Here is a 144,179-nt window from a genome sequence, read left to right on the forward strand (position 1 = left end):
AAGAAATATTAAAATCTGATCTGGTTTTGTTTGGGGCTAAACTAATTTTCCTGATCTATCAACTTCCACAACATTATGTGAACTACTTGCCGGAGGGTAAACTGCCTTGCCATTGTCCTTCATTGGGATGAAATCTTCCAGATGCTGCAAAACTGGCTTCTCTGTATTTTAGCCGTGATCATTTTGCTATTCACAGTCAGAAGTAGTTAAAACAGGAATGAAATGGGTAGGATGATGCATAATTGCACCAGCCCTAAAGGTACCACCATGGAATGAAAGCTTGGAAAGTGGGGTGCCAGTCTGTTTTGCCATGATCAAGAATCATGGCTACTGAATGATTGACAAGATCATCTGAATTCACATGATGCCACAAAGTGTGTCAATTGACTGGGAAGGGAGATGAGTAAGTCATACGGTGTCATGCAGACAAGTTTTTTAAGTTCCATTTGTTTTAAGGCAAACATGTTTTAAGAACCTTCTCAATTTTCCAGTTGAAACCATTGGGCTTAAAAGCACTAAACATTTAATAGGAACATGGAAATGATATACAATTCCTTTGGTAAAAGTTGATATAATAAAGGAACAATGCAAGAATACATAACCTAGACCATAATACCATTGACCTGGGCCTCATTTTGAAATAATTCAGATTTAATGGACAAAATAGACCAACTCCAAGTTTTATCTAAATTTCAAGCAGCAATAATCTTTGCCTAAAACAATGAAGTGAATCTGTTGTTTGGCAAAAAGGTTTCCTGTTTCCCTTCAAAATGGGTATTTACAATTTTATCAGTAAAATGTTTTTACTGATAATTATTTTATTTTTATTTATTTATTCCTTTTCTTGCCACTCATCTTTCTGTCATGCTACTTTTCATATGTTTTCTCATATGTGAACATGTGCAACATTTAAAGGACACTCGGCTTTAATAGGCATTGATTTAATCAAGAGTTATATTTTATGTAAAGTTCAAAAAGAAATCATTTTCCATAATATATTTCAAACATAAAGCAAAAGAAATAATAAGAAAATATGTTTTGGACAAGGAAGACAAATAACTCTGAACTGGTACTTGCAAAACCGCTACAGGTAGTCTTCGACTTACAGCCACAATTGAGGTCAAAATTTTTGTTTCTAAGTGAGACGGGTGCTAAATAAATTTTGTCCCATTTCCGACTGTTCTTGTCACAGTTAAGTGACTCACTACAGTTGTTAAATTAGTAACACAGTTGTTAAGTGAATCCGCATTGACTTGCTTGTCAGAAAGTCACAAAATGTAATCACATGACCCCCAAGACATTTCAGCTGTCATAAAGATGAATCAGTTGCCAAGAGTTCTGAATTTTAATCACGTGATCATGGGGATGCAGCAATGGTTGTAAGTGTGAAAAACGGACGTAAGTCATTTTTTTCAGTGCCATTGTAACTTAAAATGGTCACCAAACAAACTGTTGCAACTCGAGAACATCCTGGATAAATATGGTGTGGATATTAAATTTTAAAGAACACTTTGTGAAGTATCTAACTACATTTACATTTTTTTTCTTTATATAGGAGGGAGGAAGTTTCAACGTATGTAGGTTTATCGTTGGTATACCATACAAAATATTTATACTGTATATTAAATTGTGTTAGCTGTACAATAATGGGCAAAGTCAGAAAAAATGATAATTTTTTCTTGCAATTCTATGTACTATTTATATTCATATACAATACACTAAATATACTTTATACAGTAGTTTTTCTTCTCAGTGGTAGCTAGCAATAGGAACTGAGTCACAGAGTAATAATATTTCATAATAAAAAAATGTTTTTGAACAGGAAAAAGTTATCATAGCATTCTGGCCATCTGCTTTTATTTTTTGCTTTAAAAAATGCTATTTTCTTTATATTGAGAACTTTACTATTAAAATGTGATTCTTCCGTCTTGGGATGCCACTGTACAGCTCCCTTCTCAGGGGCATTGGGGGAGAAAAAAACAAGTTTCTTTTCTGTTAATGTACATTTCAAATTGTATTATTTAACCGCATCAACTGTACCAATAAAACCAGTAAGAATGTATTCACTAAAAATAAATTATTATTATAACAAACGATTAACCTGAATTTCTCTCAGGTTCTATAATACTTGAGGATAAAGGGCTTTGTTTATGTTTAAAAGATACAGAGTACACCTTCTTTGGCTTCATTATGGTTCCTGATGGGAAGACTTTTGCACTGTTCTTTTCAGATTAATCCAAACACTCTGCCAATATGTCTTTAAAATATTGAACTTCTTTTTTCTTTAATTACCCACTCTGCTTGAGGATTGGCACGGTACACATCCAGCATATACGCATCTGGATCCAAACAATGCTCCCCTGAAAGAAATATCAACTGTTAAAAAAAATTAAACCTTTGAAAAAATTCCTTACATTTAGGATTAAGCAAAACATTTAGGACCAGTGAAGTATCCCTTCTTGAAGTATTAAATCAGCCACCCCTTTTAGAATAGAATAATAGAGTTGGAAGGGACCTTGGATGTCTTCTGGTCCAACCCTCTCTTCAGGCAGGAAACCCGACACCACTTCAGACAAATGGTTATCATTCACAACTTCTGGAGGCAAGTTGTTTCACTGATTATCTGTCAGGAAATTTCTCATAAGTTCTAAGTTGTTTCACTCCTTGATTAGTTTCCACCCATTGCTTCTTGTCCTACCCTCAGGTGCTTTGGAGAATAGCTTGACTCTCTCTTCTTTGTGGAAACCTCTGAGATATTGGAGCACTGCTATCATGTCCCCCCTAGTCCTTCTTTTCATTAAACAAGACATACCCAGTTCCTGCAATTGTTCTTCATATGTTTTAGCCTCCAGTCCCTAATAATCTTTGTTCTTCTTCTCTGCACTCTTTCTAAACTCTCAACATCTTTTGGAGAACTCATGTAATGCTTAGCCTTGGTGTTCAATGTAGGATGTCTTGAGAACCTTAGGCTTTGAGAAATATACATATGACAATTCTATACACTGACTGACTGTGTAAACGTTAGTGTGTAAACAAAATGAGGCAGTTCCCATCAGAGAGGACAGATCTTAAGACTCAGCAGCTAGCTGGTACGCTGCCTTTCATCTTGAAGAATAGTTTAATTCTAAACTAAAAAAAAAGCAATTATGGTGAGTGGTTTTTTCAGATTACATCATGTCCTAAGATCACTTAGTAAATCCATTTACTTCCTCCAAGATGCTCTAATTTACAGTATTGAAATAAGCACTTGGTACAGGGCACTTATGCAGGAAACAATTAAGACTTTCAGAACATCTACCTTAGTGGGATCCCATATTCATATTTTGTTTTATAAAGATAAATAGATTAAGTACTAAAAGGACTTTGAGCAATAATATTGTTGTAGCCCTATCATACTTGCTACACATTTTATTTAGCTAGACCTACAAAGGTAGCATCAAGTACATCATTGCTATTAAAAGGTAAAAGGTAAAGGTTCCCCTTGCACATACGTGCTAGTCGTTCCCGACTCTAGGGGGCGGTGCTCATCTCCGTTTTAAAGCTGAAGAGCCAGCACTGTCCAAAGAAGACCAAGTCTCTGTAGTCATTTGGCTGGCATGACTAAATGCCAAAGGTGCATGGAACGCTATTACCTTCTCAGTGGGAATTACCACCCCTATTTCTCTACTTGCATTTTTATGTGCTTTTGAACTGCTATGTTGGCAGAACCTGGGACAAGTAATGGGACCTCACTCTGTTACGCAGCACTAGGGATTCAAACTGCCAAACTGCTGATCTTTCAAGCTCAGCATCTTAGCCACAGAGCCATCGTGTCCCATCTAAGTTGCTATTATTGAGATTTAAATAAGGACTTACCTATATTTCCTCCAATTTCATATAAACTTTGGATTGGCATTTTCAATTCTTCTGATGATCCAGGTCTAAGAATAGAAAAAGAAAGCATTGTAGTAGCAAAGAGATAAGTTTCTGATTAACTCTGGAATTAAACCTCTCACTACATTGTCTGGGATCCTAAAAGCGCCTGGAAAGAATTACATCTGTTATTTTTGTACAGAACCATTTAATCAAATTAACTGTTTTGCAATTGTAATGCTTCTATATAAAATGGAATTGCTGCTACAAATTTAACTTGAAGTCTTCTGTGAAGAATCAACAGTATACTGTACCTAGCTTCGTCCTATTTATCTCATAATCTGATTGATTTATGGACCTCCCAACTTCATGATACTGGATAGCTACATTTTACAATTAGAATGAAATTCTGTGCTAATTTCTGTCAAGTGTTTCTGGTAAAGTGAATGTAACATTATGCAAATTCTAATTGTACATTTTTCTTCAAGATTCACTATGTTATATTAGATTCTCAGTAAATAAATGCAATTGTTTGGCATGCATATTGGAAACATGCATCTTTCTCTTTAATTACAAATTACAAAGAACCGTAGTACATACTTGAAATCTTTCTACACTTTCTACATTCATAGACTTTGCATCAAAAGAAAGCTCAACTTTCAGCACTCTTCTGCCTTTGGAACACTAGTGGGTGCAGTGATCTATGGACCCAAATCCCTGCTAATATAGGCTTGAATGAAGGGAAATTATGATAGCTTTGGAACTTGTAAACTTATCCAGCTCTCATGAAAAGTGGGAAGCAATGGACAGTGGGAAAGAAACAGTGAAGTTGTAAAGCCATAAAAAAGCCATATGAAAATTGTCTACCTGCTGTCTTGTCTATGAACATCTAATGGGACTTTGCAAGTGGCATTTAAGAACCACAGGTTTTCTCTTAATTGCTTTGCCTGTTGAGAGGAAATGCTGTTCAGAGGGCCAGCACAAAGCTAGTTTTCTTAGCTGAGCCAGAGAAACTATAATTAAAACCAGCTTGTTGTAATTTTTAGATTCATTCATTTTAATACTAGCAGTTTGTGGGGGGGAAACACTGGTGAATGGGTCTCATTTGTGTAACACTTGGCTTCAGCTGTACTAGAGCAATTCCTTTTTTGTTTCCCTTTTGTTTCTTGGCTAGGAGCTCAGTTCCTAAAGTTAGTAAACTTGGAAATTATGACATGAACAAGTGAATGAAGCTGTAGATTAATGCTCTGGCAGAGCAATCACATGGATGCTTTCCATTAATAATGACCCATCTTAGCCTCGCATATTAACTAGAGTCAAATACAATTCAAGCTTTCCTTACTTCTTAAACAAGATAAAGCCTACTTGAACAATGAAACTTGAATCTGGGTTACTTGCCCATTGTTCTGCTTCTACTTGCCTGTTTTCATAATAAAATCGTGCCACAATATCTTTCGCTTTTGTTTGATTATTTGGTTGAATTGCCATAGAAACTTTTGAATGCAATGGAGCATGGACTCTTATCACACCTTCAGGTATATCAGACTACAAAAAAGAGAAACAAACAATTTATCAAAACCACTACGGTATTTAATATATATTATGGTATGATTATAAACCACTATGCTATATACTGAATTGCATTTTCATGCCTCCTTTTCCTTATGGCAACTTTTTCTCCTGTACAAAGCCAATCCTGGTTTGAATACTTTCAGAAAAGACCAACTCTGAGAAAAAAGCTGCAAAGCAAGAAGTAATACAGCAAAGGCAGAGCATTTTCACTTCAGAGCATTTTCGCACAGCATTTCACACTTCCAGGGTTTTACAGGGACAGCTACTAAAAACCTATATGAGATTTTGTTGGGATGCAGAGGAGACAAGTCAGTGAAAAAATCTCCTGTCTGTCTCTGAATCACTGCCACTATTGCTAAATTTCTTACCATTCAAAGATTACTTACAAGAATGGTTGAGATATAAATTAAAGCATAGTTTTTTTTAAAAAAGTCACAAAAAATGTAAAAATGCACTCTTAATAAACCCCCTAACCTGAAATCAACTTTACCAAATAATTATGTATCAGTCTTCAAAACCTTTACCACACCACCACCACTGCAGAGGTGGGTTCCTACCAGTTTGGACCGGTTTGGCCGAACCGGTCCGAACCGGTAGTGGTTTGCTGGCCTGGATCGCCAGAACCAGCAGTGACTCAGGCCTCCGATGCCTCCGAACCAGTTCCCAGGTCAGCACGGCATGGGGTTTTTTTATTTGTTAATGTTCTGGACATGTGCAGACCTATTTATGGGCAACTGTGCAGGTACGCAAGTTTCGCTCACGCATGTGCACAAAATTGCATGTGCACTGAAACAGCAGTAATGCTGATAGCAACCCAGCTCTGCCCCACTGGCTGTATTTCTGTATGTCACATAAAAAAGGAAGATGAAAGGATTCTGAAACTAAGCTAAACGAAAGATTGGAAATAAATTTGAATCGAGGAAAGTGGTCCAAATAGGAGGGGGATCTAAGACAACTCAGCACAGCCAGCTGGGGACAGCCCGCTCGCCATGGCCAAGTCCCATCTGCCAACTCACCGCCACGAGGTCATTGCAGGACTCAACATGGGCAATTTGCTGTGGAGACAACTTGCTGCTGGTGCTTAGATGGAGAGCCGGAGGAGTGGCCAGGCTGGCAAGTGAGTGAGCAGGTGGACGGAATGAACAGTTGTGGCAGCAATGAGGGAGGGTGGAAACCTTCACATCCAAAGAATTGTCCCCCCAGCGATTTGCCCATGTCAAGTTGTCTTGCAATGAACTGGTGGCAGAGAGTTTGTACAGGGGACTTGACAGTGGTGAGGAGACTGTCCCCAGCTGACCGAACTGAGTTGTCCCATTTTGCCTCGGAGGACCATAGTAAGTTTACTTTTTGCTTGCATGTGGGATTTTGAATAATCCTTTCATGTTTGCAGCTGTAGGAAAAATCAAGAGACCTAATCAAGAAAATTTCAGGATTTGTACTATAGCTTATGCAATTATATTACAGTGTTATTGCAATCTCTTATACTGAAGCAAGGACATAACAACACAATAAATTATAATAAATGCAAGGGGGAATTGGTTTGTATAAGGTTTATATCATTCACAGGGACATTCTTTGAAATGCAACAGCTTTACATACAAGATGTCCAAGACTCTGCTATATATGTACAACCTTTAATTGGGGATCTCAATAGATGTGCATCTCAATAGATGCTTGAACTATCTTTGACCAACAGTGTGCTAAAACCATATATAAACAGCACAGCACAGATTCACTGTGAACAGTTTGAGCATTCCTGAATAAGCTAAAAAGTCCCCTGTCCCCCGAAGCATTATCACTCTACTCACATAATGTGATGGCATATAAAATAAATTATCCACTTCGTGAGAATTTCAATTGTAATTTGATGGCACAAAAAGGCAGTAATATTATTACTGAAGTTAATACTAAAGTAAATTGCTGGTTGAAAGGTAGTTGCAAATACAATTTGGCTTACACTAGGTGCCTACAGATGTCTAATTCTTTTTTGAAAAGTATCAAATTAAAATAATTCAATTTGTAATGCTTGCTTCCAGTCTTTAACACAATTAGTGCCACTGAAAGAAAAGAACAACTATTTAACAGTTTATTTTCTCTTTCTGTGGATGCACAATTTAGAATTTCTGAAAACTAACATTTATCCTAAATTCACAAACGTTTAGCTTACTGATCCAAGCACTATCAGTTTCATCTATGATGGATGGAAATATCTTCTGTCAATCAGCACAGATTTATAGCCTTGCTGCAAATTTGGTCGTAAATTCTAGATTTATCATTTATGAAATGTTCATTCATAAACAGGAAAAATCCATCCACTGGAGCTGTCTAAATAGTGCATGGCAAATAGCTATTTCACTTACAGCAGAATATCATACCTGCCTCTGAAAAATGAACTCCAATAACAAATGAAATTCTAAAATACAGAGGCTTAAAAAAAGGAAAAGGCAAACTTCTAAAAAGGTAACCACTGGACTAACTGCTCTTCATGGAGCTGTCTTTAGTTCAGTTTTATTCTTTAAGTAAAACTAATGTAGATAGTATTAGCACTTCTAAATAAATAACTATGTGCAAATATAAAACTTTGGCACCTAGGCAATTGTAATCCATAGCACTTAGATTCATTCTATAATGACTAGTTAATCTCCTCTGGATCCCATTATATTATTTCATTTATTTTATTGCAAATTATTTGTAAACTATGCTGGTTTGTTTAAGAAAAAATATCTTCTTAATAAAATGACAACCTCTGTTCTTTCTGGCCTCTCCCGGTCCATAGTTTTCCTTCTCAATAGTTTTCTTACACCCTTGTCAAACATGAGCTGCTTTTTCATATTGTTCATTGCAGCTTCATTCATCTTTCGCACTTGAGTAATCAGAAATGTTGGGACCTACATAAAAAATAAAATAAAAGGAAGATAAGTTTACATGACAAATAGTTTTGTGAGTGTCATCAGAATAATAAAGGCAAAGAGTTACCCTGAGGTAAGATGTACAGCCAATGAATGAATGAATGAATGAATGAATGAATGAATGAATGAATGAATGAATGAATGATTGAATGAATGAATGAATAGGACCAGTCGCTTTCTTTCAGCCCTAGAAAGGAGGCACTTCTGAAAAATCTTGTTAAGAAAGCTCCAGGCAGTCTCTAAGAATTGGACACAAGTGAACAAGGTAAAAAAATAATTCTATAGGTCCAGAACCACCATTTTACAAGTACTTTCACAGGATGAAAACATATGTGGTTTCTCATCTTGGTGCCTGCTATTTTCATGGCTACACATATCAGATTTTATTTGCATCTATACCATTCACAAGTACTGTCATGGGCAGAAAAATATGAAAATAACAATACAGGAATCTGTGATTTATAAATGTGGTATTATTTAATCAGGACTCCTTATAAATTCTTATAACTTCTAAATACATGGAAAAAGCTTATTACTATTGCGTGGGAAGGCATGACTTTATTGAATAAACACCTAATTTAAACATAAATATCAACTTTATCTTGCAAGGCAGCTACCTTTATATGGGTATAATTTCTAGACATTTTAAGGCAATGGTTCTCAACCTGTGGGTCGGGACCCCTTTGGGGGTTGAACAATCCTTTCACAGGGGTCGCCTAAGACCATTGGAAAACACTTATCTTTGAAAAAATACAGAAAACATAAAATAATTTTATGGTTGGGGGTCACCACAACATGAGGAACTGTATTAAAGAGTCGTGGCATTAGGAAGGTTGAGAACCACTGTTTTAAGGGAAAGTCTCTGCAAGAAAAAATGGCAATACTATTTAATGGTAAAATTGAAATCATTGCTTACCATCCATAGGATATCTTGGTATTTAATTAAAAGCCTTACAACATGAGCAGTGGTGGCTGCTGCTAGCATCTCTTCTTGATTGGCATGTTTGCCTTTGTAGATGAAGAGGTTTGGGGCAACAATCATGGAGACATTCCATAAAGTCATTTTATTTTTATTTTCATTAGCAACTACCTTCTTCAAAAACTGTAGAAGGGCCTAAATAAAAATCAACAAAACCACTGATATTTATTGATAAACACTGCTGTTAATTGCATTATGTAAAAAAAATTCTTTCCATGGAATTAAATAATGGTGGACTATATTTCCCAAGAAACTGCTAATGACTGTATATAATAGTATAACACTATATATTTAAAATATTTTAATTCTGCCAATTTGAAATCAAATTGAAGAAATTATAAGGCAGATTTTCCTTTATCCATCAATGTGTCACTCGTCTCATAAGATGATCGAAGCTATCATTACAATTGTACAAATTGCAGGTTTGTTGTACAAATTATTCCATTTGGTGTATATATGCCAGTACCAAGGGTTACCTACCAAGCAACCAAGTGTGAATCACCCAAATATCCTATATGATTGTCAATTCAATAAGTCCATTTGATTTGAAAAACTGAAGTTTTACTTAGTCTCATTAAATACATTTATAAAGCATTTTTTTCCTGAGAATTCAGAGAAAAGGTTTGATGTTCCATAAATCATAGATACAACTCTGCTAGTCTTTTCATTTCAAACAGAGCTTTATGTAGAAATGAGCTGGGAGTTGTGTAATCTGACAGTTCCAGGCTGAGGAAATTGCCTAAGGACAAGAAAGTGGCATGTTTGTTGAGGGCTTTGGGGAACTTCATTTATTGCATTCATTATTGGATCATGGGAACATGATCAAATATAGATTAATGTCAAACCCTATTGAAAAATATGCCTACCTTGGCTGCATCGCGACTAGATTCAGGAAGAAGCATGATCAGCAAATGCAAAGCCTGAAGCTGCAGTTTGGTTTTGGGAATTTCTAAGAATGAAAGATCAGAAAGTCTGTAAAACAACTGAAGTGGGCTACCTGGTAGGAATCTAGCATGACATATAAAGCTATGGTTTTCAATGAATGTCAAGGTACTTGTCAAATAGGAAGATAAATCAAATAAGAAGTAAACTTCAAGGAATAGGACATTAAGGGAAAAAGGTTTCCCTTTCTGCCTGGTTTTAAGCTGTGACAGAGATGTTCCTCCAATAATATATAGTTTTTCATTTTGTTAAAATCTTAGCTGACAAGCTGTTATCAAAATTATCCTCAGTGAATGGGTTTAGTTCTTTTTAGGCATGTTGACTGTAAAGATTCTCTGAATTCATAATACACTGATAAGTTCCCAAATGTTTGAAATAGTATAGGGCAGTGGTGGGTTTCAAAATTTTTTAGAACCTCTTCTGTAGGTGTGGTCTGCTTTGTGGGAGTGGCTTGTTGGCCAGGTGACCAGGTGAGAGTGGTTTGCCAGCCATGTGACTGGGTGGGCATGGCCAACTTGTAAAATGTGGTGAAACTCACTTAACAACGCTCTTGCTTAGCAACTAAAATGTTGGCTCAGGCATTGAAGTGTGCAAGTCTTAAAACTGTCAAGTTACAAGACCCTTGCATCCCTAACCCTTTAGAAAAAAGCCCAGGGGAGTTCAAACTTGACAGCTTTAAGACTTGTGGACTTCAGCTCCCGAATTCCTCCTCTCACTCTTCATCTTGATGAAGTGCGGACGGGCGGGGGAAGGGAGGTGGAACCGGTTCTAAACGGCACTGTAGATTTGTGGAACTTCTTCTATAGAAGAGGTTAGAACTGGCAGGAACCCACCCCTGGTATAGGGTCTCCTCCTTGAGCAGCAGGTTGAACTAAAAGACCTCCAAGGCTCCTTCCAAATCTGTTATTCTGTACATCAAAATCTTCACTGTTCATAATTTGCATCTAAAACCAAATCTGGACAATAATGCTTATATCAAGGACAACTCTACAGAAAAAAAGTCCCTATAGAAATACATTATTTGAAAATTGATTTTAAAAGGAAATAATAAGTAATGGGGACAATAAGTAATAAATATACTTATCATGGGTGGAAAAACAATATGTAGAATGGGACTTCAATTATTCAATTAGTTTACATTTAGGAGATTAAGAGCCTGAACAATCTGTCAGATTTGTGCTATTCCTGAGTTTTAAAGTCACGAGACTTACCATCTGAAGTGATATCTGATCATTCTTGTGTCTCTTCTTTGATGTTTGACTCCCTAATCCATTTAACTTTTAAATTTTTAGGTTCAGATTATGTTAAATATAATTTTGTAATCAGTTAAGTGAAAATTTTGATAGTGCCAAGTGAAGTATCGGATATCAATAACTTATCAAATAAATCCCAGGAATGCCCTAAGGGCATGTGTAAAGTTTTCTTAACAAATAAAATGGTGAAGATAGTTGAAAACAAAAAAGCCTCAGTAACATAGAAAAAGTATTATGGAGAAATCTCATTACTTTTCTTTTTCAGACATTGTGCCCATTGAAAAATATGGTGTATGTAGGATGGTTATTTTCTATGGGCATCCAATTAGATTCATTCTACATCCAAATTTGCCTACTGGCTTCCTGCAGGAAATCTACAGCTCTTACAATTTGTTGGATCTACTGTGCAATCTCCCTTTAAAAATTGGCAATACACTGCATGCTTTTTAATGCCCCACTAAGAGAACTATTTTTAGCCTTAGCTAAACTCTGTTCTATTATTAACAATGTTAGAATTGAATGTGTTAATAGCTCTAGCCTGTCCACACGCTGGCACAAGTCTTAATTATTTTGCCGGTCTTGCCTGGGAGGAAAATAAATAAAGAAAAACAGACAGGATTGTTTTGATGGCATCAGATGAATAGTCTATTCAGATTGGGACATTCTTCTGGAGCCAAAAAAAAAAAAAAATCAACATAATTGCATTTGTATATTTATTTTGATATTTTTAATCCTTCTGTCAGAATGGTCTAATTTATATTTCATTTTCTTGATGTGTTTACTAACCTCTGGATTATTGTAATGATAATAAAAAGTGACAACCCATAACGAAAGTATTTGATAAAGCAATAATTTAAAAAATATTATTTTGTAGTTCCTCACATGCTCCGGATTCATATTCAAGACTAGGGGATTTTTTTCACACCTGAGATTGAATATGAATGTACTTCTTAATTTCTATGCACTATTGGTAATTCCCCCCCCCCGCCCCATTTATTTATTTAGTCAGTCTCAAGTATGCAGCATTATATAGTGTGGAAAACGTCTGCTTGGGCTATTAAAATACTATATCCTTTACAAGGAAGCCTTGTCTTTTGGGATTCATTCTCTACATAGCTGATATTATCTGGGTCACAAACAGGCCATTTTTCATTATTGCTTGCCAATCAGTTCTTTGATGTCTGAAAAACCATAATTTTTAGTTCAAAGGACCTCTGTATAACATAATACATCTCTGTCTTGATATCTGAAAATAGTTCATTTCAATACTTTATCTTTCTAAAAGCGGAATGGCTCTGCCATGTCTTATAGCAGATTTAAATCTTGTCTGCACATGCAGAAGGTACAAGGATAAGAAAAGAGTCTAGAAATTAATCTATAATGAAGTGACACTTTTCCTCTCTATTTTTTTAAAAAAACCTGTAGAGTTTTTTTACAAGAGTCAGCAACCTGTAATACCCCAGATTTACTGGTTACCCAATTCTGTTACTGACCATGGAAAATATTGCCCTGACACTATTGCTATTGTTACTGAAGGCCTTGGAATATGCAGTAGGGTTGGATTTTATCAATTATTTTAATTTAATTAATGATTGGATTATTAAATGTATAGCAGTCCAGTCTGTAATTTTTTAATAACTATCATAAATACCAGTTCCACCTAGATATTATTTAGATTTTGTTTGTTTGTTTTATTTATCGTTATTCTCTTCATTTTGAAGCTAGGCCAGTTTAAGTGGCTATGAAAGAGTCTATTCTAAATAACAGTAACTCTATTAAAAGCAACAACAACAATAAGCTTTTTAATGAATCCTGAGGCGCTTTACACTGAGGAGTGGTAGATATATGCTCTCCTTATAGTCTCTTAAGAATAAAAGACCATGACTAATGCTTGCAGAGCTATTTCCATGATCTCAAAATTAGATTAGGCACAAAGTACTCATGTAAAACACCACTACAATCTGGAAATGGTTTTGGAGAATAGAGTAAAAAATCCAATTTACTTTTCACTGATGGGAAAACCACATTTCCTAGAGGGAAATGATAATCTAACCTGAACACAGTTTTGCAGTTGGTTGAAAAAATCTTAAGTGAAGCATTGTAAAATTATTTTTGCTAAAATCCAGACAGAACCACAAAAAGCTGTCTCTGTTAAATCTGGCTCCTTGCCCATTGAATTAATGTAAAGCAAGACATCTTTCATTCAGTGTCAATACATTTGATTTCTATGTCCTAAGACAACACCTTCGCATCTGTCTCTATTAAAATTCATTGTGTTATTTACAGCCCATTTATTTAACCTGTCAAATTCAATTTGGATTCTACTTAATAATAAATCCTTGAGGAACCATTCTTAAAATGCTGTTTAAGAAGTATTTGTTGAGGGCCTTAATTGTTGTGACACCCATGGTATAACTTCCTTGTTATGCCATGTATCATAAGTTACTTCAACATATGCTTTACTATAAATCACTCTGAGGTACTTGCATTGCCTGCCTCAGGAGGCAGAGATAACAATGATTGCAAAGCTTTCTAGTCTTGAAGCACTTCAAAGTCTATGAAGACTTTGAACTCTCCCAATTCAATCTGCTAGTTAGAAGCAGAATCCATGTCCCTTCATTGAATCTGTCTCAATGCCTGGTTTAATCAAAATGTCATCAGTTTGAAAAATAAGTTAGGGATAATTTATCATTCGCCATCAGTTTATATGAAAGTACTGAATTATATTAGCAGCGGATTTGTAAATGGCATAGAAACAACATTGTCTTTCTAACCCAAATAAAGGGGGTATAAGTGGATTGGTTGGCATCAATTCCTGGCAGTTTATTTTAATCCTGTGATACAGACTATCCTGACTCAACCAATTATCTCACTGAAATCACTGGCAGTTTTGCCTTTGGCAGGGAATTTATATCCTGCATGGATGAAAGTATAAAAAGTAGCTAAGGGACAAGACAATACAATAATAAACAACATGGAACTGTCTCCCAGAAGTTCTTCTTTCAGTACAAAAAGTGTGCTTTTTATTAAAGGGGATAAATGCCACAGAAATTATATGAAATAGCATAACATTTTTGTCTGTAACAGATTCCCACTACCAGAACTGGAGTCATGAAAAATTAAGTGTTTTTAGATGATCAGTAAAAATCCTTTTAAAAATTCATAGAAATATCTTTCAACAAAGATGGACCTTAGATAATCAGATTTGTAATCCTCCCTAAAAACCACCTATTTGTGCCATACTGAGAGTCTAAAAATCATAGACTAAGACTGTGCACATTTTAAAAATACAGAAAGTACAGAAGTGTTTTAAGTCTGCTTTTATTATGAAACAGGGATCTTGAGCTGAAGATGTGGCTCTTTCAAGTTTGAAATGTTCTCAGTGTGATAGAGCCTGATATAAGTGCAAAGTAATACTTCAAACAAAATAAAGTTTTTTTTAAAAAAAATAATTTTTGTTTGGGCAAAATTCATTGACTTCAGTTAGCATTACACAATTTTTCTTCCCTCATACCTTACAAATTAAATTGTAACTGTAATTAAAGTAAAATTAACAAAAAGGGGAAAAGAAAACCATAGACTTTCATAGAGTTATATAACAATTAGCTAAAAATATGAATGGAAATAATTAGTATTTTTATTTAAAAATAATAATTTAGACTGACTGAAATACAGCAGTTCAGTATGGCTTTTCCCATTTGCTTAGCTACGGTATTATTGAGGTGAAATGTGTTATAGCATAGCAGTGGAAATCACAGAAATTATACAATGACAACTGTAAATAAAATAACCTATTATTAATGAGCAGGATAGAAAACAAAATATTGATAAAAGGGTGCATTTTTGTGTACTGATATTAGCATATTGAAGTTTTAATTTTGAAAGGTATTCTTTGTGAAGTACCATGCTCTTTTGCTTCTAAAAAATAAACTGGCATGTTACTTCTCTTCAGGTTGCTCCAATGGCTTCTTTCAGTGCTTTCTATAGGGTATTGGAAAATGTTGCCAGAGACTTCTACTCATGTGCGCTGCAGGTCAAGAAACCAGAATGGTGTTGGAATGACATAAAACACCCTAGTGAGCTGAGTTCTTTCACTTTCGTGTTTTGACAAGTGAAGAGCATTGCTTCACATCATTGTATCACTATTGTCATGTTGCCTAGATCTAGCAGCATTGGGCCACTAAACTACAAGTCCGGCTGAAATTATGCCTTGGTTATACACTGAGGCAAGTCATTTTGTGGGTTGTTTACTTTTGGCTTATCATGATAAGAAAGAACTGCAGTCCTTTGCACGTGACTGTGGAATAATGAGATGTTTGTAACTTAAATTATATAGATTATTTTACAATACTGTAGATTTGTCACTGAGACTAAGTTCTTTCTATTAATAAACTACTTATACATTTTTCAAGTTCTAAATGTTATGAACATGGTCTGCATTTTGAAAGAGTAATACTTAGACCTGAAAGATGGTACTTATAGATACAGCTAAAATTTTTCACTTTTCCCTTTCATTTTTCCCTCTTATTATATGGCATACATGGCATATTCTATCCAACTATCCAAGTTTGTTACCTGAGCTGGAGGAGGCAATCACACAGATTTAATAGAAATAAATCAGAAATGCCCCTAGGCAAAACAACAGGAGTTACGTATATTGACATAGATTTGCAGCTGACATGGAGTGAGGTAGATGAGGCTGCTGAAATTTTAAAAAATACTTAATTTTTTAAATAAAAACAATTGGTTTGTGAAACATTGTGTTCTCCCTACTTACTTTCTACTAATGTGATAAAAGCAGGCAAATATTCCACAGGGAAGAGAGGACTTGGTAGTTCTCGTACAAACATCTTCAGCAGTCCTGCGGCATCATTATTGCGTACTTGATCCCAGTCAAAAGTATCTTCATCAAATTTTGCTTCAATTTCTTGACGAAGACTCTACAGGATAAACAAATGTGACTAATGTTAAACATGACCTCTGATAAAAGAAATTGTATTATATTTTATTGTTTCTAAAGAACTCAGACAGTATTTATCAATGAAGTTATTATTAAATTAATCTAATTACTTAATATAAAATTAATAAATTAAGGTTACCAACTATCATACAATTTATAAAGTATATATAGTTTGCTCCTGGATTATGTATAACACTTTCAAAACCATCTTATATAGTTTGAATATCAATATAAAACATATTTAAGTTTTTACAAATAATACTCAATTCAATTAGACTAAGCTGTACTTTAATTATATGTAGACTCAAGACTTTGCAATTTAGCATTGAGCAGTGCAGTAGAATAATGAAATAGCCTCTTTTCTCACAGCATTTTCTAATGCTGAAGTAGTTATCACCGTAAATTTCAAGTTCAGCAGAGTAATCCTACTGACAAAGGAGAAAATGATATACAGCACAGAGAAAAATAAAACCAAAATCTGCCCTATGTCTGCATTTTGGTGGATACCTCCCATGACAAATCCTTGTAGTTCTGGTAATGTTCATGAAGCAAGTAATATAAAAGATAATAAAGATATTTGAACTAATGGTACACTCTAAAATATATTATTTATCTTCTTAAGTTTGTAACCCCACACAATATCTAGATAGTTTAGAACAGCTATTGCCTGTACTGAAACATGGCCCAGCTGGCACCAACCTTTTAGAGATACAAGTAGAAATTAAAGAACACAGAAGACTCTTTGAGTCTTTATTCAGCTGTTACATTCAAAGAAGAATTTTAAACCAGAACCACATGTATTTTCTTTAAGAAATGGGAATGCTTTCAAATGGGAATGTCAACATAATAAACAATGGCTTTGAATGGTTAAATCTGGATCAGCTTTAAAAATGTCCTTTTCTGTTTCCACTCTTTGGCTAACATTAAATGATTCAATAACTGAAATTAAAAGCATTACATTTTCATTTTTCCTAGGGATTTTTGGCTTTTCTTCTAATACAGGGAAGTTTGACCTAGTAAAAACATATCACGGTGGCTCAGAAGACAAATAAAGAAAACAAATAAGGCATCTTATAAACTGTATGAAATCTAATGCTGATAGTATTGTTCTTGATGCAATATATAATAGTTGGAACAGATAAAACATTGAATGTTTATGAAATGACAAGCTAGAAAAAAATCCAAGCTAAAGATACAGGATACTTCAGATTAATATGGAAAGGTGCTTGTAATAGATTTATTTTTTAGTTGTAGTCAGATTTCTTAGATCTGTATCCAGTCTCTCTTCAATGTGGAATTCATAGCATTCACCTTACCTCTTTCTCCTCACAACAGCCCTGCGAGACAGGCAAGAGTGACCAATCCAAAGTCACCCATTGAGTTTCCATGGCTAGAGGCCAATTTGAATTTGGTTCTCCTTCTCCTAGCTTAACACCACATTGCTTCTTACTGGTAATCTCAACAAAATTAGTTCTTTATCCATAGGAAATCTGATACATGCATCAAAGAACTGGTAAAATAGAATTATGTATCTGAGACTATGGTAATGTAATAGGGCTATTCACTCTTGGGTTTTATGGATGCTTCTAAAAGAAAAAAAATAGATAAGGTGACTTCCTTACAAGTAGCATAAACTTATATTTTATTTTGATAAGCTCTTCCATAGTAATGGAATTTTGTGTTCTTTGAATTATACATTTGTTCTCTTGCATAAATTGAATATTATTGGCAAGGTTGACAGAAGTGCTTCCAAACTAAAGTCCTTGGTAATATCTCTTTGGGGGAGATTTTGTTTAGGTGGAAGAACTGTTCTGCCTAGTCTCTTTCTGCCTCTGTCTTTGCCTCTCTCTTCCTCTCCTTCACACCTACTCTTTTGCTGTATCACTTCAGCATGTTTATTTAATATTTAAAAGAGATGATATCACCCATCTTCAGGAAAGCTTGATGGGAGGGATAATGCATTATGCAACAAAACACAGTACACCAGATCTAGGTCAAAGATGCAAACATACATACTTAATCTTAAGTATTTTAAACAGTGAGCTAAAGCAAGCAGATAACTGCCAGAGTGAATGATCATCGATAACACTATAGCAGCAAATACTGTAATGATTTAAGAGAATTATTCACTTTACAAAATATATTGAAATGCTATGTCTCTCTACCTACAAAGATCATAATCATGCAAGCCACTGTATTCTCTGTGACAATCTATGGAAATAAAATTTGAATTTGAAGAAGTAGGATAGGAAGATTATTGACATTGGAACTTTGATATTGGGAAAATTTTCTCAGAATGCCATGAACAGTAAAGAAAAAAAAACAAATGAAAAATTTAGATCCAGAATTATCATTAGAGATACAAATGAACAAGCTCAAGTTGTCCTCCTTTGGATACCTTATAAAAAGACCCAGTTCTCTGGGGAAAAAAATAAGTCTGGGAAAGGCAGAAGGAAAGAGAAAAAGGAATGACCAACAACGAGGTGAATGGGCTCAGTTATAGTGACAATAGAATTGAAAGATCTGAAAGACCAGGTTAGGGATATTCATCATGATAAAAGTTATGTGGTTACTAAGAGTCAATAATTACTTGATCTGCAGATCTGCAGAAATAGGATGCTGGATAGAATATACCTATTTGCTACACTTCATTAATTTTCCTGTTGTTTTTACTCAGCATATTTAGTACTCAATATGGGTATGGGATGAGAACCAATTTGATATAGTGGCTAAAACATAAGGCTAGAAACCAGGAGGCCTTCTTGGGCACAGAGTCAGCGATGTGAACTTGGTCCAATCACTTTCTCTCAGCCATAAGAAGGAGGCAATTGAAAGACCATTTCTCAAAAACCTTGCCAAGAAAACTGCAGGGACTTGTCTAGACAATCTCTGAGAACTGAACATTACTGAACAAAAGAAAAGAAAAAGAAGGGGGAGGGGCTCTAAGAGATTGTTTGGAGTCAATGCAGAAAGGTTGCTTTGGGATGTACAAAATCAGTTGCATGGGGCAACCACAGGACCAGTTTACCACTGCTTTATAAAATTACAGGTTGCTAATGAATTTTGTCTTGCATGTTTTGATGCACCTCTTTGAAACTGAATCCAAAGCTCTGCATTGATATAGCATTCAACATTGGTTTTTTTCCAACAATGTTTTGTTCACCAAACTGTGATATTTTGAGAACACTATTTATATATATATGGGTGATATTCACTTACTTTCACTACTGGTTTGCAAATGTAAGTGCTCATGCACAGAACGTCAAAAATGGGATGTGATGACGTCCGGGCGGGTGGGTGGAGCCTCCTGTATATGTATATGTATGTTCACAGAGAACTTGCACATAAATTATTTCTCCCTACATCAGTATCAAAGGTCTTTAATTATGAAAGAAAAAACTGATTACCTTCACCCTGCAAGCAGATCCAGGCACTCGAAGAATACCTTCTGTTTCCAGACCAGTTTCCTCAAGTTTGAGCAATAGCTATGCCATAATCAACAAAGTACTTTAATGCAATTTTTTAGTGCAGAGATTTTTAAAAATATAGAAAGAGACATTTTTACAACAATTGGCTCCTGTGAACATAAAACATTATGCCTAACCAAAATAATCTGTGTGATTAAATAAACAGAACTAGTCAAAATCCCTAAATAGTTTTTTTTATTAGTTTTTAAATTCTGTCCACTGAGTGAGAAGCTTAGAGATAACAGATACCCTGAACTTTTGCCCAAACAAACATTTTACAAGAAATTAAAACTTTGTTGAAGGAATTGTTAGGGCTCTTTAGGAAATAAAATAGTATTATATTCTACTTGATAATAATAACAATAATCACTCATCATTAAATTCTAATGTTATTCTTAGTAAGAAAATACAAGCAAAATAAAATCAAGAGGTAAAACTGTTTTATTTGATTTTTATTTGATTTTTTCCTATTTTTATCATTTAATGAAGAGTCAGAAATATGAACTTTTGTCCTCAGTGATGACTATGCTATCTTTTCTAGAGCAGGGCTTTCCATTGGAATCTTCTAGAACAGGGCTGTCAAGCTCCGGATGCTTCATATGCTGGCCACACCACACCTGGTTTAGCGAAGGAGGAAAATAATCCCGATATGTCATGTGACACTGCCGTGACAATATGAGTTGACACTCCTGTTTTAGAAGACCTAGAATATAGGTCCCAGAATTCCTAGCTATTCTGTGACCAAACTATTGGAATTCTTGGGATTATGATCCAAAATACATCTGGAGGCTTCAGGTTGAGGAAGCACAATATACACAGTGAACTATGACAGGCAATGATTTTACCTGAAGTTACATCTTTCTGACTCGAAACATAAACAGAAATAAGCTTGTCAACTGCCCTGAAACTATAAGATTAATGACTATTATTCTCTATGTATGCAGTGGTGATTAAGCTCTTTAAAATAGTACTCACTTTTTGAAAAATAAGGGGGACTTTAATTCCAGGAAACTTCTTTTGATCATTTTCCAAGAGTACTGCTAGTGGAACTCCAAAAAGGCCATTTTCTTAAAGAAAAATAATTTAAAATGTAAGATTTCAGCTAACTAATGTTTTGCTGGTTACAAAAAACTTAAATATCTAATGTCATAACATTATTTGTAACTACCTCGCCTTTTCATCCTTTCTGTCCGGTTCCTTTTCAATTCTATTCCTAAAGCATCATAGACAGCCGTTAATTCAATCAGAGAGAGATAACGAATTTTCTTCATGTCCTCAGGAGACAAATCTCCAACTTCAGTTAATCCAAGTCGACTTTTCCTAATTGTATATTTCTGTAATAGATTTTAAATAATTATTTAACATTGAAAACATTATTAAGTTTGCATGTATGCATATAGTATTTCATCCTTAAGTATATTTTTTACAAAAAAGCAAGCGAATCAAGTTATAAATCATTATCTTAAGAAGAGTACTGATTACAATCCTCAGTCTATAGATCAGTGTTTCTCAACGTTGGTGACTTTCAGTCCTTTGGACTTCAACTCCCAGAATCCCCCAGCCAGCTATGCTGGCTGGGGGAATTCTGGGAGTTGAAGTCCACAGGACTGAAAGTCGCCAACGTTGAGAAACACTGCTATAGATGGCATAGTAAGTTTCCCCTAATGTTCTAGGAATTTAGGGGTGGGAGGAATATTAAACAAACTGTATCTAAATTCTTGCCTTGTTAAATGCATACATAGAAGACTTACAAGTAGCATGGAACCCTTTCACTCTCCCACCCAAATTCATTTGGAATTACTTTTTATTTCTGAATAATTACTCTATGTAATTATTGTTATAAGATTAAACTAAATTTATTTTATGTTTAGGGAAATTATTATATATTTAAATGCATCACTGTAGCAATTATCAGCAAGTCTTCCTGTCTAGGATAAACCTAATAGAGAAGGGCAAATAAATTATAAAGTGTTTTCAAACAAAGATCATGCATCTGATACATGGGAAATTCTGTACAAATTCAAACATTTATAGATAGCAGACCTATACATCAGGCCAATGTCTCCCTTCTTCTATTGTACAGGTAATTCTGAAATAATATTTTTATCCAACATGCAATATTAAAAGTCATTTTTTTAAATATTTATGAATTTATTCAAAACATCTTGATAATATAGCTCTCAACACTTTGTGTGGAAAATTATGTAATTATAGAAGGCAAAAAAACTGATATTATTTTATTTATTCACTTATACAAAATGCAGTTTTATAATAATTAGCTTTTTTAACACTGAGATTTTTCCCTTTCTATACTTTGCTAATTATTATATTGTTATGGAACTCTTGAAGCAGCACTTCTTCAATTTCTGGCAGGGGAGGAACCCTCTAAACCTTGGAATTTTAAAACCTTGTGTGTTTTACGGGCTTTCCCAACAGATTCTGGAACTCTTGAAAAATTTGCTTGAGTTCAGGAGGAGAGTTAAAGTAATTTTATTGAGTTCTGTGCTCTTTTTAAAACTTTTAATGGATAGAACAAATAGGCTTTGTATACCAAATTTGTAGCAGCTTTGACTAATTTGAATATAGCATGTGGCTGTTTATTAGGCATTATTAATAAAATTTTGTTATGGCAGTGAAATTTCTCTTGACTTTCATAATTTGCGATTAAACCCTATCAAAGACTTTTTATCCCAATATGAGTATTTTGTGAATAATTTCAGCAAGATACCTTATTTCTTAGTTATTCATTTCAGAGAAATAGCACTTGTTTAGAAAACAAACTAGTTTTCCTCCCCCACACCCAAATCTCCAAAGTCAAGTTAACATATTTATGCTTGAAAGAAATAAATTCAGGAATGATATAAAGTACATAAACTTGAGGACCTTAAACTTACAGGTAATGCAGAATCATCCTTTTTTAACCTTTGACTTTTGTGACATTCTCTGTGTTTTGGAGGCACCGTGATTGATTCTGAGAAGGAAATTTCAAGGGAAAGCTCCTCTTTCTCCAACTGACTGCCTTTATTGAGTTTATATTCCATACAGTCACTAGCTGAAATCAAGGGACAATTTTCATGAATGCTGTATTGTCCATGGAAAAATAACACACTCAAAGGCTGGAGAAACTAATTCCAGAGCATTAACCATATATTTCTGTTTGTTTATAGCAGAGGTGGGTTTCTACAAGTTCGCACCGGTTCGGTAGAACCCGTTCATCAAATCTACCAAACTGGTTAGAAGATGTTCCACTAGTGGACCTGGAAAGCAGGCCACACCTACAGAAGAGGTTCCCAAATTTTTGGAAACCCACCACTGGTTTATAGTAATAACTACATGGCAATTCATGAAATAATTATGAAGATATTTGTTATCCATTTATTCCACCTCAGTTCCTGAACTGAGGTCCAAGGCTCAGAAATGAGGAACCTAAAGTAGATTTGTATATGGAATATATATATGTGTGTGTGTGTGTGTGTGTGTGTGTGTACACACGGGCGCGCACACACACACATATATATACACATATCGAATCCCAGTAAGGGTATGGCTAGCTGATGAGAGCCAAATAGCTTGAAATAGATCTATACTAGTCTCCCTTTATTTATTTATCAGCACAAATATAACACAGACACAGACACACACAGACACACAGACACACACAGACACACACAGACACACACAGACACACATATATATATATACACAGACACACATACACATATATACACATATATGCATACACATATATATGCACACACACACACACACACACACACACACACACGGGTATATATATATATCCCATATAATATCCCATTTTGAACTAAATGGGTTTTAATCAGGTGCAGACAATATGATGCTCAGGATAACAAAAGCCCTGGTTTAGTTTCTGCCAAAAAGGGTTTAAAAAATTGAAACAATATAGGGAATTCTTTTAATATACATTATGACAGTTTTTATAAAGATTAATGAGTAAACAGAAGCATTCCCCACAGATTTCATCCATGGAAAAAAAACTTTGATTTTGATTTTGCTGATTAGATAGATTTGTAGCTATAGAAATCGCTAGTACTGTATATACTGTGGTATAAAAGTAAAAAGTTCAGGTTGTAATGTTATTATCTTCTACTGTGCTAAAGAAAGTTGAGAGTCAATGCCTTTTTCTTTCCTCCCCACCCCCAGTTTTCTATTACATTTTAAATTTCTCTTTGTATTTTATATTTTGATAAATTAATAAAAATGTATTATAAAAAAAATTCTGGGGTCAGAAAGAATAACATACAATTTAGTAGATTAGTAAATCTAGGACAAAATCGGATACATAATTAGTCATAAGTCCTATGATGATAAAAGAGATTTATTCTGAAGTAATATTAGATAGGAGTTCTGCATTAAAATTAAACAGGATACTGCCATCAACGATCAAATTATTTCCCAGATTTTAAAAAAGCCCCCCCACCCCCCAAAAAATGTTATCTATTAGTAGATACTCACAGCTAACCATTTTCCAATCTGGATTCTGCACAGAAAAATCAATACCATTGGTTGTGACAGGTAACACTGATATAGTCTCAAATGTAGGCTAGAAGAAACGAAAACATTAGAATAATTTATCTCTGATACAAATCTGTAATTTTAAAGATACAATTCATTGACTTTAGTTAGTATTACTCAATTATTCTTTCTTAAAAAAGAGAAGGTAGTTCAAACGTGGTTTCAGTATGGCCAATTACAGGCCAGGTGGAAAATAGACCAAAAAATAGGTTTTGTAATAGCTGAGGATAACTTGTTTAAACAAATAAGAGATCAAAGTTTAATGCACATAAAGAGGATATATAATGTATTAGTACAGATGGACTCAGAAACCGAAATGGTTAAATATTGTATGATAAAATGGGCTCAGAATATTGAAGAACCTATAATGTTGGACACATGGGAAAAAATATGGGTAAGAAATGTAAAATTTACACAAGCACAAAATTTGAGAGAAAATTTTTATAAGATGTTTTATAGATGGCACTTAGATCCCAAAAAGCTTGCTTCTATGTATTCAAATGTTCAGCCTAAATGTTGGAGATGTGGTTCTTTCGATGCTACATATTTTCATATATGGTGGACATGTCGTAATGTTAAGGCATTTTGGTTAAAAATTTGGTGGATCCTGCAAAATATCTTCAAAAAAAGGATAAAATTCACTCCCAAACTGTTTTTACTAGGTATATGTACTGACTTCGTAGCAGTAGAGATTAATTTGGTTCTGTACTTAATAACGGCAGCAAGACTTTTGGTGGCGCAATACTGGAAGAAGAAAGACCTGCCTACAATTCAAGAATGGACTTTAAAGGTTACAAACTTAGCCGAAATGGCGAAAATTTCAGCATATCTTAAAGAACATTCAAATGAGAAGTATAAACGAGACTGGAAAAAATGGATTGATTATATACAAAGCAAATACGGGACTAGGAAATTCCAGATAGCTTATGCTTAAAATTAGTAATAACGTAAATTGTTAAAAATTTGGGTAACAGCAAGAAGCTGAGTTCAATGTAGAGATATTTTAGACTGTGATTGTCAAAAGTTATACCATGTATGGGCTCTGGGAAGTCAGGGGGAGGGAAGGGAGGCGGGGATCTAGGGGGAGGGGGGGAGGGGGGAAATATAATATGTGTTAAATTTTAAAGCATGATTGCACTTGTATACTGTGGTTTTTATTAATGTTAGTGTCAAAACAGAACAAACTGAATATATCGGAAAGTAAGAGATACCGAAGGGAGGAGCTGAATGAAAGAAGAAGGAGAGTAGAGAGAGTGAGAGAGAGGAGGAGGAGAAGGAAGGGAGGGAATGGATTAAGAGAGGGAGTGATAGGGTTAGGGTTAGATAGAGGGGGAGGGGAAGTAGGTGTAGAGGGGTATGAGAGAAGGAAGAATGAAAGTTGGAGGGGGATGAAAGGGTGTATGGTGGGCTAAGGCGGTATATTGGGTTTGTATTGTAGGGGGCATTCTCTATAAAAGCGAGGGCTGTGTTTATTACTCAATGTTATATGCCTCGGTTGCACAGTAAACATGTGATTGTATAGAATGAAATGGAAATAAAAAGATTTGTACTATAAAAAAAAATATTCTTTCTTCATAGTGTACAAATTAAATTGTAATTAAAATAAAATTATAGTTCATTAAAAGAAAAAGGGGAAAAGAAAACCACATAGAATTCCATAGAATTATACCACAATTACTTAAAAGAATGAATAGAAATAATTAGTTTTAATAAACTAATAGTTAATAGTTTTTTATTATATTTTTATTAAATTTTAATTTAATATTACAATAAAATATTTTCTTAAATTAATTTCTATTTTTATTAAAAAATAATTCACACTGATTGGAATACAGCAGTTCAGCATGTCTCCTCCCATTTGTTTGGCTGCAGTATTATCAAGGTGAAATGTATCATTTCAGCTGTGCGTATCATATAACTAAAATTATACAATGACAACTGGAAATAAAATGATCTATTAATGAACAGGATAGAAAACAAAGTATTGATAACAGGGTGCATTTTTTTAAACAATTATTTTTATTTTTACTAAACAAACAACACACACAAAAATAATCATCTTACATTACATCTTGTAGAAAGTGTGTCAATTGGTTACAATTAGCTTTCGTGCATCTCTTCCAGAATCATTACTTACATTCATATCAAATGTCAAAATTCTTAATGAGTCTTACTTTCAACATATCATAGTTCTCATTTAACTGAAATTGTTTTAATGTCCTTTTGCCTAGAATAATCCATAGTTAAAAAACACAACCACCTAATGGCATTTCATTAATTATTACAGAGTCATCCAATAGCCTTAAACCTTTATAACATATTCTAAACAAAAATTAGTTGACAAAATATTTAAGCCCTTTTCTCCCCCTCAAATCACTGTTTACAATTTGTGTCCACGTTCCTTTTGTTATGGTGGTACATGTATGTATCATTAACTGTATCCCTTATCCTTATCATTTCATTGTTAGTTATTATAATTAATATTGGTTAACAAAAAATCCTTTACTGTTATATCTATTTTCTTCTCATCAAACCAACATATGTATACCTTATTGCCCTTATCAATTATTTTTTAACATAACCATCTATAAGTTACTAAATTACTACTTACTAATTATAAAACTTAGTTAATTTTTTTCATATATCCAATAACATTATACCTTTATAACATATTCAAAATAAGAATTATTTAAATTTCTAAACCTTTTTTTCCCAAATCATTGTTTGCAATTTATATCCAAATTCCTTATATTAAGCCAGTACATATATATGTCATTAACTATAAGTCTTATCATTTCATCATTATTATTATTATCATTAATGTTTGTAACGAAATCATTTATTACTTATATCCAGCTTCCTCATCTCCAGCCAACACAGAAATATATCTTGTTACCATTAACAACTATTTATTTAAGCAAGCAATCTAAAGAGTTACTAAATTCCTACTTACTAATCATCAAAGTTAGCTATTACTATTTTCTTATTATCGATTTTCATATATCAACCTGTGTCCTTCCAGAAGGCATGTAGTCTTATTTCTTTTGCCATTTGTGGAGTTAATTTTCTATTTATTTCCTCGGTAAAGTTTTTATGGACATCTCTCCGCACCTTATTGTCTATTGGATCTCTCAGGTAATCTCGGCGCTCTTTTGCTACTTTAATTGATTTATCTTTGGTTGCCAATCTTGTTTCTGATAAGATTTTTTTCTTTAAAATCATTATTTTTTCTCTTTTTTCTTCTTTTGTGCCTTGAAATTTGGGGAAAGCTCCAGGCCATCGAATTCCCCCTTCCAAACTCCCATTTTTTCACTTTCAGCCACTTTCAGTTCAGAAATCAGATCATTAGTTTTTTTATCTTTGTGTTCATTTTTCTCTTCAGTTTTTGGAACTCCACCTCCCTCATTTTTTTCTGGTATAAACTCTATGTTCTTGTCAATTCTCCAAGTTACCAATAACTCTTGAATTGCATCCCAAATCTTTTGCAAAGTTAAAGTTTCCTCTTCTGTGAATTGATCCATGTTCCAAATTGTAAATTACTGCTGCTGTAGCTTTAGTGGTTTAGTGGTTTAGTGGTTTATTAGCATTTGTAGGCCGCCCTTTTCCCTGAGGGGACTCAGGGCGGCTCACAGAAAACCAGGGAGAGGGGAATACAACATTAAGACAACAACATATAATAAAAATAGTAAGCAACATTCATTCATCATTCGGGCGGGGTAGCAATTCTTATCCCCAGGCCTGACGGGCGAGCCAGTTCTTCAAGGCTATGCGGAAGGCCTGGACGGTGGAGAGGGTACGAATCTCCACGGGGAGCTCGTTCCAAAGGGTCGGGGCTACTGCTGAGAAGGCCCTCCTCCTTGTAGTTGCCAGCCGACACTGGCTGGCCGATGGAATGCGGAGGAGGCCTAATCTATGGGATCTTATAGGTCGTAGGGAGGTAATTGGCAGAAGGCGGTCTCTCAAGTATCCAGATCCACTGCCATGTAGGGCTTTATGGGTGATTAATAGCACCTTGAAGCGCATCCGGAGATCGACAGGTAGCCAGCGCAGCTCGCGGAGGATAGGTGTTATGCGGGCGAATCGGGGTGCACCCGCAATCACTCGCGCGGCTGCGTTCTGCACTAGCTGAAGTCGCCGGATGCTCCTCAAGGGCAGCCCCATGTAGAGCACATTGCAGTATTCCAGCCTAGAGATCACAAGGGCCCGAGTGACTGTTGTGAGGGCCTCCCGGTCCAGGTAGGGTCGCAACTGGCGCACCAGGCGTACCTGGGCGAATGCCCCCCTGGTCACAGCCGTTAAATGGTGGTCGAATGACAGCTGTGGATCCAGGAGGACTCCCAAGTTGCGAACCCTCTCTGAGGGGTGTAGAATTTGACCCCCCAGCCTGAGTGTTGGAATGTTTGCCAAATCTTTGGGAGGGAAACACAACAGCCACTCGGTCTTTTCTGGGTTGAGCACAAGCTTGTTAACCCTCATCCAGTCCATAACGGCCTCAAGACCCCGGCCCATCACGTCAACCGCTTCATTGATGTGGCACGGGGCGGACAGATACAGTTGAGTATCGTCCGCATATTGATGGTATCTAATCCCGTGCCTGCGGATGATCTCTCCCAGCGGTTTCATGTAGATGTTGAATAGTAGGGGGGATAAGACCGAACCCTGCGGCACCCCATAATTTAGGGGCCTTGGGGACGATCTCTCCCCTCCCACTAACACCGACTGCGACCTGTCCGAGAGGTAGGAGGAGAACCACCGTAGCACGGTGCCTCCCACTCCCACCTCCCGCAGTTGTCGCAGAAGGATACCATGGTCGATGGTATCGAAAGCCGCTGAGAGGTCAAGGAGGACCAGGATGGAGGGATGTCCTTCATCTCTGGCTCTCCAAAGATCATCCATCAATGCGACCAACGCGGTTTCTGTGCTGTAACCGGGTCTGAAGCCTGACTGGAAGGGGTCTAGATAGTTTGCTTCCTCCAAGGACCGTTGGAGCTGGAAGGCCACCACCTTCTCAACAACCTTCCCCAAGAAGGGAAGGTTGGAGACCGGGCGATAACTATTGAGGACAGCTGGATCCAAGGATGGTTTCTTCAGGAGGGGTCTCACCACCGCCGCTTTCAGTGCGGCGGGGAAGTTCCCCTCCCGAAGGGAGGCGGTTACAACCGCCTGGATCCAGCCTCGTGTCACCTCACTGCAGTTAACAACCAGCCATGAGGGACACGGATCCAGAACACAGGTGGAGGAACTTACAGCTCTCATGGCCTTGTCCACATCCCCGGGGGTAACGTCCTGAAACTCAACCCAGAGCTGTTCTACTTGATCCCCCTGTGCCTCGGCTGGAACTGCAGGTGTGGAGTCCAAGTCCGACCGAAACCGAGCAATTTTGTCCGCTAAGAATTGGGCATATTCTTCAGCTCTGCCCTGCAGGGGTTCCCCCGTCTCCCTTTTGTTCAATAGGGAGCGGGTTATCCTGAACAGGGCGGCTGGGCGGGACTCAGCGGATGCAACCAGGGTGGCTATGTGTGATCTTTTTGCTGACCTAAGTGCCCTAGTATATTCCCTGGTGCAGGTGGTTACCATTGCTCGGTTCGATTCGGACTTATCGGACCTCCAACGGTGCTCTAGGCATCTCCTCCGGCGCTTCATCTCCCGGAGCTCCTCAGTAAACCAAGGGGGTCTCCGGGATCCGCCGCCTCGGAGGAGCCGCAGTGGCGCAATCCGGTCGAGGGCCTCTGACGCTGCCAAGTGCCACGCAGCAGCCAGGGTCTCCACCGGACTGTGGGCGAAAGTGTCAGGAATAACCCCAAGCTCTGTCTGGAACCTTGATGGCTCCATAAGGCGCCTGGGGCGGAACCACCTGGTCGGTTCCTCCTCCCTACAGTGAGGGTTTGGCCTCCGGAAGTCGAGCCTCAGTAGGCAGTGGTCTGACCACGACAGGGGTATGATGTCGCTCCCCCTCAGACCAAGATCGTAAATCCACTGCTCCGAGAGAAATACAAGGTCAAGCATGTGTCCCGCTGAATGGGTTGGGCCTCGAATTACTTGGGTCAAGCCCATGGCTGTCATGGAAGCCATGAACTCCTGCGCCCCATCAGAGTTTTCACCGAGCGATGGCAAGTTAAAGTCCCCCAGGACCATCAGCCTAGGGAACTCAACTGCCAGCTCGGCTACCGACTCGAGGAGCGAGGGGAGGGCTGCTGCAACGCTGTTGGGAGGCAGGTACGTTAGCTTTAATCTTCACAAGAGAGAGGTTCCGGTTTTTTCCCTTCTCCCAGTACCGATAAGGCTCTCAAGAGACAGCTGTGGTAGCCTTGACTCTTATAATTAGTTACAGAGCTATGAAACACGACATTAAGCTTCTGAGCAGCAAAATTAGTATTTTTTTTTCATTTTCTTTTCTACTGACCAAAACAAAACAATGAAGATCAATTCCGCCGCTAACTTCTTCTGGTTAAGGGTTTAGTTTAGCATAAAAAAGAGATTATTTTGGGCAGTTTTTTTTTCAAAACAGAAAGAATCCCCCAGATGATCACACCTTCTCTTTCTGTTCCCTTCCGTTCCTTAGCCATCCGTCCTCACTTCATCAGCCTAAGCTGTCTTTTGTCACTAGCTTGAAGACTTTTTCTTGATTTTTTCAGGGATTTTGCGATATCCCCGAAATCAGCAAGACTGATTCACCGTCTCTTCGGGATGGTTTAGGTCCTGTTCACCGTCTCTTCGGGATGGTTTAGGTCCGATTGGATCCCCCAGTGGCAAACGTACTGGCTGCAGTCTCAGAGCATCGAGACTCCACGTCCGTACTGTGGGGACATTGGCTCCTCCTCCAGAGTGCATTCTTGTGTATTGATATCACTGATGGTAAAACTGCTTTGAATATCACAAATTTTTAACTGACAGAGCTGTGGGCAAAAGGAAGTTTTGATATGTATTTCATAGAAAGGCATTTTATTTTCAATAATAACACATTTTCAAATGTGATTTTCTCAAACAATTATTAAGTCCTATACATAAAATACTTCAGTGAAGATATATTGAAAGAATAAGTACACTTCTATTGCAAAACATCTACCTTATACATAAACAAATGTTATAGTCTTAATATTTTTGGGGTAACACTGACCAATAAGTTTAGAAAAAAAAATGAGGTGGCCCAAGTAATTTGATTGACATTTGTATTTGCACATACTGTATTCCTTTTTACAAACTTTAAATGAGGTTTAATGTCACATAATTTCTGCATGGAAACACATAAAAGTTAATTAGTTAAATCATATAATTTTTTAATCCTTATTTTGCAAGTTTGGAGCTGTTATGGGAACAAAAATTGACTTGAATTTATGAACAATATCTGGTGAAAGTTTTAAACAAGAGCGCAGTTCCTATGTATCATCATCCCATTCAAGAGCAGAATCTATAAAACAAAAAGGCAAGCAGAAACTACTTTTTGATAGGCCTTCCTAAACATTTTCTCAGCATTTTGGTACAGAGTATTATACCAAATTAAAGTGAAACTCCACAGAGTAATCAACCAGTAACCAAAATAATAAAAAAATAAATTTCAAAAATGTCTAAAACATTAAAATAGTTCACTTACAGAGGAATTATGAATACCAAAGATATCACGCACATCTCTGATTGTGTGTTTATTTTTCTTTCTCATGGTCTGAGAATATGTGGTATATCTCTTTTGCACTGCAGCTGCTTGAGTTCGGGTCAATGTTGATAGCAATGCTTCTCCATTGTCTTCTTCAGATTCTGATATTAATGTAGACAGGCCAACATCTTGCAACCATTCAGCTTCTAGTTCACCTTCTATAGAAGAGCAGATATTATAGGAAGTAAGATGGATTAGTCAATGGTAGCAAAATATAAAGAAGTGTGATCACACCTTTTTTGACTAACAAATTTTGTTAAAAGGCATATTTTTAATTAATTGATAAGATACTTCTAATCTGTTTCACATGTAACCTGTATCTGCATGACCACTTGTTAATACTCCTTACCCCTCATATCACCGTAGTTTAAATCTTCTATCAGTCTAGCGATTCTAAAAATTTGATGAAGTGAGGTCCAGTTTCACTGGATCTCACTTCATCATATCTTTTAATCTATTAGTCCAAAAAGATAAGTCCAGAGTCAGATTAGCATTAGGAACATGATGAAAGGACAAGAAGATTGTCACCACAAAATTCCTTCCTCGTCTGATCATCTGATTCTAAAATTTTGATAGGGAGAGAAGCAGCAAGATCTACAACAAAATACTGTGATGTAAACCGATGTTATTCAAGTCCAACAAACATGACCCTTTCAACACTATTTTAGTTTTTTTTTTTCATTCTTCTTTCCTCACCTGATCTAATTGCTAAGCAGTGTGACATAACCACCAATCATGCTCACCTCTGTAGGGCTACGTTCTATGTGATTACAATTTCTTTTAATAAGAATCTTTGTTAAAATATACTTCTGAAAGCAGCTTTATATGAGCAGGCAGGCACAGAATCTGTAGAACAATGCAGTTTAGTAGAAATATTTTGGAAAACTTGAAAGAACAAATTAGGAAAAGAGAGTGGGGAAGGGAGGACATATTTTTGAGATGTCTAAATACAAAATGCTTTGCTATTGGGAATAAATCAGGGAAACCTTTCTGCACAATCATACTGATCTAAGGCAAAATATATCTGTCTATATCCTTGAAACAGGCTTATATGTCATCTTGCAGACATGTTCTTTCATCTTTTCAAAATAATTGGCTGAAAATACTGGTATTTGACATTCTAGGGTCAAGAGTTTCACAGTGATCTAATTTTGAAGAGGAAAATATGATTTGGAGTATGAAGGGGCACACACAGAGCTTCTGTTTGTAACTCCTTAAAACAAAGCGTCTGAGGCCCCAACTTCTTGGTCTTTGGAAGGCTGTCAACGCCTGGTCCCCAAGTGTTAGGAATGAGATGTTAGGAGACTACAATATATGTGACTCTATCTTGTGAATTTGTTTCTTTTTATTATATTTAACTATGTTTGGTTGCAGAGCCCTTTTTACATATTGGATTATTGCAATGTGCTTTACATGACGCTGCTCTTTAAGACCATCCAAAAGTCTAGAATGTAGTGGCATTTGCAGCTCTGGCACTTTGTGGTTGGCCATGCTAATGTTGCACCATTATTGAATGAGCTGAAATGGCATCAACTTTCATGAGCTAAAAATCACTTCATCAAATGAAATGAAATTTAATATTTTGTGGAGAACTTTATGTCTTCTGAGACAGGGTTTCCAGAAAGAGAATGACCGTACGTAGGTAATAGAGAAATAGTATTAGTGAAGAGCTACTATACTGGCGCAATGCCACAATTACAGCTTCCAGGTAGATACCAAGGCAGCCCACATAGAGCATGCTGTAGTTATTACTACAAAAAATCACAAGGGCTGAGTTGGGAGTATATGTCGTATTCAGGTGGGGAAGAAAACAAAACAATGAGCGACCCAAGGCATAGACGTTTATTTTATTTATTTATTGAATTTATTTGATGCCTATCTTGTAGTGAAGGACTTTGGGTGGCTTCCAGCCTTAAAATCCTAACAAATAAATATCTTTAAAAGAATAAAAGTAGAAATAATGGGAACGTAAGGAAAACTTCAGAAACTATTTTCATGTTTAGACCCAATCTTGAAGAAAAAAGAGGCAGAAAATTAAATTGCTACTTGATGCTGCAGTATAAATATGGTTTTACTTTCGATTAGCTCTGGAAGAATGCTGCCTCATGATTTTATCAACACAATTTTAATAAAGCTGTATAACTGATTCATTAACTTTGTCCCCCAAGGCTCAAGAAACTTTATGCTTGGAAGACACAACTGGGACTATAATTCATTTCCATGATTCCAAGGCAATATTTAACCTCTAGGTCTTCATACAGATCTTTTCTCTCCCCCACACTTTCCCCACTTATTAAATAAATGAAGATGCTCTGAGTTTTTTCTTTAATAAATGCTAGATGCAATCCATTCAGAGCAAAGGGCTTCAAGGCTGTAGCATTATCCTACTTGTCAAGAAATAAGCATTTTGAGAACTGTTTAGAGACTGTAGGGAAAAAAAATCTTTGTAGAAGAATTAAAAACATGCTCGTCTTCAGAGTACTTCTTCTATTTAAAATCAATGAGACCTAAAGAGTGTTAACTGAATTGTGAATAAAATTTTGAAGATATAAGCCTTTAGCACAAAGGAAAAATAATGAATCTCTGTTTATTTGCTGTTTTTATCACTCCAGCTGAGGCCTAGCAACTTGAAATGTGCACAACAGGGCACATTTTTTAAAGTATTTATCCATGCCCCTCATGGAAACAAACTTTATATCAATCTCTTGCTATGAAAAAGCAAATATCTTTGAATAATATTGTCCTAAATAGGGGGTGTGATGGGTCAGCAGTTAAAGATACTGAGCTTGTCAGTTGGAAAGATGACAATCCAGGTTTAAGACCCAAGCACTGCACGACAGTTGGCTGTCCTGTATTAATTCTGATTATTCTATGATGTACTCACACATTCAAACTTAAATCCCCAACCTTTTGGGCACCTGGGACCGATTCTGTGGAGAGATTTTTCTTCGGACCAGACAGCATGGTTTCGTGTGCTGCCTGCATCCCGCGGATGGAGCTTCACTTGTTTGCACAGCCCAGTTTCTGGTATGCTGTGGAATGGTGCCAGTCCACGGACAAGGATTAGGGACCCCTAACTTAAACGAATTAATTAAATCAGGGACCAATATTTCACACTGATACACTGTACGTTGAATGATTATTTAATGCAATAAAATGAAAAAAGGAACAAACTTTGGGTAGATGTTTATCCATACTTTCTATATATTCAAAAGGACACAAATACCATTTCCAAAAATTGTGGCTGGTAAAAATCATACCACGAACTTCTGTATTTGATTCTTTTTTGGTATAATTTCTGTTGAAGGCTTTTACAGGGAACTACTAGTCAATTAATCATGGAATCCATCTTGCAGTAATACTTATTTTTATCCTTTAAATGTTATCCAGGAATTCATCTTCACCCTCAGTTTTCTTATACACTTCAATGTTTTTCATGCAAAACTTCATTCTAAAATTAGTAGAATTTAAAACCTTAGAAATATTATTATCCAATATAGCTATGAAGTGCTTCTGATTCAGTTCTCAAACATAAATGAGCATTTATTACACCAGCACATTTTTGGAATAAAAACAAGGATCAAGGAAGATCAGAAATGTTTATTCATACCATCAGGAGGTTTGACCTCTAACAGGTTCTGCTCATCTTGCCTGTCTTCTGTGCTCTCCTTGATGTTTTCTACCTCACACCAGAAATCCTCCATTGAAGTGCTATCAACAGACGCTTGAGAATTGGAACGACTATACATGGGAGGGCGCAATGATTCATTGGAGAGCATTCTGCTAATTCGTTGGCAACGAGGGAGAGATTTCCTGAAACAAAGCAAAAATAAAGATCAGGAGAATAATGAAGAAATGATCTTATACTATTCACCTGAGGGGCAGATTTTTGAATATTTACACTCAATTAGCTAAGCTGTTAATTTTTGTTCTCTGCACATGTAAAAGTGAGTCTCAAGTGGAAAATAAAAATCAGGCATCTCTATCATTCATTCAAACTTCCCCACTGTTTGGGCTCACTGAACTGTTTGAGGTCATATCCTTCTGACTCTTTAAAGCAAAGAAAACCTGAAGTAAAATTGTAACCACAGTTATGTGGTTTTTAGTTAGCAACTGCTTCACTTAATGACTGACTTACAGGAATCAAATGTGGTTACCTGCACTGTATTTTATGTCAAGTCAAAACATAATAGAAAATCATACTCATGTTATATGATAATCATGGAAGTTAAGTTTTGACAGCACGATCTGGGAAATATTAATGGTTGCAAAAATGGAGGTCATGATTAAGTTAATAGTAATTTGTCCCCCAGTGCCTTAAATAATGATATTCCCGATAATAAAGAAAAAAAGACAGTAAAGCACATGTTCTGTTTACACACACACACACACACACACAGAGGAGAGAGGGAGGAGGGGAAAAAGAGAGAGAAAGTCCTATTTTTCTAGTACTACATTATAAAGAGTTATAATTATTTTAATAATCAAGACAAAAACTGTCTCCATATTGCAAGTATGGTTTTGTTAGTAATGCATTACAATTTCCTGCTTTCCAAGTAACTTGTGTCCAACAATGCTTTATTGTCAAGATTAAAAGTTTAAGGATATAGAGAGAAATCAAATTGTATGAAAGGAAAAATCAAAATGGCAAGTTTTTGTAAGAGAAAGTTTTATACAAGTCAGTGGAAAAGAATGTTCCACATAACTCTGTGATGTGCAAATAAACAATAGTGAAATGATTCTAAACAAATGTACCTATTAAGCATCTGTCAATGATAAGATATAATTTAGAATTTTAAAGCAGATGGTATATTTTGCAAAAGACATGGTATATTTTGCAAAAGACAATAACATTTTTTGGGTTTTATGGAGTAATATTTTTATAGAAGAAAAAATAGTAGTTGTAGGGAAATGCAAATATTTAATATTTCATATGCATTAGGACAGTTACTGCTTTAAAATAGATAAGATATAAAACAAATATGATTAAGAATATTTAAATGACTTGCTGTTCTAAGGGAAAGTCATTTAAATGACTTGAAATTAAATGGATTCCATCTTTGGTTATTGGTTTGGTTATTGGTATTGCATGAAAAACAAGGGATTAAAGTAATTTTAATGGCTGTTTGTACTATGATTTTTAGAAGAGACTAAATCTATGTATATTTATCTCTAGAGTTGTCATTCCTGTCCTACTACATGAATAGATGCAGTCTACTTTTTAAAAACATCACGAGACTTAATTTCAGAAAGTACACATAACTGCTGCTGTATAAAGTTGGACGGCTGTTGCATGAAATCTGCATATTTGAATGCTATTAGACTGAAGCAAGCATTGGTCTTAATCACAAAGCAATCATGATTATATCAATTAAGTGCTTTATTTCATTATGGCACTGGTTGCCTACTGACGAAGAAGCAATGCAATTTGTCCTAATTAATTTATTTTTTATATCGTATCACAATCCCAAAGAATTACAAAATTCTACGTAGGACTCTTCAGATTTTAGTTACTCCTTGGATACAATGGCCTGCGAGTGGGAGAATAGGCAGACTCTTTACATAAACCATATAAAGAAATTAAGAAGTTAAAGCTAAATAATAGCATAAACCTGGGAAGTAGGAAGTAGTAACAGGGCCAAGTTAGTGCCACGGCCCTGTAGAAGTAGGAAGTCTAATGCCATGGTAAGTGCCACAGTAGAAATTAGAAATGGGAAGCAGTAGGAGAGGACTTAGAACGGCAAATTATTTTGCGGCACATGCATCTCCAACCTACACTTTGCTTACATGCAATTATCCTACCACAGCTTCTAGCTTCTATTTGTATATATGGTATATATTTGTTGACTTACAAAACCTTGCAGCCATTAAAATGTAAAATTAATTTTTGCATGCATTGTGGATATGAGAAAACAAGCGGATACCATGATATTGTCTTCTTCTGCCAATAAGTCCAAAAACTTTAGAAAATTTAGAAACAATTAACTACTTATTATAAAAAACATAGCTATGGATTAGTTAACGAATTTCCCTACATAATTTCTTATGGAGACTAAAAGAAATATAAAATATAAATGTAAAATAGTGTGTGAACAATTTCTTCTGTACATATGAAGCACTTCAGAAAGGATTGGATAATAACAATGACGGAGACAACACAGTGGTTCTTTTCATATTATCTTAAGTACTAACATTTTTAGATTTTTAAGTTTGGGCAAGATGTATTTATTATATGTAACAGTTAAGAAAATAAACTCATTGTAAATTATGAAAAGTTGTACATGACAGCAGCTTTCCAAGCTGTATTATTTTTGGAGCGCTCTTTCATATTATCGGTTTCATGCTCTAGAGGCATCTGAGGACTGAAGAGATGATAGAGGAACAAAATGGTTTGCTTGGATTAGATGGACCGTTAATCACTGTCAGGAAATTAAAACATTCCTGTCTCTCAGAGAAAGGACCACTAACCATGATCTTTGCCCTCATCTAGTCCCATTACTTTGTTAGCATAACCACCATATAAGGAAAAAAAGAGTTTGTGATTTGAACACCAGGCTTTTCGTTTTTTTATGGTACCATGTAAGAAACAAATACAAAACTGATTGTGTCACACTTGTAGCATTTAATTCATTTGTGTTGTTTAAAAAGACATTCACAGCTGTTCAGACCAAATAAGCAAGAAACATCTAAGACATGAATGGAGTATATGTAGTGTTTAATTTTGTGATTACATTGCTTTCTAGTATTTGCATTTTATAGGAACATGAATGTATGAAACACACTGAGGTCTTCAAGACTGCCTTGTACAAAATGCATATTTACTATGCATCAGAAGTGGGCTGCAAATCCTGGCGCTACTGGTTCGCTTATGCACATATGGAACGCTTCTGCGCATGCACAGAAGCATCCGGGTAGCTGGGTGGAGCCTTCCACGACCACCACTATTGGTTTGCTCGATCTGGGCCAAATCAGGGCAACCCACCTCTGGTGTGCATGTTATATTGCAGTATGGACTGAAGTTTATATTATATTCATGGGGAAATAACCTACTAGCCAACTTGGAAATTGGTATTCTGTGATTGATTACACCCATTGCGACAATCATTATATGAAAATGTTTGGGTTGTCTTTTTGTCTATGCATTCCCAGGGTCCATGCAGCAGAAGCAATATGCAGATAAATTCCAATCAATCAATCTAATTCTTTTGCCAAAATAATTAATTATATACCAATATGCTTTTGTTTCTCCGTTGATATTCACTATCTTTCAAATGATGATGTGAACTAGATTACAGAATCATTTCTAAACCAATTCAGTAGAAAATCATCTGGGCCTAATGTCATGCTAGATGAACTGAGTCGAAGGCCTGTAGAAAAATAATGCCTGAATTGGATAACTGAAGAGGATGTGAAACAACACTAGTATCTAGCTGCCCTTTGCTAAGTGTTTACTGCAGGTGAAAGACGGGGAATTGGCAGTATAGCATCATCGTGTTAGTTTGATTTAAAAATATGCAAAAAAAAAAAATTCCTGGAAAACCTGAAACCTGAAAAATCCTGAAGATTCGATGGAAAATCCAGGAAACAAAAAATCATGAGCTTTAAATGGCATTCCATTTCAATTAGTAATGGAATACCGGAGACAGCTAAGAAAAACAAATGGTTCATCAAACAATCCAGATTTCTCATTCAAGGCACAAATGGCAGGTCCATCGTACTTCTCACACATTATGCAAAGCCCTAGCAGAATAACTCAATTACAGTGGCAATGATTGTTGGAAGACCTGAAAAGCCAGGTTAAGGACAGATTGTCTTGGAGAAAATCTATGTGGTTGCTAAGAGTCAACAATGACTTGATGGTACATAATATTTCAAATTAACTGGATGAGAAAATATTGCATGCAATACAGTATACAATTTAAATAGCAGTATTATCCATCAGTGTTATCCTGTGTGTTCAGTTGAAAGGTTTTATTAGTCAATTCTTCTTTCAGAAAGGGCTCATATATTGAATTTTGAAATATTAAGCGTTCTGGATGCAATTTGATATTAGCTAGAGGAACATTTTTTCCAGCTTTCACAAGAATCATGAAATAGAAACATATTCTAAATGTAATTCTTCCAAATTCTAATGCTTTTGTATAGCTCTATTAGCATATAGACCATGTAATATCAAAGTATATGGAAGAAAAGGTGACCCAAGGAGATATTTTCAAATATGAAGAATAAATTTTCCTGTGGTGCCATATTTGGGTTTTCAGTTTCTCTTTTGATAGGTCTTTAGTTTGTTAGGATACATTTACAGATAGGGAAATACTTAGGATTGTTCATTTAGCAAACATTCAACAGTAGGACAAATGCTGAACAAAGGGATTTAACAATTCATACCCAAAATTCCAACTATTGCAGGCCTCCCACAGTTGTGATCAAAATTCAAGCACTAGGCAACCCAGCAATACTTGGGAGCATTTCAACTCCACTTAGCTCCCCATCTATGCCTTTTGGCCCCTTACTGTCCTGCACTCTGCCACCCTAGATGACCTTTACCATCTTCTTGCTCCTGCCAGGCATGCCTAGCAACACTGATGGGCTGGCCTGGGGCTGGATTTTGCTGCAGTGCAGGAGCTGTTTTTGTAGCCCTAGAGCAGTGTTTTTCAACCTTTTTTGTGCAAAGGCACACTTTTTTCATGAAAAAAGTCACGAGGCACACCACCATTAGAAAATGTTAAAAAAATTTAACTCGGTGCCTATATTGACTATACATAAAGTGTTTTTCCCACGGCACACCTTACACTATGTCACGGCACACTAGTGTGCCGCGGCACAGTGGTTGAAAAACACTGCCCTAGAGGAACAGTGCATCAAAATATCCCTTTGCTCCTCACTTCTGGTCCAGGTTTGGACTACCTTCATGTTGAGGAAAAAAAACCCAAAACATCCCTTTGCAAGGAGCTCCTGGCAGAATGAGGTTTTAGTTCCACAAAGGAGACGGGGTGCAAAGCACTCCCATATCTGAGAATTATATGGCTTTCTGATGCACTGCATGGTTGCAACCTTTTTCAAAAGGGCATTTTGGTGCATTACAGCTCTGAGTTGCTTTTGGCTTTTGTTTACACAGCTAAAGCTCTTTTCCTTTTATCCGCACCGCTATTTTGAAAGAAATAGCCCATCTGTTCTAATCTTCTATGACAACAATGCTAACAGAATAGTTACGTAGTATGTTATATGGCCACAATTTCTGGTTTGCAAAAATTCAAACAAATACTAGATGGCAGTGAAGACTTACATCTTGTAGTCAGCCCAGATATAGTAGTCTTCATAAAATCTTCATTGGTTGACTAATTTTTATCTGATCAAAACAATCTGAACAAAAATACATTCTGTTCTTGTTATGATATATACACACATTAAAAAAAAAATTTTAAAAGCACATTTGGTTTTGAAAAGGATGCCTTGAATGCACTCTTATCATGCACACAGCTATCAAGCTATTTCATTTTGCAATAAGCACTGTTAGGCAATTCACAGAAAAAAATAAAAACTAGAAAGCCAAACAAAATTAAAAGCAAAAAAATAAAAAAATAAAAATGAAAGTTTGGTCACATCCAAACAATTTGTCAGATTACTCCATAATTTCCTGTCATAGTAATCAAGTGTTGATCCATCACATCAATGCACCATTGCACCGAGGTGGCGCAGTGGTTAGAGTAAAGGACTGCAGCCACTTCAGCTGACTGTTAGCTGCAGTTCGGCGGTTCAAATCTCACCGGCTCAAGGTTGACTCAGCCTTCCATCCTTCCGAGGTGGGTGAAATGAGGACCCAGACTGTGGGGGCAATATGCTGACTCTGTAAACCGCTTAGAGAGGGCTGAAAGCCCTATGAAGCGGTATATAAGTCTAACTGCTATTGCTATTTCATATATTCCCTTTTGTTCTTTATACTTCTCAACTTCCTCCTTTTGAGGCTCTCATCCATTAACCACAACTTTCCGTTCTTCTTAACCCTATTCAGTCTTCATTCAGGAATTTATTTCAATTGTTATTGAATCACCTTATATCATCAGACTATCTTAACATCCATCCATCCATCCATCATCCATTCATTCTGCTTAAAACATTTATATAGCTGCCCATCTTCATCCAGCTTTCATTTTTTAAAGATAAATCAGTTAAAACATAAAACATTCAAAACAACAAAAACCTGGCACTAATGCATGCTAAAATACCATTATCTACTGTTCTAATGCTTGGGGAGAAAGTCCGGTCCTTAAGGCCTTACAGAAGGCTAAAAAGATAGAGGCCTGCTGAACTTCAGATGGCAAAGATGGTTCCATAGAGTAGTTGCTGCCACGGAAAAGGCATGGTTCCTAGTTCCTATTAGATGATACCAGTGGTGGAATTCAAAAATTTTACTACTGGTTCTGTAGGTGGCTTGGTGGGCAAGGCGTGGCTTGATGGGCATGGCTTGGTTGGCATGGCAAGGGAAGGATACTGTAAAATCTCCATTCCCTCCCCATTCCAGGGGAAGGTTACTGCAAAATCCCCATTTCCTCCCGATCAGCTGGGACTTGGGAGGCAGAGAATAGATGGAGGTGGGGGCAGTCAGAGGTGGTAACTATCAATTCTCTGAACTACTCAAACTTTCCGCTACCCGTTCTCCAGAATTGGTCAGAACCTGCTGAATACCACCTCTGGATGATACAGATATTCTTCTTTCATTTATTGTTGTACTGAGTTTGTATTTATTCAGGCTTTTCATTCTTGGTTTTATTTCTTATTATTTTGACACAAATAGTTCTTAAGTACTCAATTCCTATAGCACTGAACTTTCTATTATTCTTCTCCCTGAGTGCCCGTCGACTCCAATATACCTAACTGAGCAAAAGACACAGACATTTGAGCTTTTTTTTTTTTTAGTAAGCATGAATTTCATAAAACAAACTACATATGACCGATAACCATTCTACTCATATTGTATGTCTCAAAATTTCTGCATTTGTCAATATCCCATGTTAAACAAATTCATTTACATGTTCTATGTTTTTTAGAAAATCATTTATGGTGAATTGTTGTGTTCTCTCAATTTTCCTTGTCAAACACAAGTACCGTGGTCTTTCATGTATTAATTTTCAGATCCATGCTGTATTCCCGATTGCATCATACAATCTATTTTATATCTACTAAAAATTATCTTTCAGTCAACAATAAATTTCATGTGCAAGTATAAATGCACATATATTCACATCCTTAAACGGATACTTCTGCTGCTACCATAAGTATTCATATATATTAAACAATCAATGTGACATCCTACATTCTGGTCTTATTCTCTTAGTGTAGAGTAATTATCTATGACATTTACTTTCACTAAAGTTTATTTCCACCATATCCTACCACATTTGTTACATTTAAAAACCAGATTTAAACTTCAATCACTTCTTTGATAAACATTAATTGGTTAGAGCAGACTTTATTTAGTTACTCGTTTATCTTTATTTATCAATGGTATCTGCCCATCTCACCTAAGTAATTATGGGGGAATTAAAATTAAAAATTGTAAAAAGATTCATAGTTAAAAACAATATTAAAAACAGAACTAAACAGATAAAAGGTTAAAAATCACGGTTATGTGCACATTCATGGGGGGGGGATAGACTTTCAATATTCTTACAACATTTATTTCATTCTTTTTATCATTTTTTCACATCTATTTACAGATTTGTTTCAGTTGTAGTGCTTATATGCATTGTCAGTTATAAAACTACCATATTGGAAAAGCATTTTCATATTTTAGTAGCTCTCAAATTATAGATCCTTCACCTATTAGGCCTTGATCCCAGATACAGAAATAGAATGCTGGAACAAGACTAGGTGACCTAGAGTTTGAAAAGATCAGTTTCAAATTATTATTATTATTGTACAATTGTATCACAGCGGCCAGTTGTTTCGCCGGATTTGGCATTGGTTACTAGTCGGGCCCCACCCAGGGGCCTAGGACGTCGTAACATATTTTCGTAATATGCGTGCAGATCCAAGCAGTGCGGCTTTTTGCATTTGACTGATGGTGATTTTGTCAATTTTTAACTGTTTTAAATGTAATTCCAGTGCTTTTGGAATAGCACCCAGTGTGCCAATTACCACTGGAATTACCACTGCTGGTTTGTGCCATAGTCGTTGAATTTCGATTTTTAAGTCCTGGTATCTTGCGATTTTTTCATGTTCCTTCTCGGCGACCCTGCTATCACCTGGTATTGCGATGTCTATGATTGTGACCTTATTTTTCTCAACCAGTGTGATGTCTGGTGTATTATGCGCCAGTATTTTGTCGGTTTGTATACGGAAATCCCACAAGATCTTGACCATCTGATTTTCGGTGACTTTTTCAGGCTGATGTTCCCACCAGTTTGTTGCTGTTTTAATATTATAATTTTTGCACAAATTCCAATGGATCATTTGTGCTACTGAATTGTGCCGCAATTTATAATCAGTCTGCGCGATTTTTTTACAGCAGCTGAGAATGTGATCAACAGTTTCGTCAGCTTCTTTGCAAAGTCTGCATTTGGCATCATCAGAGGATTTTTCGATTTTGGCCTTAATGGCATTTGTGCGGATAGCTTGTTCTTGCGCAGCCAGGATAAGTGACTCTGTTTCTTTCTTTAATGTGCCTGTTGTTAACCATAACCAAGTTTGTTCCCTGTCCACTTTATCTTTTATTTTTTCCAGAAATTGACCATGCAGTGCTTTGTTCTGCCAACTCTCCATTCTTGATTTTATCACATCTTTTCTGTATTCTTGTTTTGTCTGTTGGGCCTTCAGTAGATTTTTGTTCTTTACTTCGATTAATAGATGTTCTTGACTTTCTTTTAAATAATCAGCCAGTGCATGTTTTTCTTCTTCAACTGTTTGCTTCACTTGTAATAATCCTCTGCCACCTGATTTTCGGGGCAGATATAGTCTATCAGTATCACCACGTGGATGTAAACTGTAGTGCATTGTCATTAGTTTCCTGGTTTTTTCGGTCCAAAAGGTCCAAATCAGTTTGTGTCCAGTTAACTATGCCAGCTGTGTATCTTATAACTGGTATTGCCCAGGTATTTATGGCCTTGATTGTATTTCCACCATTCAATTTAGATTTCAAAATTTTCCTAACTCTGTTGGTGTACTCTCGTCTGACAATAGTTTTTACTTCTCCATGCTTGATGTTATCCAACTGCAGAATGCCTAAGTATTTGTAGGCTTCATTTTCTTTGCATTTAATTAGTTGGCCATTGGGCATTTCAATTCCCTCAGATGCAGTGATTTTGCCCCTTTTTATGGATACAGTGGCGCATTTTTCCATGCCAAACTGCATTGAAATATCGGTGCTGAATACTCGGACTGTATTTGTCAATGATTGGATTTCTATTTCTGACTTTCCATAGAGTTTCAAATCATCCATATATAGTAAATGCGAAATTTTTTCAGCTTTTTTGGCTGTTTGGTAGCCTAATTTCATTTTTTTTTAAAGATTACTGATAGTGGGATCATTGCGATGATGAAGAGAAGAGGTGAAAGTGAATCACCCTGGAAAATTCCTCGCTTGATATTAACCATTCCGTAGCTCTCATTCCCTACTGCCAACTCAGTTCTCCATTGTTTCATTGCCTTTTCAGTAAAGGATGTAATATTTTTGCTAATGCCAGTTGTTTCTAAGCATTTTATGATCCAACTATGTGGCAGTGAGTCAAATGCCTTTTTGTAATCAATCCAGACCATATTCAAGTTCGTTTTTCTGTTCTTACAATTTTCTAATATCATTTTATCAATTAGAAGCTGATCTTTTGTGCCTCTGCTCCTTCTTTTGTTGCCTTTTTGCTCTACTGGCAAGATGTTGTTTGTTTCCAAATAATCCATCATGTTATCTGCAATAATGCCTGTGAGTAATTTGAAGGTTGTTGGCAAGCATGTTATTGGTCTATAGTTTTCTGGTGTTGTTCCTTTAGTTTGATCTTTCTGAATCAAGTATGTTTTTCCAGTTGTCAACCATTCATCAATTTGGCCCTTTTGTAAAATTTCATTCAGTTGCCTGGCCAATATTGCATGTAAACTGGTCAGATATTTGAGCCAGAAACCATGTAATTGGTCACTTCCAGGTGATGTCCAATTCTTTACCTTTTTAACTCGATTTTTGACCATCTCAGTTGTTATTTCTAATACTTGCATTTGTTTGTTGCCAATGCTTTTCTCAAAGTCATGTATCCACTTTGCTTCCTTGTTGTAGTCCTTTGCATTTTCCCACAATTCTTTCCAGAATTCAACTGTGGCCTGTTTTTCTGGTTTTTCACTTTTGGTGTCACCATTTACATTAAGACTTTGATAAAAACGCCGTTGATCTGATCGAAATTGCTGATTTTGTTTATATTGGATGATTCGTGCCTCATATCTTTCAATTTTTCTAGCTGTTACTGTTATCTGCTGTTTTACAATCTCTACAGCTTCATTGATGTTTCTTGTATCCAATCTATATCTCCTGATTAGCCAATCTATGATTTTGTTGTTTTTAAGCCGTTGCTCATGCATGTTCTTTAAGTTACTAGCATCTGCCCTTAATTTTTTTATTTTTTGTTCTAAACGGATTTTCCACTTTGGCTTTGATGCTTTTTCTGTTGTATGACTAGGTACTTTAATTTTAATGCCTAGTTCATTAGTGACTATTACAGCTGCGCTGTACATTAACTGGTTTGTTTCCAAGATGGATCCCGGTTCAATTGTTGAAAACACTGCATTAACCATTTTCATGATAGGGGCCAAAATTTTCTTAGGCACAGTTTTTAGTGATGGTAAACGTTGCCTTTCCTCATTAAGCAGAAAATGCTCCATGATCTTATCCTTCAATTCTTTTTGTTTTTGAGTTAGTTCATCAGTTGGTTCAGTGATAACTGGTTCTAGTGGTGGTGGTGTTATTTCCTCCCCAAGAGCTTCTTCTGGGAGTTCTACTATAATGTCTTTAGTTGTGTCTTGAATATCAGTTATTTCCGCTTGTCATATTGTTTTTTGGGTTTTGCAATTTGCCTGAATTTCCTCATGTTCAACTTCACTAAACACTTTATTCCGTATAATAAATCGCCTTTGATCTGCTAGTCGTTGTTCACTAACATTTGAATCTGGATATTGTTGTTTCCATAATTCATACATTCGCTTTAAATAGCCTCTTTTTTCTGGCTCTGAGTTGTAGTAACAGGCCATTATGGCACGGTTTTCATCTGCACTATATTTTTGTCGTTTTGTTGGCTGGTCCACTTGTAGCCCACTTGTCGACGGATGTCCAGGGACCCCAACATCCGCCGCGGCCCTTGTTAACCCGCGCGACGACCGATGCGGTATGGAATTCTTATTTGTTTTTTTCACCATATTGTATGGGTTGGCGGGGGGTTTTTTACGGGACCAGATGCCAACCTGATCCCAACCTTCCTCCTTTCTCATCCGGGCTTGGGACCGGCAATGGCGGAGTTATTATTATTATTATTATTATTATTATTATTATTATTATTAATGGATCAAATAAACATGTAATGTCTCCTTGAACAAAAACTCACACTTTGTGTTTTTAAAGCAAATAATAATAGATTATAAATGATTATGTTGGGAAAGCTTGGAGAAATTAAAAGAAAAGGTAGTAGTAGAGATGATGGAATCACATTGATTGTTAAATAACAAGAAGTTATTATTAAAGAAAAGTAAAGATTTTTCTGCACAATCACCTCTTGACTAGATTAAATAGCACCTGAAAATCAATAGAAAAGCGCAAATTAACAGCTAGTGCAGAATATAATTGAGAAGTTATTTAAAATGATGTAATTTACTAAGAGTTTCATTTTATATTAAAACTTTAATTTTTGGAATTTATCTCTAATTAAAATCATCACAACCCTCAATCAATTGATTTGAAGAGAACTTCGAATTATATGCAAGATATAATATATATTGCTATACCTGTTATTTTCCCATATAAATCATTATATGTCCTACATTTAAGTTAATTATAAGTATATTGATATCTTCTGAATATGTGGCCTGAATTGGCAATCCTAATTTAACCTTTTTGTCTTCCACAAATAGGAATCATAAATATATCTGCAAGCCACTATCTGCATCGCTAACAGATAAGTGTGTGAATCATATAAAAGACTGAAGAATTCAATATATTTAAGACATTGACGTAAGAAATCAGAGGATAAAACCCTACTGAGAGAATTTTCATGCAGTCTTCATAAAATATTTGGCAAATTAGCATCGCACCATGTTTTGCCTCTAAGTTTATTAAATAGAATGATATTCAAGTCTTGAATACCATAGAACCAACTTCTACCACGCTGTACTTATATCTCCCATTTTCTAAAATAATGACTTAGTAATGATTAAAAATCATAACATTTGCTGCAATTATATATAAATGAATGTCATATTCTTTAAATTGGAAATTAAATTATCAAAATATTTCTATTATTAAAGTTTTGTTTCTATATTTACTGATAATAATGAACACTCATAAAATCATACAGATAAAAAGTACTATCACATTGTAGTTTCAACCTTATGAACATTTAGTTAGAAATAAATCCGCAACATACATTCACTATAATTTCCCTCAAACTTTATTTCAATGCCCTGTAAAAATTTGTCAAACAATTTTGTTAATATCTATCATTTTCAAATTTTAAAAGCATATTTATACAGTATATCTACACAATAGATAATGTGCATAGACAGTTTGGATTGGAAATGTTTGCTAAACTTACTAGCATATAGAAAGTTTGGGTCCGATTCACAATACTATCAAATCTTAGAAAAATGCATATGATCTCACTTTTTAGTATCTATCCTTTTTTAAAAGCTATATGTTGCTCAGTATTGTAGTAATATAGATTGTTAACTGCATGCTCATTTTTTCTCTGCAACCCCTTATTTTTTTAAAATGAGAGGAAAATATTGATGAGTTATGTCTATAGAACAATTTACCTTAGTGAGTTAGAATTTTATTGAGAATATAGAGCAAAAATAATCCCTTTTGTCTTAAACCCCTGGTAACTGATCCTTTTCTAACAAACATACATATTCTGAAACTCTTCTGCCTCTGATAAAATAGATTAAAGCTTTGTGTTTCTGGAAGAAGAAAAAAAGGCTCCCTTTTTGCAAAAAAAAAGGAGGGAGAGAGATTTGGTCTTTGAGAAAAATTGAACCTCTCTTCACAGTAACTAATTGAATGCTTGATGCCTTCAGGACAAATGCTTGGACCACATTTTTCTGGCTGTATCAGGACTTAAACCTTTCATGCACTTGCCTAGTAAAGAAATTAAAGCTCAATTGGCTATGATTCATAAGACCTCTACTTCTAAGAATGGGGGAAACAAACCAAAAATTATTTATAATATCTCTTTTATTTTAGAAACTAGAATCTACTGCCATCATTCTGCCCAGAATTTATAATGTACAATAAAATGCACTGAAAATATAAGCTCATAAACATGTAAAGAATCTTTATTAAAAATAGACTTTTGGGATAATTCTTTGGAAAAGTTTATTGCAAAGTGGTCCTTTTAAAAGTTGCAAAACAATGAGAGTTACATTTCTGCTGTAAAGATTACTTTAAAGAGTACTTCAAAACCCTTTATTAGCTATCCCAATTGGGACCAGCAAAACTCTATCACTAAGTCCCCTAGTTGCTAAGTGGAAAATTATGTGACTACAACTTATTTCCCATTTGACCATTAAGAAAGTAACTGTGGTCATTAAGCAAAACACTACATGACTGTGACTTATGATTTCATTTCCACATTTCCCACTAATACTGTTTGTTGCAAGCTGATTCGGAAGCATGCAAATAGCAACCATGTTACTTTGGCTGTTTCAATGGTCAAAAATGTGAGGATTGGTTCCAAATTGTTTTTTTTAATACTGTTGTATCCTCAAATAACTGATAAACAGAAGCGGTCATTACACAAGGATTACCTGTAAAATATGTATGCAACAAAACTATCAGACAATGTATCAACAATATCAAAAATATTACGGGATCAAATTTAGGGATTCATATTTAACTCCAATACAGAAATCATAATAAATGGTAGATGGCCATTAAGCGTCTTTGAAAGGAGCCCTTCTCTTCTCTGAACAGTTATTTCCATTATCAAACTACCCTTAACCATTTAGAAAGTACCCACAAATAAAATTAACTATGTTATTGGTACATGGAGGTAGAAGAACTCAATTATAATAGAAAAGATGTGATATTCTGAAGCTGACAAATGACAAGGATTCACACTTCCATGTGAAGCTAAAAACAAAAGAACAAAGCCAACCCATTTCTACACTTCGATTGTGAGCATACACAGGGGTGGGTTCCTGCCAGTTCTAAGTTCCACAAATCTACAGTGCCGTTTAGAACCGGTTCTAGATCCCTCCCTCATGCCTGTCAGCACATCATCAAGATGAAGAGCGAGAGGAGGAATTCTGGGAGTTGAAGTCCACAAGTCTTAAAGCTGTCAAGTTTGAACACCCCTGGGTTTTTTCCCTAAAGGGTTAGGAGTGCAAGGGCCTTGTAACTTGACAGCTTTAAGACTTGCACACTTCAATGCCAGAGTTCCTGAGCCAATATGACTGAAGGAAGAATTCTGGGAGTTGAAGTCCACAAGTCTTAAAGCTGTCAAGTTTGAACACCCCTGGGGGGTTTTTTTCTAAAGGGTTAGGGGTGCAAGAGTCTTGTAACTTGACAGTTTTAAGACTTGCGTGCTTCAAATGCCAGAGTTACTGCGACTTCCTGGGGGCGTGGCCTGTTGCCGAGGAGGGCTCCACCGAGCTCCTCAGAGATCTGGTCTGTATATCTAAATAAGATCATAGATAGCACCCCTTTTTGGCAAAAAAAGGGGCAGGGAGTTGCTCTGTAGGTGAGGGTCTATTCGGAAGCCACAGCCTTTTTCTCTTTTTGGCTGTGGATAAAGATTAGATCCAGCCGGAGCGGAGCTTTTATCTCCAGCCATTTCTTCTCAGCTGCCTTTTTTTTTGGCAGCCCCAGACAGGCTAGCCCCCCCCAGGACAAAACAAAGTTTTTTCAAGATAGAATTGATACGGGCGGGTCCCACCCCTGTGAGATTTATGCTTTTATTACTATCTTAAATACCAGCACCATTTGTTAGAGACTTCTTTGTCTAAATGGACTTCAAAATGGCGATTTCTCTCCGTGGATGATTGATACTGGATGTACTTAGCCGGTTTTACCTCCCTGCAGACCGCTCCTTAACAAAATAAACTCTTCTTCTTTGGGAATAGAGGGGAGCAAAGCGCTGCTTACTTGTTTATTTATGATGGCACCCAGGTCAAAGAAGCGTCTTGCTACAAATGTGTCTAAAGAATTTAAAGATTTTTTACTGGAACCACAGCCTTTGTCTCCTATGCCCTCTACTGGAGAATTTTTAACACAGGAATATTTCTTTAAAATGTTTAATGCTTTTAAACAAGAAATTAAGGGATTTGTATTGGAACTTTATGATGAGTTAAAGTCTAAAGTTAATCAAATGAAGGCGAACACGTTTGTAGCCGTGTCTGCCCTGTCAGATTACTCTGCTGAAATAGAGAACAAATTGGAAAGTTTGGAGAAGGCTAATTTTAATTTGACTACCAATATTCAAATTTTACAACAAAAAATTACAGACACTGAAAATCAGCTTATGATGATAAATCTTAATAGGAAGGCATTTGCAATAAGAGTTAGAGGATTCCGTGAAAAGGAGCAAGAGAATTTGAAACAGACATTTGCTGAAGCCTTCAGCCATGCGGTGGGAAGTCCGGGACTTAACTTTGATTGGCAGATTCGGAAATCTATCGCCAGAACTCATTGATAGCGGAACAGCGACAGCTCCCGAGGGATATAATTATATATTTTTCTACAAAAGAATCTAGAAATGCGATTGTGCAAAAGTTTCATAATAACAGTCTCCAAGTTGATGGCCAAAACCTGATTGTCTTCAAAGATATTCCTTTCCAGATCCTGAAAGCAAGAAGGGACTACACCTTTTTAACTAAGGAGCTTAGGAGTCAACAGATTCGATACAGATGGGAGGCCCCTGCCGGTATCACGGTTACATTTGAGAATCAAAGATTTCGTCTTAACTCTGTTTCGGAGGCTCAAGATTTCTATTGCAGGATTCTGAAGGCGGGACTCCCTGACTCGCTTGGAAGAGAGGAGAGACAAGCGGAAGGAGAAGGCAAACGGCAGGCCATGTGGTTGCAAGATGGAGGGGGTAGCCTTCCCTCCCTCGGAGAAGCAGAAAAACGGAGATTGAGAATTTAGACATTTCAAAATATTTGTCAAAGTTGAGGACTGAATGGGGGTTTGAGATCTCTCTCCGGTAGAAAAAGCGGACTATTTCTTATTAGAAGGGAAAGCTGGGTGAAACTACTTTGAGCTAGATTTTAAATTAACGTTAGCATAAATTTGATAGTGGTAAACATCTGACAAGCAAGGGATGAGGGTAAAATATATGTGGAATGATTTACGTTGTTTAAAGCTTATTAGAACAGAAAGTCGGTTGGGATTATCTTAAGATAAGTGTAAAAAGAATGCGGAATGACTTATGTTGTTTAAACTTTGTTAGAAGGGACTACTTTAAAACAGAAGGTTAACTGACTCTTGCTGAAAGTATTATTTGAATATGTGGAATGATCCATGCTATTTAACTTTTATTAGAAGGGAAAGTTGGTTGAAATTGCTTTGAGTTAGATTTTAAATAAATGCTAGTATAAATTTGATAGTGGTAAATATCAGATAAGTAAGGGATGAGGGTAAAATGCATGTGGAATGAACTACGTTATTTAAATCCTATTAGAAGAGAAAGTCGGTTGGAATTATCTTAAGATAGAAATTGATTTCTGTGTAAAGTAATATGTGATCTACGCTGTTTAATTTTACTAAGAAGGGGAAGCTTGGCTAGATCATTTTGAATTACTGTTTGAAAAGGAAGTTAAGAAAGATCATTTACGCTGTTTAAATTTTACTAGAAGGAAAAGTTTGACTACTCTTCTGTAAAGTCATATTTGAATATGTGGCATGAATCACGTTGCTTAAATTTTATCGGAAGGGATTATGAGGTTTAGGAAGAGGAACGGGAGAGTCTACAGAAGGTTGGGGTAAATAGCAAAGAAGTAAGAGACGAGAATAAAATATAGATAGAATGATTTATACTATCTAAGCATAGATAAAGATGGGGGGCTGAGATCAACATAAAGAGTGGTTTCTTTTTTTTTCTTTTTTCTTTTCTTTTCTCTTTTCTTTTCTCTCTTCTTTTTTTTTTCTGGTTTTCCTTCTTTTGACATATTACTTTTATTTTTTAATCCATATGTATACAAGATATTTTAGACAGAAGGTAGTGCCAGGTGTGGGCCCTGGGAAGTCGGGAGGATTAGGGATGGGGATTTGTGGGGGTGGGGGGGTGGGGGGGTGTTAATATAGTCTTAATAAGAACAAGAATGTATTTATATACGGTGGTTCTTTTTTTTTTTCTTTTTTTTTTCTTTTTTCCTTTTTTCCTTGGTTCATTTTCAGATCAAACAACACTCGAATAAAGGCATACACCAAGGAGGGAGGTAGAGGGACAGAAGAGGGAGAAGTAAGGAAGGAGTAAGGGGAATGTAAGGAGGGTGTCTGGGGAGTAAGGGGAGAAGGAAGGTTTGAGGGGAAAGGGAAGTAGGAGGGGAGTGTTAGAGGGAGAAAGGAAAGTTGGAGGGGCTAGATGGGGTGTATGGAGGATGGAAGGGTTAGGTGGGGTTGTGAATGATGAGTTGTGTTTCCTTTTTATTTGTTCGTTTTGTTCCCCCCCCTTTTTTTTTTCTTATAGTAAATACCCTGTATATAAGTGACTGCAAATGGAATGTGAAAAATGAATAAAATATATTTAAAAAAAAAAAATGCCAGAGTTACTGAGGCAACATTTTGGTTGCTAAGCAAGAGTGTTGTTAAATGAGTTTCACCACATTTTACAAATTGGCCACGGCCACCCAGTCACATGGCTGGCAAGCCACTCCTGCCCAGTCACATGGCTGGCAAGCCACTCCCACAAAGCAGACCACACCTACAGAAGAAGTTCTAAAACATTTTGAAACCCACCACTGCCATACATTCACTATTTTCAAGGCAAACATCAGGGATCACTTGGATGTCCTGAACCTAATTGATAAGAATCTGAGGAATTCAAATAAAGCCAGATGCCAAGTGCCAGAACTTGGTTGTAAGTACCATTTGAGCAGGTCTGCTGTAACTTTGACCAGTCAGTGTTGTTAAGCGAGGACTACCTGTAGATGGAAAATTTCAATTTTAGGAACATTCCAGTTTGAAAGTAAACATATTTTCTTATCTACATAAATAAAAATGTAATGGTTGTTTGTTCAAAATCGATAATCTCTGAAAGCTTCTCCTTTGACGAGCTTCGGCCATTTCCGCCAAGAGGAGGCGAAGTCCTTCAGCCTCCATCTCACCTCTCTCCCCTCTCCTCCCGCTGGGCCTTTGCTGTCTGCCGCGGGGTGCCACCTGTGCCATTCCTCGGCCGCCTCCCCCCTCCCTTAAGCCATCCTACCCCTGGCCAGTCCAGTGGAGCTCCAGAGGAGGCGGAGGCGGAGTGTCTCCTCAGCCCAGCCAGCCGCGTGCGCTCTCCACCCCCCCCTCACAGCAATCCAGCTACGGCCTCACCAAGGCAGCTCCGATGGGGCAGTGGTGTCAGCCTGAGGTGCAGCGGGGATGGGGCGGCCCCTGGGTGCCCCGTGAGGTGGCACACTGAGGACTTCTCCTCCTCCGAGATCCTGGACATCTCACTCTCCTGGGCCACTGACTTGGGGGAGCCCGAGCGCAGCTCCTCCAAGGAGATGCTCAACAACTTCCAAGAGGCTGAAAGCCCCGGCGTCGTCTCCCCCAACCAGCGTCGCCCGGCCCAGCAGCCCCGAGTCCTGACCAATGGCAGCACCCACCCCCTGCCCCACTATGCCCAGAGTGGGCCACAGCAACACATGGTCGGGTACAGCTAGTTTGAAATAGATTTTAAAAGATTTTCAAAACATAGTGATCAAGAGAAGACGTCATGTTATAGTAACTCCAAGAGTAAACATGTACAAAGGAATTTTTTGGGGGGAAAAAAGTTTATGTTCAGAGATACTGTAATACCTGGAAATAATATTTCTCTCTCATATAGCAAAATGTCTCAGCCATTATTTCATACTGTGAGAATGTGGTGCAAAGTCTGTAGAATACAGAAAAACGATAAATCATGTTTATGACTAGTATCAGGACTTGCTGGAAAAGTATGCCGTATTGTTCCAGTTATTTAAACACTATCAGGAAACAAGATTTGGTCAAGGTTTAAAGACTGTATGATCTTTATCCTGAGGCTGGAAAATTATCCTTTGTTCAGAAGAGATGACCTAGCTGTCTTCAGGGGACGGATCAGTAAAATTACAGAGAGAAACAGAAGATGATTTCAAGGCATAACTCATAATCAGGATTCTCCAAATCTTGAAAGAATATCCACTGAAAATACTGTATTTTTGAATTCACTCTCATACTATAGATGTATTAAAGAATCATGAATCATTCATAGTCTCAAAATATTTTTCAACTTGCACATTCTGTAGGCTTTCTTAGCAACTTCATCTGTATTGAAATCAGCAATTATGTCCGCCCACAGACAAATCAAGCATAGGCTGATTATAGAGACATTTGCTTCACCCTGTTGAGCTTATCCAGTCTGGGCCATTGCTGTTCATAAAGTTAGAAAGTAAAGTGTAATGGCATAAGATATAAATAGTGTAAATGTAATAACTATATAAAAATCCCATAGTATATGATTCTAGACCCTTATTAAGAAAATAATATAACTACAGACAAAAAGATAAGGAGGCCTTTAGTCTAGTTTGAGATGACAAGCAATGCTATCAACATATTTATCAAACTGACTTTTCATCACATATAAGCATTCTTGTTTATATATTCAATCCATTAAAAGGGATCAATTTCCTTCTTAGGTGTCCCAAAAGTAATTTTTCAAGAGGCAACTGGGCTTTCTGGTTTTTCTTCGAAGACGTTTCACTTCTCATCCAAGAAGCTTCCTTCTTGGGTGTTTTGAATTTAAGAGGTGACATCAGTAAATGCAGATAGCATTTTATTTCAGATAGCAACTAAAAGATATCTATCTATCATTTATGAGGACACATTTAAAGATTGATTACTAATTATTCTTACATATCTTTTAAAAAATATCTTTTAAAGAATTTACTTCAGAACAGAGTTTATCTGGGTATTATGGACTTTTTACTGTACTCTAATATAGAGGTCCCCAATCCTGGGGCCACAGACCACTACCATGATCCCAGGGCCATGGGCCAGGAATTGAGCTGCTGATTCAGCAGCAAGTGCACAAAACAAAATTTGCATATGCGTGGGATTTAGGTTGTGCACATGAAACCAAACTCCCCTTCTGCTGCCAAAACTACTAAAGCCCTGCTACTGTTGCTGGTCCATGGATCCCAAAAGGTTGGAGATCCCAGCTCTAATAGAAATGAGGACAAGTGAGGTTTATTTTCAGGGGCACAATGGCCAGAACAAAATAGAAAGTGTTAATGGCCCACAATTTGCTTCAGAGGAGATTAAATGGTTTACACTTCACAATAGTTTTTGATACATTGCTTTTGCCTCAAAGCAATCAGTTGTTAATTATGTGCCATCGGTCACAGTCAACTCTTAGCACCATACAGATAGTTTTAAAGAATGGTTGACATTTTGTAAACACTGTTAAAGTAAGTTGCTGGTATGTTCCTTATAGCATGTTACAACAATGCCCACAGTGTATCTTGCAGCTATAAGTATAACCAGAAAATTATGATCAATATCAAGGCATCTTGTTGTTGTGAATAACCAAGCATAATCTTTATTATAAACAATCTAGGTATCTACTTTCTAATTTTATGCTGTATATTAATCCAGTGCAGTATTCAGAGACATCAAAATAGACAGGCAAAACAATACATTCAAAATCCAGGTGGTATTCTGCCATATTAGAATACTATCTGCTAAGTATAAATAAATAAAGAAATGTATATAAAAATGGATAATGAATAACGAGATTATGAACGCAAGTTAGAAATGTATAGAAGCGAAAACACTAACTGCAAAGAAACCAATTCGGAACTGCTGTATGATATATGATGGAATTATATTATTATTAATTAATATATAATATAATTATATATATATAATTGTTCCTATGTTGTTTTTAAGTTATGTGGTTATTTTTGTTGATGTGCTTATGTGTTCTGTTGATGTGTTTATGTGTATAAAATAAAAATTTTAAAAAAATAAACAAAAATAGAATACTATCTAAAGTACTAGAGTACTTCTTCTAGTACTCGAAGCCAAAGTCAATATAAAAAGTGCCAGAAAGGATGTAACATTATCCAGAACAAAAATACATGCTACTTGAAAAAAAATCTGATTTATAATTATTTAATCCTGTAAACTCTATTTTATAAAGATACTTTATATAATTCTATTGTCAGTACAGTCAATCTCACATTAATGGAGGATAATTATTATATTTGAGTCTGTGGAAATGGGTAAACGGATCAGTGAATTTTTAAGTACCGTATTTTTCGGATTATAAGACACACCTTTTCCCCCTCAAAAAAGAGGGTGAAAATCTGGATGCGTCTTATAGCATTTCTGGCCTCCCGAAACCCTGCCCCCTCTGCAAAAATGGCCGTACATAGCCTTTAGGGGCTGGGGAGGGCAAAAAAGAGCAAAAAACAGGTCATTTTGGGGAGGTCTTTTTAAAAAATTTGCCTCTTCAAAATCTTGGTGTGTTTCTAGTCCTGTGTGTCTTATATTCTGAAAAATACAGTAATGTTGAATCTACTATATTGTTGAATTTACTATTTTGTAGTATGTATATTTTTGATTGTTATATAATGAAAATGTTTATCTATAAATCCAGTCTTACCTGGGCAGGTATGGGTATATTTGTGTATTTCTGAATGTATGTGTTTGTGTGTGGGGTTGCTGTATGCAGCAACAGTTGTTTCAGTGAATATTTTCAAATCTCTTTTATTAACTCTAGCTATGTTGATCCAGCCCAGCTGTCTAGCTCTCCCTAGAAATATATTGGTGAACATTTTAAATTTCTTCTAGGATATATTAAGAATTTATTCTACTATCTTAGTTGAATGACATAATTTTGAACAACTGCAGAGAAATAGTGATATAGTTAATATAACTTTAAAGAATGTTTTAGAATTCTTTATTTATTTAAATGTCTGTTATTCCACTTAACACAACACTATTTTAATTAATTATATTATTTTGTAATGAATAATGATGCTGTAGGAAGTTAACCCACCCCTCTACTAGAAAATGAAATATTTTAGAAAATATTAAAAGGGAAGAATATTTCCCACTAAAATGGAGGTAGGAACTCATTTCCCCCACCTTTGTCAATGGGCCATTAAGGCCTGAGTCAGTCTATTCTACATAACAAAGGTAGCATTAACCTCTGCCCATTTCACCACATGGCACCTGGGAAGAAGCAATGCTCAACTAAACTTGGACTCAAAACACAGCCTATGCAGTTGCCCCTGCATGGCCCCATGGGAGTCTGACAACCAATTGGAATACAAGCTCAAGTTCAAAGCCCAGAGAGGGCATAAAACTCTTCTTCTTCACCCAACATCTTGAAGCATGTGATTCCTCCTTTTCTGTTCAGGAGCTCCAAGCCATATGATCCTGTCCAATATTAAACCATCTTTCCAATCAGCCTCCATGTTTCCAGTGTCTTTTGCCACACTTGGAACTGAATTCAAATGGACATTTCTTTCAACAATGCTATTTGTCTTCTTTCTAAAATCTCATCTAGAAACTGATCAACAAACCAATCAAACTGCATTAATGTTTCCATGTAGTGAAATTTATTCATGTAAATGTAACAGCATATGTTACAAATGTATATGTAGACAGCAATTAACAAAACCAATTATGCAAAGAAAGCATTTTTAAAAATATGTAAAAATCAACAATCCTCCATAACATGTGCTAGTGTAAACTTTAAAAATATAAAAAGATACTGATTTTGAAAATTTCTCAATTTATCTTTGACAGTGTTGTTGTGTACTGCCTACAAAGCTGTCCTAGTAAAAACAGTTATGATAAAAAGAAGTCTCAGGAAGTGCAACTCCAACTTTGATTCTAAGATACCATTTAAAGAGCTGTTTTAAAGGCAAACACTGTATGTGATAAGAAACATAATGCAGATTAAGTTGCCCAGAACTACTATCCTTTATTCCAATGCTTTAAATTTAAAACACTGATTGACCCCCAAACTTTCCAGCATGCCAATTTTGATCTCTGCCATTATCAGCCATATTGATGAACTGAAGAAACAAATAAAACAAAAACAATGAAAAATGAATCTATTTTACTATTGCTTACCATATTTTCCATTATAACAGCCTTGTCCTTGGTCCTATATATTTTAGCTTGATTGTGTGTCAATGATGCATCTTGTATGAATTGTCAGTTGGAGCAGAGGTGCTATAATATTCACTATGTAACTAGGCAACAGGGTTATGCCCTGCTTTTATCTCCCCCCCCCACACACACATCAAAAACAAAACAACAACAAAAACCCTGTCATGTCTGCTGAAGCAATTCTCTTGCTGTTTGCCTGCCAGAAAGATATATGTCTGTGAAACCCAGCTTTGATTTGGCTTGATGAAGCTCTTCATGCTCCAGACACATCGCTATTCCATTCACTGCAGTGAAGAGGCAATCTGATTTGCCTCAATAAGACACTTTGCATGTCCTAAAAGCCTTGACTTGAAGCTCCATTAGTCAAAAGTGACATTCAACAGCTGATGAAAAGCATCAGAAGAAGCTTCTGCACATATACAGAATCTGCAAGAGCTTCTTTTAACTATAAGAATTACAGCAGGAAGCTAAAGGAAACAAGGTCACTTTTTTAAATCTCTAAGCAAAGTGACAAGGAGGCAAAGAACGGCTCAAGTGAGAGAGACATGTTTTTATTAGACCAAAGTATCCTCCTCAAAGATTTGCATGGTTCTTATCACTTTATGGTAATACAACTTTACATGCACAGATTATATGTCTTCACTGAATAACAGTATTCCCCTGAAATGGAATATTCCTCCAAGCAATGCAGATTATTTTGAGCAAACAGACAGTTTCTCTCTGTTTCTCTCTGTCTCTGTCTCTCTCTCTCTCTCTTTCTCTCTCTCTCTCACACACACACACGCACGACACCTGCCAGCCCTGAAAGGACTACATTGGGAAAGTATCTCTAAAATCTAAGATTATTTTCTAACTATGAATTTTGACATGATAACATATGAGCAAAATTAAGACTGTACTGTGCTTGCTATGAGCGATGGGAGATGCTGCAATTATTTCCATTGCAAACGTACATATAGTACCTTTCTCTTTTAAGAAAATAGTAATTTGATTTCAAAATGATTAAAAGAATTATAAATTATTAGATCGGGTTTATTATGATCACAGAGTACAATTGAAAATAAAGCATGTTAGAAATAAAAATAAGAAAACCCCAAAATGAGACAAGACAATGTTACAAATGGTGTGTTTATTCATGGGAAGTCAAGGTGTGTCTGGTTTTAGCAGTATAACAAGACTTTGTTATGCTTAAGGAAATTAAATCATTTAGTTATTTAATATTAAATTGTTAGCAACTATATAAATTAATTATGCTGGAAAAATATTTTAAAAATGATTAGCAATTAAAAATGAATTAAATTCTCATAATTGTAGGACAATGAGCTTTCTATTAGGAACAAGTTATTTCTGGATATTTTTAAGTAATATTTTTGTTTTCGAGCCAATAACTTAAAAAACCAGAGAGGTAACATTAGGAATATTTCCATTCACTTACCTGTTTAGATGCACATTAAAAACATTATATAAACAACATAATTCTGCACTCTCTATACTTGCCTACCCAAGATTCCATTAGACACTCCAGTTACCAGCCTCTTTTCAAAGCTCACAAATCTTATTATAAGAATTAGTCGTTCTTCCTGAATTGTCAAGTATTTTTAGAAGTTATTGTATATTTGATAATGAAACTCTCTCTTAGACATTATGCAAGTACAATAGCAATAGCAATAGCAGTAGACTTATATACCGCTTCATAGGCCTTTCAGGCCTCTCTAAGCGGTTTACAGAGAGTCAGCATATTGCCCCCAACAATCTGGGTCCTCATTTTACCCACCTCGGAAGGATGGAAGGCTGAGTCAACCCTGAGCCGGTGAGATTTGAACCGCTGACCTGCTGATCTAGCAGTAGCCTGCAGTGCTGCATTTAACCACTGCGCCACCTTGGCTCTTATTACAGATGGTAGGCAGGAGGTATCGTCACGTTTATTCATTTTGTGGAAGTGTTTCTCTATTTCAATGGCTTCCATAATTATTCTCTTGTTGAAGTGTTCAGTTTTGGAGATTAATTTCGTTCCTTCAAAATCAATTTCCTGTCCTGTTGCTTTAAGGTGCTGGAAAAGGGAGGAATTTTTTTCTTCTTTTCTGACTGCGTTCTCGTGTTCTGCGATGCGTACATTTATTCTCCAATTAGTTTGTCCAATGTATGTGGCTGGGCAGATTTTGCATGGTATTTTATAGACTCCTTGGTTTTATAGCTGGATCTTGTCTTTGGGGTTTCTTAAGATATTGGCTAATTTTTGGTCAGTGCCGAAGGGTGTCTTAATATTGTGTTTGTGGAGAATTTTGCTGATTTTATCTGTGGTGCCTTTAATGTAAGGGAGGAGGGTGATGCCGTTGTCCTGTGGTGTCTCGGTTCTGGGGGTGTATCCTTTTGGATTGGGTTGGTGATTGCGTTTCTTTGGAATCCATTGGAAATTAATGTTTGTGAGAGTGTGTAATTCAGTTTTCAGGTAGTCATTGTCGGCTAGGCATTTGGTTCTGGAGATGAGGGTCTTGGCTACAGAGTTCATCTGTGCAGGGTGGTGATGGGATTGTGCGTTTAAGTAGTGGTTGGTGAGTGTTTTTTTTCTGGTAGATGGTGTGTCATAGGGAGCCATTGGGTTTTTATAGATTAGGACGTCCAGAAAGGGAAGTTGGTTGTTAGCTTCTATTTCCATAGTAAATTGTATTTTGGGTTATAGGCTGTTGAGATGTGTGAGGAAGTTGTCCAATTTTTCCTTCCTGTGTGGCCAAATTCCAAAAGTGTCATCTACATATCTAAGCCAGAGTTTAGATTTATCTAAGGCATTGGTTTCAAAATGTTCCATGTATAGGTTTGCGATGACGGGTGAGAGGAGTGATCCCATAGGTGCTCCTTCTATCTGTATCTTTGTCCATTGTGGATGAAGTATGTTGTCAGTGTTCCAAATTTCATGCAGAATTAAATCAGAGTCAAAGGCAAAACTATCCTTAAAATTCCAATTTAATAAGACAGGCATGTTGGCATCGTGCTATGGAATCCCAATTCTGGAAGTTACATCAGAATCCCAACCAGTTAAAAGTTCATGATCTTGTCCCCACACCCACAGTCCATCACATGGTCCAATCTTCTTCTTCCATGTTAACACCTACGCCCAACTGCTTCTGATCAGGTGCAAAGGTGCGGAGACAAAAGATGACCTTGAGCTTCTAGAAAGGAATATTTTATTTTGAAAACAACACATTCTACCCCTTGCTATTCCTCATCCCCTTAATGAAAGTGTGGCAGGCCAAGGATTCTTAAAGGAACCACTGCAGGCCTGACAGGCGGCCTCTCTTCAAAAGAGAAACAGTTTCTGGAAAAGAAAATTAAAGAAAGATTACTATATATACCTAACCACCCCTTCCTCCCCCAGGGGGACCCTTTGGCTTATCAGGGAACTTCTCATGGAATTGTTTCACTAATTTATCTGCTTTTAAATCCCAACATTTCATCCATGTAGCTTCAGACAAAGGGTACCCTTCCAATGCACCAAATATTGTACGCGACCTCTATACATCCTGGAATCTAAGTTTTTTCGCTTCATAACATGTTTCCCCTTCTACCACTACAGGAGGAGGAGGAGCTTGGATGGATGGCCTTATGCTAGACCGCATTACAGGTTTTAACAAGCTACAATGGAATACTGGATAAATTTTCCCTAGAATTCTGGGTAGGCTGAGTCTAACTGTAACTGGGTTAATTATCTTTTCTATTGGGAAAAGACCTAGGAATTTTGGACCCAATTTCTTGCTAGGCATCCTCAATCTTATGTATTTTGTAGATACAAAAACTTTGTCCCCCACCCTAAAGGGGGGGTTGGAGGGAACAATGTTTATCAGCTTGCTTCTTGTAGGCTTCTGCCACATCGGTTAGAGCCTTCTTCGTATTTTACCATCCCTTCTTTAGTATGTCATCCATTCATTCAGAGACATGGAGGAGGGAGGTTCTTTAGGCAGCTCAGGCATGGGAACGAACTCCATGCCACTGGTAATCTGGAAAGGAATTAATCCGGTACTGCTGTGGACCGCATTGTTGTATGCCACTTCAGCGAAGGGTAGTAAGTCTGACCAATTGTCTTGCTGATAGTCCACATAACATCGGAGGTATTGTTCCACCATCGCATTGGCCCTCTCTGCTGCACCATTTGTGCTGGGATGAAATGCTGAGCTGAGTCCCTGTGTGGACCCAATTTATCTGAGGAACTCTCTCCAGAACTTGGCGGTGAACTGAACTCCGCGATCTGCAATGACCCTTTTTGGCACCCGTGCAGGCGATGTGTTTCACAAACATTTTCGATAATTTCTTTGCGGATGGCAACCCTGAGCAAGCGATGAAATGCGCTTGCTTGGAAAATAAATAAATAACTGTCCAGATTACTCTATTACCACCGCTGTCTGAAACACGAAACAGTTAAGAGTTCCTTTTCTTTGATACTTCTCTTTCAAAACTGTATTATAATGTAAGCTTTCTGAAATGTGTACTTAGGCTTTTCAAGAATACAAAACCTACTTTTTCAGCCCAATCTAGCCCAGACCATTTCAATATCTGCTTTAAAATAACCAATGATTACTGGGAATGACTTTCACAGATTCAGCTAATTACCTGAAAGTGCATTCCTTTCTCCAACTTGTTGAAACAATTTTTAAAAACATCACAATACTTTTGTTTGCTGGCCTGCACAATTTTAAATGAGGTAAGCATTTTATCTATATGTAGGAAAGTTGGAAAATGATAACTCAAATGCTTTTGTCAGCTTCTGCAAGAAAAAGTGCTGACCAGAGTTTGGAAAGAGGATCAAAAAAGAAAACTTTTCAAAGTGATAAGCTATCATGGTTCAGGTGGAGCTTGCCAGCAACTCAATTTTTTCTAATTGCAGTGATCACATTTAATCAAGCTACGTAATTATACACTTTCCAAAAACTCTTCAGCACTGGTTGCCAAAATGTGGAACATGTCTTGCTAAAGACTTGTTGTGTCAGGCCTGCATTTATATTCCTTTTAGAATTTTGGCCTGCCACACTTTCTCTTATTTCATTATGCTGTTTCATTATTATAGTATAGTATAGTATAGTATAGTATAGTATAGTATAGTATAGTATAGTATAGTATAGTATAGTATAGTATAGATCAGTGATGGCGAACCTATGACACGCGTGTCAGTGCTGACACGCGTAGCCATTTGGGGTGACACGCACAGGATTTCATGCGATTCATCCTCGGCTCCTGCACGGCCGCCGAGGATGAAAGAATCTGTGCTGGAGGAACGGGGGTGGGTGGGACGTGTGATCTCCCCCGCCCACACTCACTTACTGTATCGCCGCCGCCCCTTTCTGAGCGCAGGGGCTGCTGGTAAGGCGTGCATGCCGTGTGCACACACGTCATCAGCGCGGCGAGGGAGGACCCGCAGGAGAGGAGCGCGGGAACAGTGCGCGCCTCTCTCCAGTCAGGCCGGCACAGAGAGTCTACTCCTGGGACTGTCGGTTACGACTGCACCACAGCAGGGAACAGCGGAGTGCCAATGGGAACTGTGAGCGCCATTAGCAGCAACTATAAATTGCGCAAAATTTATGTTTTTGTCGAAGTGACACACAACGCGGGTTATGCTCGATTTTTTGCCGATTTTTGACACACCACGCCAAAAAGGTTGCCCATCACTGGTATAGATTGTGGAATGTATTGTTTTCATTCTTTACTAGAAGCCAAGGTCATCCTTTGTCTCCGCACCAGTACACCTGACCGGAAGAAGCTGGGTATGGATGCCAGTGTGGAAGAAGAAGATTGGACCATGTGATGGATTGTGGGTGTGGGGACAAGATTTTGAACTTTTAACTGGGTGGAATTCTGATGTCATTTCCAGTATTGGGATTAACACAGATGTGCTAAGATGTCTGCTTTATTAAATTGGAACTTTAAGGATTGTTTTCCCTTTGATTCTGATTTAATTCTACATGATACTTGGAACGTTGACATGTTGCTTAAGAGGGAAAGGCTCAATTTCCCAACCATTGATATGGACTTTCCCTTCCATTACAGCTTAGCAGGAGGAAGAGATAAAAAACAGATGGGGAGCCATATAAATTTAACCAATAGATACATTTGCTAAATAAAATACTGCAATAGTTTTGATTCTCAAAACTAGCCTTGTGGGGTTGTATCGGAGGTGGTATTCAGAGGGTTCTGGAGAACCAGTCATGGAAATTTTGAGTAGTTTGGAGAATTGGTAAATACCACCTCTGACTGGCCCCACCCTCATTTATTCTCTGCCTCCCAAGTCCCAGCTGATTGGAAGGAAATGGGGATTTTGCAGTAACCTTCCCATGAAGTGCGGGAAGGTATGGAGATTTTACAATATCCTTCCCCTGAAACGCCCAGCAATCCACGCCCACAAAGCCACACCATGCCCACCAAGTGCCCAGTATTGGTAGTAAAAACAATTTAATCCCACTGCTGGGTTGTATCTATTGGTTTCTTGCTTCTATAGCAGACAGGTGCAATTGCTATATATTGAGAGATCTTTGGGTTGAAGAACTGGGAGTTTAAGCATCATACTGTTGGTTTCTGTAGGGTATCTGGCTTTTTTCTAGGGAGTTCGAGAACATAAAATATGGTTTTAGTCCATTCTAAACTAGCAAATGCCATTCATGAGGGTTCAGATGACACTGGTCCCTATATATATAAGAACTGGAAATATAAATGATGCTTCAGGTGGCTTGAAATTATTTAGTTTTTCTGCCTTTTGTTATGGCTGAACCAGACATACTACCCGACAGTCTGGAAATATAAATCAATACAATTGTGAAAATGCTGCAGCAGAGGTAGCTATTTGTCTTTGGATAATTATTTACAATTATAAAATTAATAATAATTACACATAATTCCTAGTGTAATATACTTTGTATATCATTTAAAGATATAAAAGGATTATTTAAATCTAATTAAAATGTGACTTTAAAAAAGGTTATTTTTTTGTTTTTTTAGATTTTTGATTTTACAAACATTTGATACAAAATACTATTTTTCAGAAAATTTATAACAATATAAATCTATTATACTGTTTCCTCCTAAATATTCTATACTCCCACAATTGTATCTGTTTCTCCTTAAATGTCTTACAGTCATAATATGAACTACTGTTCTTCTCATAAATGTCATCCAAGCAAGGATAGTTCATGGGCTACAGCAAAAATAACCTCCTTCCCATTTCAAATATAGACTTGAAATCAGTGGGTAATAATGCATGCAGAATGAAGAATAATAATATATGCTTAAAGGTTAAAAAAAATAGAAAAACTGTGCAAACATACTCACAATGTTGCTTAACCGATTTATAAACATTCCAAATGTTCAGGCATTGATATATTTGAAGCAGAAGCATTGTTCATATCCACAAGAAACAGGACTTCTGAACCTGCTTACATCTCATGTTCAGGAACCATAATAGTTGTATTTCCACAAAGCCAGCTTGTCAAGAAACTGCACCTGTATTTTTCCTTCTTTAAAAAGTAGTACAGTAATAATGAGGCTATTTATATGCTATTATCACTGCATTGTACTTAACTTCATTAAGTTTAATTCATGTAATAAAACCCACAGATGTAGACCAATTCAGATGCAAAAGCATTAAGAGAAATGCAAGCTAAAGAGGTTCCCCCCTTTCAATCCCTTTCTTAGCTAGTGATTCCAGTGATGCAATCAAGAAAAGGAAGGAAGACCCTGTGTTGCTACATTGTTTTATTTTGAGTTTTATGTCCAAGGTTAACATGTGATAAAATTTCCATTTGTAACATAAGGAAACAGTTTTGTGCTACTTCCAAAACAAAGGGTGAACATTTTGTTATGTAAATAAAAGATGAATAGGAGTTCTAATACATTCCCCTAAGCAGCACCATGCTCTCAGATGATTGCAGTAGTTAGAGTATATAATTTATAATTAAAATGCAACAATTGGTCTCTGCTGATTGCAATTTATACTAATAATGAACATATGACACATTTTCTGGGGTGGATGAAGAAGGTGTCTATTAAGACACTTCAGTTGACTTGGCAACATTTTTGGAAGTGGCTTGCCACTGCCATCTTTCCTGGGCTGGGACAATTAGTGGCCTGAAGCCATCCAACTAACTTCTTTACCTAAAACATAGTTAGAATGCATGATCCCCCAGTTCTAGTCAGTGTTTACAATTACTACACCAAATTGGCTCTCATTTCTACTTTAATACATTTAACTTATTTGAACAGGATTAATAATACACTAAAACATTTTATGGGAAGGACACACCAGTAGACCTTTTCTATCACACCAGTAGACCTTTTCTAAACTACAGCTATGAAGGGACTTTTGATTTTCTCTTTATTCAGTTTTATAATAGGGTATATGTTTATCACTGAAGAAAAGCCTAATGCTGGGAAAGACTGAGGGTAAATGAAGGGGACAACAGAGAATGAAGTGGTTGGATGGAGACACCAAAGCTGTAAGCGTGAGTTTAAATGGACTTCAGGGGATGGTAGAGGACAGGAAGGCCTGAAAGGAATGTTGTCCATGGGGTTGCGATGTGTTGGACATGACTTTGCAACTAACAACAACAGCAGCAACATATTTCTCAGTAACCCAAAGGTGCCTTTTCAAAAGGCAACTGTTTCACTTCTCATCCACAATCTGACTGAATGGACATCAGGACAAGATTCAGAAGTCTATCTGCATTTTAAAAACAAAAGTCATTCTTTTGAAGACAACCAAATCCACATTCTGGACAGAAAGAACTACTGGTTTGAAAGAGGAGTCAAAGAGGCCATCTACAGTAAGATTAAACAGCCCTCTCCCACAGAAGGTAAGGGATATGACACTATCTATCTCTTGTTTACAACAGTCCTTTCAGCATTTCCAAGAAGATTCCACACCCATTTGCATTATTCAGGTGATCCTCAGGGCACAGATAAACCTCCAAGCGGCTTTAACAACTCTCAGAATGAATGTTAGTGGCCAGATGATTGAAATGAAAATAAATCCTTCCATTGTCCACTATTTAGTCAGAACTGAAAAAGCTTCTTGGATCAGAAGCAAATATCTTAAAAGAAAAATGAAGTCCAGTTGTCTTTTGAAAAAGCACCTTTGGGTCAACCATGACCTGGATGACTGAGAATCTCCATAGACTTTTTCAGTGACCTACTAAAAATCAGATATCTTGTCAGTATATCATTTGTGGATCATAACATTATACTGCATTTCTCAATTGTCACCAGTAATCTGCTTTCAGTCAACATCAGTGGTGGGTTTCAAAAATTGTTCAAACCTACTCTGTGGGTGTGGCCTCATTTGTGGGAATGGCTTTCTGCCCATGTGACCGGATGGGAGTGGCTTGCCACCCATGTGACCGGATATGAAGATGATGATGACACTTGTCAGAACCTCCTTAAATTACCTCACACACAGCACTGGCATGCATAAGAATATGATGTAAACTTGTTTTTTAAAAGGCATCTTTGGTTTGCATTAAAACAACTTCAACACACGCAATGTTCTGATTGCACCACAAACGCAGTAGTCATCCTTACCTTTCACAGAGGCACTGAGTTTTATAAATATGAGCATGATAGTGTAGAATAATCATATCCAAGGACCAGTGGTGGGTTTCAAAAAAATTTGGAACCTCTTCAGTAGGTGTGGCCTGCTTTCCGGGTCCACCGGTGGAACCTCTTTTAACCGGTTTGGTAGATTTGACGAACTGGTTCTACCGAATAGGTGCGAACTGGTAGGAACCCACCTCTGGTCAACATGCTGACAAAATCCTTCCCAGGAACAGTCCCAACCTAGTCTTTGCATTTTTTTAGTTTTCTCTAAATAACAGCATACTTCATCAAGTGCAAACAAAAGCCACAGACACCCCATTAGCAAAATATATTTATAATTTATCATTTTTTGCAATTATACTTGCAGTGTTGTAATTGCTTAATATTCTTATTGCATTTAAATCTTAATTTTCATTTTGGTATATTACTATTTTTCTCACAGAAATCTCTAAAATACTCTTTCCAGCATTCTCTCTCTCATTACTTAACTTTTTTCTTGTTTTTCACATGTTGAAAGAAGCTTTTTTTGTTATTTTTGATTTTTGTCACAAGGTTTAGTTCATTTTGAGTCTTAGCTTTTCTGATTTTATCTTTATAAGTTCTGGCTATTTGCTGATATTCTGCCTTAGTTATGTGCCCTTCTTCCCACTTTTCATACTTGTTCTTTTTGTTTTCAATTTATCAGAGAATTCTTTGTGCAGACATGCTGGTTTACTTTTAGAACTCTGATTTTTCTTCTTTACTAGAATTGTGCTAGACTAGGCTTTTATAATCTCATTTTCAGTTTCCCAAGTTCTTGGGTTGATTTCCCCTTGAGGATTCTCATCTATGGAATTTTTCTCAAACTATAAATTTATTTAAATCAGGTCTCTGGAAGTCAAACAATAATTTATTTTCAACTTATTTCAATTTATTTTCAAATACTTTTTTTTCATTTAGGATTCCTATTTTCTTGTCCTGTTCTTATTTTATTTTTACTTTTGTTTTACTTCAATCCTTCTCTTCTACATTCATTTCTCTTTAAATACACTTTTGAAACAGTCAAATTATGCTTTAGGTGTATAGTCAATTTTTGATTTTATCTTTCATATGTTCAATTAAAAAAAACCCCTTTTTACAACTCTGTAATCTCTTAATTCTGGGTAGAGTCAGGGCAACTGGATAGAGTTGAGCATTTATTGGCTGGATACCCTTCCTGATGCCTATGTGGAGTTTGCAGAAGATATTTTCTTTGCACCCTAGGAGAGAAACATCTGCAGCTACCTAGGATTGAACTTCCAAGTGGGAGGTATGGTTCACCACTAGGCAACCATACCACTCATCTTTCATATATTCAATACATATGACTATATTATGCTTCCAATAATTATATGAAACAGACCATTTAAATTTCTTCTTGATCTCCAAATGGCCCAAACATTTTTCAGTTTTTTTGTTCTCCCACATTTCATGTCACCTAGCAGAATAATTTTTATCCCTACAAAATAAATGTAGGGGTAAAATGTGCACAAATTTCCTGTTTGGCTCTTCTATTATCAACATTCACTAGAACAGAATAAGTAACTATCAATTAACTTATGAATTCTGTCTTTATACATGCTTACAACAGCTTAGATGGCACTGATTTATAGTTTCTTAGCCTTTTCATTCATAATTATATCTACATCTTCACTGCCTTACATGTATTCATCAATTCCTTTTCACAAAAATAAGCCATCTTCATTCAGCTCTATTAATCCTTCTCCCTTCTTTTGTTTCACAGAAAAACAAAATCCTCCCTTCCTTCTCCTCATTCAACCATACTCTTTAATACTTACTCTTTTATTCCTTATAATAATATTTTTACACTGCAGGCACTATCAGTTGGGTTCTTAAATATATAGATCTAGGCCTCTGCCACCCATTATGGCTCTGGTCAGTTTAAGCTTTTACATCATACCTTATAATAATATAGAGAAGATGTAGACCAGATAAACACCCTTACCAGTGCCACATCAGCATTTTCTGCTAGTAGTAAGAAATAATATCAGTCAAATTAAGGAAATTTTGGCCAATGTATTACAGGTGGAACAAAAGTCCAATTTGATCCCAAGCATGTTCATGCTATTTATAAAAGAAATCTAATCTAGAGACTACATTTCAAAACCACACACTTTTCCTTTCATAGACCAACCAGTAATCTATATAGATACAATACAATACAATACAATAGCAGAGTTGGAAGGGACCTTGGAGGTCTTCTAGTCCAACCCCCTGCCTAGGCAGGAAACCCTATACTATTCCAGACAAATGGCTATCCAACATCTTCTTAAAGACTTCCAGTGTTGGGGCATTCACATCTTCTGAAGGCAAGCTGTTCCACTGATTAATTGTTCTGTCAGGAAATTTCTCCTCAGTTCTAAGTTGCTTCTCTCCTTGATTAGTTTCCAGCCATTGCTTCTTGTTCTACTCTCAGGTGCCTTAGAAAATAGTTTGACTCCCTCTTCTTTGTGGTAACCCCTGAGATATTGGAACACTGCTATCATGTCTCCCCTAGTTCTTCTTTCTATTAAACTAGACATACCCAGTTCCTGCAACCATTCTTCATATGTTTTAGTCCCCAGTCCCCTAATTATCTTTGTTGCTCTTCTCTGCACTCTTTCCAGAGTCTCCACATCTTTTCTCCACATCATGGTGACCAAAACTGAATGCAATATTCCAAGTATGGCTTACCAAGGCATTATAAAGTATTAACACTTCACATGATCTCGATTCTATCCCTCTGTTTATGCAGCCTAGAACTGTGTTGGCTTTTTTTGGCAGCTGCTGCACACTGCTGGCTCATATTTAAATGGTTGTCCACTAGGACTCCAAGATCCCTTTCACAGTTACTACTGTTGAGCAAGGTACCACCTATACTGTACCTGTGCATTTCCTTTTTGTTACCTAAATGTAAAACCTTACTCTTTTCACCACTGAATTTCATTTTATTAGATAGTGCCCAAGTTTGTCAAGATCCTTCTGTATCTTTAGCCTATCTTCTGGAGTGTTGGCTATTCCTGCCAGCTTGGTGTCATCTGCAAATTTGATGAGTTCCCCATTTATTCCCTCATCCAAATCATTGATGAAGATGTTGAAGAGTACTGGGCCCAAAACAGAGCCTTGGAGTACTCCACTGCATACTTCCCTCCATGAAGATGCAGTTCCATTGAGGACTACATGTTGAGTGCAGTTGGTCAGCCAGTTACAAATCCATCTGGTAGTGATGCTGTCTAACCCACATTCTAGTAGTAGGTTATGGTCTACCTTATCAAATGCCTTACTGCAGTCCAAGATCACTGAGACACACATAGAATGTAGACGTGAAAGGGAGCATTCACAGTTTCTTATAGTCTTTTCAGTCCTAAAGCAGTCTTTTGAAATTTAGATAGAATATAAGCTCAATAAATAAAAAATAAATAGACACTTTAAGATAGAATAAAATATTAAAATCTATCCTGATTTTTTTTAAAAAAATCTCATCTAAAACAATCACTGAGAATGCAATGCAGTCTAACCCTCTATATTCTGATACAGCCAGGAATTCACTTTGTCAGCCTACACAGGCTTAGTTGCAGTTGGCAGGCTTAGTCTAAAAGGAAGCTGTTATTAGCAACACAAAATTCCTGGAATAATTTAAGTGGGCATTGCCCACACCATCCAATAACTACTTAATGACTTTTCATTTGAATTTACAATAAATACTATAAATTTTCTATTTTTCATAATAGTGTATTTTTCAGTGTTTATGCAGAAATAGAGAATTAGAACAATGTATTACTGTTTTTAATTTATATAAACTTTAACATCTGAAGAAGAGATCCATTTTGAAGTAGTAGTATGAGGCTAGTAGGAAAGTAAATTGTGAATTTGTAATAAATCAGTTGTTTAATTATGTACTCCAGTTTGCAGTCAAATTAGAAGGCTTAAAACAGGCTAAAAGGCAAAACTAGGTATTCTTTAACTTGTGAAAAGTTATATCTTATTAAATATTTTTAAATTATTAAAATCTCATTCCCTAGCAAAAAATGAAGCTTCCTATCTAAGAAATTTATAATATTTTTTTTCAGAACAAATTTATGAAATTATTAAATTTAAGAAAACCATGGTTTACAAATGTTGGTGGTAGGCTTCACACATGAACTTCATGGGTATAGCACCATATAACCCAAACCTGTCAAACTCTAGCCCATGGGCCAGATGCATCATGTGCTGGCCACACCCACGTCTGGTTTAGCGAAGGGTGGGGGAAGTTCTAATATGTCATGTGATACAGCCATAACGACATGAGTTTGACACCCCTGATATAACCCTTTGAACAATGATTGGTTTTTTACAAGGCTCTGAATGAGTTTCCCTTCAATCTATTTACTAAGAAAGGAAACAAGAAGATGGCTTAATGTAGCAGAGCTGCTTATAACTACCGTATGTTTCAGAGTATAAGACCCACCTTTTTTCCTCAAAAAAGAGGCTGAAAATCTGGGTGCGTCTTATACATCGAATACAGCATTTTTGCCTCCAAAAGCCCCGCCCCTTCACCAAAATGGCCGTGCATAGCCTTATGAAGGCTTTCAGAGAGCTCCTGGGAGCTGGGGAGGGCACAAATGAGCAAAACATGGACCATTTTTGCCCCCCCCAGCCCCCAGCAGCACTTTATAAGCTTCCATAAGGCTATGCATGCAATTTTTTTTGACAAAAAACAGGCCCGTTTTTGCGAAAAACAAGCAGTTTTTTGCCCCCCCCCCCCCGGGAGCATTCTACAAGCCCCCCTCTCAAGGCTATTCATGCTTTTTATTTGAAAAAAAGGGCCATTTTGGGGAGGTTTGCAGAGTGCAAAAACTTTTCTTTTTCCTTTTGGAAAGCTCTTTAACTGATGAGAATTACATTGATCAAGTGCTGTGCCAAAGTCTTAAGGTTTGTCAGCAATTTCCTTCTCCAGCACATGGATAAATACACCTGGAAACATCTACCTACCTACCTACCTACCTACCTACCCTCTCTCTCTCCCTACCTACCTACTGTATTTCTCTCTCTCTCTCTATTTCTCTCTCTCTCTCTCTCTCTATCCCTCTACCTACCTACCTACCCACCTACTCTCTCTCTCTCCCTACCTACCTACTCTATTTCTCTCTCCCTCTATCTACCTACCTATCTACTCTCTCTCCCTATCTATCTACTGTATTTCTCTCTCTCTATTTCTCTCTCTCTATCCCTTTCCCTACCTATCTACTGTATCTCTCTCTCTCTATCCCTCTACCTACCTACCTCCATACACTCTCTCTCCCTACCTACTGTCTGTATTTCTCTATCTGTCTATTTATCTCTCTATATATCCCTTTATCTACCTACCTACTTACCTACTTACCTACTTACCTACCTACCTACCTACCTACCTACCTACTCTCTCTACCTATCTACCTACCTACTGTATTTATCTTTCTTTCTCCCCCTCTCTATCCCTATCTTTACCTACCTACTTTTTTTAAAAAATTGCCTCTTCAAAACCTTGGTACCTCTTATACTATGGTGCATGTTATACTCTGAAAAATATGGTATTTCCAAAGTTCTGATGGACAAACAGTCTAGTAATTGCATTTTGGAAACTGGCGTGCATTTATGGCCATTAGTAGCATTTCTCAGTCACCTAAATCTGGTTTTCAACATATTGTATGGGTTTTCAGGTTTTATTTCTGGTTTTCAGAGGAAAAAATGCCATTGGAGAAAACAGACTTCTTTAACTACTATTTATTTAATGATTGTGTAAAAAATGTCATAAAGTCAGACACAGTCACATGGTGATCCACTTAAAACCCACTGCATCTTAGTACCACAACTCTGATATGTTTTTAATTCTATTAAATTTGTACATTTAATTTTTTTATAACTACAAAAATACAATTGGCTTGATTGTGAATTGCTACCTTTAGTAATATGTAATAGTTATCTAGATTGGATAGTTTCTCTTCTGGAAATGTTCAGTGTTGTAATGGATTAGTTTCTAATATTTACGTCATTATATTTGGATACTTAAATAAGGGATAGTATTTGTGGTAATGTTTAATAGCTCTGCACGCACGCATGCACACACATATGTATGTATGTATGTATGTATGTATGTATGTATGTATGTATGTGTTACCTTTGTTTTTTATGTTTAATAGTATTCTTAATAAAATTATTGGAATATAATGATATACACACTTGAATCCATTTTTGGAAATAAACTTTTTCTTCTTTCTGCAAGTAACTCAAGCACATTTAATCAATGTATAGAAGTGACATTGTTAAAATAAATGGAAGGCAGCTGCTCAAATGTTTAACCAAACAAGCTGATCAAAAAGACATTGCCAGATGTTTCCCATAAGTTCTGCATATGAAGGCACCAGGGAAATCAGCAGGGCACTAATGCTAAAGAAGCCAGAGAAGTTCAATAATAACATGAAATTCTATCAAGACTATAAATACTGCATTTACTTAGTCAGTGTCTCCAAGAATGTAGATTGTATAGGAAAATTTTAATCTACCATTGTCTGGTTTAATTAAAAGTATTACTTCCTATATAATTTAACAATAGTTTGCAGTTGAAATAAACTAATGGCTTGCAAAATTCTCGTTAAAAAGTGAGTTTTACATCCTGTTCTTTTAAAAAAAACAAGCCATTTACTATTTCCTCAAGCCAACGGAAATACAGACATTTCATATTTCTCAACTTTTGTTTTATTTCATCTATTTTTCCAAATTACATAGCTTTTTAAACCAATGCATAATTAAGAAAAACACATGTTTATATTTAACTTTGATACGCTTTCAAAAAGTGACACTTGAAATAATTCCAGTCCCGTCTACTGAGGAGTTTATGGTATAATGAACTCAACATCAAGAATAGTCTAAGACAGTTTGCAGGGCACCTCAACAGAAGGGGTCTTAACATCATTTGTATAACAATTAGAACTGTAGAACTAAGCTGCTGAAAATTAGCCAAAGAACCTTTCATTTTCTTGGTGGATTTTGTCCATATCAATGTTTGTCAACGAAATATATAGGAATGGTCATTCATGAAACAATATACCATGAACTGTTTGCATGATAAAGTAGCCTTGCAATGTGTTTACATTACAACCACAATTGGGACCAGAATTTCCACTACTAAGCAAGGCAGTTGTTAAGGAGACATGCCTTAGTTTACTATGTTTTTTGCCATGGTTGTTAAGTGAATCACAGTTAAATGAATCATGTGATCATTACACCAATCCAGTTTCTCCCATTGACTGCTTGTCAGAAGCTATCTGGGTAGGTCACAAAAAATGATCATATGACTTTGGGATGCTACCATCATTGCTAAATGCCTGAATTCTGATCACATGACCTCTGGAATGCTGCAGTGATCATGTCAGTGCCAGTTTCAGTGTCATTGTGACTTTGAGTGATTGCTAATGAATGGCTGTAAGTCAAGGATCACATTTGGCCATTACTATTCCTTAACTGGGCTGTTCATTTCACCGCAGGTTTCGGTGAATTATTGCAGATGAGAATAAACAAAAACAACAACAACCCCACCTTCCTGAATTCTTATATACACCAAAGGTTTCCTATGACACTCAAATCAGGAATCTGCAATTTAAGCGCTGCTTAATTTATCATCTTGGTTTATGACAATACCTAGACCATACTTTTAGAAAAGTTGCAGTTTAAACTAACAAATTTCTTTTGCAGCTTGTCAATCAAATGGTAGATGGAAGATAATCTGAAGAATGTTTTGTGTTATAGGTATGTTTATGTGTGTTTGTGTGCATACACACACATACAAATCCTCCAAATAATTCACTTTTGGAATGAGCAACATTATACAGACTGCAGAAGGAAGCACTAAATAGTAACCCAAAACAAAGGCTTGAAGTAAGAAAAAGAAAACATCTAAAACTAGTTTACATCACCAATATTCTTCTCAATGGCCTTTCATTTCTCAAAGTGACCCTTGTTTCACCTCTTCCACACACCATTTCATATATTACCTTTTAGTCTTTAAATTCCTTAACCCTCTCTTCATTTAAGGCTTTTTTCACTTTATAAAATATTTTGTAAATCAGCTAACACACATTAAAGTGACCTTCTTACTGACTTCCATATATATATATACACATACATTTCTCAATGATCCAATTATAAAAAGAGTGAGTATTAAATGTCATTTCTTATTTTCACCCAATGTACTGATACTGTAACCCCATGACTGTTCTCTCTCAACTGGGACATTATGAGCTAATTTTTATCACTGTGTAAGAGTTTATGAAATATGTAAAGAAAGGCGACGAACACATATTTCATGATATAAAGCACTATGTATAATTAATAATTAATATTGGTAGATATATTGATTTTATTTCTGTAAAGAGCTACCTGATAAAGCCAAAAATGTATTTGGAAATAACCTCCTTCAAGAAATATAGATGAATCATTTTAAGTTAGATTAATATCCTCAATTACAGTAACAAAGGAAGTTTGCCAAAATCTTGTGCTTATAAGAAACAATTTAAAATAAAGAAGACGGCAATGAATTATGAAGTCAGTTCTGTTTATATTTTATGAAACCATTACGTTGTGAATTCAAGAAAATATTTCAGTAAGAATTACAGTTTTCAAATTCACATTGATTTTTCTGTATTTCTAATATTTAAGAACAACTTCCCATTGAAATTTGCAGCTTTGTGAATTGTTCATCACTTTATTTTATTTCCACAAAGGTACTGATGTATTAGCAATCCATAATTGCTACTTGATTTATGAGTTTTTCCAGAGCATTATGCACTTATGATTTGCTAGTTATGAATGCATGCTTTATTTCCATATATTTAAAAACCAAATACATACAAGCACAAATGAAATAGAAGGTAATATTTCCTTCTTCCAGATAACCTACCATATATATGGCAACATAATTACACTTCAGGATTTTTTTTCTATCCTCATTTTTCATGATAGTATTCCTATACTTGTCATGTGATGACTATGATTATATAACTTTATGTGTTTTATTTAGTCACATTTTATGTTGCATTTTCACTGTTGCTTAACACTTAAAAAAGATTTGCATGGCAAGCTATATATATATATGAAAATAAATGCATTGATTCTGAAAGCAGAGGAAAAAAGCTGTATTATTCCCAAAGCCATATAGCACTAGTTCTCAACAGTATTCTTCACCATGGAGCCACTTTGAATACCTTTTGTGGCCATGAACCATGGCCATGAATCACCAAGACTTAACTCAAAATTTAAATCATAACATTTCTTCAACCTTTTGTGGACTTCCTGTGACATCACATCTCCTCAGTGGACCTCTGGTTGAGAACCACTCCTGTAGAGGTAAAAAGGCTGGACTTCTGTTTTCGCCACATCAAGTTAATATGTTATTTTAGGATCATTGTTGCTACTTTTCCTCTGAAACATGCTAGCCTCGCAGTTTATTCATGGAGCTAAAATAGTATCCAGGATTGCCAAATCCTAAAACAAAAATATTTTCAAAGAATGTGTAAAGCAATATAAATATTAATACACAGCAGTATAAATATCTTATATTTACAACCAATTTTATGAAGCATATTTTCTACTATTCTATTATTATAAATGCAACACAAAGAACATGAAATCTAACACTGTCTATTAAGATCTGCTCAGGTTCTACGATTTAGAATAGAATAATAGAGTTGGAAGGGACTTTGGAGATCTTCAAGTCCAACCCCCTGCTTAGGCAGGAAACCTTACACCATTTGTTGGAGCAGAGAGTTTTTCAGTTTTTATTAGAACTGTTAGTAATACATTATGTGGAATGCAAGAAACAGCCTTATTCCTGATAGCTACCAATTCACAAAATCTCTTCCCAGAGGGGTCAATATTGGCTGGAGCCAATATTGGTTTAATCGCATCACAAATGAACACAGCTCATTCTTAATCTATCCCTAATTTATACTCATTTGCGGTTTATTCTTTATCATCATTCGTGTTTTGCTTTTCCTATCTACTAAAAGTTTTTGTACTGTACTTTCAAAATGATTTGGAGGAAGTGTTTAGGACCTCACACATCCGATTTCATCCCAGCATGTAAAAAGAAACACCTACTTGAAGAGGATGTGCTGTTTGTATGAAAGTCTGGGGGCGGGGGGGGGGGTATACTTAATGAATAGCAGATAGGTGTTGTACCTCTGTGAGATCAGATAAACTTCTTTACGAACAATTTTCAAAGATTGTATAGACATATTTACATCTTGTCTTAAATAAGGTAATTATTAATATTTTCAGACTTATGAACATAAATATACTGTATATTATAAATATTTGAATAAGGAATTTTATACTGATGGTGTTAATTATAAAGACACAGGATATTCTAGCTGCAGCTATGAAACTGGTTTCTCTTACTATAGTGAAGACAGAAGGAATTGTCCAGAAGTCTTTGCATTTGTTGACTAAAGCATAGCTGATGTCATGTGTGCTTTATCTTCAAAAACCATGGTTTGACACTTTCTTGTTTCAATGAATCATTATTAACATTAAGAGTTAATACTAAATTTCGGCAGCTGAAATCTGGAAAGCTGTCTACTTTACAGCTTTTAAGATGATGGAATAGAAAAAAAAACACATGGTACAATTTCAAAGAAGTCTTTTGCTTCAACAGCATTTTTGAGTTTCATGGTTCATGTTTCAAAACATTCTGATAAAGTGCCTCTTGCCTCTAAAAGACAGAACAGCAGTATTATTTTGTAAAAATAAATGGAGAGATTTCTGCAATTTCTAGAAATCAGCTGCCAGTTGACACAGTGAAGGTCCTTCCTCTACTTCTGGTCAGGGCAAATCACTGCCAAAGTGCAAATCTCCTTGGTACAACACAGCATGATGCTTCAGCTGTAGAAATTTCACACAGGCTATTCTTTAGACCTGTCATGACATATCATCGGTTCATCATTAATTTCAGGCATAACTATTCTGTTGAAATGAAACTTTGGCTGTACAGGTAAAAGTCATCTCAATTTTGGAAAACCTATTGTCTGAATTTAAAAAGCTTTGTTTCTGTATGTAATGTTGTACACTAACACAATGTGACACATACTTAATTCAGTAATTTTGGACATAGATGTAAAAATTTTCCAATAATTCCACATTAAAGTTTTTACTTACGCAGCAAACACAAGCAAAAGGACTCCAAGATTCTGTTCTCAGATGATTATTTTAAGCACAACAATATAAAATCACAGATGCCAGTACTTTAACTGGTCTTCATATGCATCAAGTTCTTTCCACAAACTAAGATGCATAATATATGTGTGGATCCCACCAGTGTGGCATTTTGTAACTGACAGATGAAAACGTTGTCAATAAGCAGATTTTCTAAGTTCTGTCCAAGATAGTTTCATTTGGTACAAAGAATGCCAATAACCATTGGGATCACCCATACCAGTTTATGCCATAATCTTTTAACTTCAAATTTCAAATCTGATATTTTTGTATGTTCTCTAATGTTTTGTTAGATAATTATTAATACTACTATAAAAGATTTGATCCAGATTATTGTCTGCAAATGAACCAATAGGAACCGTAAATAAGGAAGAGAGTAAGAGAATATGACAGTATTTATTTAAAAAAGATTTGAAAAACATTCATGCATCTAGTCTTTTGAAGTCTGACACCACCAGTTCATTTGTTTCATGCATTCTGCATTCCGCTAGGCCAATGCTGAGGTAATATAACCTTGCACAGCATGTTTTGGAAACACAGATGGAGTTTCTGACTGCCCATATGGCAATAACTAGCTATTGCAACCAGACAGCTGCAGGAAGTGGGCAACCTCACTAGGACAGCCATTCCAAAGCCCTGTTGGTGTTCTGAATTTTGCAGGAACTCATGAAACGTGTTACTTGTATTATCTCACATAGACCCCCTGTTATAACATTTACTTACACATATATTTGTTACAGATTGTATATCATATTGTAACTCTTTGGGCATATTTCAGAAAGTTTACAATTCTAGCCAATTTTGAATCTGTTTTGGAAAGCATGTAAACTGATTCTCCTTAACTGGTACTTTAGGAACAAAATCATACTTTTAAATTGAATCCAGATTGTTCTTTACACAAATAGGAAGGGGTCTCTTTTAGTAGGGTAGGGGGAAATCATAGAGAGAACTTTCAGATTTAATTTCCTTTCCCTCTCCTTTCTGGCTAATAATAATAAGTTTCAACAATAAGTGAATGAATATGTTTTGATCATTTGGGAGGTGAATCAAATAACAGTAAGCACTATGGGCGAAAATCAGAATACAAAACAATAAATGTGGCACAGTACATTTAAATTGAAACAAAAGGCTGAGTGAATGTCTTAAACTGGCACGAAAATCTCATAAGGCTCTGTGCCAATCATAACTGAACAAAGAGGAAATTCCACAACTGGAGTGCTTTTACTGAGAATACCCTCTCTAGGGTTGCCTGGTGAATGAGATCATTGGATCTTAATTGATTGGCAGGATAAAAAGAAAGTGTTCTAATGGAGTTTTCAAAGTTGTAGTCCCAAATAGTGTGAAGGACACAAGTTTGGAGAAGCTTTATATATAGCTTCTTTTTGTATAGTGTTTCTGTTCCTAAACAGAATCAACAATAGTAACAAAAATGCATAGGAATACTAGTAGTCCTCATTTAGCAGCCACAGTTGGGAATCAATAACTCCATTAATAAGTGAAGTAGCTGCTAAATAGTAACTCCTAACAATTCCCCCAGCCTTTGGAATGTTCACCCTGAGGGTGAGGGTGAGATAGTTGTTAGGAAGCAAAAAGAAAATAAATGTAAAACTGATTAGTCTTGTCAGTTTCAAACTGGAAAGCACAGTCACAATCACATGATTTTCCACTTACTGACATGGATAATTAACATTAGTGAACTGATGTTTGTTTTACAAAAGAATAAGCTGGCATATAATGGGGCATATGCATCAATACCAGTGAGCTGGCACCTGCAGCCATAAGTACACTCTATAAATAGCCTGGTGTAGTACCCATTGTATGCTTGCTTACTCTTTTGTAATCCCTTTCTCTACAATCTCTTTGCTTTGTGGAAGGGAATAACAAGATCAGACACAGGAAATATTAGAATTTTTTTTCCTGCCACCTCTATAGCCCACAGGTATTGGAGAGGAAGGGATTACAAGAGAGTAAGCAGACACACAATGGGGAATACAACAGGCTGTTTACATAGTGTGCTGGAGCTGTCACTGGCAGCACATTGCTTTTCATGGGCATTCCCAATTGCACCTCTTTCTCATCCCTTGTTTTTCATTTTTGCCATTCTGCACTGGGGAACGACGTCAATAAGTTAAGCACAGGTCATGTATTAATAAACTGCAATGGCAATCATATGACTGAGGGATACTATAAAGGTTGTAAATGCAGCCATAGATCATCAAGTTATTTTTTTCAGCACCATGATAACTTTGAACAGTTGCTGAACGAGGCAGTCAGTAAGTGAGGACTATCTATACTACCTTCTATCAGTTCTAGGCAACACTTCTTTTTCTCTCTCTTGAGATCCAATCTTAAACTGGACCAGGAAGATACAATTTGAAGCCATTATTTAATCAGAAAATCCTCTAGCCTGACTTTTAGCTAGTCCTTTTCTCTTCCTCCAGCCTATCTCACAGGAACAGAATGAAGATAAATGAGAGGCTGACCTTACATTACATCATCTTGTACTCCTCAAAGAACAGGCAGAGATATACAAAACAAACAGTAATAGTTTAAATAGTTTACCTTTGGGCTGAGGTGGTACATTCCTTATATGTAAGTGCACTACAAGAATTATGTCAATTTATAATTCCAGATATTCAATACTTCCCTTCCCAATGTTTTACACATATACATGTGCGATACACACACACACACACTCCTCCATGGTCCAGGTTGGTACTGTAAGATAAACAACAGCTATCTATTTTATTAACAAACTCTCTCTTTTTTCGCCAACATTAGGGTCTTAGATGTTTAAATGCATTAAATTTCTCCTTCTTATGCCAAAAATGAAGAGAAAAAACTAAACCTGAGCAATGCAACATACTAACATATGATTGATGCAAAACATCTGGAAGATCCAGGTTATTGTACCTGGAATATACTATTTCTTTCCTCTGCAACCAATTCTAGATTATACAGGCAGCTAACAGATATTATACAAATACACATACATAATACAGCTGTTATAATAATGCCAATTCTTAAACTGAAACTTCTATTGCATGCAGTGTCTTTAACTATAAAGTATACAAATATAGAATTATAATAAAATAGTGTCTTTTTATGAACATCATAAAAAGGATAGAAAGGATAGAAAAATCAGAACAAGAGAAAGAAGAGGCTTTAAAAAGCTATTTAAAAAGTCCAATTGGAAACTACCCTATCCAAATGTTGAACCTGTTGTGATAAGCTATTTGATAGGTTAGTTTGGCCATGGCATGTTTATACTGGTCATCGTTAAAGTGCTGAGTAAGCAGCATGAGCGAATAAATTGCATCCCATTAATAAACTAATTTATTGCTAATACCAGTATTAGGTCTGGAACATTGCGATATTGTGATTCTGTTACCTTTGATTCTTGAAGCAACCAATATTCACACTTCAAGGATGAGGTGCAATAACTTTAATCTTACCATCTCTGTTTTATAATTGTTTCAATTTGCAGAGGGGAAATTGCAGAGGGGAATCTTGAAAATTCAAGATTGCCAAGGGGAAGAAAGGTCAGCTTCACTGAGTCTAAAGGTGTTGCTGGTGAAGATATTACCCAAACTATTTCCTTTATCAGCAATTTTATCTGGGACAAATGCTAGGAATGTCCCCAAGTTACACAGGAATATTGTGAAATTCTTTACCTTGCAGGGGAAGAAAGAAACTGTGTGTGTGTTTGTCTGTGTGTGTGCACAACTTAGCATTATAAATTAGATCCAGACAGATGTATTTATAAAATCAACAGGTGCGCAACCTTCAACCGCAATCCTAAATCATTTCTCCGGCTGCTACTTTCATTAGCCTAGTTCCGAAATGATGGGGAGAGAGAATAGCTGGGGTTGTTTGAAGGCGAGGGGACTGTCCGTCTGCCAGCCGATTCCCTAACAACTTCTTCTTAATAAGTGACCATTTCCGCGTCCTTTCCGCTCTCTGTCCCCTCATTACTTTTTTTAGGTTATCTCGAGGCTAATCTCGGCTAGCAAACAAACTTGATCTGCAAGCTCTGTCCGGTGCCTTGAAACGGAGCCGTTGGGCTATTTGCTACACACACACACTCACACACACACACACAAACACACCGCTTCCCCTCGCCAGGGGCACCACCAGAAGAACCGCACATTCTTTCAGCTGGACGGGCTCTCTCGGGTTAGAGCGGAAGGGCGATAAAAGCCGGCGCAACAAACTGCAGCTCCTGACTGAAAGACAGCGGCCAAGGGGGTGGTGGTGGTGGCTGGGCTGGGATTCCTCCCGAAGGGCGACTCAAAACTCCCCCGCAATGGCAGCGTCCAGAGGCGACCGCCAAAGCAAAAAAGAAAAAGAAAAAGCACGTCTGGCCGGACCAAGCGCTTCCCCCCTCCCATTCCGCTTTACCTGAGAGAAGAGCGGCTTGGGGGACTCTCTGGAACGAAGCTCTGCTCCACCCTGCTCGGCAGCCGGGATGGAGTGTAAGAATGGTAGGCTGTCAGCACCACGCTGCCCGAATCCTTTATCTCCATTATGGGACGCGCATGTCTTCCTCAACGCCTGGCGACCGACAAGTTGTCTCCTACGGGAAGCCTTTGGCTTCTTTGGATCAAAGGACTCTGTCAAGCCAGCCAAGGCATGGCCTTGCCCTTTAAGAGCCCGTTCCCTTGTTACGGATTGCCGGGCAGGCGAGACGAAGCTCTTCCTCCTGCCAGAACATATGAATTAATGTAGATTTCCAAAACGCCGCCCCCTCCCCCGCCTCCCTCGAAGAAAGCCCCGAGTTTCTAAGTAACTAGAAACCAGAAGGAGCCCTGCCCTGCGTGGCACTGAGGTCCAGAAGCCCATACTCATCCGTCTACTCCCACGTCCTCCCCCCCCCGCCCGCATTTTGCTGTACTTTTCTAAAGTTTTCCAAGAAAATGAAAACTCAGGTTCTTCCTCTTTTTACACGAGTACCGTTTGTTATCGCTTGAGTATGCAGAAAGGATAAAAAGGAAATGAAAGGGAAAAAACCCCATAAAATATATTTATTTTTCGAAAGGTCGGTTTCTAAAGCAAGTGTGAATCACATGGAACAATGTTAATTGCATTTCATTGCATAGATGAAGAGACGGTTCAGAAGCAGAGAGCAAAGATATATCAATCCCAGTCTAAAATCCAGGGTGGCACTGCTTTTCCACTGTAAAACTACTCTTTTTTGTTATACCTCATTGTGCTAATTCCATAGTTTTTTCAATACAGAAAATCCCAAACATGGTCTATTTGATTGAAAATCACACACACTTTAGAAACCTACATTACTCTTTCCAAAACCAAAGTATTATAAACACATTAGGAAACAGAACAGCAGTCATACTACTTAATATCATATATGTAGATCAGTGGTGAAATTCAATTTTTTACTACTAGTTTTGTGGGCGTGGCTTGGTGGGCCTGGCAAGGGAAGGATACTGCAAAATCTCCATTCCCACGCCACTCTGGGGCCAGCCAGAGGTGCTATTTGCCAGTTCTCCGAACTACTCAAAATTTCCGCTACCGGTTCTCCAGAACCTGTCAGAACTTGCTGAATTTCACCCCTGGTGTAGATGTGTCCTACATCAATTTACACCTCCAATGAAATCTCTGTTTCAGTGAAAAACTGTAAATTTCATTTAGAAACATTGGAAACACACTTTATCCACTGATTCATTAATATGGGATATTATAATTCTACCAAACTTTTTGCGAATAACCAATATCCACTTTAGCAATACTTCAGACATTGTATAGTAACTGTAAGATTATTTTTCTAATACTTTATTAATAATTTGGCAACATAGAGTTTCTTCAAGATGTTAACATAGGAATATTGCAAATGCAAATATTATTTACTTTATAATATGTTTTCCCATAATTTCAGTAGGATTTTAACCATTTATAATAACATAAAGGAAATAAACTGATATATTTACAAAATGAAAAAGTATCCTTGGTTAATTATTCTGAGATATATAAGATGTAAAATTCTAAATAAAATTTTGTTACACATTTTAAAGATACCTTAGAACATATAGATAAGAGATGAAACATCAATGAACTGAATACTCTGATAATTTGCCAAATGATTGTGCTACATCAACCCATTTTATAATGATATTTTAAAGTAAATTATCAGCATGTAATAATTCGAACTACTGTTATGCTAAAAAGGTCTTCCAGTTACCTGATAAGAGAGGCCATTGGTTTTTATCAGTCTTCAATGGTTCTTATCAGTCTTAATTTAAGAATAGTTAAAATGCATCAATCCATGATCAAGAGATAATTTCATTTGTTATAATCTTTCATGAAAGATGCAAAACCACATTTAATTTAATTACTAGAAAGAAAAGGAAATCCGTATTTGCACAAAATGGGCTTCAAAACCTTCCACTGTGCCATATCAATAGCTTTTTCTGCACCGTGATTGATGCAGAAATCTGTTGCTAATTTATATCTATTAATCACTTAATGTTAATATTATCAAAACCTTTTTGCCTTTTGATAAAACCTAATAGCACAAAATGGTGAATTAGAAGTAATGTGTACTCTACATGTCAAAAATTTGGCATCAACATTAAACAAAGAAATCAGCTAACATCTTAGCCAATTAGTAGACTTTTGACCAGTCTTCATTGTTTTTTAAAGCTTGGAAAAAAATATAAACATTCAGTGTTGTTGTTGTTAGTTGCAAAGTCATGTCCGACCCATCAGGACCTCATGGACAACGTTCCTCCAGGCCTTTATGTTCTCTACTATCTACCATCCCTCATTTAAGCTCTCACCAATTGCTTCAGTGATTCCATCCAGCCACCTCTTTTTCTCCTGTCCCCTTCTTCTTTTGCCCTCAATTGTTCCCCTTCTTTTGCCCACAATCGTTCTCATTCTCATTGCTTCTCATTAGGTGGCCAAAGTATTTTGGTACAAAGTATAATGAGTATATTCAGTGTTAATAGAGACAAAAAATAATGTATATCTTGTACTATTCTACTCGATAACCATCAGGACTAGGAAGTTTTCTTGTGTTCATAGATTTAATATGGTAGTATTTTTATTTCTGGAAAGTGTAATTTTATAAACAATTTTATTAGAAAAAATCTATATAACCATCTGTAAGTAGGATAAAACATATAGTATTTTTTTTAAAAAAATATTGATTTGTTAAACCAGTACTTCCTTGATTATTATATTTTGGTTTTTTTCTGTTTTAGTTGAAAGGCTAACAATTTATCAGGTCTTTCTCTTCATTTTCAATATTTTCATTTCTTATTATTCCATTAACATTCTGTACTCAAGTACACAGAGGGAATGAAATTTCAAATCTTCCAGGAGTTAGTTACAGTGTTACGGAAACAATTAATGTTAATTTTCTAAGGCTTCTTTTTGTTGCTTACATTCATATAGTTCTTAGTCATAGTTTGTGCCTTTACAATCTTAAACTTAATCTGAAAGGGATTTCAGATTAATTAATTTATTTATCTAATAAAGTTATCTTTCTTATATGCAGCGTTTGATCTGTTCAAGCTGGAGTGCTGACATCATCACTGTGATCTGGTTTGCTAAAGCAGGAAATAAACATTAACCAATGAATGCTGGAAGCTCAGGAAAAACTAAACAGATCATTCATTTCTGTACACTGGTGTGTGACTATAGCAAAAAAGGTGAAGGTGGTGCATATTCAGCAAATGCTGCAGAAATAATATAACAGTGGAGGGGGAATTTGCAAACAGCAGCAAAAGCAAAATGACACATTGTTAATGTGGGTTCAACTTTTCATTTCATTCTTTAGTAATGTATTTCTTTGCAATTACTTATACTGCTGCACACTTGTAACCATTAACATTCCGGGGCAACTATTTCCTGGTTTTTCCACACTGCTAAATATTTGGCTTCTACAGGATCTAAATCATAGGGAGAGGGAGAAAACACCCCATCATATTGTACATTGGAGTTCTAAACAAAAAGAAATTATGGGAAAACACGTTAAAGCGCAAAGTGTAATCCAAATGTAGAATGCAGAACACATTAAAAAAAACCTAAATCTACCCTCACAAGCACACCACCTAAATATTTAATGAATTTAGAGTCAAGCTATAATCTGTAGTTGATATAGGATTTTTTTTTAAATTTCTGCCATTAAAGAATAGACAACCAAGTGGAAGTTGCACTGGTTGAAATGTTAACTGTTTGCATTAAAAAAATCATCAGTATTAAACTAGACCAGGGCATAAAAGTCAATTTCACTGAGGACCACATCAGGGTTGTGTTTGACCTCAGGGGGGCTGGGGGAACATGGCCGGGGTCGGTGTGGTCAGCTTGTCACTTATTTTGGGGGTGCCTGTAGTAGCCTGCAGTACCTCTGCCAGTGAAAATGGGCACCTGAGCTCCATTTTCGTTGGCAGATGCTTGCAGGAGACCGCCATAGCCAAAAATGGAGCTTGGGAGCCCATTTTCACTGACAAAGGCACCGTGGTCTGCTCCTTCACTGTTTCCAGGGCTGCCCTGTGGGCAAGATCTAAGCACCCTGCAGGCTGGATTCTGCTCCTGAGCCTAGAGTTTGACACTCCTGAACTAAATCTAGAATGCACAACTCCATTGGCTCATGCGCCATCTCAAGTTTAAGTAGAATGGCAAGGTCCACATTTCAAAATGGAATGGGCAAACCTTAGGACTGTTTTGAAAGGATAGGTTCAGGAATTTAAAAAGAATCTGCAACGACAGCATTAATTTTGTCCTTCAACAGTACCCGCCTACCCGCCCTTCCCTCCCCAATGCAAGAAAGAGTCCAGATTTTTGGCCAGGGCATATTTTTATGATATATCTAGCTCTTCCATAAATTCACCATATGTAAAAGCTTGCATAAGGGAGTGCCATGCCATTTTGTCTCAACAAAGACAGTTTGAGCTTTAAGACATTCAACATTTGTCAGAAATTTTTAATGAAGTGAAAAGATAAAGAACTTTCCATTCAGACACACACTACAGGTAGTCCTTGACTTACAATAGTTTATTCAGTGACCACTCAAAGTTACAACGGCACTGAAAAAAGTGATTTATGACCATTTTTCACACTTACAACCGTTGCAGCATCTCCATGGTCCCGTGATCACAATTCAAATGCTTGGCCACTAATTCATATTTATGATGGTTGCAATGTCCCAAGGTCATGTGATCACCTTTTGCAACCTTCAATGTCAATGGGGAAGCCAGATTCACTTAACCGTGTTACTAAATTAATATCTGCAGTGATTCACTGAACAACTGGCAAGCAGGGTAGTAGAATGAGGCAAAACTCACTTAACAAATGTCTCACTTAGCAACAGAAATTTTGGGGTCAATTTTCATAAGTCAAGAACTACCCATATTTTGTCAAATAAGGATATCATAAGAGCTACCTTCAGTTGGTTCCAATCACTTACAGTATATCAGTACAGTAATAACATTGAAAAAGTAGCATAAGAAACAGATAGCAAATGAGAAATCCTCACATTATCGTGAAATAAAATGCATATTAATATTTTGGACCGTTAATATTGTTCAACATTACCTTCAAGTGCAAACAGAATATACCTTTGTATCCTGTATTGCAGTGGTCCCCAACCTTTTTATCGCCGCGGACCAGTCAGCCTTTGATAATTTTACCGTGGCCCGCTGAGCGCGCGCGGGGGTGGAGGGGCGTTGTTCTGCAGCGATCATGGCCCCCAGCCATTAATGTCTAAACTGCTGCAAGATATACTTAAATATTGATAAAATGTGAGGGGGTGTACTCACTTCTGTGATATCTATCCATCCATGTCTGTCTCTGTCTCTGTCTCTCTCTGTGTATGTATGTGTGTATGCGTGTATGTGTATATATCCTCTATCTATCTATCATCTATCTATCTATTTATCTATTTATCCATCCATCCATCCATCCCTCTCTATCTATCAATCACCTATCCACCATCTATCTATCTATTCTAGCTGGCTGGGCAATTTGGGGAGTTGAAGTCCAAAAGTGTTAAAGTTGCTGAGATTGAGAAATGAGGACGAAACAAAAGGGAAGAGAATGAAACAAGGTTGTAGAGAGAGATTGCAAAATGAAAGGGCAACTTCTCTTTTTATTTCCTTCCACCCCCACCACCCCCACCACCCCCACCGTGCCTCTCTGGCAATTGGCTGCCCAGGAGGTGGGGAGGGGAAGATGTTTCACAGACAGCTGCCACCCGCCCATCTCTCTCTCTCTCTCTGCCTCCCCATCTGACCTCGGCTGCTCCACTGCGGAGACCCCAGAAGGCAAGCAAAAAAAAAAAAAAGGGCTCAGGAGTGGGGGAAGAAAACAAACCCCATCACGTTCCTATCTGTGAAAGCTCCCCACTCCCTTCCTGGGCAGCCAATTGCCAGAGAGGCAGTGTGTGTACGTGTGGGAGGGGGGGTTGGCAGCCCGCGGCGCGCCTAGTCCGCTGTGGAATGCGCTGCCACCCGCCCAGCGCTCGCTCTCTCGCTCTCTCCCCCCCCTCCAATCTCCCGCTTCTGCTTTGACCGGCCAGCAACTTGTCCCCGCTTGCCCGGGGACTGGCCTCTGATTGGCTGGCGGGGAGAAAGCCTCGCCAGGGAAGGAGGCGAGGACTCCGCGGTGACGTCATGGGGACGGCGCCCCCAGGTAGCGGCGAACCGAACGCGCTCCGTCTCCACGGGCTACCAAGGCGGCTGGGCGGGCGGCCGGGGTGGGAGTGGGGTTTGGACCGGAGAGGCGGCTCTCGGGTTCGAGTCCCGGGGTTGATCTCAGGCTGCGCGTGTGGGTGAAGAGGCAGCAGGGATCATGGCCCCCGGCCGCTGCAGCGATCATGGTCCCCGGCCGCTGCGCGGCCCGGTGCTAGGTACTCCACGGCCCGGCACCGGTCCGCGGACCGGGGGTTGGGGACCACTGCTGTATTGTATAGGCCCTAATAACATGAAGGAGTAGCATGTGGAATTCTGATTTCGTTCCATGTATTCACTCTTACACAATTGGGAGATACGTGAAGTGTTCTATTAATAATGTTTCTGTTGGTGCACAATCTATAAATAAAAGATATTCTTGCATCTGAAGAATTTCATGTTTCTATATTATGAAAATAGACATGATCATATTGCTTTCAACTGACATAATTCTTTAAAAAGAAAAACAGAAATAGTTACAGACATTGAATGTCTTCATAAAACTATATTTTGAGTGGGAACAAATGTGATACTACTGTTAATTTAAACTGGCCCCAATAGATGTTAATGCACTAATAATTCCATTCCGTTGCTTGAGGGACTGAATATGAATATATTGGCTCATACCCAACATACTGGTAAATTTTGTACATATAATATAACTTTCCCTGAATATTCTATGACAATTATAAAACTAATGATACTATTGGTCTGAAGTAATATAAGATGGTATATAAAAATAAAAATAGGATCATACACAGTTTTATAATTAGTAATGTGGCTTGTTTAATTTTTTTAGCATAATTTTCTAGCCCAGCTATTTTGTATTTTTAATCTATATATTATAGTTTTAATGTATAAATCTAGCCAATTATAGATATAAAGAAACTATACAGGTAATCCACAACTTACAACCACAATTGAGCCCAGAATTTATGTTGTTAAGTAAGAAACTTGTTAAGTGAGTTTTGTCCCATTTTACCACATTTCTGGCCACATTTGTTAAGTGAATCACTGTCAGCCTTTTTCTGGAGGAGGGCCGAAACTTGTTAAGTGAGTTTTGTCCCATTTTACCACATTTCTGGCCACATTTGTTAAGTGAATCACTGTCAGCCTTTTTCTGGAGGAGGGCCGGATGTCAGCCTCTGTTTTGCTGCTTGCTTTTTGGCTGCCATTGAAACGGGGAGTGGGGGCATGGTATTTGGGTGAGGGAAATAATCTGTACAGGAGGACTGTTAATTGGGAGTTGTTCTCACCATTCGTTTGCACATGTGGAAGGAGGGGAGTTTCCCGCCAAGGTCAACTGTCCAGCATACCAACCTGATGATGCTTTTTGAAGATGTCTCCCACCTGACAGCTGTGGAGATATACGATTGGACTATGGACTTGGGTACCAAGGGGAGGGGAATGAATCATGTAGCAATAGCAATAGCAGTTAGACTTATATACCGCTTCATAGGGCTTTCAGCCCTCTCTAAGCAGTTTACAGAGTCAGCATATTGCCCCCAATAACAATCCGGGTCCTCATTTTACCCACCTTGGAAGGATGGAAGGCTGAGTCAAACCTGAGCCGGTGAGATTTGAACAGCCGAACTGCAGAACTGCAGTTAGCTGAAGTAACCTGCAGTGCTGCATTTAACTACTGTGCCACCTCGGCTCTCTGTATTGATATCTATTTGCTTTCATGCTCTTTTGCTCAGATCCAGCTTTGCTTTGCTTCTCATCACTTGTAATCAGTAAAAGTACACTTAATTCTGAAAAATGGAGTTGAGTGGTTTCTTTCTTGGTTATTAAGTGGAGGAGCCGTGACAATCACTGACGTTCTTAAATCAGTAACACAGGTAGTTAAGTGAATAAGGCTACCTCTGTGACTTGCTGGTCAGAAGGTCACAAGATGGTCACATCACCCCAGAACACTGCAACTGTCATAAATATGAACCAGTTTCCAAGCATCTGAATTTTGATCATGTGACCATAGGGATGCTATAATGATTGTAAGTATGAAAAATGGCCACAAGTCAGCTCCATTGTAACTTCAAACAGTCACTAAATGTTGTAAGATGAGGACTACCTATATTTTCAAACTACTGCCTTGCTTTAGTGTAATGTGTGAACACAGTCTTTAAGTCAACTTAATATCAAATTTATTTTAAATTATATTGATTAAACCCTATAAGAAATAAAACTAGGTCTGAATATTTCAATTTCAATTTCAATTTTAATGGATTTGTATGCCACCCAATCCCGAAGGACTCCGGGCGGCTTACATAAAAACAGTTTAAAAATATTAAAAGAATTTAAAATACAAGACAAAAACGAATTTAAAAAAAGACACAACATGCACTCGATTTTTAATGGGGCTGAGGCTCAATCAAAGATCAGTAGCCCCAGGCCTGCCAGAACAACCAGGCCTTAACAGAATTTCGGAAGGCCGAGAAAGTGGGGAGGGTCCGGATCTCAGGGGGTAGATCGTTCCATAGAGCTGGGGCAGCTACAGAGAAGGCTCTCCCCCGAGGAGCTGCCAGATGACATTGTGTAGTCGACAGCACCCGGAGAAGGCCCACCCTGTGAGATCTTATTGGGAGGTATGTTGCAGGAGGCGGTCACGGAGATATCCAGGTCCTAGGCCTTGTAGGGCTTTAAAGGTGATAACCAGCACCTTGAAGCGTGTTCGGAGACCAATAGGGAGCCAGTGCAGCTCATGGAGGATAGGTGTAACATGGGTGTATCTAGGTATACCCAGTATCGCTCGCGTGGCTGCATTCTGGACCAATTGTAGTCTCCGAACACTTTTCAAGGACAGCCCCATGTAGAGCGCGTTACAGTAGTCGAGCCTTGAGGTGATGAGGGTGTGAGTGACCATTTGGAGCGCCTCCCAGTCCAGATAGGGCCACAACTGGTGCACCAGGTGAACCTGGGCAAAAGCTCCCCTGGTAACAGCTGACAACTGGTGTTCTAATGTCAGCTGTGGGTCCAGGAGAACACCCAAGTTGCGGGCCCTCTCTGAGGGGTGTAAGATTTCACCCCCCAGGTTTAAAGGTGGAATATCTGGACTATCTATGGTTTGATACACAGTAGAACTTGTATCATATAATGGCTACCATCAAGCTTACAGGCAGTGCTCTACTTACAAAAGGGTTACAAAGAGAAGCTGCTTATAAGTCAATTTTGCTTATACCGTTAAGTCCAAACAAGTATTTAAAAAAGAAGCAAGCAGTTGTCTGAAGAAGGCAGGAAAGGATTAGCTTTCCCCCAATTGAGTATTTACGGTCAATAAATACTCCTAGCATATAACCCTGTAGGTTGGAGTTGCAGACAGGTTTTTTTTTAGAATCTATGAAAATTCGTAACTCAAAAGTTCATAAGTTGAATAATATCCATATTAATAAGTCACTCATGAAATAGTATTTGGACAGCAGAGTCAATTATGCTTAATTTTGCCTACAAATATTGAAAAACAATATCATTTTCTGGTTTTGTCTCCATTAAAGATTTAGTTTGCAAATAGAAAGACTTTCATAAATTGTTATAGAATTTTACTAGCATTACTTCTCCGGATTTGACAGTCGGAGTATAACAAAGACAAACTAAAACAGGTTTTAATTTAATGTGAGGATGTTAGCTTTTGAAATTATGGCTCAGTTTTGTGCTGCGGAACTTAATATCCATAACATTCAGGTTTGGAGAAGTACAATATGCATGTTTATTTTCTTTCAAAAATTGTGGACTTTTTAGGACACTTTCAAACTGGTTATCATACTCATGGAAATAAAAACAGAACTAAGTGTGTTCCTTTGAAATCCATGATTAGGGAACAGACAGAAATGTTTAAGATCAGAGACAGGAAGAGATTTCAGTCAACATGTCTCTTGAGATTGGCATTAAAAAAAAACATCCTAAATCTAATTTACTTTGTCATTACTTTGGGTTTTGCTTCACTTTTACTAGTTGGACTTACTAAGACATGCACAGGATTTCACCATTTAATGCTGTCTGAGAACTTTAAAACAAGTCAGTGATGGTAGAATTGTATTGAGACATTAAACTTTCTTAGGACTACCTCTAATCAATGTAACATAGGGCAAGATAGACTTGGAATGTCTGCAGGAAATAAGAACCTGGCCATATACCCAGGAGTTTACCAAAACCAAGAAGATTGAGTAAATTGTATTGGAAAAGTTACAGCATGGATAACTTGGCCTCTCCCAGAAAAGAAATTAAACTTAAATCCTTCTTTTTTCCCCTTTATCTTAGATGAATGATTTAGGGATTGCCAAAGCTAAAGAAAGCCATGGTCCAACTATACCCCAACAGATGCATCATATGCCTTTTCTTGTCATATAGGTACAGAATGCCTTTGATATATATGATTGATTCCCAAAATCTCCTTATTTATAGAATGTTGATTTTAATGTAGCAAAGAGTTCAAGAAATCCTGCCCATATTTATGGCTGTCACTTCTGAAAATAATCCACAATACCTTTCCCTGGAGGACAAGGAATTTATATGCTAGGAGTATTTATCGACAATAGAGTCAGGATCACTTTATTAATCTGTAACATAAAATTATTATTCTATATATCCAGAGGTATAATAATATGCTGGTGTGATTATCCATGTATGACATTATCTTAATGGTGGAAACAAAGGTAAAAAGTCAGAAGTTATGTAAACTTAAGCTTCTGTACTTAAATAAGTATACTCTTAATATTTTATTTTAAAGAACTATAGATTATATTTATTTTGAATATGCTATTTATTTTGGCTTTTTGTCAAAGGCATGAAGGCATGCATTGTTGGAGATATTGTTCAGATGTTCTGAAGTCACATTAGTTAAATAAATAAATAAATAAATAAACAAATAAACAAATAGTTCACTAAACAATAATGGTTCGTTGAGTAATCAATTGCAAAGTATTAAATCAATAATTACTGACAGTTTTTAAAAAATCCTAAACAATGAGTTGCTTCATTTCAATTTCACACTTTTTCTTCTTCTTTTGTTTATGATTTTTGCATGAATAATGTATTCCACTCTTGTATTTAGTTTTAAAAGAAAATATTTCTTTTACTGTCTGTCTTCTTTATTTATTCCAGATTCGATCAAAAGCCACTTAAATTATATTTCCTATTTCTAATCTTTTAATTTATTTATTAGAAGTGTACACTACATGAGTTTTGCCTCAATAAAGATTATCTCCACTCAAATTTCTAAATTCTTTTTCTTCAAAAGTCTTCACTTTCAGTTTCTTTGCGCTGCCTATAAATCAATGAGTTTCCCAAATTCATCATTGGTTATTCCTTTTCAAAGTCTACCTGCTTAATAGCTTCTTCATTCATACATCTGTCCCAAAGTAAAATAGGACATGAACATAGGCTTATAACTGAGATATACAGGCCTGGACATGTATTCCCTTGTATTGCTTTTATGTCCACTATTTAACTATATAAACTCTTTATTAAAATTTTATGAGCAGGGACCTACCAAGTAGCTGCTAGCTTTTAAATTCTGAATTACTTTATACAGCTTGTCATTCTCACAGTATGTTTTCACAACAGTTATAGTCTACTTTACAAATTGTATAAAAATGGAACAGTGGAATTTCTTTAATTTATGAATAGCAATAGCAATAGCAGTTAGACTTATATACTGCTTCATAGAGCTTTCAGCCCTCTCTAAGCGGTTTACAGAGTCAGCATATTGCCCCCACAGTCTGGGTCCTCATTTTACCCACCTCGGGAGGATGGAAGGCTGAGTCAACCTTGAGCTGGTGAGATTTGAACCGCCGAACTGCAGCTTGGCAGTCAGCTGAAGTGGCTGCAGTACTGCACTATCACCATTGCGCCACCTAATAGCTAATAGTAACTTGATATCTACCTCATACCTTGCCCTCAGCAATGCTGGTGCCATATTACTAACAGTGTCCCTTGATATGATCCACCACACAGGGACTGGTGCTTCAAAATTAAAGAAGTGCTCTGATGTGGCTATTTCTTAAGAATTTGAGCTTGAAAATGCCTATAATGAGGATCACCTTCCTACACTGACACTTAGCTAGTTTCAACTGTCCTAAGCACTTCCTTTTGAGAGAAAAAAAATCAAGAGAAGTGCCAGCTAGGCAATACTAAGAAGTCCACCATCTAGGGACCATTTGTAACCACTGCCTGTAAACAAGCAAAATAGGTATTGTGCATATTTTTTCTCTATTAGAGAAAAACACACATGGTACGGAGATTGATGGTATGGATAAAGAATCTGAAAATTTATCAGGCTTATATTCCTCAGACTACTGCATAGTTAACTGTGGCAAACCCAGATCTTCTCAGTAAGTTATAATTTAATAGTTTCTCAGCAAGTTCTCAGTAAGTTTCTCTCCTGTCACTTCTTCAACATATCATAGTTTTGAAATCTTGATTAAATGGAAGAGGTAAGTTCAGCCATTATGATTCATATAAGGATGGTTATCATTATTTCAACCACAAGAGAGTGGGATTTCAACATAGGGACTGTGATTGAAACAATGCTGCCTTAAGTAATTTGCAAAACAAAAAAAATATTTGTATATTTGAAAAAGTCAAAATTTAAAATGTCAAAAATCCACCCATTCCATTAAAAATATATAATTTTGAGTCAGGAAAATACATTGTCAAATAAAATCATCCATGCTTCAGTGCAGTAGAATAATATAGATTCTCACATACTTTACAGTTTCTTCTTGAATTGCAGTATACAGTAAATGATAAGCATTGAAATGGGTTATATAGAAGACAGAACAAAAGTAATGTTAAATTATAACATTCATTCCGTTAGTTCTATGATTAAAGCAAACATGTTTTTGCAGAAAGACAAAGTTGTATAACTGCCAAAAAAAGGATTTCAAATCCTTTGAAATCTGACTTTAACCTAAAGAGAGAGAGAGAAGTTTTTATTCCAGATACTGTACATTTGAACTTATCTACCAGTTATTGTTTAAGGCATATGAATCTTTAAAAGCACAAGTTCATATAGAAATAAAGAATCATTTCTAGCATCTCTTATTTATGTTAAATCCATCCATTAATGAGGTAAACGTTTTGTCCTAGATAAAAAATACATGACTCAGATTACGTACAATGTAAAAGCAAAATGCATGCAATTATATGTTATCCTTGATACATTGTTTAGAACAATGGAGTGGAATTAGGATTGATATTTGGCTAATATAGTTCAGTATTTTTGTCTAAAACAATCTATACTACTTAATACAGGTCAGTACAATTAGAACATAGACTGTATGTTATTTTCAAATTAGTCCTTTTTCATCCAGAATTACTGTCTTCTTGTACTGCTGTTCTCCTGCTTTCCACAAATGCAGTGGCATATTTAAATTTTAGCTAGGTATCTAATTTAGCCAGAATAGATTGTCTAGATGTTGGGGAAAGTGTCACTGAAAGATAAAGCAAATATTTTTAAAAAAATAATTACTGTGAATAATTACTGTGTAGCACATAATTATCAGTTGACAGAAAGCTTCAAAAGGATTCATCTCTGATAACAGAAAGTGCAAACCACATATTATAAATTTTTAATATTTATACCACCCTCACTTTCCAAATTTCTATCCTTTTTTCTTTTTCTGTCCCTTCCTAAATAAAACAAATATTAATTGAAATATAAGTAGAATATTGGTTTCTTCTTGCAAATACTATTTCGGAGAACATCCCAGAGTAATTCTTAAGCTTAGAAATAATATGACCTAGTGATAGCACAATAAGATAGACTTCCCTGTCTCGGAATATGTTAGAGAAGGTTTTTTTCATATAATGGAAGTGATATACTTAGAAACATAGGGAACAGGGAAGAAGAATAGAAAAATGAGGCATGCCTAGATTAGTCTTGTCAAAGTTGACAGGGCCCAGTATCTGTTTGGCATCATCCATGACTGCCACCGCATTGTCAGGCAGCATCAAGTAATATATATTGTATATTAAAATCTAGTATTGTAAATTTCATGCCTAAGAATCCTGTCAGTGAATGCTTCCCACTCCTAGTTGTAGTCACACAGAGGATAGAAATTATTGTTATAGTCAGAGCTAGGTGTACAGGTGAAACTCAAAAAATTACAATATCGTGCAAAAGTTCCTTTATTTCAGTAATGCAACTTAAAAGGTGAAACTAATATATGAGATAGACTCGTTACATGCAAAGCAAGAAAGTTCAAACCATGATTTGTCATAATTGTGATGATTATGGCTTACAGCTCATAAAAACCTCAAATCCACAATCTCAGAAAATTAGAATATTGTGAAAAGGTGCAATATTCTAGGCTCAAAGTATCCCACTCTAATCAGCTAATTAAGCCATAAGGAGGGAGAGCCTCAAAAGGTAATTGCAAAAAAAGTTGGATATTCCCAAAGTGCTGTATCAAAGCACATTAATAGAAAGTATGTGGAAGGGAAAATTGTGAAAGAAAAAGGTGCACAAGCAGCTGGGATGACCGCAGCCTGGAAGGATTGCCAGGAAAAGGCCATTCAAAAGTGTTGGGGACTTTCACAAGGAGTGGACTGAGGCTGGAGTCAGGGCATCAAGAGCCACCACATACAGACGGATCCTGGACATAGGCTTCAAATGTCGTACTCCTCTTGTCAAGCTGCTCCTGAACAACAAACAACGTCAGAAGTGTCTTACCTGGGCTAAAGAAAAACAGACCTAGTCTGTTGCTCAGTGGTCCAAAGTCCTCTTTTCTGATGAGAGCAACTTTTGCATCTCATTTGGAAACCAAAGGCCCAGAGTATGGAGGAAGAATGGAGGGGCACACACTGCAAGATGCTTGAAGTCCACAGTCTGTGTTGATTTGGGGAGCCATGTCATCTGCTGGTGTTGGTCCACTGTGCTTCATTAAGTCCAGGTCAATGCAGCCATCTACCAGGAGATTTTGGAGTACTTCATGCTTCCTTCCACAGACGAGCTTTATGGGGATGCTGACTTCATTTTCCAGCAGGACTTGACACCTGCCCACACTGCCAAAAACACCAAAACCTGGTTCAATGAACGTGGGATTACTGTGCTTTGATTGGCCAGCAAACTCGCCTGACCGGAACCCCATAGAGAATCTATGGGGCATTGCCAAGAGAAAGATGAGAGACATGAAACCGAACAATACAGAAGAGCTGAAGGCTGCTATTGAAGCATCCTGGTCTTCCATAACACCTCAGCAGTGCCACAGGCTGATAGCTTCCATGCCACGCCACATTGAGGCAGTAATTGCTGCAAAAGGGGCCCAAACCAAGTAGTGAGTACATATGTATGCTTATACTTTTCAGAGGTCCAATATTGTTGTATGTACAATCCTTGTTTTATTGATTGCATGTAATATTCTAATTTTCTGAGATTGTGGATTTGGGGTTTTCATAATCATCACAATTATGACAAATCACGGCTTGAACTATCTTGCTTTGCATGTAATGAGTCTATCTCATATATTAGTTTAACCTTTTAAGTTGCATTACTGAAATAAATGAACTTTTGCATGATATTCTAATTTTTCAAGTTTCACCTGTAGTTAGTACAGTGGAGAGATGTCAGATTGTTCTCCATTTATATTTAAAAAAACTAGGAGGATGGAAAGGAGACAGATAAGCCTGGAATTTGCATTTGGCACATTTCATAATAGATGATCTAATTACTAGCTGTGTATTTAAGAAATAACATTAGTGGCCTGGATCCAGTTCCTCTTCTCTCTTCCCTACAGAACAAATTGTTAAAAGCAGAGATTTCTGACGAAGCTAAAAGACTGAATTGATATGTCACAAATTCCATCTTCAAGAATCTAATTCTTACTTGATGAAAATATACTGCAACTTTAGAACTGGAGGATAACATATCAGGAATAACTCAGACGCAAGATTTGCCAATCATTTTATTATCAATAGACACTTGCCTGAGTCAACAAAACAGATGTTCAGCATTCACTGCCTTCTTTATCATACCACAGTAGTCTTAAGTCTATGAGTTGGAATATTTATTATAAGAGGCATCTGTTCTATAAGCAGCTGCTAACACACTTGCCATATCACATAGAATAAGGAATAACTGTAGTCCTGCACTGTTTGCTAAACCTAATTAGAACTATTGGTATTCGGAGCAGATTTCATATTTACAAAGCAAAAGTGTCTACTCAGATTATTTTAATATACAATATGTAATTTCTTTCACTGGTCCTGAATGTTTTTTTTTTAAAAAAACTTCACATCATGAGATGTACTTTACAGGAACTTTTGATCAGACACAGCCTATCTACTTCAGTGTTCATTACAAAACTAGGTTGTACTGGATGATCCACTGCTGGGTGATGAAAGTTGTTGTTTAACATTTAATAAATGTACATGTTGATGATAAAGAGCATTCAGAATAGATAATGACCTCCATTAAAATATATTAAGTTCAAAATAAAGAAAGCAGCACACATCAATTAAAACCTATTTAGCATACATCAGCTTTACCTATACAAATATGTTAACTACTTGTGTCTACTTCTAAAAGTGATCCAATGTGTCTTTTCAGATATATTGCCAGGTACTTACCTGTCCCATGTGATAAATATCAGTTGAAAATAACCAATCTCATGTGGCACCTTAAAGATATAGGCATTTGTTATGGTATTTATGATGTCCTCGCTTTCAGAGACTAAGGTTTACTCCATCAAATTCCTGAGTTTCTGGGTATGTATGCATTGACGTATGCAAAGAAAGAGAAAAAGGAAAAAAATGGAATTAGATTTTCCCCATAATTTCCATTAGAAAAGTGGAACTAGAAGTTTAAAAGAATAAAATACTCTTTGCCAATTATGCCAACACATGAAAAATAACCATATGCAAAATAAATAAGGTAAAGGTTCCCCTCGCATATATGTGCTAGTCGTTCCTGACTCTAAGGGTTTGTGCTCATCTCTGTTTCAAAGCCGAAGAGCCAGCACTGTCCGAAGATGTCTCTGTGATCATGTGCCCAGCATGACTAAACGGCGAAGGTGCATGGAATGTTATTACCCTTCCACTTGCATTTTTACATGCTTTTGAATTGCTAGGTTAGCAGAAGCTTGGACAAGTAACAGGAGCTCATTCCATTCGAATCGCCGAACTGCAAAATAAATATACCAATGTAAATAAGTTCACATGATAAATTTCTTTTATAAGTCAAAATAATTGGGAACATAAGATTATGTTATCACTGTCTCATTTCATTTTGTCCAAAAATGGAGTATGAGCAGCTAGACTGGATTATTTTTTTATGTTTTTATTTTAAGAGGGAGTCATTCTATGAAAATGGGTAATCATAATTGAAATGGAAAGCAATGCAAAATATGTCCGGAAATTAAAACTAAAAGTAATGTCTTTATTTTTCTCCTATTCCCTGTATCTATCACTGTAATATATAACAAAAACTGGTATTTGTGAGGTAGGGAAGAATACTTAAGAAGACATTAACGGGTACTAAGGAAAGAAACTATGTTGGCAGCCAGAGGAACTGGAGTAACATAACTTACTTATTAACTTGTCTAAAAAACTGAAATTTCTTCATTCTTTAGGTAATCTTGAAATGTCTTTCATTTCCACTAATTCCACTTATTATTATTCATTTACTATGCAATTGTTATCTTTTTGTGTTTGTTGGCTCACAGCCATTCAGCTTTATAGAAAGAGAGATCTAACTATTGATTATATGGAAAGTAGAGCTAAATCCCAAGGGTTTATGAAATCATCTGTATGGCAAAGCATTTGCCGGAAACATATTTTTATTGAGTAGATTAAATATTAATTGCCACTATACTGGAATGTTCATTTGAAAGTCTTCGGTTTAAATTACTTTATATAGCTTTCTCCAATCAGGTATCTTTTGGATGTGGTGGATAACAATTTCCATCATTTACAGTGTAGAAAGTTAGCAGCCACCCTATCCTAGAAGAATGAAATATTTTTTTAAAATAGGAGGTAGATTATGGAAACTATAGCATAATCTCAAATTGAAAATGTAATCAGTGTTTTGTAAAGTACCTCTTGATTTCTTTTAAATATCGAGAGGTTTATAGAGGAAAGGAAATGAAGAAAATAAATACATTTCTTCACTTCCTGCTTTTGAATGATGCTTATTAAAAAAATATTTCCCCTCGTTTTTTTAAAAAATAACCCTAATACTATATGTACTTTTCTTCTTTTTCTAATGCCCTTAGCATTTTTTCCCATAAAATTGCAGATGGGTCAAAGTTTTCTATTATTGTTATTGTAAAAGTTATTGAAAATCAGAAAACCTTTTTGCTCTGCCATTAGTTGTCAAACTAGGATGGTATGCGACAGATTTTTCTGTACACTACTTGAAGATGTTGTTGTTTTATAAAAATGGCTGCCAGTCTAAATGAATGCCTCCTAGAAATGTTGCTGACAGTCTGCAGAATTTCCTGCACATTTTTACAAATCAACATTTCTATTTTCTAACATTGTTGCAACAGTTTCAGAATATTCCTATGGCCATCTAGAGAAGCCATCTTCCTTAAACTGCATCTCATCCTTCCACTGTTCAGGGAATTGGGAACTACAAATCTGTTAATTGCTAGCTATCATGGCTAATGGTTAGGAATTCTGGAAGCTACACCAATGCACCAAGCACAAATGTAGAAAACAGCTTTGTTGACCTACAATGGAGGGCCTACTGTGGATCCTGTTGGTCAAAGAACTTCGCCTATAGGGATCCACAAGAAGAGCCTTCTCTGAGGCAGTGTCGACCTTTTGGAACATCTTATCCTCTAGGGCAGGCGTGAGGAATCTTTTTATGATTCTTTTATGATTTATGGCCTTTTTTATGACTTGTGGACTTCAACTCCCAGAATTCCTCAGCTGGCATGGGAGTTGAAGTCCACAAGTCATAAAAAGACCAAGGTTCCCCACCCCCGCTCTAGGGTAAGATCTGCCGCCGCCCTTCTATCTTTCACCAAGAGCTTGACGACTTGGCTCTGCCAAATGGCCTGGGACCAAATGGAAGAGTTCCACATTGGAGGTTGCTGTTGGATTGATGGCAGACTCCACTCCCTTCCCCCTGTTCTCAGCTCTCTACCCATCTATCTTTTTCTTATTATATTGATGTGTTCTCATTGTTTTCTGTTTCATTGTTTATTTTATTCTTCTATTATTTTACCTCTGTTTTGTTTATACTATTTTGTGCTTTTTATTCTTGTATGATGCCTAGAGTAGCCCCATAGCAAGATAGGTGGCAAATAAATTTAACAAATAAAAAATCAATTAAAATTTGTACTGATTTTGTTATGCATAAAATTATGACTGGAATAAGATACAATAGAATAATAGATAATAATAGAATAAATCCTTTCATTGTGGTCCCTGGAAAGTTGCTGGGAAGAAACCTCAAAATTTTCCCATTTTCATTTTAATTCAAGGATAGCTGCAAGGAAAGAAGGATTAAAAAACAGTCAATATGATGGTTGAAATGGTAGAGTCACAACTGAATCTTTATTTTTTTTATCTCTTGTGCACATCTATTCCCATTACTCTTCTAGTATTTCTCTATCAAGGCCTAATTCCAGTATCTTCTTCAAAGATATTGTATTTCCAATTTTTGACATTTCATCTGGATTTCTGCTAAATTTTGAACAAATTCAATTTCAACAATTTCTACCTCTGTTCAAAGTTAGTTTAGAGACAAGACGGACAGAAAAACCTGTTGTAAACTTCTCAGGATCCACATTATTTTAATCATATTAAATCTTTTTAATATGATCTAAAGATTGCAGATGTAATTGTTTTGCAAGCATACCAAGGTAGACAGGACCCCTTTAAGCTAAGTTTTGCATTTTTATTTCAGTAAATCCAGATAATATGATAAAATGCCTCTTTAGCAAAACCCATTGATACATTTGAAGGTGTATGCACTGTTCTTTAATCAGCCCAATCCTATACCTATACCATACCCAGTGTGGTATAGTGGTTAAGGCATCAAATTAAAAACCAAGAGATGGTTAAGTTCTAAACCTGCTTTTAGTAAGAAAGTCAGCTGGATCATATTGGACCAATCATTTTCTCTCAGTCTTCAGAAGCAAACCACTTCTGAAAAACCTTGCCAAGAAAACTGTAGTCACCAGGAGTTGAAAAGTGAAGGTAGATAAAAATAATTTTTAAAACTCCTATTCTTAACTCTAGTGGTGCCATCCCTGTTGATAATTTTAACCTACATTTCAAATCTTTTGCAATCACTTGGCCCTCCTCCAATGAAACAGGGGACAAGACCTCACATATTTCACGTAGTTTGAGGCCACCTTGGAAAATGTTAGAATAAGGGAGTGAGAGAGATATTACTTATAGTCCATCTAAGGACAACTTAAGCAAGTCTTACTGGTGACCTGGGACTTGGAAGAAAAAATGTTTCTGAGATGTTATTATGGTTAGATTTGAAAGTATAATTTCACTTGCATTGACCTTTAACTCTTCAATTTCGTAACCACAAGGGGCAGTGGAGTGCACAAAGATAGTTAGAAATTTCCTCTATGTTCCCTATTTATATATTGCTCTGTCTGCTCTTTGTCTGTAAGATTGTTAATCTCATGATGCTTCCTTCCGGCCTTTGTCATTGCAAGGGCGCTTGATCTCTAACTTTTTGCCTGATAGATGTGGCTAGCCCAGAGCTAGGATTTGTATTTCCTGTAATAAATCACTCTTCTATTAAAGTTGCAATGAGCTGCTTTGCTATTCCTTATTCAGATTAGGTTCTCTGGGAACACTGCAATTAACCCAGCCTCAAACCACAGTTAGTGCAAGAGCAGAAAGGTCTCAAGTATAATGAATGCTGACCTGTTCTGGAGACTCACAAGAATATCATCTCTAAAGCAAAAAAATTAGACAACACAAAGGGATGACTAATATAAATGTATCAGTTAACTGTAATCAAATCCATACCTTCCTTAACCCTTCCAAGGTTAATAGATAATCTGTTTCTCTCACAGATGTTTGTACATTCTGGAGAAGGGAAAATGAGGCATATATTCATATTATCTGATTGGACTGACCTCTTTGTTGTCACAGAACATACATCAATATTTAATACTCTTAAAGAAGCTTTCAGATGTAATGCAAAAAAAAATCATGATAATATAATAACCTAAAATTCTAATAGACTGGGCGTCAAAAACACATATCTGATAGTAATAATAAATAATAAAAATAAAGGAAAGAAAACACATTTTGGTAATAGTAAAAGTACCAGGATGGAAACTGAAATTGTGAATTCTATTCCTACTTTAGGTATAGAAGTCAGCTGAGTGACTTTGACTCTCTCAATCTCAGCCTTGGGAACTAAGGCAAACCACTTCTAAAAATGTTGCTAAGAAAATTCCATGGACTTGTCTAGGCAGTTGCCAAGAGGCAAGATTGACTAGAGGGAGAGGTGGGGGGGAGGGCGGGAAGGAGAGAGAGAGAACCAAAGAAAATTAAAAAGAACTGAGGTCACCATATGAGACAAGAATGAAGAACTAGTTTTAGCTTAAGAGAAGAATTGGCTCCAGGCAAGCACCAAGTCATTTGAATATCAGCAAGTAGTATGGTTACAGGAAGTGAAATCACTACCCACCGCATGAGATCCATTCAGCTTCATAAGTATTTGTCCAGAGCTATATCCACTAATCCACATACACAAAATAACTATTTGGGCATCCAGTACATTGTTCATCCAGTAGCAATAGCACTTAGACTTATATATCACTCAATAGTACTTTATAGCACTCTGTAAGTGGTTTACAGTCAACGTATTGCCTCCAACAATCTGGATCCTCATTTTACCAGAAGGATGGAAGGTTGAGTCAACCTTGAACCAGTCAGGATCAAACTCCTGGCAGTGAGCATACTTTACATATCCACATTTACAGATGCAGTTTTCCAAATGACACGAAAGTGGTAGTAGTTACCTATGAGTTGAGACTTTTAAAGAGCACATTCCATGGAGCTGATTTGCTATCCTTTATCAGAAGGTCAGAAAAGAGTAGAATTCTAGAAAATTGTCACTTCAAGATGCCTTAATGTCCTATTGAAGCATTGTAGTGATTGGACAAAAAGATAAATTGAGGTCAAATAGTGAGAGCTGGATTAGACTAGCCACTGGTGCAAAGATATTTAGCTTTGCCTCCTCCTGTTTCTCAAAAATTCTATTTTTATCCCTAGTTGATTAAATATATTTATCTGACTCCAATATACACTGAGCATGAAACTTTGCCCAGTAGAATCCATTATAGAATTAAATAAACAATTTAAACCTAAAGAGCTTTCTTCTTTTGCTAAAACATTGTTTGGAATCATTTCAAAAAGTCTTTTTGTGTTCCACTCATGACAGATGAAAAAAACGCAGCAAATATGCTGTGAAAGTGGAAGCTGGTTTAGTGTTCAGTTTCAATGTTGCTAGAATAAAACTGAGGTAAAATTTCATAATGCAATATATATTATACAGATATAGAGCATCAGAGATTCTAGTTGGTCAGCATTTGTCAAATCTTAATAATATACATATGAAATATGCATATATAAGGAGGACATGTTTTCAAGATGGGTTTATTTCAGTTCCTTATGTTAATTTATATTGTAGTCCATGTATGATATGCCATTTGCTAAATAAATGACCAGCATCTTGCATCACCTTCTACTCTCAGTAGGGCTGCCATTAGTAAGCAGTTCAGAAACAGGTACAACTATGCACAAAATAATTGTTCTTGGTACATCTGTCATAATCCCCCCTAAGATTAGATTAGCTTTGACCCTATTAGCCTTTCATAAGGCCTTGAAAACTTGGCTTTGTGCTTAAATCTGGGGCCTTATCATGAGTTATAGCTCATTTCTGGTTGCATAGATGACAGCAGAGGTAGGTTGCTCCCGGTTTGGCTGAACCGGTAGTGGAATTCAGGCCTGGGTCGCAGAACTGGCAGCGACCCAGGCCTGCCACGCCCCTGAACCAGTTTCCTCACCGCCGTTGGGCCGCTTTCATTTTGGATTTTAGTGACTGCGCATGCACAGTTCACTGTAAATTGTTCTGCACTTGCACGAAGAACAATTTACATTGAACAGTGCACGTGTGTGGGTCAGACACGCATGTGCATGAAGCAAGCGCACACGCCTGATGCATGCTGGTTGCGAACTGGTAGTAAAAACTCCTGGATAATAGGTAGGACCATGCCCAGCTGCTGCGTATTTTATGTTTGTTTTATGTTAGGCATTTTTATGTTTTTAATTGTTCTTTGTAAGAGTCAAGCAATAGTGAAATTGGCAGGTATATAAATAAAATAAAATAAAATAAATCAATCTCTTTGAACAGTAGTAAAAAGTACAGGAAGACTTCCAAATTACACACTATTTCAATCTGGCAGACTGCAACCTCATTCAGAACTAGACATGGAAAGTCTCTGGATTTGGAAGATCCATGCACCCACAGTCATACAATCTTGCTAGTGTCAAACTTAAGTATGTTTATGCCCAAACAGACCTTCAATTACCTGATTAGAGCCATGATTATCATGGTCATCATGAACTCATGACTTTCTTCAGATTCTATGAGGGCAGGCTAAAGTCTGCTCTTGAAAATTTCACTGCCCAACCAGCAACAGAGTCAAACAGCACAGTCATGGATGTCACTGTGTAGTAGGGAGGTCTGGACAACAACCAACTCAGTGATAGCTGAAGATATCATATCAGGCTAGCTTCAGTACTCAGCCTTTGAAATCCAGATAATATCAATTTAATATTGAGCTCCTATAAAACTGAGCCCCTTATAACTGCCGAGGTCTCCAGTGCACTATAGGTAAATAACCACCATTATTCTGAATTTAAAGATGAAACGTTCTCCCACATCTAACTGGACATATCTCGTTTTTCCCTCTTTGTCCAGCCAGGTCTTCTTGTTACATATAAAGTATATCCTGGCAATATTGTTTTAAACATAGGACCATGTTATGTCCGCCAATGATTCGCGTCTTCCTTGCAGTCCTTATCTTCCCTCTAAACAGCCCCTCCCCCCAAAAAAAACAGGTACCCAAAGTCCTACAGGGCAGCTGCTTGAATGAGGCTTAAATAGAAACACAAATTTAAACATAACCCCTTTTGCAAAATAAGGAAAAATGCATGTAAAAGACTTTAAGAAGCTTTAACTGTCTGGAACAACTGTTCTGGTCTTCTTTCCTTTTACTGCTCTTCATTTATTTTTTATTTACTTTACTTCAACAGCTTTATGATTTCCCCCGATGGCATTCAAGATAATTATTTACTTTACCTCCCAAAAAGCATTTTTACCAAGACCTGAATGGACTAACTATAAACATGCCCTCCTCTGCCCTAATTCACTTTTACTGAATAAATTTTTTTGATGAGAATAAGCCTAGGTTTTTTTTTCCCCTCGTCACTCTCATTTCCCTTTCCTTCTTTTATTTCTTTATCCAGAAAATTCCCATTTTCTGGCCATGGAGGGTAACATTCTTCCCAACTTTGTTTATAATGTTTTTCTCTCTTCCAAGCTATTTCTCCAAAATTTCAGTAGACTACAAACTTGGATGTTAATAATGTCACAAGCAATCTGCTGAGATGTATTAGCAAATCACTCAAGGTAGCAAAGGGAAATATGACCATGTGAGCGAGTGTGAATCTGGTGAGAGAAATCTAAAATATTCATACCATATTTATCCAATAAAAAATTTGCCAGTAATAAGCAATCCAAAAAGTATTTGACCCAAGAGGAGAGTGGTGGGTTTCCATTTTTTTAAACTACCGGTTCTCTCGTGCGCATGGGCAGAATGTCTGGGTGGGTGGGTGGACCGAGCCTCCCACTGCCACCACTACTGGTTCACCTGATCTGGGCCGAACCGGGAGCAATCTACCTCTGCAAGAGGGGGAAAAAGTAGAGTAGGTAGAATATTTCCACCCAAATACTCTACTTATACTGCCAGAGGGCGAAAAATAATTCAATAGTACTTGTTATCTTCCAGGACATTACTGAAGCTGGGAGACCATTCATGAGACATGGAAAAGAGCAGCCTCATCGCCTTGTCACAAAAATGCCTCACTCAATAAGGCATAATTTGCATGATTGTATCAGCCCAATTCTGAAGTAACCATTGCCTTGGAAGCTGATATTCTATTCAGAAGAGGAAAAAAGAGAAAATTAGGAAGCTAAATGAGAAGTTTTACTTGCATAAAAAGATAAAATGGTAATAGTCATAATTCTCTATAGCAAACTTACTCAACCATTAGGAACTGAGCAGATTGGTGCTTCTGATGGTGTCAGCATCAAAGTACTCTCAGTTATCCATATAGCAAATGAAACATTGGGAGAAAAGCATCAATTCATCAGATTAAGCAAAACAACCCTTCTGTGCTGCCACAGCAGGCTGAAAATGAGACCGGACCAACAATATGAGGAAATAGTCCTTTAAATCAGTAAGCAAGCTATCGTTCTGTGGTAAACAGGACCTTATGATAAAATTTGTATATAGAACTGAGCTCTATGATCAAAATGGGAATGCAAATGTCTGCAAATATAATATAGTTTTAGCAAGTTGTTGAGTTAGTAATAATAATGATTTAATAATTTATATGTCACTGGATTTCTATTAACTCAGAATCATTCATTCCTTTGCAGGAATGGAATATATTTTAGTTTTGCATATTCTGATCTTTGTGCATGCATTTATGATTGCAAAATTCAGTATAGAAATTTGAATATCTATATTATAAATTAATGTCTCTAATATACAATATTAGATATATAACATAATATGATAGATATTAATGGCATGTTAGGGAAAAAGTGGACTTCATTAGGGAAGGGAAAAAAAGAACCAAACCCCCCAAATATTTTATATCTTTTCAGAAGTAAATGAGATATTTTTCCACTTAAGATGTGTGTGTGTGTGTGACTACTAGCTTATTCTATTAAAACATTAATTGCGCATTGACTTCACCTTCTGGAAGTCAAGATTTCAAATTGTTTACCAATAGGATCTACTGAAGTTTTTTTTTTTAATTTTCTGACATGTGAATGAAATCAACTGACATTTGTAAGCTTAGAATACCCCTATATTTGCTATCACTTTACAAGAGGACTGGTTCAAATAACATTGCTAGTTTTTATTTGACAGCTAATATTTTGTCTGTGTGTGTGTGTGTGTGCATGTTGTAATCTGTATGTATTATTCATGTATGCATAATGCACCTTTTATCTTTCACTGTTGTCCTAGTTATTTTGGTGAATATATTGTTCAGTATGCATCCTATCCAGGGGTGGTTTTCAACCGGTTCGCGGCGGTCCCTGCGATCCGGTTGGTCGCCGAACCCGGAAGTAAGTAACTTCCGGGAATGGCGAAGGCCCCCCCCCCGCGCCTGCGCGCCCGCTCCTTACCCGGTTTTGCCGAATTCTGCGCTTCCACACATGCGCAGGATGCATACAGTGCCTGCGCGATCCTCCAGGAGCAGCTGGAGCATCGCACAGACGCTAGTACGCATGCGTGCGCCACGCGCGTGTACGCGCGTGCTGCGCGCGTGCGCGGGGACACCGCCGGCCTCGTTCCAACCGAACCGGTTGGAATGGGGCGAGAAACCCACCCCTGATCCTATCATTTTTCTAATATTGAGCTTGGGCTCTAGAAACTAATTTAAAGCTATATTAAATTCCAGTATAATTGGACTTTATTCATTGATGATAAAGTTTCATAATCCAAGGTATCAGTGTTGCTAGACTGATCTTTGCTGTTAGGCCCAACTAAATTCTGGACAGTAGCCAGTGTATTCTGCCTAGTGTATTAAAGTATAAAAGAAAACCTCTTGGGAAATTTGTGACATAATAGGATTTTTTGGAAGCTTTTGTCCTCTGATTCCACATAAATAACTACATCAGTATTTAGATAAATTAAGGCTCAAATAATTTTATGGAGCGTTCTGGGATGCTTGCAGATGAGATTTTTACTGAGTAATCTCTCTGTCACTAAAATTTTATGAGAACTTCAGATTTTATCTCCTTTTTATAATTCTCACATTATTTTGTCTTCTTTTTTATCATGTAGTATATCTGGAATGTGGGGTGGAATTCCTGCACAAATGTCTTGTTGAATGATATGGCTAGAAGCTATTGACCTCAAACAGTGCCCTTTTAAGAACAGGAGAAGCCCAGGGGCAAAATGTTAATTTAAATTCTTAATCACTCATAGTTTTTCGCTATATCATGTCTCAATGTATCTTCTTCTTTGTATTTGATTGTATTTGTTGTCCATTCAGAACAATGGTTGATAAATTGTATGTGTGGGTGTATTTAAAAATTCAAAATAAGTCTTGGGATTTTATTTATCTTAGATGTTTTATTGTTTTGACTGAAAAGGATTGCTCCATATGATTTTTACAAATATTGAATCATACTTTGGATGGATGGAGTTCCTTCCATGTAGGAAACCAGGATAAAATCACAGATCTTGAAACATCCCAGGAAAATTATTCCTTTTCTTCCCTTTGGTCATTAATATTTAATTGCAAAACACATCCATTTTAAAAAAGGATACTTGAAGTTTGCTATCTTCAGAATTTTCCTCCTCTTCTATCATAAAAGTTGTTTCAAAATAACCCTGAATCTAGTGTTTAGAGACTTGAGAAAATAATATCTTCATTCAGTTGTAATCAATTAACTATAATCAGTCATGTGGCTTATTGTTAGCAGTATATGAATGAATTGCAGTGATTTTTCTGGCAGAATGGAATGAAAATAGCACAGAAATACATCCTTTAAAAGATATTAACTTTGCCAAGTTTCATGCAGAGAGCCCAAAGGATTTCACCAAAATATTGTAGACATTTAAAATATTCCCTTGCAGATAGCAAGGATGAGCAAAGACAGTAAAGAAATATCCAAATTATCCAACGAAGTACATACAGACATACCAAACCAATGCAGGAAATGTCTTAATCCAACCTAAAAGTAAAAACATTCAAAATAAAACTTGTTTACAGAGAAAGCTCCTACACAAAGTATGACACCTCCTGTTCAGTCTTGTTTGCATGGATCATTGGTGAGCTTATCCTTTTCTGTGCATATTATCACTGTTGTGTGTTTTGTACCATGTCCTATAATCTTTATTGCATGGTCTAGTCTAAGAGTAGACTAGATCATGTAATCAGTTTTACTCAGTTTGACTTTTCAGAATGGTTTTTTCAAAAAATCTGAGAGCTTGTACAGAACTGGGGGAAGGGTGGGCTCTTGTTTATCACTCCACCAACTACCTCCAGCATATCATGCCATCTGGGAATACAAGCCAATCACAGAGCCAGGTATTAAGGCCTTTCTGGAAGGCCCAATTGGTAATGGCAGATCTCACTTTAGCAGCAAGATGTTCCAGAGAATGGGGACCATGGCAGAAAAGGCTCTTTTCCAAGAACTCACCAGCCAAAATTCCTTGATTGACAGTTCAATTAATTATACTTAATTGTGTGATTAATGTCCTATTACTCAGTATTGAGAAAAAATGTTTCTCTTCTAATGAATGAAATTAGCATTTAATGAAGAGAACAGTGACTCTCTTATGAACCATGAATTGTTTTGATGGTCTGTACTTTAAGCCTGATGCTTGTTTTCTATAATGATTGAAGCAGGATCTCTGGTCTCTGAAGGCTGGATTAGTTTTAAATCAGATCCTTTGTTTGTAATTGAAGGGAATTTATAATACATAGGATGATCGGGAAAATTCAGAATCCCTGTTTACCATTGTTGTTTCAAATTAAAAAGTTATCAGTTATCATTGTAAAGCATTTATTTCATATGGAGATTGGATTTAATATGCTAGTTACCTTTAATTCTAGCCTATTTTGAAACTTGTTAGCATATATGTAGGATTGCCTCTGAACCATATCTTTCAATTTTTAATAGGAAAATACCATATGAGTAGGTCATGTAAGAGACTCAGGCTTGCCAGCACTATTAGTCTTCATTCAATAGTATGAAGAGAAAATAGCTTTTGAAATTTTCTTCTAATATTTCTGCCTCCAAACTCCCAGTTCAAGATTTTCCTCATCTGCTTCTCTTCACTTGACATAAACTCCAACACCAATCATCATCCTCTATATTAGCAGCAGATAGAGAAGCTTCCACTATGTAACGAAGGGTGAATCCATTAACTCTTGTGGTGTTTATTTTATCGCTGCATCAAGATTCTTGTTGAATTATTCATTTGTTGATACATAACAATCTGATGACTCTTGTTACAGCTGACAAAATCAGGAACAAAAATGTGAAAACAGTCATAGAGTGTAATGAAATGATGCAGTAAAATAAATTGATGAAAAGAATTGTAAAAGTAATGTAATTTGTACCTTTTTTTAGTAAGAATAATTAAATATATTTTCCAAAGAGTCAGTAGAGATGAACTGTTGGCAGTACATTTTATCAAAATAAATGCTTTATGTTTTTATGTCATTACTCTGCATCCATGAGAAACATGTGGTAGATAAGATACACAATCTTCTTCTGCAGATTACGTTTCACAGACTTACTTGTATCCTTTCAGGAAATTATGGAAATTCCTAACATGGGGAACAGAAAGTGGGAGGGGGAGAGGAATCTCTCTCTCTCTCTCTCTCTTTCTCTCCCCTCTCTCACCCCCCCCTCTCTCAGACCCCATCTTGGTGTAGCCAAACCAGATGTAGCATTAAGTATTTAAATATATTCACTGTGATCATCTTTTCTTTAAAGAAATGGAAGGATGAATCTCCCCATGATCCAACCAAAATTTTCACCTTCAAGAACTATTATTTGGCACAGGAAATAAGTTTTCTTTGGCACCAATAGAAATTTTCCTTTCCTTCTCATAGAAGAAACATTATGGAAATATATCATGTATTAAAAATGGCATGTTCCTGTTCTTGCCACTACTTTTGGCTACTACTGTTGAGAGGGGGAAAACAATTATAATAAATATATTGCTACATTTAATATCATGCCTGTTTTAGATTTCAGACCACCAATATCATGCCTGTTTTAGATTTCAGACAAGAAGAACTGAGATGATGAATCACATATATAGAATTTTATGCATGCAATTAAACATGTGGCTGAGAACAGATGTTCTATGTGCTATCTTGTTTTTCGCTTCTGCGCATGTGCAGAACAAATTTCATTGTAGTGCACATGCGCTGGTAGCACATCCACGAGCAAACTGGCAGTAGTGACTGCTAAAACCGACCCCTGGTTCTGAAGAAATATTTGGAATCTAGAAGTACAACTTTGTAAGATGCAACAACCATGAAATTTTCAATGTTTAGAGAATGTTCCATAAGGAATGAGCATATAAATGTAGGTGTTTGTCAGGGTTCGGAATAGAAGGACTTCACTGTTCATTTACATAAGTGCTTAAGAGATTTTCATAGAAAAATACAGTGAAGTTAACTGTGTTCTTATTAATATTTCATTTGTTCTACAGAGTTCATTGTTCCATTTAATAAAACATGAAACAATATAGGTGAAAGCAAGCAATACTATTCAATTAAATATGCAATTTTCAGGCAGTTAACAATGCTGGTACTTTCTCTTAATACTTTTAAATTATTAATATTTTAAAAGTGCAGATACTGTTCATTAAATATTAAAGAATAATTTAAAACAATGTAACTGCATTAAGTAAAGATGATGTCGTAGAGGAGAAACTTCCTTATGATGAGTCATATAGAAGTCCTTTTAAAAAGAACATGGTATCTATGTCTTCCTATAGGATGACATGGGATTCCCATATAATGTGGCTAATGGGCAGCGATTATGGAAAAATATAGATGTTTGATTACACATCCTGCCTGAAACACTTAGAAGAACAGAGGATGGAAATACAATATGTTTTATTTTCCACCTCTTCATTATTTCAATGGATTGCATTTCTAACAGGGCTCCATTTTGCTTCCTCTGCAACAGATCCCTGCCTTGCACTTGAAGGGATAATCTGTGCTCTGATTCAGTTCAATCACAGTGGTATGCAGCTGCCATGCTTTAAGGAGAGAACCCAAATACAAAATGGACTGCATGCCACACAAATGCATGTTTGTCATCATGGTGCTGTTTGCAAAATGGAAAAATACTAGCACCTTATTTCTGTTCTGATGTTGAGATAAAAATGATATGTGTCTAGGCATAGGTTTGTAGTGTAATGCATTCAGTTCCTGGCAAGCAAAGGAATTACAGGTCAGAAAGGATTGATGCTATCAGGTAGCATCTCTCTAGTAAACAGTCATATTAGCCTGTGCTCTTAGCATCCTGATGTCCATGTAGATCTAAAAATATAGAACAATTGAAAATGCATTTTGGATTGGTAAGGATATAGGAAGTTTGGTTGTCTAAAAACATAAATTCTGTCCCTAAATGCTACCTTCAAAGTGTCACTTCTCTTCTTTTTTGATACAACTCTAAGCACACATATCTAAAGTTCCACTAAAATCAGCATGTAATATTTTCACTCAAAGTTGTATCATTTGTTCTTTCTTCCACTAAATTGTAATTTGGGCTGTAAGTTAAATATAAACTAAAAACAATATACTTTTTCCCAGCAAATATCCCAAACATTGCCTGGCTGCTGTTTCTGAGCTATGGACACAACCATTTTTTTCCTCATGTAATATATAAGGGTGAAACTGCAGGTTTCCTTCCTGACTTAACTTCGGAAACGGGTCTGGATAGCATTGACCCCATGGAATTAAAACACATCTCAAAATTCACAGCCAGAAATTTACAAGAACATAAGATTGTTTTACATTGATTACATCCAACTCTTAGTGTATTATAAAAGAAGAAAAGTACACACACACCTACACACACAGAATCTTTAGTTCTTGCCAGCTGACTCTTATGAATATCTAGATAGTGAAATTGCTTCATCAAGAAAATTATGGCAGAAAACCACTTGTAATTACTCAGCTTCATATTAAAATGCAATGTTTCATCATTGTCAACACATATATTTTCTTCATAGAAAATGGAATCTGCATACTTCATGTCCATCGAATAAGGATAATGGTTGCTAGAAGGTCTATTTAGAATAGAAATTGTTCTCCCACACATCATTTGTTTGGGTTAACTGAAAATAACCCTTTCTGTGCTAAAAACACTAAGTTTTCCCTATTCATATACAAAGGGAAGGCGGTGTCTGCAGTCAAATAATTAATATAGACTTTGTCACAAAATTTTGGAAGATATTCATAATTGTTTTCCCTTTAATGACCCTTATTCTAAAATGACTCTCATGGTTATACATGGGCATATGGTGGTGCTGAGCAGAGGATACGATGATAAAAGCTGGAATTGTATCCCAGCTCCCTTGCTACGGTAATTTTCTCCATCTATTTCACACACACGTATCAACAGCCCAGACATATTTGTTTTCCTCTGAAGAAATACTTCCAGTTTCTTGATAAACCTGCTGGTATCCAACATGCTGCAGCTTTAGTCTTTGCTCAGCACCCACCTGGCTGGCTGAGAAGTCATCTGTGGTGGTGGAGCACACAGAGCAGCAAACTTACCACTTTCTCCTCTCCAGAGTGCTACCTGCTCCCCTCAGCCATCTGGTGCAGATGCCATTGTTATACCTCCGCTGATGTCTTGGCCACCCTGCGATTCTGGGCATTTGCTTAGCAGCTTGACCCCCAATGTTTCTGTTCTTTGCTGCAAAGCTTGAGCAGGAGGATGGGTAAAAGTAAAGCAAACTGGAGGTCCTAAGCCTCACTGAGAAGGGTGATTGGGGACATGCTGTGCATATTCTTCTAGCAGGGTCCCAGAGGTATTGACTGCATTAGCATGTAGTTTAAAAATCTCCCCCACCCAAATTAAAGAGGCTCCTATGGGATTTTTTTCTTCCTTGACTTCTCTGTAGCATGACCCTGAGTGGAATCACTGGCTTTCCACTAGTATATGTTCTCTGTCTGCATGAGGTATGTGGACAATATGTATATGCATATAGGATACATCCAGAAGAAAGAGTTGAACAATGTCCATAAAACCATAGTGGCCTATGTCAACATGCAGGGCTTGCATAAAAGACATTTCACTCCTGATGTTCATGAAGAGTGCAATGAACACTGCAGTTTCTTGGCTTTCTTAGGAAACTCCATTGCTCATGGCAGATCATCAGTCCAATTAGCTAAGTATTGTCTACACCAGGGGTATCAAACTGGGAGCCTGTAGCCTGGATGCATCAAATGCAGGCCACGCCCACCCAGCTCTGCAAAGGGGAAAAAATCACAAAAAATCATGTGATGGCAATATGATGCCACAAGTTTAACACCCGTGGTCTACACAGAGTTGCAAGTAGGTCTAAGAACATCAGGTAAGATCCTATTTTAACCCAACATAAACATGGACTATTCTGTATATAAAGTGATTGCTCTAATTTGAGCAGTGGCTTATCTCTTATATACACCTGGACAAATTTAAGAACATCCTCTGTCTCATGAACAATTACAAGACTTCAGATAAATTTGAAATATCTTAATAATGTGTTGACCTAGGATAACTGTAACTCTAATTCTGCCTGCCCAAGCATAATCCTCAAATTAAAAAAAATGAGAACAAAATAATAGTAATTTTAAAAATACTACAAATATACTGTATGGACTTCCAGAAGGAGCATCTCAAAACACAAGGCAGAAAATTCTCAATGAGCTAAAGACTAAACTATTACAATAAGAATAATTTAAATTATATAAGAAAACTTATATTTCTTTTCTTTTTCCAAACCATGTGCTAGTTAGCACTCAGTCCACAGATGTTTTTTCTAGAATATAGAGATAAACAAAAAATGCCAGGCTCTTAGAAAGTTTTTTCATCTTCCATCTTGATGCAAGATGAATCTCACAAAACTATCTTTGTTTGTTGATTAACTGAGGAAATGAATCAGGAAAAAAAATAATCTTTGTTCCATTTTCAGTTATTTCAAATAGCTCAGTTGCCTAGAAAGCTGAAAAATATTATCTGAACAGATTGATCTAAACCACTGCTTTTCAATCTTGGCAGTTTTTGGCAGTCATAATTGCAAGCTGGGGAATTCTGGGAGTTGATGTCCACTCATCTGAAAGTTGTCATCTGAGAAAAATTTAATTTCAGTTGGGCTAGGCCCTAAATTTTAATGAGAATAGTACTTCAAACCATATGCAGATTCAATATCTAAATTTGCTTAGTCTCAACCGTGGAGGGGAAAAATGAGAATATTGTTGAGAACATGGCATAGCAGCATTTATAGTTGATTCTAGGTGAAGAAGATTATCTGGAGCCTTTCCAGTTTGAGTTCAGGCCCAAGCATAGAATGGAGATTTAATTGGTCACCGTTATAGACTATTATTATATGTTTCTCATTACAATTTAATCTACCTTCTCTGCCCAAGAAGACAACTTAGAAGCTACAAAATGCAGTCTGGTCAGTTTGCTAACTGTACAAGAGATTAACATCTTGTGAAAGCTGCCCTGGTTGTCATCAGGTTACTAGAGCCACTTTAAGGTGCTGGTTATTATTTATAAAGCCTTGTATGGATTGGATCCTCACTATATTTGCAACCTGACCTAGGTAGATTTTGACCAGCGGTCAAGAGGACAAGCTGTGAATTCCTCCTTTACAAGAGGTTAAGGAGAGGGAGCCAGGAAACAAACACTGTGGAACAGCTTATCTGTTCCCTAATTTCTTATTGGAAAGCCACAATTTATTTGGAATTAGCCAACTCAGGGAGAAGGTATTACATAATTTAGGGACATGTGATCTATTATATGCACTTTAATTCTTTCTTTTTTCAATATGTTATTGTAAGTCTTAGGAGTAGGTGTAAATAAATTCTAGACAATCAACCTTGGAAACAGTATTTTATCTTGGCGAATCCTAATATCTTTGCCTATTTCTTATCAGTACTTTTCAAGTTGCCTGATTCTTATCTTATAGGACTTTGTAATTATCTTTGTAACTCTTTCTTTTCTTTACAGAAGTCATCCATTTTCTGGTTAATTATCTCACCTTTAGCTGAATATGTTTGTAGCTGCTGAATAAGAGATTTCAAAAGCACCAAGATTCTGAATTAGAAACTTCTAAAGCTCTTGGAATGCTGACAGGATCAGAATTAAAATAGCTTTCTCTCATACAACAGAAATGTATCAGTGTCACTAGGTTTATCAGCAATTTCAGCCATGTCAGCCCTTCAGGTTTTATTTTCCAGCTTTTCAATAAAAACCATCCTCCTCCATAAATGAAGGAATGAAGAGAGCTCTTTTGTTTTCTTGCAGTGAGCTTTTTTCTGCTTACCAATTCAATAAGACAAAAGTCTCAGAAAAAAACAAAGTTTTTAACAAGAAGAATGTAAGACCTGCATTATGTCTTAATGTTAAATCCATCTCAGTAACTATCACTATTGTGGTTACCTGATCTCATGAAATACTGGACTTCTCTGGATGATTTATCACTGATCACTTGACATATATTTCTTTCTCGAACAGATTCTGCTGCTCAAACTGTGATTAGTTTAAAATGTTGTGTGTAGGCTTTGCTATTATCCTTGTTGGCTATTGATCTTAGCATTGTTATCTGGGGGTTATAGTAAATTATTCTATATGATGTAATGTGTGCACAGAACCATCTTAACAGCATTATGGGCCCCCGGGCAAAGCAGTGTACTGGGGCCCCTACGACAACTACTCACAGGAATAAAAATGTAAATGGTTGACAAAATCAAACATATGTTTGCATGTTAGTATTAATAAAAATGAAGTAAAATGTAATAAATATGTTGCTGTATTTATATGATACAAGATGCATTGAAGGGTTAACATACACAGATTAGTATGGGGCACCTATGCTCGTGGGGCCCACAGGCAAGTGCCCATCAGGCCCATGCGTTAAGACAGCCCCGTCAGTGCATACACTGACAGTCGGAACAAAACATAAAAAAGAACTTTGTGGAAATGAATTTAAAGCCTTGGATTTGATCTTACTTCATGTTCCCCACCATTTCTTTAGATGCACCGGTTAATGTATTTTGAATGATTATACAGTAAGTCAGCACTTCATTAGTGAAAAAAATATGAGCAAATAAGTAGAACTTCCTGTCAGGCAGTGGTGACCTTCCTGTGTTGAATGTACTACTGTACTTCCTGACCATGTACTAATTGCAGAGCTGATTGTCTTACTGAAGGCCCATGTTTACTTACATGATGACATTCTTTAAGAGGTTGAATTAGTGAATAATCAAAACAAAGACTTGAGCTATTTGTACAACCAATGTAAAATGGAGCATTTCTATTATTCCTGGCTCAGGCATCCAGCCCATCTGGTCTCAGCCTTTCCCGGTTGGCATAACACAAAAGCAGAGGCTCTCAGTGAGCTGGAGACTCTTTCATTAACTATATGTCAATTTATCCTCTTTTATTCAAAAGGTTCTGTTAGATCAGAGCGGCCAATCATCTTTTAATATTTTCCCGCCAGATCGGAGGTCCTTGGTGGAACCTACTATACTGGCTGTCAGTATGTAACACCCCTATCATCTTAGATGGGCTGATTTGGCTGGTAATGTAATCACGCAGGTAGGTGGGTCTTTTAGAGACTCTCTCTGACCTGCGCAGTTCAGTTGGCACTGGGACTTTGGTCAGGTTAGTCGGACCTGTTGCCTCTCTGGCTTCACCTGGCGGAAGCTCCTAAAACTTCTCCTGGGCGTGGCTGGAGTTCCTGAGCCGGTTTGTTCGGAACTCGCTGCAGGCCTGCAACCTTTCAGATAAGTACTCCAGTACCTTCAGGTTTGAGTGGTCTGTGGAAGGAGTGAATGTTTTCTCCTTTTGGGTAGAGCTTTGGCTAACTTGTGCAGGAGTTACCTCTGGTTGCCTAAGGTTGGAATGGTGTAGACAGCCTCAGAGTTGGTCAATGTGCCGCCTCCAAATTCTCCCATCCTCAAGCTCCAATTTGTAAGAGTGAGGTCTGGTGATCTCTGCAATTGTGGTAGAGTCCCCCCCCCCAGGTAGTTGTGGGTGTAAACTCGATCCATTACACCAAATGTCCTTATTCTGCTGGTCAAATCAGTAGGAGGTTCAACAGAATAATTGGGGTGTAGCTGGTCTAAGGAAGACCTTAGTCGGTGACCCATTAACAGTTCTGTGGGGCTTCTGCCAGTGGTGGCACTTAGCGTGATGTGTTGGTAAAGGAGGAATTGGTCTACCTGGATTTGCCAATCTCCTGGCCCCATCCTGGATAGGGCTTCTTTTGCAGATTGCACCATTCTCTCCATCTGCCCATTGCTAACTAGATGGAAGGGTGCAACCAGGGCATGTCTGATTCCCTGCTCTGCTAAATAAGTCTCAAACTGGATGGACATGAATTGGAGCCCATTGTTCGAGACTAGGACATCAGGCAGGCCATGTGTGGAGCAAAGTCTCTGTAGTACCTTGATGACCATCTCTGCCGTGATAGTGGTCATGAGGACTACCTCTAGCCATTTTGAGTAGGTGTCCACAACTACCATAAATACTTGCACCGGGCCTGCAAAGTCAATGTGCACCCTGGACCAGGGTGCCTGAGGCCATTCCCATTTGTGAGCAGGCGCCACTGGGGGAGCTGGCCTGGATTCCTGACATGGAGTGCAGGTTGCCACCCACTCTTCTATCTCCCCATCCATGTTAGAGCACCACACGTTAACTCCTTGCCAAAGATTTCATCCGGACAATTCCCGGATGTGCTGCGAGAAAAATAGTCCACTGGGTTATTTGTGGTGACAGTGATGCCGGAGTTGGTCAGTCTCCAGTCAAGAGCCCCAGCAGAGGTTTATGGTCCGTGATAATTTCAAAATCATGGCCATACAGGTGTTCATGAAACCTCTTGACCCCAGCCACCTCAACCAATGCTTCATGGTCTAATTGGCTGTAATTGCACTTGGTGGCCCCCAGGGTCCTAGAATAGTACATGATGGGGGCTTCAATCCCATTGGGCATGGGATGTCTGAGGACCACCTCGATGCTGAAGGGCGACCCATCACAAGTCAGGACAAGTGGCAGGGTCTGCAGCAAAGCAATGGCCTCGATTCTACCCCCAAGTCCACTTGGCCTTCTTGCCAAGGAGATGGTGCAAGGGCTCAGCTACAGTTGCTTTCTGTTTTAGAAACACACTATAAAAATTGAGAAGTCCGAGGAATGCCTGCAGCTTGAGCTGGTTGCGAGGTGTGGGGGTGTCCTGGATTGCTTTAATTTTTTTGTTTGTTGGGTGAATTCCAGAGCCATCAATCAAATACCCCAGGAACTCTACCCTTGGTATAGCAAGTTGGCATTTTTTTTCAAGCAGAGGCCCTTGTCTCTAATTCTGGCCAAAACAATTCGCAAATGTTTAAAAAGTTGCTCTCTATTTGCAGCAGATACCAAAACATCATCAGAATAGGGGAGGACTCCTGGTATCCCCTGCAAAAGCTGTTTTATGATGCTTTGGAATAGTCCAGAGGCAATACTAACGGCGAATTGAAGCCAGGTGCATTTAAAGGCACCCGGTGCATCACAATGGTTTGGGCCTCCAGTATGGTACCATCTACTGGCAGTTGCTTGCCTGTGCCAAGTCTAATTTAGTAAATACTTTTCCCGGGCCAAGGAAATGCAGTAGATGCTAGACAATGGGCACCGGATACGTGCTTTGTTGTAGAACCTTGTTCAAGGTGCACTTATAGTCCGTGCAGATGCGGGCAGACCTGTCAGGCTTGTCCGGGGTCACAATAGGGGTCTCCCAGCGGGCATGATATCGAGCAACTTCAGAATCCCCAGGCCAATTAATTTGTCCAATTCTTGGTCAATTTTGGCTTTAGCCAAATGGGGACGACATTGGGGTCAAGGTTGAATGGCCCATCTCAGTTCCATACATGCTGGAAAGATATATGACAATATAGAGAAGCAGCTGAAAGAAAACAGGGTTAAAAAATAATTTTATAGGAGAGTGGGGTGAATCAATCAGAAATTAAAGAGGAACTGAAAGAAAACTATCATGAAACTATTACTGCATATACTTCACCACAAATCAGACAAAATAAGAAAAAGAAGCATGGATTTGGTGAAAGGGAGAGAATTTATCACAAGGGAAGAGGAGGGGAGGAAGAGGAGGAAGGTGGTTTCTCTTTTTTTCTGTCTTCAAATGAACCTGCCAGGAAAAAAATGGTTAGAGAATAGAGTGAGACAAACAACAGAGCAGAGATAGAACAAATGTATCATATCCCTCCAGCAAGCACTCTGGCAGCAGGAGTTGTAAAACTGATAAAACATACTGACAGCTATTTATGCCAATATTTAGAGATGAGCTAAATGAGGAGGTCTCAGGGGAAGGAGAAGCCAATGAGTTCCTTCTCCAGCTATCTCCATATGAAGGAAAGTTGTGACTTTATTGTTCAACTACTAAGTATCTGAAACTCCATCAAACAATTAAAGCAATTCAAAAAATATTGGACTAAAATACATACATGGTTAGAAAAGAAGATACAATAACATATTGACTTAAAACCTAAAATATTCTTGTTGGGTTTTTTTACCAGAAACGTATAGTAAAAAAATGTATTTTTGATTATCCATGTTATAACAGCAGCTAGGATTCTATTTGCACAAAACTGGAAAAGTGAAGAGATTCCTACAGAGGAGAATGTGATTAGGAAAATATTAGAATCTGCAGAAATGAATAAATTAACACTGTCAATTAAAGAGAAAAAACAAACTGATTATTATACTATTTGGGAATAATTTTTTTTTTATCAAAGATTCTTTTATTACATTTTCATTTTCCTTTATACAATCACTTAAATACTGTGCAGTTAAAAAAAAAGAAGCAATAAACAACTCATAACACTTCTATCCTACATACACCCTTCCTTCTACCCCTCCAACTTTCATTTCTCCCTTCCAACAATCCCCTCTTCTACTTCCCCTCCCCCTCAGCCATTCCTTTCTCCCCTTCCCACCATCTCACCCTCCTTACATTCCCTTCTCACTCCCTCTTAATTCCCCCCTCTTCTTTCCCTCTACACCTCGCTTCGGTGTATTTCTAGTATTCATTGGTCTATTTGTTTTGTACTAAAACAAAAGGAAAATAAAAGGAAAAGAAAGAAGAAAAGAAAAAAAGAAAAAAAAAGCAACAGTATCCAAGTGCATTCATTGTTCTGAAAATTGAGTCTATACTTCCACCCTCCCCCCCACCCACCCCCTGAACCCCCCTCCCTGACCCCCTTCCGACTTCCCAGGTCCCATTCCCGGCATCGTTCTTTATCAAGCAAAGTCTGGAGTATATTGAAACCAAATAGATTAGAAGTTACAAAATAAAAAAAAAAAAAAAAATAACGAAAAAAAACTAAAATAATAATAAAAACAAACAAGGGGGGGGGAAACCCCCCCCAAGAAAGAGAAGTCAATATACTCTCTAACATTAAACTCAGCTTCTCATTATTTTTAAAATCTTAAACAATGTCTTTACCTGCTTCCGCATATAAATTCTATACCTCCCATCCTGCCTTTACCCATGTCCGCATATATATTTTATCCTCATCCATTGCTCCTCTCATATTTACTCCACCCTCGTGTAGACTCTCCAGATAATCTTTCTTAACCTTGTATTCAAATAACAATTTATACAAAAATCAGCTTACATTCTGGATCAAGGTAATCTAATTGAACTTTCACTACCCTTCCATCTACCCCACGCCACCCGACTCCATTCATCCCAAACCACAATCCAAGAAAACTACGATCTCCGCTCTCCTCGCCCCAAAGAATAGATCATGCGCAGTTTAAATTAAGATTCAAAGAAGTCTTATATAAGTCCCATACAATATATGTCCAAATTCAGCACCGCTTCTTTCAGTCTCAATATCTCTTCATCGGTATACAGCTTTGTCATTTTATACCAGACAGGAGTCCTGAAATTTTATTCAAATTAAAAATTTAAGAAGTATTTTAAAGGCATAGCTGGATCTTTATTCTTTACTCTTCTGCCCTTCCGGAAGGGAAAAGCAACACCCTCCGCCTTGTAGCCACGTGTCCCGCTGCTTATCTTCTCCTTCTCCTTTTCTTTCTCCAAGTCCGGGTGAATCAGGAAGTCCCGCCTTCAGAGTTTTGTAGTAGAAATCTCGGGCTTCGCAAACAGAATTGAGACGATATTTTTGGTTCTCAAATGTGACTGTGATACCAGATGGCACTTCCCATTTATATTGTATCTGAGAATCTCTGAGTTTTTCAGTTAAGAAGGTGTAGTCTCTCCTTGCTCTTAATATTTGAGATGGTATTTCTTTAAAAACAATCAAGTCCTTTCCATCGATTCGCAGCCTGTTATTGTAGAACTTCTGTATTATCGCATTTCTGGATTCTCTTGTGGTGAAATATATAATTATGTCCCTCGGAAGCTGTCGTTGTTTTGCTACACACGAGTTCTGGCGATAAATTTTTTGAATCTGCCAATCAAAGTTAAATCCCGGACTTCCCACCGAACATCTGAAAGCCTCAAAAAAGGTCTGTTTCAAATTCTCCTGTTCCTTTTCACGCAATCCTCTGACTCTTATTGCAAACGCAGTCTTATTGTAATTTATCATAACGAGTTGTTTTTGAGCATTTTCAACTTCCTGTTGTAACGTTTGAATTTTAGATGTCAAATTAGAATTAGTTTTTTCCAAAAGTTCCAATTTGTCCTCCATTTCAGAAACATAGTCTGTCATAACAGTCATAACTCTGATCGTATCTTCCCTTGTTTGAGCAATCTTGGCGTCCAGTTTATCATATAAGTCCGATAAAAGTTGTTTAATTTCCTGTCTGAACTCTTTAAGGGTTTCAAAAAGAAATTCTTGCGTTAAGAGATCTCCAGTAGAGGGTGTGGGAGGCAAGGGCAGCGATTTTGTAACAATTTCTTGAGATGTATTATTAAGGAAATGCTTAGACTGCTTCGATTTGGGAGCCATTATAAAAAACGCACAAACAAAGTCTCTGCTCCCCTCAGTTTTAAATGGGATACTATTTATAGACTTTTAACAGTTAATAAGGAGAAGTCTTTAGGAGAATAGAGCTGATTGAGTGTGTCATATATCAAACGCAGAAGCTATAAAATCGCCATCTTGTAACGCAGCTGGATAAGAAAGCCTTTTACAAAATTGAAGCTGGTATTTTGAATAGTAATAAGAAAAAAATTTACAACTTCAAGTTAATATTTGGTTTTGAAGCCATTTCAAAATTTATCTGCCTGCAGTTAATAAAACTCTATTGCCTGAATATGCAGCTTTAAGTAAAGAGGCTGAGTTCCCCTTTTATTTTGAAGTTTAAGGCTTGGCAAAACTTTCAGTGAGTAAACATTGTAACAAGACCGTTCAGCAGATTCATCACCATTTAACTTCCAGATAAGCAAAGTTAATGAAGGAGTAAAATTCTTGTAGAAATGAAACTAATTAAAAAGCTTCTGCTGGCCTATTGTGAAACCAAAACATATGATAAGCAATCTCTTTTGTTTTGAATTCTTGTGAATTCTTGTGAGAATTAACAAAAAGTGTTCATTATTACCGGAGAAACCAGCCTGCTCGGCGCCATTTTAAAAGCCTCTAAGTAAATAATTTTTCGGAGGAGAAAAAGAAAAGAAGCTAAAATGTTGATAAACAATTATTGTCCACGGAAACGGATTCAGCTCGTGATAAGATTAAATCAAACAAAACTTTGAACTGAGTGGGGGAGACCTACTTTGTCCTGCACAAGGCAGTTTGAAATTCCCAGCACGGACAGCCGTTCTGCCTTGGGCTAGCCCCCCTTTCCCTGCAAGCACAAAAGCTGCAAAAATCAAAGAGCATTTGCCAGCAAAACAATTTCTTCTTTCCTTCTTGCCTGAAGGATAAGAAAACCTGATAAGACGTCAGATGGAAGATCCTCTAAACAGGTACGTAGCCAGGAATTCGGAGGCAGCTGATTTTTTTGCTGCCACCACCAGCAGGCTCCTCCCAGGAAGCGGGAATAATTTTATTGATGGTTAGAGAATATAAGAATTAGCAGTAAAAGGAGTTGTGTAAAATACAGAAAATGTACCAATAATTAATATAATTAATAGAGTTAAACAAATCATGAAGAAGACTGTTATAGTATTAGACATTTAGGGAATTGGTATTAAGCTAAGAATAGATTAAATAATGAATAAGATAGTAAATTTTAATTGTCAGATGACACACTGTTTAATGGAAGATGGATTATTTATATTAAAATAAAATAAAAATTAAAAAACCAATTAAAGTAATTTCAATCAACTATTTAATTTAATTAATGAGGTGATGACTCAAATGAATCTCCTTTGAAGTGAATGTTTATGCTGAATTTTCTCATAATTCTTTGCAGCAGTGATAGATCTCCAGCATTTAAGGGGGTTGTTGTCCATTGTATCGGAGGATTGAAATACTAGTATGTTTAATCTCTGGCATATGTGTGAGAGCCTTTCCATCTGAGATATTTAAATGTCCCTACTTCAGGTGCTTTGTTCCTAACATTGGCATGTTTTAATCTCAACTTGTTTTCCTTTTATTTGGGGGAAAAAAGTCACAAAATACCTGTTACTGTTTTCAAAAACTGAATTAGACAAGAGTCATACTTAATTACTTTGGCCAAATTCAGTAGATGCAATTGCTCTTATTTTGCATCAGCCTGCCTTGTAGCCTTTTGCTTTGCATCACTCAAATGAAAATGAGAAAGGGAACACAACTGTCAATTTTATAGCTCATGAATTGACTTAGTGATTTTTCCTCCTTTTATGATCTTTCTAGCCACAGCTGTTAAGTGAATCATTGCAATTGTTAAATTAGTAACAATTGCAATTGTTACTAAGTGATTGTTAAGTGAAACTGGCTTCCCCTTTGACTTTGCTTGTCAGAAGGTTGCAAAAGCTGTTCACATGATCCCAGGGCCCTGCAATCATCACAAATATGATCCAGTTGCCCAGCAGCTGAATTTTGATCATATGATCAGGGGGATACTGCAACCATGGTAATTATGGAAAATGGTCATAAGTTACTTTTTCAGTGCCATTGTAACTTGGAACAATCACTAAATAAACTGTTGAAAGTCAAGCACTACTTGTATACAAATAATAGTAAGTTGACATGGAAAAACAGGTCAAATAAATATTTTAGCTCATTGAATTATATTTACTTTATCTTTCCAACACTTTGCATTTTGAGAATGGATGCTGAATTGATGCCATCTAGTGGCTGTAGTGCTTTGAGTACAATAGTTGGTGTTTCAGTAGTTAGCCCTTCGGCATCATTGTTCCTAGTAAACATGCAGGGTAATGCATCAAATCCACTCCTTAAAAGAAAGTTTCTTATTACACAATTGGAAGTGAATACATTATTATTTTGATTCATTGTACATCCAGATGTTTATAGTAGACTGGATTTGGCATTTTTATCACCTATCATGCCTTTCCTAAGGATCTTGATTAGGTAGATGTTGTTTGATGGTGTTAAAGGATGAAAGCTGTTCCAAGTAAAGTTGCTTTTTGCAGTTGACTGGTTGTTGTTGTTGTTGTTGTTGTTATGGTTGGCCACATAGTCAGCCAGATATTTAGATTGGATTTGACATTTTTTTCACCTATCAAGTCCTTCCCAAGCACCTGTGATAGGTGGATGATTTTGTTTGATGATAGTAAAGATATTACTGCAGGATGCCAGGTGTGCCAAAGAAACCTATGACATAACATTAAAATTCTTCAATAGCTATTAAAATGGATCCCAAGCTCCATTTTTGGCTGCAACAGAGTCCTGCTGCCCTCTGCCATTGAAAATGGAGCTCAGGGAGGGGGGCGCACCCAGCCCTCTCAGCCTCCATTTTTGGCTGCAACAGCCTCCTGCTACCCCCTGCCTACAAAAATGGAGCTTGAGGGTGGCCCTCCCAAGCTCCATCTTATCTGGCAGAGCACTGCAGGATGGTCCTTGCTGTTTCCAGGGCGGCCCTGCAGGCCAGATCTGAGCCCCCCTCCCCTGGGCCAGATCCATCTGCGGGCCTGAAGTTTGACACCCCTGAACCATAGATTTTGATTAAGTTTAATACTGAGTTGTAATGATCTACTCATCTTGACTGTGTTTATCATGAGTTTCCCAACCATTTAGAAAGCTGAAGCTGAAAGTTATTACAAAAAAGCTGCTAGGAGATTGTACACAGGCAGAATTTAGTTAACCGATTTGGCACTTGGCCACTGTGCTAAATTTAACAGTTCTTTTTCAATGATGAGGGTAATTTTCTAGTCACATAAAAATATCTTTGCTGTTGCTGCTTTCTTGGAAAAAAAATACCCTAATGTGAAAAAAGTATCCACCTACTAATCTAGAATTCTTCTGTACTTTATTTAGATAATTCATTGAGAATGACTCATTGGCTGAAACAGGCAGGAAATTCTGTCTTGTATCTTTGCCTTCTTGGCTCCTTTTGGAGTTAATCACCTGCCTCCTCACAATAAGATATTCATCCCCCCCTTAAATTATAATTATGTACATTTTTTTCTCCCTGGTTTTATTTTTCTACAATTAAGAATTCTGTGGTGTCTTATATTTATTGAGTAGAGTTTATTTGATAGACACATTGGCTTAGAGGTATTCCTGAACAAACTGTGAGGATACACAAACATGTGTTTGTTACAGCAAATCAAAACAAAGGGTATTCTACTTTGTAAGTAGAGACCTGTTCTATCTAATAGTGATGATGTTCTAATCTATTATTTTAAAGTTGTTAGCGGAATATTGTTGTTGTATCTGTACCATAAATGATAATTCCAGGTTCAAATGACACTACTTACTCATACTTCAAATTTCAAGCCTTGCCTAAATAATACTAACCATGATATTAAAAAAAATAACTTATGCAATACAATCAGAAGGTTATTACAATTGCCAAATGTCAAAAATCTGCAGACAGATGGCACTCTTTCCTTTTTACTAGGAAATACTGAATCAAATGCAACAATGAAACAGGAGGTTGTAACCCTTTTCTTAGAACTGGGTCATTTACTGAAATGAATTAGAAAATGGGAATAGGGCCATCTTTAATCAGACCACAAATCCATCTGATCCAATCTTCCGTTTCTACCGTGGTCTATCACTGTGTTTGTTGGCATTCCACAGCAGTACATGAGAACGATAGCACACCCAGAAATTATTATTGAAATAATCAGCAGCTCAACAGCTGGAAGCAGGCAGTCTTTATCATCAGAGGTCATTGAGAATCTTAACTTTTATGAATTTGTGTAAAGTCAGATGGGCAGCCCCTACTATAAGCGATTCTGGCAGCAGGTTCTGCTGTTGTATTATGAAGTTTATATCTTTTATTTCACTGGCTTGAATCTCCCTCCTTTATTCTAATAATGTAAATGGATGTAGAAACAGCAGTTGTGTAAAGATGATTTTGAGAATGAACCATAATGACTCTTACCAACTACATTATCCATGATGATCTGTCTCCAACCTAGCTGTTTAGGTTGCAGGCACACACTATTGTTGTAATTGACCCAGTCTTCTTGTTTCCTAGCATGACAGACTTCTTATCCAAGTTTAGTCTTTGGATAAAAATATGATCAATTGTCTGTTCCTTGAGTGAGAACTTTGGATTGATTTGTTTCGTATGTATGTATGTATGTATGTATGTATGTATGTATGTATGTATGTATGTATTCTGTTGGCTATTCATATCAATATTCATTTGACAATTCATGTTAAATATCAATACACTTTCTTTCTTTATTCTTCAAAATCTAACTTCTGCTTCCAGAAGTTGTCACAAGGAAAAAAGAAACCATTACTTGCAGGACTCCAATCTTACAGACATATCTCAGCAACTGAGTAATTTTTACAATGTCTTCAATGCTATTGTACCAAGCGTTAGTTTATAGCACATTTATTGATGGCAGGTTCCCTTTAGTAGATCCTAAAAGACAGAAGCTATCCATCACGTCTATATCTTCATTGTCAGTTCTAAGATAGTTGCTGTAATTTCTGTAAAATTAGTTTGGTTTTGTGTATATATAATCTTAATCCCATTTTATTCACTCTGTGCAGAGTGAATATATTTACTAGAATTTTCAGATCATTTCCATGTTTTATTATTAGAAGAGTGTCCTGAGCATTATGCAGGCTTCTTAGTCCAATTTTAAAACTATAATCATTTTCTTCTAATCCAGCTTCTCTCAACATATATTCATCATATAATTTGTACAAATAAGGACATAGTTTTGTCTCACTCCCTTACAGACTTGGAATCAATATATTTTGCTACATTCTGTCTGTTTTGTGGCTTCCTATCCTGCTTCACATGATGACAATAAGTTATTCAGGGTTTCCCATTTTACTAAGGACATTCCACAGCTTGACATAAATTCACAGGGTAGAAAAATAGTGCTTAGCATCCAGTGCAGATTAGAGCTCTACGTGGAAAGACAGATGGCAAGCTGGTTTTAGTAAAGACAGAGCAACAAGAAACATTATTGCTGATGCAAACTGGAGAAAGTCAAAGAACATCAAAAGGAAATTAATATGTGCTTCATTAATTATAGATTATAGTAGTCTGGACAGAAATTTGCTCTGTTCCATTTGAACTCCACTAAATGGCAGTTGTGAAATTGAGGTGGTACTATATAAGAGTTGTTTTAATCACTTTATATATTCATCCTTTTGATTTTAAATTTTAATTGCATTCATACCATGAACAAGTTTCCATGCTTATAGACTTATTTTTCTAATTTCCCAATGGTGAATCTACCATTTTCACAGCATACTGAGCAGTGACGTGCAGTCAGGTGAGGCAGGTGAGGCACAGCCTCATCGCTCTCATCATGAAAAGAAAAAAAATGTAAAAGGGAAAAGGCGAGTGCTGAGGTGAGGCTAGCTAGCTGCTGCCTCACCGTGAATGACTGCCTAACTGTTTAAAAAAGCCTCTAAAAAGCGCCCTCTACTATGAGGCAGGAGAATTGCATGCCTCATCTAGTCTGACTTTTTAGGCATTTTATGATCGCTCAAGCAGAGTTAAGTGAGGGTTAAAAGCCTTAAAAGTCCCGAGGTAGGTGAGGCACGCAGTTCTCCTGCCTCATAGTAGAGCGTGCTCGTTCTTCCTGTGACTCAATGGCACCGCAGCTACCCCTCTTCCCTTTTTCTTCCCTTCTTGCTTGCGATACAATGACAATAAAGGGGGAGCGCAGAGATGTACCTTCATCTCTTCATTGATTTCCCTTTTTACGGGATGAGCCAGCTTCCTGCTTCTTTTATTTTCTGGAGGTCTCACTTCTTTCTCCATTTCTGCCATTTTTTATTTTATTTTATTTTTTTGTTTGGTGTGCATGTGTGTGTGTGGCACGCACGCGTGTGTGTATGTATCTACTTTGGTGGAAATGAAATGGCTGCCGGTATTATTTGGGAAAAAGCTTTCGGGAAAAGGTTGTGGAGAGGAAGGGAGGGAGGACAGGAGTGGCTTTTAGCACTGATTTGTTTCTCTCTCTTTTCTCTCTCTCTCATTCTCTCCCTCAAGCTCTCTTTCATTTCGCTCTCCCTCTCCCCCTTCTCTCTCTAATTTGTTTCCCTCTCTTTTCCCTTTCTCCCATTCTCTCCTTCCAGCCGCTTTCATTTCTGTCTATCTCTCTCTCTTTCTCCTCTTTTCTCTTTCATCTCTCTCTTGTGCGTGCAAGCAAAATACCCCAGGATCACGGCAGCAGGGACAGCAACTCCTTCCGCTGCTGCCAGCGCAGCCAGGTATTCACTTCTCAGTGGCGGCAGCGGAAGGAGTCGCTGTCTCCGCCGCCGTGATCCCGGCCCAGAAAAGTATTTTGCTTGTACGCACAAGGAAGAGATGAAAAGAAAAGGGGAGAAAGAGAGAGAGAGAGAGGGAGCAATGAAAGAGAGCTGGAAGGAGAGAATGGGAGAGAGGGAAAAGAGAGGGAAACAAATTATAGAGAGAAGGGGGAGAGGGAGAGAGAAATGAAAGAGAGCTGAAGGGAGAGAATGAGAGAGAGAGAAAAGAGAGGGAAACAAATCAGGGGGAAAGAAAGGAAGAAAAAAAGGAAGGAAGAAAGAAAGAAAGAAAGAAAGAAAGAAAGAAAGAAAGAAAAGAAAGAAAGAAACTTTCTCAGACCTATGACAAAAGCAATGGCAAGCTAGATCTCTTGCCAAGAAAACTGTAGTTTTCCAGAGGGCACAAATTGGAAGCAAGTCTGATTTTTAAAAAAGAAAATAACAGAGATGGCAAAAAATGCATCTGAAAATAAGATTATTTATAATTATGGATAACGTATTATATTGTCAAACTCAAAAGGCTTTTGATACTTAATTATCATCATCATCATCATCATCATCATCATCATCATCATCATCATTCTCTCTCTCTCTCTCTCTCTCTCTCTTCTCTCCCCCCTCGGAAGGACTGTCGTCCCTTGAGGAAAACACAACAAGGAACTCCTTGCTACCCCCCAAAAAATCTCTTTTTTTGTTGTTGTTAGCCACTGGTGGTCATGCATATAGTCCTCGGCAATATGCTCTTGCCCACCACCACTTCGAAACCCGCAAGGATGGGACAAAATGGCACGGATCCTTTTATTAAAAACCCCTGTATTACAAAGGCATTTTAATAAAAAGATTGTGATGACATCAGTGCCTCACCAGCCATAAACCTCACTGCATGTCACTGATACTGAGTCAGTATTATCAAACTCTAATATCAAAATCCGTTTCCTGGTCAGTCTCTACTAATTAAGCATATATAGGATTTTTTTTAAAAAAATGTTTTGCTGCAATATATATCAGTTTACACATAAATCAAATACATTTGCTATCTTCATTCAAACTGTGATTTGGTGGTACCCACAAATTCAAATACCTTACTGCTCATTTCTAATTCCAGATTAATTTGGTTTCTATAATTTCTGCTCTGATTATAAGGATCAATTTCTTTAATGAATATTCTGCCTACTTCATTAACCAAATGCATATATAATGCCACCTTGTTCATTATCTTTTATAGTACATACATACATCCTTGAAGAGTAATGATTGTATAATTAACTATCTCCTAATGCTTAATTTAAAAGCTAAGCTAAAGGAAAAGGGGTAGAATCATATAAATATTATATTCCTATCAGGGATACATGGAACTTCATATGACATAAAGCCAGTATGATCTAGCGGATAAAGTACCAGGTAGAAATGAGGACACTGTGAGTTCTAGTCCCACCTTAGGCTGACTGGTTTAAGCCACTCTATTGCAGTCCAACTCAGCTCACAGCAGTGGTGGGTTTCAAATTTTTTTAGAACCTCTAATGTAGGTGTGGCCTGTTTTGTGGGAATGGCTTGGCAGTCATGTGACCAGATGGGAGTGGTTTGGCAGTCATGTGACCAGATGGGAGTGGCTTGGCAGTCATGTGACTGGGTGGGTGTGGCCAAATTGCAAAATATGGTGAAACTCACTTAACAACGCTCTTGCTTAGCAACCAAAATGTTGGTTTGGAAACGCTGGCATTTGAAGCATGCAAGTCTTAAAGCTGTCAAGTTACAAGACACTTGCACCCCTAACCCTTTAGAAAAAAAACCAGGGTGTGCAAACTTGACAGCTTTAAGACTTGTGGACTTCAACTCCCAGAATTCATACATATATATATACATACATACAGTGACGTGCAGTCACTAGAGGCAGGGGAGGCGGGGCCTCACCAGTCTCCTGAGGGAAAGGAAACTATTTTTAAAATAATTAAAAAGGCCAAGATAGTTGCTCCCAGACTCTAAGTCACAGTGACTCTGAGTCTCCTTAGTGCAGTTACTAGGAGGAGGCTAGAGAACTATGGGCCTCCTTTGCATAAGGAATTTTTCGCCTTTTAAGTGTCAACCAAGGGTTAAAATGCGAAAAATTACGTATGCAAATGAGGCACATGATACTCCTGCCTCCTCCTGCAGAGGGCACTTTGTTTAGAGCCTATTTTAAAACGTTTAAGCAGAGTCATCCACGTGATGACTCTAGCAGCAACTAGCCTAGCCTGCCTGGCCCTGGCTAGACCAAATCTAGCATTTTCGACGCAGCTGGAAGGTATGTGGGAGCGAGGAGGCAGGGGGGAGGAATTCAATTTATTTGTAATGTAAGTAATTGTAATTTGTTTTTATTATGTGTATGTGCGTGTGTGTGTGGTTTTTTTTTACCCGCCTCTGCTGGCGCGTGGGCTGGCACATTTATTTTTATTTTTCATTTTTCATTTTTCATTTTTTATTTTTTATTTTTTATTTTTTATTTTTTATTTTCTTTTTTTATTTTTTAAAGCCATGCTGCCTCGGTGCGCCATAGAGCGAAACATGTCCTGGTTTGTGGCCGGGCGGCATGCACTTTAAAGTGCAAGCGTGTAGCCCGGCCACAAACCAGGACATGTTTCGTTGAATGGCCGGCCGGCGCGAAGGGAAGCCGGCAGTTTAGAGCTTGGCCGCCATTCAGCGAAACATGTTTCGCTGAATGGCAGCCGAGGGGCAAGCTAAAGTGCCAGCATGACTTTGAAGTGCCTGCTTGCCTGTCCACCATAGAGCGGGCTTGTCCTCTACTTTAAGGGGGCTTTGCGTGGGAAGGGGGGCTCTCCTTGGCTTTCCTCCCTCTCCTCAGGTGCAGCTGGGGTGAGGGGGTGGATGGCGCGTGCACGCGCACTATTCTGGTGGGTGGGGGGGTGAAGGAACAAGGAAAATCCTGGTGTGCGAGGGTGGGCGGAGGCAGGGGGCTCTGCCAACGCCAGCCGCTGCTGTCCCTCCTCGGTGCTTCTGGTGTGCGAGGCTGCTCGGGGAGATTATTCATTTCTTGTGTTCAGACGCTTGCCTTAAAGCCCCCGCCGCCCCCCTCACCCAGCTATAGCGAGCGAGTGTGCACTCGGAGAGGTGGGCTCCGAGGCGAGCCCTCCGATCCTTATGCGGTGGGGAGATGAACCTTTCAGCTTGTCCTACCTCCCTTCCCAAGCGGGTGCCCTCCTCCTCCTCTCCTTCAAAGGCAAGAGGCAGGCAGGTTTTTTTTTCCCGGAGCAGCTTGGACCCTGCCTAGATTGGAGGGGGGGGGGAGGAGAATATAGAGGTCGTGCCCGCTTGCCTCACCGGCCGTGAACTTCACCGCACATCACTGCATACATACATACATACATACATACATACATACATACATACATACATGCATGCAATTTTTATGACTCACTAGCAGCTGCATCTATAGATAAAAGTATGCCAATAAAATGTACATTCATTTCACTGTCTCTCATCTATGATAGAAGTATTCACCCATTTACGATTTTTTTCCACATTTAAAATGACCTTCATCTTGACAATATTCATGTTACATTTAACATAAAAGATAGATAGTGGATATTGCATATCAAACATTTTGTATATCATCTTAAAACATGCTCACTAAATATTGGAATTCCATATGATACCAAACAGAAAATTTTTTTTCCTATTAAAAAAATTGTACTGAGAAAATGGAATTAATTTATTACATCATATTGTTCTTACCTTGATATGTACTTTAATTTTTTTTAAAGATGAATGATAATCTAACCAGTTTCTTCCTTTTGCTTTCTTAATGTTATCACATTTCAGAACCTAAAAAGCCTCCAGTATTTGATCGACCTCTTAAACCAGTGACAATAGATGAAGGCAAGATCCTGCAACTTGCTTGCCATGTAGTTGGATCACAGCCCATTAAGATCCAGTGGCTCAAAGCTGGGAGAGAGCTTAGATCAGTGTTTTTCAACCTTGGCAACTTGAAGATGTCTGGACTTCAAGTCTCGACATCTTCAAGTTGCCAAGGTTGAGAAACACTGGCTTAGATCCTCTGATAAACGCAGTTTCAGGTTGGCAAATGGAACAGCTCTCTTAGAGATCCAAGCAGTTACTAAAACTGATTCTGTGGAATATGTGTGCAAAGCCTCAAATGTAGCTGGAAGTGATTCTTCTAAGTCAAAAGTGGCAGTGAAAGGTACAGTTAAATTGAATATTTAGAGAGAGAACAACAATTCAAAGGCTGCCTGATCCTCCATCGCTCGCTCGCTGTTTCACACACCCGGATCACCTCGGCACCCTCTGGTTACCTATGTCCGTCCTCACCTGGCAGCTATGGAGACGTCATCAAGACAAAGTGGCTTGGAAGCAAAGGGGCTTCAGAGCCCTGCCTAAGCAGTGGCAGGGCCCTCTCCCGGCCGGGCTCTTCCCTCTCACTCTTCATCTTGATGATTTTGCTGCGGCTGCCGGGTGCGGACGGAGAGAGGTAGCCAGAGCGGCACCAAAGTGGTCCAGGTGGGCGAAAGAGCAAGCGAGCAATGGAGGATCAGGCAGCCTGATCCTTGCCAGGAGGCACAGAGAAGAGCGCGAAGTCCAGGAAGGTTCTCAGCACTCTGGGAAGCCGCAAAAGCGACTGGGGAGTGCCAAAAACTTTCCTGCCTCCGCTGGTCTTTGCACTCTTCTCCACGCACTCCAGATGACTGCAATAGATGTCCAGAAGTGGCTTTTGGGCCTAATGGAGCCTGGGCTTCCAGCCCGACAGCCCCTGCCACTTCTGGACGTCTATTGCAGTCACGAGGAGTGCACGGAAAAGAGCACAAAGTCCAGCGGAGACAGGAATGCAAAAAACAACGCCTACTACTCCCTTGCAAGGGGAGCAAAGGAAACTGCCTGGATCTCCGCTCCCTGCCTCACCTGTTTGGAGCTGCTGAAAGCTTTAGACTCTGGCGGTGGTGCTGGTTTCCCGCCACTTTGGCGTCCCTGAAAGATGACTCTGCATTCTCCCTTTCCTTTGCTCCGCCTCCCTTCAAAAGCTGTGAAGCGCTTTCTTAGCACTGGTTGCCCAGATGGTATGGGCCCACACGTGCGCCTCCTCCTCCTCCCTCCTCCTCCTCACTTCCCGGAGATCAGCGGGAGCCAGGCACAAGGGATGGGAGGCTGCTTTTGAAACCCCACTTTGGAAAACTTTGCTGGGAAGGGAGGTGGGGAACCAGTGGGGGGACACCCTGGAATGCCCTCGTGCTTTGCTGGTGGCCATGCCTCCTAGGAAAGTTTAAGGATGTCCTAGGAGGCCGGCTGCGAGTAGCGACAGAACAGCCAGGGGAAAGAACAAGGGGGGGCGGGGCAGGCGCTCTGTGTGGAACCTCTTCTAACTGGTTCAGTAGATTTGTGGAACCTTTTCTACAGAAGAGGTTAGAACCAGCAGAAACCCACCCCTGCCTCACAGATTTATTGTTGTGGGGAAAATAGGAGTAGGAAGGAATATTATGTAAGTATGTTTGCTGCTTTGAGTTATCTATACTAGATAAACATAATAAAGGCAGGATAAAAAAATATAAAAGGTTATTTCTTTTCACAATTAGGAGCAAATGATGCTTATCCTGAAATTTTAGTAGAAAATGTCAACACTCTCCTGAATTTTGGTATATTTTAGTCTAGCTGGGGATTTGAACAAAGCTCTTTTATGACTACAGTAATATATTTGTTGAAGAGGAATGAAGAAGTAACAATGGTTTTTAACTAATCAAGTAATTGTAAATAATCTTACATACAATTAGTGTACAGGGATCATTTTTGTACACTGCATAAAATGAGCTAACTGTGGTTTAATACATATCTACAAACAGAACTATAATAAGACTAGATGACTGCAAAGCAGGGACGTGCAGTCACTAGAGGCAGGGGACGCGTGGCCTCACCAGTCATGAGGAAAAGGAAAGAATTTTAAAGAATTTTTTTAAAATAATTAAAGCCAAGGTAGTTGCTGCCAGATTCCAAGTCGCAGTGACTTGGAGTCTGCTTAGTGTTAACTTTAGGAGGAGGCGAGAGAACTATGGGCCTCCTGTGCATAAGCAATTTTTGCCTTTTAAGAGTTAAGCAAGGGTTAAAAAGCGAACAATTTCATATACAAAGGAGGCACGTGTTCTTTCGCCTCCTGTAGAGGGCATTTTTAGAGGCTTTTTAGAGTTCTCTGGGAGCAACTAGCTCAGTCTGACTCAGAGCTCTGGCCTTTCATGAGGGCAGGCAAAAGCAGAGTTGAAATCCTCTCTGAAACAGCTGGAAAAGGTCCGTGTATGGGGAGGGGGGAGGAATTCAAAAAGTTTGATTGCATGCAGAACCACATTGCCTTTTCAAACACACACACACACACACACACACACACACACACACACACAAACACACACACACACACACACACACACAGCTGGATAAAAGTATATAAGCCCAGCTTCACTGATTACAAGTTTGAAAAGGGAACGTGATTCACCTGCAATCAAAGGCTCCGATCGGAAGGCAGCAGGGGAAGGGGGGAGGTATGGCAGAGGAGCTGCTTTCAAGCCTTTGGAAAATATATCCAATCCAACTTCTGTGTTTGTGTTTGTTTGAGAGTGAGTGAGTGAGAGAGGGATCCAACTTCTCTGTGTGCGTGTGTCTGTTTGAGAGAGGGGGGAGGGAGGGAGAGAGGGAGGAAGGAAGGGGAGGGAGAAGAAAAAGAATGGGAAAACTTATTTTGCAAGGGGGAAAAATGCTGTCGCTTTAAATCGGAACTAAGCATGCCTGGCTGTGGAATTCTGGGAGTTGAAGTCCACAAGTCTAAAAAAATTGCTGCCTCACCAGCCATAAAGCTCACCGCACGTCACTGCTGCAAAGAAATATTATCCTTCCAACCCCCTCCCCCACTCTATCAAACTAATCCCTCCATAGTTTCCACCATCCATCCAGAACTGATAAAACTTCTTGGATGGGAACAAAACGTCTTTTGAGTAAAATGAGTTTGCCCCATTTTATAACTTTTCTCAACACAGTTGTTAAGTCAATCACTGCAGTTCTTAAATCAGTAACATGGTTGTTAAGTGAATCTAGTTTTCCCATTGACTTTGTTTGTCAGAAAGTCGCAAAGGGGGAACCACATGATTCTGGGACACTGCAACCATCATAAATGTGAGTCAGCTGTCAAACACCCAGATGCAATTCATGTGACATGGGGATGCTGCAATGGTCATAAGTGTGAAAAATGGTAATAAATAACTTTTTGTGCTGTTGTAACTTCAGTCACTAAATGAACTGTTGTAAATTGAGGAATACCCATATTAAAGTATATTAATGGCATTGCTCTCTTGTATTTTGATATTTCAATTAGATTTAAATATGTGGCCACACTGCAGCTAATAGCCTGACAATGGAGATAAATCCTCTTGAGAGACAACTTTGCATTGCTTGTCCTCTTTACATAAACTATGACTTAGTCTGGACAGAACCCAAAGTTATAAAACATCTGATGAATATCAGCTTTAGCAGAATAAAACTTCTTTTATTCGGAGATAAATTATCTGGTAAGACTACGAAAATAAAACTAGTAAAGAAAAGTAATAATTTTAATACTAACTTAAGATATTAATTCGTATTATAATTTAGATTCTTGACTTAGAATGTAAGACAAGACTTAGAACATTTTGAATACAATAAAATATCTGGAGTATTTTGTACAAAAACTGTGATTGCAATGACATAAAGGCTGTGATATTATTAGAGGTCCTTATCTGATATCTATCAAGCAGCTTGTATTCAAGCTTTGGTTGTAAATAATTTAATTGCTAATACATACAGAGCATTTCCAAATCAATAAAACGCTTTTATAGCCAGAGTTGACTTTTGTGTACTTAGAGCCATGAAAGAGTCAAATCCTAACTGGATTTTTAATGTCTTTGTAGGGAGAGCTATAAAGACATCAGGCCACCTTTCCCTTTGAGAGAGCTGCCAAGCAAAATATAGAAAATATGGTGACACATATCTCCCTCCCTATGGAGAATTGGATTGACCACAAGTTTCCCCAAATCTCAATATTTCAAAGAAACTATTAGTTTCTTTAAGTTTTGAATCATGCATGCCTAAAGCTCTTGTGCGCAGCCCTGAAAATGGAGCATTTAGAAGCTCAGCTGCTTGCCTTCCAAATCAGCAACAGTAAGTAGAACAGCGAGGGGGGGAAATGAGCTATGCCACACAATTGAAATAAGCTGGAAAGCAGGAAATAAAGGACAGGATAGGGCAGGGGTGGGAGGGCAGGACCAGCTGATTGTTGGAGCTACTGGTTCGCCTGAACTGGTCCAAACTGGCTGAATACCACTTCTGTCTCTACTCCAGTGGAAGCTTTTCTGAACCATTTTGATGCATTTTATGTATATTCTTCAATCTACAGTAGACTTTAACATATGTTTAATACACTTCATGTTATTTTATATTATGGAATTAGTTTTAGTCAAATGCCACAACTTATGATTTCCAGAAAATTAATCTTGTTATGCTATTGCATAACAGACTAACAGTGTTTTAGGCATAAATCTTGACAGATGAATTTGATGAAAGATTTTAGTCCTTTATGACAACTTACCCTCTGATGAAGGTCTCACTCTTGAAGGTGCCACAGGCTTATAAATTGTTGTAAATTCTGATGTAGCACTTCAGGTTCTTGCTGATTGGATGTCTCTTCCAAGGAGGGAAATAATTCATGTAAAAGAATTGACAAAAGTGTCCATTTTGTCTGTTAAATTACAGGGTAATCAATTATCCCGATGGCCCGGAGATACTCTGAAATGGGAAGCTGTTAACTCATTTTCATGCAAATAGATGATTAAAAGGACCCCAGTGGGAAGAAGGGGAATTAGAGGATGGATAGGTTGATGTTGTAGTTACTCAGTAACAAAGCGGAGCTACCGGCCACTCCAGTTATGGGGCAAGGCTACAGACCAGAAATACAGCAACAGCAGCCCAGAAAAAAAATATATCTCGGGTACAATTTAAACTGATGTTTCATCTCAAAACTTGAAAAACTCTAGAGTACTTAATAGAGTCTGAGATGCCTGCAGTTCTTAATAAGCTACTAAAATGGTTATTTTATGTAGCAGGAGTGGATAATTTTGTAAGAGTCAAGGGTTGGATTTGGCTGCTAGGAGTCCCACTGCTCTACTCTAGAGAGTGATGGGTGGGGCCAAACAAAATTAAAATGAAGGGTTTGTTTTTTTACAACTTGTTAAACATATTTAACAGAGTTGCTCTCATTAGTTACATATTTTTTTCTTTTTCATTTTAGCAATAGCAATAGCAGTAGACTTATATACCGCTTCATAGGCCTTTCAGGCCTCTCTAAGCGGTTTACAGAGAGTCAGCATATTGCCCCCAACAATCTGGGTCCTCATTTTACCCACCTTGGAAGGATGGAAGGCTGAGTCAACCCTGAGCCGGTGAGATTTGAACCGCTGACCTGCTGATCTAGCAGTAGCCTGCAGTGCTGCATTTAACCACTGCGCCACCTTGGCTCTTCACTCTAAAATGGGGTCTTTTAGGGGTCTGGAGTTCCTTGTGCTTTCTAAAGGCATTTCTGTCAAGAAGCATAGGCATTCATCTTCATGTACGTTTCTGGTATATGCATAGTACTCAGTTCATTTTTATGGGTGTGATCTACACACTCAAGAAAAAAATATATGCATGAGAATATAGTAAAATATTTGGAAGTGTGGATAGGTGGTGGGTTCCTACCGGCGTTAATACAATACAATACAATACAATACAATACAATACAATACAATACAATACAATACAATACAATACAATACAATACAATACCAGAGTTGGAAGAGATCTTGGAGGTCTTCTAGTCCAACCCCCTGCCTAGGCAGGAAACGCTATACCGTTTCAGACAAATGGCTACCCAACATATTCTTAAAGACTTCCAGTGTTGAGGCATTCACAACTTCTGGAGGCAAGCTGTTCCACTGATTAATTGTTCTAACTGTCAGGAAGTTTCTCCTTAGTTCTAGGTTGCTTCTCTCCTTGATTAGTTTCCAGCCATTGCTTCTTATTCTACCCTCAGGTGCCTTGGAGAATAGTTTGACTCCCTCTTCTTTATGGCAACCCCTGAGATATTGGAACACTGCTATCATGTCTCCCCTAGTCCTTCTTTTCATTAAACTAGACATACCCAGATCCTGCAACCGTTCTTCATATGTTTT

At 37.3% G+C, this 144,179-nt stretch overlaps 1 protein-coding gene across 1 annotated transcript; it reads right to left on the reverse strand.

Annotated features, from left to right (window-relative positions):
• Positions 1-763: 763 nt before the first annotated feature.
• ARHGAP28 (Rho GTPase activating protein 28) lies at positions 764-85,226 on the reverse strand. The gene is made up of 15 exons (XM_032222369.1): positions 84,887-85,226; positions 35,750-35,952; positions 32,080-32,297; positions 24,429-24,516; positions 22,829-22,986; positions 21,103-21,268; positions 20,910-21,001; positions 19,875-19,952; positions 16,285-16,447; positions 10,179-10,261; positions 9,250-9,447; positions 8,169-8,312; positions 5,273-5,397; positions 3,856-3,920; positions 764-2,360 (listed from the first exon to the last, which is right to left on the reverse strand). The coding sequence occupies exons 1-15, from the start codon at positions 85,009-85,011 to the stop codon at positions 2,260-2,262; spliced, it is 2,007 nt and encodes a 668-aa protein (XP_032078260.1). The 5' UTR covers positions 85,012-85,226; the 3' UTR covers positions 764-2,259.
• Between the last annotated feature and the right edge of the window lie 58,953 nt (positions 85,227-144,179).

This window comes from Thamnophis elegans, chromosome 8 (genome assembly GCF_009769535.1).
Source record: "Thamnophis elegans isolate rThaEle1 chromosome 8, rThaEle1.pri, whole genome shotgun sequence".
NCBI classification, from domain to species: Eukaryota; Metazoa; Chordata; class Lepidosauria; order Squamata; family Colubridae; genus Thamnophis; species Thamnophis elegans.

Excerpts from the sequence above, each read along its gene's own strand:
- ARHGAP28 (XM_032222369.1), bottom strand. The coding sequence starts at position 85,011 with ATGGAGATAAAGGATTCGGGCAGCGTGGTGCTGACAGCCTACCATTCT. Across the intron at positions 21,269-22,828 it reads AGGATGATTCTGCATTACCT|AAATATACAATTAGGAAAAG; the intron begins GTAAGTTTAAGG and ends AATCTATTACAG. Across the intron at positions 3,921-5,272 it reads CGATTTTATTATGAAAACAG|ACCTGGATCATCAGAAGAAT; the intron begins GCAAGTAGAAGC and ends TTCTATTCTTAG.